A 115,557-nucleotide genomic window follows, 5' to 3' on the forward strand; every position below is an offset into this window, starting at 1 on the left:
TAATTTTCCATTTTGGCAGAACCTACCTGAAGGTTTTGTGCAGTGGTTTCAGTGCCAGTAGCGATAGACAGATTGCCACTTGCACCTTGTCAGAAAGACATACAGCCGCTCCAAATGATGTCACTTTCTAATAAGAGCCCCATTCTCTGCTGCCAGTTGGGCATAACTGTTGGTGTGCGGTGAAATGACAAACGTTACGTAATAGAGCTTTGGGACTTGAAGGGAGGTTGGCGAAGTTTTAAAAATATACAAGGGCACCATGAAGTGCAACATGAACTGCGTTTTATTAGCACACAATATACACATTATCCATCAGTTGACGATATACTTCAGCTGCTGCAGGATGTGTGATCAACAAAGTACAAGATGCTAAACCAGGTTTACACAATGAATTTCCGAAGGACAATTATCGGCAAATCAGACACAATCGCTTTCCACTGTTGGAGATATTTTGTATTGTTATAAGTGGTCGAAAAAATACTTCAGCACTGAGGAGTATCAGGTACAGAGACATAAGTTTCACCAAACATAAAAATAATAATAATAATAAAAAAAGATCAATAAATAAATCAATTATATACCATATAAATGTAATAGCTATGTGGAGGCTATGCTTTTTATTTAGCTTTTTGTTCTTTTTAAATTCATTTAACTGTAGCTGGTATTATAACCCTTTACACATTTAAACTCTGAAGGTGTCAATACTGAAAATACAGTAATTTTTTTTTGTTTTATATTTATCATCAATGTTACCGTTATTAGATAAACTCACCAACTATGTACACATGAGTTTGTGGCCATGCTAGTTGAACAACTAAGATTCTTACCCACAATATACAGTCAAAGCACAAAGCGGTCTGGACGTAAACATCTTGTGCTGAGAATAATAATTCCGCAACTATGCATGGTTTGCAACATTGCTATGGAAAACAAAGTACCTATTGGACAAGAAAGGCAATACATGACACACTCTGATGGTGTAAATTGTACATAAATACAGATAAGTCTCTCTCTTATTTTTCAGGGTATCATTATCATTCAATCACGTTTCTAATCCCTTCGGCTCCTTTCGCCACTCTGTGCTCGTTCTACTCCTCCAGGTCTCCAGGCCCAAGCTTTCTGTGCTTCCAGCTCAGTCTCTCTCTTCTTCCTCCTCAGATAGGACGAGATATGAGCTATATGAACAGCTGCTATAGTGTTCCATGATATCACAGTGGGGTCATGGGTCGGGGGGACGTGTCACCGGTGAGGGAAGCAGCAGGAGGCACAGAGACACAGTGTGACCACATGAGTGTGAATAATCCTGTTTGGATGCGTGAGTGTGTTTTCATCAGGGTAGGTGTGTGTGGAGCATGGGTTAGCAGCTTTGTGGTCTTTGTTCCATCGAAAGTCTCTCTCTCTTTTTTTTTTATTATTATTTTTTTTTTACTGGCTAGCTCGAAGAGAGGCGAGGTGGTCACTGTGTTGGTTCTGAGCCCGGAAGCGCAGCCTCTGCTTGTTGGACTTCTTCTGGTCTTTGGTCCGGTGGCCCTTCCCCGAACCGCCTATAGCAAAACAGACAGAAAAAGCTAATTAATCTTTGAAACTGTTTGTCTTGACTGATTGATAGCAGAAAACAAGTAAGAAACACTCTAAATAATGGGCACTGCAATCATTATGACGTCACACTCATTTCTAAAAGCCTTTTTAAATATTAACCAAAAAAACAAAACAATTTCAGTTGCAGAATATTCATGATTAGGAACATAATTAAGCCAAGTTAATCAAATTACCATCCTCTGTATCATTAAGCAAGCACCATCTTTTAAACTAAATTATACTTACACCTACACTAAAAAAAGTCTTTGAAAAAAGTTTTTGAAAAAAACTTTAATAGTTTTTGAAAAAAGTCTCTTTATGGTCACCAAGCCTGCATTTATTTGATAAAAAAATACAGTAATATTGTGAAATAGTATTACAATTTAAAATAACTGTTTTCTATTTGAATATACGTTAAAATGTAATTTATACTTCTGATGGCAAAGCTGCATTTTTGGTGTCAAATTATCCTCTCTGATACGATTTGGTGCTAAAGAAACAAATATTTTTTTTTTTTAATGAACATTATAAATGTCTTTACAGTCACTTTTGATCCATTTGATGCATCCTTGCAAAATAAAAGTATTAGTTTGTGTCTTCAAAAAAAAAAAAATCTTACTGACTTTTGAGGCTGAGGTGTTTTTTTAATTATTTTCACTACAGCTGAAAATGAAAACAAGTACATTAATGTGTTACTTCACTCAATAAGAAAATATATTCTTCCCTTTAACCATTTCTTTTCAAGTCAAGTCAAGTTGAGCTTTATTGTCATTATTGTCATTCTTGCAGTTTCTTAAAGGGTTAAAGCAGCAAGCGAGACCTTCAGCTGCCTGTGAATTATATTTTTTATGATTTAAAGACAGCAGCTCTCCGAGCAGAACCCCAAACCAAATGAACCTTTCCTCACCCCTTCTCCCCTCCTCACACTCCAGCTCAAAAAACATTGGAGCAAAGTGCATAACACTCGTTTACTTCTCAGCCAGGCTTCTCAGACCAGAATTAATGCAAGCCAGGTGTCGTAGGCAAAGCATTCTGGGAAAGGCTGTGTGGCATATCGCACACAACGAAGGGTGGCTTGCTAAATTCAACAGTGGCAAATAAGATAACGAGGTGCGTATGATTGAGTGTGTGTGCGAGTGTGTGAACGTTCGAAGGAGAAAGTGTGACTGAGAGGCACAGAAAATTTGTCAGCAGGGGAAAAACGAGTCAGACTTGGATGTCGGGTGGTATCTGGAATCCCGATCTGGCACACATTCTCCGCTAGCTGTGCTACGGTTCATGAACAGGCTGCAGAAAATAATCTTTCTATAGTTGTATTTCAAGGCCTGGCTCACAGTCTTATTATTACACTTGTTCAGGCCATTTAGCACCACAAAATGAGGCAAGGCAGCATAATGTGTGGTGACTTTATCTCAAGTGGGCCTCTCTCTCAAACGCGGTCCCAGTGCTTGGCTCGCTCGCAGCTGCCCGATTGCCATTCCCAGCCCCACGATGTGAATTCTGAGAAAATGATTTTCTTAAGTGGAAACAACCCTGAGAAAATGCTCTCTTTTGGTGGCACGAGAGAAAAAAAAAAAAAAATGTAACAATTTCGCTTAATCTTCCACCAGCAATTTCCTGCAATTAATACAATCGTTCTATTTTGGGACTGATTTCTTGCGGTCTTGCAATTTGGCAAAATGCAAAAATGTTGTCTTTACACAACGGCTCGTTATGCCTTCAGAAACGCCTCGAAAAGCCCTCGGGGTCCATTTTACTCAGTTTTCACTGAACCGAATCTCCATGTGCCTCGCATTAAAACAACAGCAACAGCGAAGCCGTTGAACCTCTTCGATAAATGTTGCTTCCAATTGCTTCAAGTGAGCTATAACGGATTTACACAATATGCAAGTCCATAATGACCACAGGCAATTTCTTTACGCTTTCCGTTTTAAGAGGCCATTTTGATTCAAAACTGTGTGCTTTATAAACATAGTCTGCAATATGATCAATTTAGAGGCTCACTTTGATGGCAGTAAAGAGCAGGGGTCTACATTAAAAGACCTGTGTTGCAGGCCAGAGCACATGTGTGCTTTCTTCCCAACCATTAGAACAATATCCTGTCTCATTAAGTTCTGTTTATAGTAGTGGAGAGCAGTGTGATTAACAAGGAGAGAACTAAACTTCAGGCAATAGCTGATCAAATCGTTCCAAAGACATCAGTCAAAAAGACATTAAAGGACAGGTTTTTCTAAAAGGTTATTGTAGGAAATATTTGTCAAAGGCATGGCAAGTTACCAGATGGTACCTGGGTACCCGTTTTTGATGGCTTTTTCTGTCTGGAAGTGTCTTCGGGAACATCTTGGAAGTCATTATCAATTTTGACGTCATTGTTATTCAACTAGCATTAATTTGAAGAGTTATCATTAATCTCATTATAGTTCATAAGGGTAATTTACAGTAGAGAGAGTATAGTTCATGACATACTACAGTAAAATACAGTTCAAAGAATCATGGATGATAACATTTCAAATTGGACTGTTGAACCCAGAAATGTCCCTGATTTTATTATATTTTATTTTATCTGTCTCACCAAACAGGGTCGAGTAAAAGTTCCTACAAGCAACAGCTTTCATCTACACGTCCCATCGGATGCTCAAATCATCACTCATTTGTGAATTCTGAGAAAATGCTGATGGAAATTTTATTACTTTTCATAACTGACAGCTAGAGGGCAACCAAAACTAACTGAAAGCCTTATGTCTGTGCAGGTCAAAAAACGCCTGAAATGGAAAATCATATCAAGATGTCTGCAACTATTTAATGTGTCTCAACCTGAATTGATGTCAGGCATACGATTGTTTGAATTAGGGCCTTGTTTGCAGTTTTGATCTAATATTTACAATTAATTGCCAAATCCAACTAGCAAGGTTCAAAGTGTGAGGTCAAGACAGTGCAGCCTTTCGTTACAATCCTACAGTTTGAATTACAGCCGAGAAACGTGAGAGGAAACAATGATGTGTTTTTAGCATTTCTGATTGGGAAAGCTGAAAGCAACCATATGCCAGAATGGTTTTTATCTATAAACATTGGTTTATTTTTCTTTCTTTCTGTTTTTTAGTGGAATTAAAAAAAGAAATCTTTCCGACACTGATTGCTTTCCTTTTGTAGATAAAACAAGCATCTGCCAAAAGACACTCAGTTGTACATGACTCTCAGCATCAAACAAATAAACAAGTTAGTGCTAATCAGAAACAGTGTGCTTGTGTCCGCTCTAATTTTCCGATATCTGCACGGAAAATTGATTACCACTCCTTGGCAACAAAAGAGAGAGCGTTCCCCTGAGTGAATGAGTGTCAAGAAAGAAAAACAAAGAAGAGAACACAGGTGTAAGTTGAAACACATTCTGTACTGTAACTCCGCATGATTTCCTCATAACTTACTTTCTTCTCCTGGCTTCTGCCACACGCATGGATATGATCTGCTGAAACACCTGGCAATGTGAAACGAAGCCCACGGTAAACCGCTTGGGTGGACGTTCTACTCCCGACCACAAATTCCTTCAGCACATGATTTGACACATTATTCTCTCCTTTCAGTCTTCTACCTCGCTCTAACCGCACTGCGTGCCATCAATATAACACATCAGTGTTATCATATAAATGTACAATATCATATAAATGTTAGTTTTCTCTAATCACATGCTTATGAAGCTAGCAACATAGGTTTGATTCCCAGGAAATGCATGAATTTATCAAATACAGTATATACCCTGAATGCAATGTAAGCCACTTTGGATAAAAAAAAATAAATAAATCAATTATATATTATTCTATACCAAATGCATATAAATCAATCAGTCAATAATCATATTTAAATAGGTAAATATTCATACTAAAATGGATAAATTAATATGGCTTAACATATTTTATATTACTTTACACCAACTTAAATAAACAATAATGATAAAACAAATAAATAAATATTGTATATCTATGTACAAATGAATATCGATATTTAAATAGATACATAGTTATTATACTATATTGAAACAGTAAAAAACATTCCTCTTATGCTTTACTTTATTGTAAAAGGCTTCTACAATTAAAAAAGTGCGTTCCAACCAAAACAGTGACAAAATGCATAAAAAGTTCACCTATTCTATCTAGTACTGGCACTGACCCGCTGTCAGAGAGGCCATGACCAAATGAAAAGACGTCCGTACAGCCTTAAAATCCAACCCAAAGTGATTTCATCTGCATGACTCAAGTAGTTCAGGAATCGAAAGGCCTAATCTTATCAGCACAGCATGTGGTTTAAGGAAATCGATGCCTGACCTCAGGAAAGCATTACAAGTGAGCGGTAAATGGGCCTCTCTGCGAAGGCTCTTCTTCTGTTCAGAACCGTCTCATCTTTCAAGGGATCAACAATTAATAATTGCCTGCTCTGCTGCTCCTTAATCTCATCCCCTCCTCCCACTGCCCGCTCAAAAATGGCAAGAGTTAAAGAGAGAATGAGGAGGAAAGACGCAAAATGGAAAGCAGGGTATGAGCTCTCTTGTGGATGTAGGAGATTTATATAAATTTGCAGTTTTGGTGGTCCATCATTTTCATAAAGACACCAAACGCAAAGTCATTATTTGTGAGTGAAGGAGAGGACCGCTGGCGCCAGCAAGATTTGATTTCAGTGGCAGAAATTGGATTAGCAGCCATTAAGGGCCTCCTAACACATACATTTATAATGCTGTGAAGAGATGCGTAACTGCAGCCAGCTTCCCTTGATTTACAGCGTGGACAATGTGTCTGGAAGGAGATCCAGTGAACCTGGCAGAGCACAGAGGGGGAATTCACTAAACCGTTGAGTCACTTTTACACACAGCATTTCAGTGCTAAACCCTGTTTATTCATCACCGCTGCAATCCAGTTTTACTGGTCTAATAGCAGCTAGTTTCTATATAAATTAAGGTAATTATAGATTATGCCTTTTTTTCAAAGGTAATTTTTATAGTGATTAAAGCAGCAGTAATTCATCAGCTATTGGGAGATGAGAAATTTCAAAAAAGCAAATAAAAAAAGATATCAAATAAATTACAGAAAAACTGATATTTTTTATGGAGTGTCTATTTACACTAAGTGCACATAGCCCGCCTTTTGGCAAAGGCTATTTACACTATCTCCACCCACCAACATGTGATTGGGATAGTCAACACTGAAAAAAGACGCTTGATTCACTTCAGTTTCTGTGGCGTAGATGGTAAGGCGTGTGCATTTTGATGCGATCGACCCGAGTTCGAACCCGCCTTTTGCCAAACGATTTTTCTCCTTTTTCAAATATCATATCGCATCAGAAAGTCATTTAATTTCAATAAAAATGAAGGATATAATCAAAAAGTCTAAAATAAAGTATCAGGTAGGGTTAGGGTAGGTGTAGGGAGGGCTTTATTGTCCCAATAAGGTGGCATCCATTTAATAATTTGAATTAAAACTACACTCAATACATTATTATTGCACTGTTTTATAATGTACTACAATACTGAGGTGCAGATAATTGCCACTATTTGCAATAAGTAGTATATAAATAGCAGAAAATCTTGCTATTTTAACAGTGTAAATAGAATCTATAGCTATTTGCACTTAGTGTAAACAGCATATTAAAAATGCTGCTATTTTCACTTAGTATGAATAGAATCCATTGCTATTTGCACTTAGTGTAAATAGTATCTATCGCGAAGAAAATATGCTATTTGCACTATATTGTAGTATCTAAAATAAAATTGCCAATTTGTTATTTGCTTTAATTTGTCATTTATTATTTTCCAACAGGCATGTACTTATGTCACATATACATTCATAAATTAGTAAATTCATTAAAAAAAAAATCAACAAATAATAAATGCATATAAATATAACAAATAATAATTTGAATAATCGTTAAATATAAAATAATATGGTGATAACACCAACATCTAAATCATTACATTAACATGAAGAAGTAAAATACAAGTTCAGTATTTTAATTATAATATATGTCATACTTAAAAATACTGCCATCTAGTAGGATCAATTCAGTAAGTGACTCACATTGTGTAGCTAAACACTTATGTGTAGTTGAACTACTTTAAATTATGATTAGCATGTAGCTTAGGTTACAGTATTAAAGCAGTTTCTCCAACACTGCCCTGAGAAGACGATCCTTTATAGGTAGAAGTCCATCTTGTTAACCAGCTGACAAGAAGCTTCTCTGCACAGTGTCACTTAGCCTAACAAGGTTACTCTGGATCATACCTCTCTCCCCCTCTCTCTCTCTCTCTCTCTCTCTCTCTCTCCCTCTGAAGCGCTGCTTACTATCAGGAGGAATGATTTAAAACACATGCATTCTGAACTCAAAACTAAAGTTGAGATTAGGTGAGTCATTACTGTCTTAACTCTGAGCAACGGTAGAATTGTAGAGATTCAGGAGCAGGTGAGTGTACCGCACCAGTTCTTTGAAGATATCCGTAAAAAATCATGACCTTTATCACAAAAACACTGGGCCAGAGCTGAACTAAAAAAGATTGAACACATTATTTTTAATGCATTCAGAGTTTTCAAGCTCAGATTGGGTTATTATTTAAGACTGATGAAATTTGAAATGTATTTTTTATTTAGTGTAAATGATTGACTCAACTGACCCTTCGCAAAAATCCCATCCCTATCAGATTCGGCATCATGATTGGTCAGATCGCTGTCAATCAAACTCCTAGTGAAGGGTCAGTTGGGGCCCGCATGAGCACTGCATCCCCACATCTTGTAGCCTATATGTTAACTACAAGGCATCTAATCGTGCCTGCATTTAATCAGTAAATGAGGATGAATTTCAGAAATGTAAATGCTATTAAAATTGTAATTTATTAAGAATAGTATTTTATCAAATAAAATAAAATATAAATATTCAATGAAAAAATTTAACACAAAATATAAATTGTAATACTACAATTACTAAAACTAAATAAAAATACTAAAGCAAAATATAAATAATAATACAAATGATAGAAAAATCACATACAACTAAAATTACAATGATTAAAATGATAAACTGAGTTAAAAAATAATTTATTTGTTTTATGATTTTAGTAAAACTATCAAAGCATTCCAAAAATAGGATACATTTTTGGGGGAGAATAATTGCAAAAGACAGAGAATATATATTGAATATACGTTGAAGTGTATTTCTTTAAACCCATTGCCCAATGTGTATGTGTGTGTGTTATGTATAAATACATTTATAAAATTAAATTTAAACAAATAAATAAATAAATTATCTTTTTAAACAAGACAAAACTATTTTCCAATGGGTTAGTACTAATAGTACTTTTAAACAACTGTTAAATACTAAAGCAAAAAAATAAATTTCAAAAATACATATTAAGAAAATAATACATGGAGCTATCAATCTATTCATAAATCAGTCAATCACCTGCAGACGTGAGTGATGCCAGCTGCCGTCTATGCCACACACAGAAGCTGATATGCCTGCCACCGCAAACCCATAGAGAAGGCTGCAAAACAGCTTCTGTGGTCACCTATCTCCCTGCCTGACTCACCCCCAACATCTGGGCTTAAGTACATAGAGCTGTAGTCTCGTGTCCCTCAGAAAATGAGGCATAATTAGCTTTAGTTTCATTTAATTACTGCCTAAATGTTATGTTACATTTCTGACGAGCGACATAAAAAGCTTCCACAGCTTTATCAAAGAGAACCTCTGCGCTATTTTAGTGAGCATCCAACGCTATTACCAACCAGCACTGAGAAAATGGCAATAGGACGATAAAAAACATCAAGGGAATACCACATATTCATAATTTGTGTCATATGTTACAATTTCACAAACGCATAGTTTCTGATAAGGCAAATGATGGCTATAGCCGAGGTAGAAGTATTCAGTTTTTCTGGAGTCGCTTAAGTGTATTTAAACCTCAGCGCGGCGCTTTGATCTGTCAGATTTACGTAAACATCTGTTTCGTGCTGATAGAACGGAGGAATGATATACTAGCAGTGGTTCTTATCAATTCAGCTATCGTCAGAGGGAAATAACTGATGTGTTGCATTACACGCCCAGGCATTTTACGATGAACATCTCGGAATGTTCAGTGTATTAAGAACATCTTTTGTTTATAGTACCAAAAAGGCGGTTGCTAGAATTAGCTTATAATTAAGGCTTCTGTCTTCACTGCCTTACAAGCTAGCAGGAAAATATCTCGTCCCTGGAATCAATCACTTTTCGCTTGCTCCGGCAGTGCGAAATATTTAACTGTACAATTACTGTATGTTTAAAAGCACATTTTCATGTTTGCCCTGAAAATGGAGAGGAAGAAGAAAAATTTTAACAGCTCTGCCAAGGATATGACCTCGTCACACTACAATTACACAAACTATTTGATGGAACATTTGTTTTCCATTTTACTCCTGAAGCTGCATTTCCTGCGAGTGCTGTGGGTGATGGGAAGTACGACCTGTAAGTGTGTGCGTCACGGCAAATGAGAACATCGTAGCCCCCCTATATAGGGGCCAAGCCTCAGATTTTGTCATGTACTGTACATATGGATGCAGAGGTAATACTATTTTACACCACGATGTGCGGTTGTGTTGGCAGGAGAGCGAACGTTCATTGTGAATTTATGGGAAACATTTGGGGCCACCACCACTGGGGCTTTTCAAACTGAGATTCATGTTAAATTCATACAATCTAATCTGTTCCGTATATAAATACACACCGAAGTGCAGCCATACTATAAAGCAAACCTGTAGGCTACATCTTGAGCTGAGAACGTACCTGTCATAGCCCCGTCTGGGCCATATGTGTTTCTGAGCTATACGCCCGGCAGTTTCAGATCTGTTTGCTCCTTTGGGATCTTCTGGAGGATGTAAGCGGAAATTGTGCGGCATGATGTGTTCTTAATATCTCATTTCAGAAACAAGGCCTTCGGTTTCCATCTTCAATGGGGAACGGAGAGGAAATCTGCCTCATGTCTCGAGGAACCAAGCGGGTTTCTACATAAAGAAGAAGTGCCCATGAGGCAGATGGGCTGTGCCAAATCAGACAGGCTTATGCACAAAAACTGAAGATAGAAGTGTGTGAGCGTGTGTGTGTTTTGGAGAGGAGGGATCCTCTGTGACATACTTGAAGTCAAGGGCATCACACCTGCTCGCCTTTCCTCAATTCATAAAATTCCCTTCAAAGACTATCATCTGTCTAAACGGGGTGCTTGTATCCTTTCGAGACGACTTGACTTTAAAAAAAGAGCAATACAAAACTTCTGTACTTGCATCTGTGGGCCTGTGGGGCTGTGAGGTTTGTTTTGAGGATCTAGGTGCAAAGGTTCCTGTCAAACCAAAACCACTCACCTGAGTGAAACTGACAGCTTTTATCATCTAGCGATGGAGCCCCCCTCAACTCAAACGCCCCAGTGCCAGTAATTCCCCTTAGTTCTGCTAAAGTACTTCTGCTAAGTTCTTTCAAGGCCCAACAAGGTCAGGGGTTTCACACCACAGCAATGGTAAGAAAAACAGGAACATGTCAGGGAAAAGATCCAAAAGTAACTAGAAGGTAGCAGGGATTTGTCCTACATCCAGGTATTAAGTATAAGCACTGGGATATGGAGTTTTGGGAACTGGATAAACGTGGAGAGGCAAACAAACCAGCTAAAAAACGCGGAGAAAAACACTGAGGATTTCTTTCATTGCCGTAAAGCAACTACACTGAAATTACAGTACTGAATAAAATCTGCATAAATTCAGCATAAAGAAAAGAGTTTCTACCAAGAGCAACTGCACCATTTAGACCAGAAATTTGGGGTAGATTTTGTAATTTACAGCCAGGTTTGGGCAAAATTCTATATTGAAATTTTGGCACCCTTTCAATTTCTAAGTGTGAATTTCAATCAATCAATCAATCAATCAATCAATCAATCAATCAATCTATCTATCTATCTATCTATCTATCTATCTATCTATCTATCTATCTATCTATCTATCTATCTATCTATCTATCTATCTATCTATCTATCTATCTATCTATCTATCTATCTATCTATCTAATTAATAAAATATTTTCAATAATTGATTTTTTTTTTTTTTTCGGACTTTTAATTACCTGTAGCTACTTCATTACATTTTAAATCCAAATTCCCCATCCTGTTTGTTACTTTAATTCAAATTCTGGAATTGAACTGGAATCTCAATATCTCAATTCAGCTCTGAATAGTGCACATTCCCGTTTACAACCCTTCTGTTTATTTTGGTGCTTTTACATGTAAATCGACACAGTCTCTTTTGGTTATCTCCTACTGTGCGTATGCAAGCTTCGATGTCCAAACACCTAAAACACAGGAATCTTGCAGCAAACGACACTTTGTTTTGTCTGGGTGTCTGTTTCGTTGGTCCAAGACTCTGGATGTGAGCAGGTCAGAAGCCACAGCTTCCCTCAGTATCGTGAGGCTCTGATTACAAGCTGTGATGTCTCAATAAAAATGCCCGAGAGAGAGAGAGGACAGAAGATTTTAGCGGTTGAGTTGGTGCAACTGTGCACCAGATGTTGAAAGTCATACCCCGCTCCCAGCTAGGCCCGAAGAGGGGGTGGTCTAGGCCTTGCTAGTGTCCCACTGATATTGCGGGCACATGAAACGGAACCTCAGCATACACACTATCAAAAGTGGAGCTTATACATTAGTGCTTATGTGTGGGAATGTATGAATGCATGTTTATTGAAGGTTGTGTGGAGGAAGTGTCTTGCCTGTCATGTGTGATGTGTGTACGCCTGTTGTGTGTGTCTGTGTATATGAAAGCATGTGAGGGGCCTTGCGGAAGGACATGCAGTGGGCTACGCAGATGCCTGGAGGACAGAAGAGCCACATTCAAATGGCAAACACTAAATGATTGCAGCCAAATTAGAGTGATGATAAACGGATGAAGCTATCATGAGACAGAATAACTGCTGAAAGTCATGGTCGCTAGAATGTATATTGAGAAATAAACATGGACATGGACTGCCTTAGGTTGTCTGTAGCTCAGCTGAAAGAAAGAAAGCAAGAAACAGACAGATAGACAGAGAGACAGACAGACAGAGAGAGAGACAGACAGACAGACAGAGAGACAGACAGAGAGAGAGACAGACAGACAGAGAGAGAGACAGACAGACAGAGAGAGAGACAGACAGACAGACAGACAGACAGACAGACAGACAGATAGATAGATAGATAGATAGATAGATAGATAGATAGATAGATAGATACCAATCCCTCTTCTACAGCACTCCACTTCTAAATTTCATGCCTGTGGTATGACGACGGATTCTCCATATAAAATTAGGTGGAATCATGGGGTGTTTCAAATATTGCTCTCTGAAGACAGTTGCTGACAGAATGACAGGGGCCGTATTTATTTTGGTCAGGGAGCAGGGCACTTTTTGGGGAGTTAATCAGAGACTCCCCTCTCCCCCCGACAAGGAATGTAACTGTGAAGAAATAAAAAAAGTGAAAAAGACGGCCAGGGACCAGTAATGACTTTCGCTCCCTGTGGAAGATTTACCACTGGCAGAACTCCTCAGAGACCACAAGAATTTAGGCAGAGGGTGCGACACAGACTTTAAAGCAGGTGAGAAGTTGCTTGAATTGATCCGCTGCCTGACTGACAGCTATTACTTTTACATGGTTTTTAGATGTCTTCAATGGCCTGGTCTCTCTAGTTGTCATTCTAAAAGCTGCAATTTTCTGCTATCAGGGGGGCAATCAAATAACTTTCAAGTTAGAGGGTACCAAGTTAGAGTGAGATTGAGACTACTTAAGATGCTCAAGCAACACGTGCTTATCATGTTAGCAAAGTTAGCTAGGCAGGGGTGCGTTTCCCAAAAGCAATTATGGTCGCAAGTTATGTCGTTACCAATAGAGTTCAATGGGACTTACCACCATAGTTAGCTAACAATGCTTTTGGGAAACGCACCCCATATTGCTTTGATTATTTCTTATCCTCCAAAGTCTTAAAACCTCGTAGATGTCGAAATTATAAAAATATAATAATTATTCTTCAAGAGTCAAGACACGGTTTTCTTTTTTTTTTTTGGCTTCCATGCAAAAGTTATACGTTATCACTTAATCAAAATGAAATCATTGCTCAAGCCACTTTGGGTCAGGTAAAATAGACAGAGGACTGATTTTAAATGATAAAAGTGCCAAAAATTATTTCTTGAAATCAGGCACCATTAGAAAGGCTAACCAAAAAAATCAATATCTCAACAACTTGTTATGAATAATTCAATACGAATCATTAAAGATCAATAACTATTGACAAACAGCATTTACTGTTGACCTCACACCAGATGTCCATTCTCAGACACTTCATCTTCATCTGGACATTTACTCTTGGCAGACACTTCAATCCAAAGTGACCTACAAATGACAAACGGTCTGAAAGAAGTGAGCAATTAATTATACAGAGCCAATAACATTAGCATTGCAGCAATGCAAAATTTAAAAAAAAGACCAAAAGAGTACAAATGAACATAGAGGGAGGATATATGGGAGCTGCTGTGTGAATGTAGAAAAGCATGTTGGCGGCGAAACAGCGGCCTCCTGCTCCCGTGTCAGTCCTGCGGAGTCAGCTAATTAAAGAAAGATTAGTCCATTGGCACACCAGTCACAACAGACCTGGGTGCAAGGCACGGATAATCACCCAACACGCCAGCCAATTAGTGAGCTCCACTTGCCCTGGGAAAGCAGCGCACACTGCGCTCCTGCTATATCCAATGATAGCCCGCAATATTACCCAGGCATAATTCACCATTTATCATTCCTGAATTTCAACACCGAGTCAGGATCTCATCGGGAGTCGTCATCTGCAGATCACTTTCTCCTCCAAGAGGCCCAAGTTTTAGTGGGAAGCGCGAGGCAGCCTGACAGTTATTAAATAAATAAGTGCAAACACACACTCTCGCACTCAGCAGCGGTGGCGAGAGGCGTCCGCTATTTGTTTTGGAGGGGCACTCGGCACAGGACGAGTGTAAGAGACTCACATAAGTAGTGAATTAGTTGTCTGTGGAAGCTCGCATCTGTAGCAGGAATGTTTGACACTCAAAAGACGTTCAAGTATGGATTTAGAATTTTGGAGTTTTCCAAACTAAACACAGGCCTTGAATCAGATCACGGCGCGTAATTAAAATGTTCAGAGGACAAGGTTATCCTGCCAAGCCCCCAAATTCAGTCCGCTAACTAACCACAAACACACCAGTGCTGCGCAAAGCCGTGCACACATTAAAACGATACTCCGCCAGTGTTTTCTCTGTGGCACAGAGGGCCATGCCTTGCTGCGGGTCTCGTCCTGCTTCCCTCAATAACAGATTAAAGGCAATTACTCCTCTGTGGGCATCACTTTACCATAGTCTCCATCTGGCTCCCAGACTGACAAGCACAGGATTGGGGGGGGGGGGGGGGGGGGGGGGGTCTTTCACAGTGCCTACTGGTGGCTGGATATTCGTCCATCCTCATCTGAAGAAGGGAAGGCAAACAGCGCCTCCGCAGTCACTGATCTCTCTACAACTTCTGAGTATTAGATTCATGATACAGGAGGGCTAGCCATACTGTGTACACGTATTCAGAGGGGGTGAAATATTGTTCATTTAAGGCCCTGTGGTGCAAGTGCAAATACCAAGACAACATATACAATAAACAAAAATGATAGTTCACCTATGTGTTCCAAACCTATATGACTTTTTGAAACACAAAAGATGAGCCGTTTTTGTCCATACATTGAAAGCCAATGGGATCCAAAATCGAGGTTTAATTAATTGAGGATTCATATTTCAGTCCTGCTCAAGAAAGATGCTATGCCGGTCCTGCTAAAAATAAGTTTGATTTCTTTCCGTTCCCACTCACAACTTTTCGTTTTGTCCTGCTCCCACCAATCCTGCTGATTGAGATTTAAACTGATTTTTCAGTTTCGTTTCAGTATGAAACCACTTTCCATAGGCTATTTTTTACAATACCCACACACAACAACACATCTGACCTTATCTTGTTGCATTTGTCACAGCAGGAAAAAGGAAGGTGGCTTTTTTCAGAATATCCAACCCTGCACTTGTAAACCGCTTATTTTTTTGCTATGCAGTTGATGAGTAATTTTCTACCTTAAAATATAAAATGGTCCCACTTTATATTAGGTGGCCTTAACTACTATATTCTTACATAAACAAATAAGTACAAATGTACTTATTGTGTTCGTATTGTGTTGCAAAACACTTTTGCTGCTATTGAGGTGGGATACGGATAAGGTTAGGGACAGGTTTGGTGGTATGGGTAGGATTAAGGGTGGGTTAAGGTGTAAGGAACGGGTCAACAGTATAATTACATTTACTTTACATTTACATTTAGTAGACGCTTTTATCCAAAGTGAATTACAAATGAGGACAATGGAAGCAATCAAAATCAATATGATATGCAAGTGATATAACAAGTCTCAGTTATCTTTACGCAGTACATGTAGCAAGGTTTTTTAAATTAAATAATAAATAAAACAGATAGAATAGAAAAAGAATAGAGCAAGCTAGTGTTAGAGGCCTTTTTTGTGTTTGTTAATTGTATAATAAATTAAAACAAAACAAATAGATAGAATACAAAGAGATTAGAAAAGCTAGTGTTTTAAAATAAAACAAGCAGTAAATTAATAGTACAATGTAATTATAAAAGTAATTACAGAAATTAATTATAGATGTAATTATATGCAAATTTTTAAAATATAAGTACAATGTAAAAACGTGTGTACACAATAAGTGCAAAATTATTAATTCAAATAAAAGTACATAGTATTTAAGGCCATCTAATATAAAATGAGACGCATAAAATAAATTTGAGTAACTTTATATTTTGTGGGAGTCCCAAAGGTCACTTCTTTTCCCACTTCCAGCTCACATATCAGTAACCCCCCAGTCCCCCCCCCCCCCCACTCAGCAATTCAGTTGCCTCGGGACTCCTGCGGGAATGCAGACCTCCAGTCCAAAACAATATTGGACCCCAATGACCCCACTGTGAGAACAAAAACAGACATTTTTCAAGATACCTGGAAAAGAAAGTCATAAAGGTTTGGACCACACAGGTTTACAGTACATCTATTTTTAAGTTCAAATTGCAAAACTGTTTGCCACCTGTTTGCTACCTCAATTAAAAAATAATAATAATAATAATTAAAGGGATTTTCAAATCAATTCACCTCTTGCAAGAAGCCAAAATGGCAGGATGTTACATTTAAAAATGACAAAGGATCATCAGTTACCTAAGAAGGACATGGAACTGTCACAGATATCAGGGCATATAGGAAAAACTATATGTTTCTCCTGTTTCAGAAATGGGAAATCAATTACACCATGCCTCTTTGGCCCTGAGCTAGAATCTAGAAACCACAGAAAATCGTTACGAGAAGTCAAGCATGCATATCACTGTGCTAAGCAGTCTCAGTTGTTCCTGAAGTAAAAAAATTTCCCGATAGAACTACTCGTAAGTGGCACAGACTTGGTTATGAATGCACCAATATGCCATTCAATACACCATTTCTAGCTGTCTGAGAATCTGAAAGCTGCTTTGCCACGAACAGCAAAGTTATCCAATAAGTCTCAATGTCGTGTTTGTGTCTGAACCTCAGTCACACTAAATCCAATGTTAGGGAATTACTACTAGGATTAAGGAGACGATTGGAGGCAATAACAGTCTGAGTTGTTTACACAACATTTAATACAATTGACACTAAGTAACCTGCTGCTAGTTGGTTGCAGAAAGGCAGAGGGATTTGTGGAAAACCTTTGTGCAAGGAACGAAGAAAAATCTATCCTCAGAACAGTGATACTACTGACAGATGCTCCCTGCTGGAATATCACTCTACAGAGCACTTCAATGGCAGAATAGCATTGTTCTCTCTCTAGCCTGTCTGGTCAGTCTGTTGATTTGATGACAGGAGCTGGGTTAGGTGTGAGCTGGAGCTCAGCAGGCATTTCATTTTCACAAACAGCCGGGCGACTATTAATAAATTGTGTTTACGGCCCACTCTATACACCACCCTGAGGAGTCCCATCACGCTGCCAGAAAGAGGCAGTCTAGCCTACTGGGAGAGAGCGTCGGCCCGGCAACCAACTCTCAGATCCTAAGTAGAGAAGTGAACAATGGTGATATTCAACAATAGTTAGCTACAATACTGATTTAAAGGCAGCGTATGTGATTTGGTTCAAAAACATTCCGATAGCAATCACTAAGTTAAGTGGTCTAAATGTATTTATATGTAGGCTATTTATATTGTCTGTGGAAGGCGTAGGACCATAAAATGTTTGTCCAATCTAATCCTTCGATCCGAGGACTATGATAGGCTATCCTACCTGCCTGTCTATGTATTTGCAAAGCTCTGCGCAACCTGTTGCAAACCAAGCAAGAATGGAAGGCGTTATTATTGTAATATTATGTGCTTTGTACTGTAATGTTTTCTCACCAGTGAACGAGATATGAGGTAATCTGTCAGTTCTGCATTCAAACCTTCACCAATGCCGTCTCTCATCTTGTCACTGGTTAGCCTCTGTTATTTGCAGCGAGGGTGGGATCTTATGCTTTCAAAGCTAGCTTGCTATTGCTAGCCTCTACGAAATCTCCTACCTTTAAGTTACACTATCCTCAAGACAACAAAACATTTCTTGAGTCGAACATGACTGAAAGATATTCACTCGAAACTCATTTTAGCTGATTCATTCAAACTAATGAAGTGAGTCATTTTTTGTAAAAAAGTGATTCATTAAAAGTACCGGTTTATAAGAGTCATTTATTTGTGAAACAAGCACAGTGTATCACTGTATATGTAATGTTTTATCCTGCATATACTTTTTAATCATTATGTTTATTAATAATATTAATAAATTCATTAACATTATTTAATGTATTATGTATCATGAACTAACAATGATTTTGTTTCACAGCATTTATTATTATAGCTAATATTACTTTTAGTATTATTATTTATCATATATTATTTATTTACTGTGTCTATTTATTTATTTATTTAAAGAATCTGCTTTTATATGATGTTCATTTTAAAGTAACTTTTCTTTTTAAAGATTTATTTTTGGCATTTTTGCCTTTATTATGATAGGACAGATCAGAGCTGACAGGAAGCGAAGTGGGAGAGGGATACTGTAGGGAGCTGGGATTGGTAAAGGTCCTTGAGTCGGGATTCGAACTTGGGACGCCCGTAGCGCAACGGCACTGCATGTCAGTGCGCTGCCCACAAAGCTTTCGGTGCCAAGTTAAAGTAACTTTTACTAACCTGAAATGTTAAAAATGTGTTAGTAGGCTATATGGTAAATTAACATTAATTTTAAAAAATGTTGTAAAATATTGTTTTTATTTTAATGTAAGCTATTGCATTATTTAATGTTAGCATGGTTTTCAACTGAGAGTCATTAAGTAAAGAATCACAATGAATCACAATTCTCCCAGCCCTAGTAATACTTGAGGTTCTCAAGTAATACTAACCCTCAATCTAAAGTAACTGCACATATCTACAGAAAAAAAGGGCGTACTACTTATTGTTGCACTGGTGCATTGAATAATTTAAACTACTGGTGTCCAGATGTTTTCATCTTTTCTTAAGTCGCATCTGCATCAAGTTCAAGCTAGGGCTAAAGGTCTGTAAATGATGTCCAGTGACATTAAAGCTCATAGAAATGGAAGCTGGATGATCAGATAAACAATGCCAGAAATGCATTCACATGTAGAATTGCTCTGATGTTATTTACCTTCTCGTATTTCCTGCCTATGTCTAATCCATAGCAATCTGCAAGGTCTGCTGTTACGTAATCTTATACCTATTTCCACAGGTGGGTGTCTAGTATCTGATGTTATGTGCATTATGGTAACGGGGTCGTATTCTAGCACACTCTCCCACAGTTACCTTTTGCCTCATTTTTCTTCTTATGTAGAGAAATTTGCATACATTTGAAATTTGCAGGGCATACATAAACTTACACATGCGTACATGTTTATAGTCTGGCTGTAATCCTATTTATGTCTCACGAAGTAATTTCTTATACTGCAGAGAAAAGCAGTCGTATTAGGTAGCATTCAGGGACTTATTCACAAAGTCTTTGGAATCCAGTGTAATGTAAGAGGTCAGTCAGGGGCTATGTTATCCTGGCCTTTCGTTTAAGACTCTCGACCACTCGTCTCAGGTCACTCGTGCACAATAATTTCTCTACACTGGGATGTAAGACAATGACTGTAACAATGTTATTTCTATAGAATATCTATCGAAATTAGCATTATGTCTCTAGTAAATTCACTAGTAGTCCCTGAACACCAGTTCTAGTGCACTGCCATAAATACAACATACAATACGATCAGTGTTGTAAGATTTATAGTCAGATTGTTTAGTGAATCAAAAACACACAGTGAGAACACAGCCTGATTCACTATCAAATGACACTTATGAATGTTTCTTTTTAGTGAAACAAAAATATACCTCACAACCCATGTAGTCCAATTCACTAACAAATGACTCTTACAAGACGGTTCTTTTTAGAGAATCAAAAACATAGAGTGTTAACAGAGTGAGTGACATACAGCCAAGTATGGTGACCCATACTCGGAATTCGTGCTCTGCATTTAACCCATCCAACGTGCACACACACAGCAGTGAACACACACACACACACCGTGAATCACAAGTTACCATTATATTCAGTGATAGCTGTATCGAAAGTATTATGTCAATATCATTACTGACTGATCGTCCACGTGACAACTTGCCATTAAACATTTCTTGGTAAGTTCAAATGCTACGTACTTTAAGTATTTCCTCAAAGAGGTAAATTCTGTTAGTGACTCATACTAACCATATTACCAAGTAGGACTTCCATAAACTTACTTGCAAAGTGATTTCTAAAGGTAACAAAGGAACAGCTTCACTCCGTGTTCAGTAAAGACTTTAAAAATGGCTCACTGACCTCAGATGAGATAATTGAGACCACTAACCATGAATCACAATGCCAGTTTTTAATTAAAGATGACTATAAAATACTCTTGGAAAAGGTCAAGAGGAGCTAAATTAGGGAGGGAAAAATTCCTGTGGAGAGAGCCAACCTAGGGTACAGAAGGAAGACGTGCCAGAAAATCACTATTTCCAACCTTCCTTCCCCACCTTACAACCACTGGATGGGGAAAAGGGCCATGTGACATGTCTGAAACATATTCAGTCCATCAGCAACCCTCTAAAGCAACTGTCAGAGAGTCTATGTACAAATGTAGGCCATTTTCTAAGTCTTACAAATGATTTGAGTGAAGATGAATGGATTCCGTTTTAACGATGAACTTTTCAAAACTGGTAATAGCTCATAGAGCAAAATTCAGTGGCTGTGACCTGATACTGAAGTTGACTTTATGGAAATTTAGATATAGTAGAAGACTGAGGTACCTAAATAAACAGTGGAAATTGAGTAAGTTCAACTTTGTATTGCCTCAGGTCTCTGGCTTGACAATTAACCTTTCCATAATCAGTCAAAAAACATTCTCATTGTGAATGTGTTGTCCTTTACTGACCTCCGAAATTGAAATTACATGTGTACTCGGTGTGACAGTATCATAAGTCAGTGACCACAAAAGATTTAAGTTTGTTCAGGTGAGCAGAAAGAAAAAAGCTGCGAGGAAATGTCTCGATTAATTATCATCGTGATTTTTCCCTGATAAGCCCTCCTGAATACGGTAATTATTTCCACGAGTAAACTTGGCCCATCTCTTCTCAAACTAAACACTTTATAAAATATGTTTCCTTGGCTCTATTTACTCAAAAAATATTTTCCCTCCGATTTTACTTCTCGTTTTAGTGGTAAAATACATGCACCACCTACCGCAAATAACTCTCTTATAGAGAAAGGAAACAGAGTGCCATTGAGGAAACCTGCACTTCATACTTTAAGGAATTCCACTGGGAGGAGAGGAGAATAAGTGAGAGAACACATACGCGCTCAAGAAAAGAGAGAGAAAAAAAACTAAGGCGAGCTGACTAAAGTGAGCATGGAAAAATACTAATAAATCATGAATGAAAATGCCAGTCGACACTGAAAACCCAAATCGAAGGGTTGAGGTTGGGGCAGCCGACTTTTCAGTCCAAAAAAACAGAGCTCAAGATTAAACAGGTGAGATGCAGACGAAAAGGCCGCAGAACTATTTCCTTCTTTGAGCGAAGAAAGTTTGGAAATCTCATGAAATTGACGATTTGCAGATGGAATGGATGATTTGTCTCTTAAAAAAGGGCTTGTATTGAAGGAATGAGCACATATGCGGTTTCAATTACACACACACTCACCTTTTCTGCAATGTCGCATAGCCATTTTGCATCTCCTGGACTCGGCGATGGTCGGACATGGTATTGTGTCCTTTGGTGGCTTCTTCACAATATGGCGTGTTCGGGTTTCCAGACCCCACTTGAAACCACAGGTTTTGTTTCTTCTGGTGCAGGTCCCCCACTCACTCCACTGGCCCACCTCACAACCCTCTATTGGGTGAAACAGAACTAGACTTTAGAGAACTATGATGATGATGATGATGAAAACCACTGATAAAGGCTATGAAAGTTTGGAAATGATAAGATACAATACAGTAATATTAGACCTAATGAACAATTAATCAGATAAGTGGTTACAAAATGGATATTTTAAATGTCTTTTGTGGACTGAAGAACTGAATATTAGAGACAGACAAAAAAATCTAGAATCTGTCTTAAATCTAGCTTAAACTGGTAGCTGTATTTGGGAACTTAGTAACTGGTTCTAGCTGGTCAGAAAATTTTATTAACTCTTTTAAGCTAGTCATTCGCTGATTGATCAGCCACTATGTCCCAAAAGCTAGCTTTACCTTCTTAAATTGGCTTGACCAGTTGGTCGCTGGTATTGAAGATGGCCTATCAAATGATAATGACCATCTTAGATTGATTACAAACCAGTTATCATGTTCCAGAAGAGCTAACCGCTTCATCTTTATTCTCCAGTAGGCTTGTTACTTACCTCCACACTCCATGCTGTCCTCCAGAGGAGCAAAGCCCTCTGGACACTTTTCGAAGCAACGGCCCTTGTGCAAGTAAAAACCAGGCTTGCACTTTGTGCAGAAGTCTTTGCTGAAGCAGGCCTCACAGTTATCTATCCTACATCCTGTGAAGAAACAAGAGAGACAGACGTCAGTCGGGACAGCAGACCAAACCTCCTCATCTGGAGCAGACTGAAAGGTGGGGGAGGGGAGCAGCGTGAGAGAGGGATTATGGTTTCGGGAAAAAGCATTTTGATGCCTTGTGAAGCTTTTCTCTTTAAGGAAGTCAGATATTACAGTGCAACTTCCTCTGACATGCATGTTGAGCCAGGGAGTGTGGGGTGTGAGAGTTTTTAGGGCTGCATAGAACTCCAAAGATGTGATGACATCCGGAATGAGGAATCACCTCATCATGACCCCTTCACAGTAGAAAGGAAAGCAGAACATCTCCAAGCATTCAAGAATAGGAAATTTCTGTTCTCATTTGCTCTCTTGACTGAGCAAGCGGTAGCATACTTTATTAGCATAAAAGCATTACTAGCATAAAATATTTGCAAATTTTTATCAAGAATGTAACATGACATCAGTATTTGTGTACAATCTCAGCAAAAGACCTATGATGAAATCATTATTAACATACAATTTTAGCAATTAATGAACAAGAATAAAGCATGAAATAACAAATTAACAATAATTAACAATTATTAACAATAATTTGGCATAAAATCATTATTACCATAACACTTAATAAATTAGAAAAAGACCTTAACATAACTTTATTACCATAAAATCTTAGCAATTTGGCATTACAATTAACATAAAACATAAGCAAAGTTTTAACAAGAATTTAGCACAAAAAAAAAGTATTAGCATAAACTTTTTGCTAATTTTCAGCAAGAAATTAGTCTCAGTTCATCTGGTTGAACGCCTGATGCATATTGCACACAAAATTGAAAACATTTCAGAGCTTTCAAAGTTGTCATCGGATTGGTTAAATTATACAGGATTTGTGTGTAACGTTCTTTAACATTTCACCTGGAAACAAAGATGCCGTTATGCCAATCCCCCTCATTTAAGAAGAAAGCTGTCGTGTTTACAAGTGTGACGATGAGCGCTTATCAGGATGAACTAAACACACAATTTTTAAAAGTATGTGAAATATTACAGTTCGCGGCATATTATCTTATATTTCAAACAGTTTTACACTCCGGTCTGTTATTGTGGGGACATTTCCATGCCCCTAAACACGACGCAGCACAAAATGAAACATGATTGGTTGCTTTAGCTGTCAGTCATATGGCCTCTTTGGCGGGCCTTGGCCATTCAAAGTGGCCAAGGTTCCCAAACTTTCTACTGTCAGTCTGAAGGTCTGGCTATGCGAGACTAGCAATAATTTAGCATAAACCATTATTGGCATAAAATCTGAGCAAGAACATAAAATCATTAAACAAATTATTAACAAAAATATAGCATAATATCATTACTAGCAAAAAAAAAAACAAGAACTTAGAAAAAATAACAAGAACTTAGAAAAAAAAATCATTATTAGCATAAAACCTGAGCAAATGACTAAATAATTTATCATACAGTCATTATTAGCATAAGAATTTGACAAATTATAAGCTTAGACTCAGCATAAAATCACATTTAGCATAAAATATTTGTAATGTTTTAGCAGGAACTCTTGAAATGATCTTGAAGTCATTAATCATTTGGATAAAATTTGAGCTAATTTTTCAGCAAGGCCTCTGCATAAATTCTTAAAAGGTCATAGTCTAGGCCTAAGTGAACAGATTTAGTCTGGAACATGATGAAGTTCTGCTGTGTTAACATCAGAGTTGGTTGGAAGGGAAAGAGGGGTCAAGATACTGTGAAGGAAGCAATACCGCCGCACCGATCCTCCCACGCCCCGCCTTGCCACAGCATATCAAGGGCAGCGTGCCAGCATTTCATCAAGTTGTGACTCTGCAAATAGAAATTACATGAGCCACACCAACAGGGCGATGCGCTGGCCTGCATAATTAAAAGGAGCCACTGAGAGCTGTCTAATTTATGGCACTTCTTAAAAGCTTCTTCAGAGGCCCGATTGCCTGATAGGCACTGGATCTCAGACTACAGCTATCTACAACCATGTGAAGCAGGTTGCAGGTTCCGCTCAGGTACATCAAGGCACCCTTTTTTGTGGATCTTTAGCAGGAAGTTGGTAACTTTCACCGGTCTACAGGTAAGCATGCATTTAAAAGAGAAAATCTGGCACATTACATATAGATAAGGCTTGTGCTTTAATCTCTGACGCTCTCTGGGTTTCATGAAGGTTCTCAACCATCACACCCCCCTAATTAGACCATCTCCAGCAAACCTGTCTCCTCAACTACATTCCTTCCCAACAAACGAGTCCTTCCCCTTCTTCCTTTGAACCACGAAGCCTCCACCCACTTTTCCTGATCTCTCACACTTTCTTTAACCAGTCCAAACAATCTCATGCAGAGAAAATAACACGCACACATATTGCAGTCCAACAACCATAATCACCATCATTATAACTCCCAGGCCAATGACTGTGATACAGGATTTTTTTGACCTTTCGCAAATTTCAAAACCAATATTTCTAGTCCTATACGTCCTGCATGTCAAGCAACACTCCTTAAGCCTAATTACATGCATAATAGGTCCAACCTTTATATTTTATTGCTTAATTATTAGCAGAGAGATGACAGGAAATCACAGGAGAAATTATGCAGGAATTTTTCAGTCGGCTGAGTTCTAATTCTGCTCTGCCATGCCAAACTTTTCAATGGACCCACAACATTTTTAATATGTATTTGTATTAGTTTTCATTGTTATTATTATTATCTATTTTTCCTTTTATTGTTTTTATTTTTATAATTTTTAAATATTTTTCCTCACAAACATTTCACAATGTCTTTCTTTACAAAGAAAATGTATATGATTTTCTTTAAAAAGGTATGTTTTATCTTTACAAAAAACAGAAGGCCTTGTTACTGTTAAACCCTAGACTCGAACTTGTGGTTCCCATATGAGCACCACTGCTCATGTTCACATGCATTCTAACTGCTAAGCCATGGTTGCAACAAATGTAATACACACTTAGACTGAACCGATGAGACACACAGATTAAAGAGACGAGCCGCGTTGTCTCGTAGTTTTGCTGCAGGGCAAGAATGTAAAACATGCCATTCAAATAAAAAACAAAAAGTGCATCTTCATCATGTCACTGTCTTTAACACCCTTGTCTTTACATCAGCCAAGACACCGGGGAAGAATTGCATCTTTTGTTTGATAAACACGTGCTCCGGCCGGTCAAGTTACGCTGTGCTGTAGAGATCTTGGCGCGGAGTCTGAGGTGTAGAAGGCGGCCACACAGATGGATCCACTCGCTTTTGTTCCCAAAGTAATCAGAGCTCTGGGAGTCTCTATGTCCCTACATGTCCAATCTATGACAGGGAGCAACAGCTAATAAATGAGCTTTGTAACAGAAAAGCCGCCTCTGTCCTCTGCCGATACATTTCAGTCATAGGGAGGTTGTCATCACCTTTTAGATCGCTTACTTCAACAGGGAATTGAAGAGGAAAAAGCGAAAGAGCAACTATTGGCACACGACTCAGACAGTGACTGGACTGACTCGTCATGAAATGTCATTTGTCATCCATGATCATGTGCAGATGCTGCGATATCAAAAATCGCTGCGTTGGAATATCAGAAATTAGTAATGCTATACTTGTCTAAACGTGGGTTTGGGTTCAAAAACCTCATTCGTATCAGTGAGAAGGTCTAGATCAGGGGTCTCAAACCATATAATATATAATTAGAAATGATTTTAAATAACTTTAAAGTTCTTCCATTGAGGTGAGATGCAATGAAGGTGGTCTTCTATTCCAATAGGATTAACCTTGGTGCCACTTTTGAAGGCCTATATGATAACAGGAGAGTAATATAGCATAATTCGATCACTTGTTCTCGCAAAGACATGGGAATGAGAACTGACGGTGGGAATCTAATGAAACCCACTGCAAGAGGGGCAAAAATAAGCCTAAACAGAACATTAGAGAGAGCTGAAATTGCCTACTCTGCTGCAAACTGTTGCTTGAGATTTATGTTTGTCCTTTTTTTCCACTTGGCTTTCAGTGTGGTTTTCAAGTCAAGTGCATGTTGAGTTGAATCATCAAGCTTTAGGGGTGATCTAATCCTTAAAGACTTGTGGCAGGAATGCCTCTCTGCTGTGGTCTGGATGAAACAAAAAAAACAATAAAGCAAATTATACTGTGGACATTCGAGCCAGTGTCATATTCAAGCGGCTGTGAACCACGTTGGCCAGGGCTGTTTAAAGTTTACTTCATTTTTAAGCAATTAAACATGTAACAGTAACTTCTTTTTCTACTATAAATCGACTTTTAAGCCTATATGGCAGCTCCTTGTAAACAAGGGGTAAATTTGGTAACTGGTCCTGAGGTCACAGTAACCAATGCATAGTATTTGGCAGTCATCTGCGGTGCAAAAGGGATACCCATGCTTGGGGAGTGCTAAATCCGGCCACATTTTTCCATTTCTCGTACTGAAAGAGCCTGTCCCGTCTGACCTGCTTTGTTTATGGTGAGCACATCATGCGGTTGACTTTCTCACACCCAAAAATGTCATTTTGCTGTGCCAGTGGGTACAACAACAACCTCTGGGTTTTTCTTGGGGACCTTGGAGCATCTATTTGCTGCTTCATGCAAGAGAGGAAGCTACATACAAATTTATTTAGATACTTAACTGTAAGTTTACCAATTTTCACCAGCTTTGTGACTTCTTTGGAAGTCTCTGAATCATAAAATATTTGTTCAATCATTGCATTCAGTCTGGTGTGTAGCTGGCGAAAGATAAATTCAGATTCTATTACAGAAATGCAAGCCAAAATTCAAAGACTTGCCAAAATACACAGAGACAGACAATGGGGTAAAACAAGGGTAAACAATGGTAGTATTTTTACAAGATGGAGGAATTTGATGGAATGTTTTGGTTTCAGTCGATCCAAATGACTTTGCAAAGATTCTTCTCGACAGGTAAGCTAAACTTCAAGTTAAAATTATTCGGAATATGTTCGACCTTTGATTGAACGTAGTGTTCACTTTTATAGATCTGCTATAGCTGTGTTTGTGATGTTTTAGTTGGGGGAAGGCATGATGCGCAAAATGGGTCCACTAGTAGCTCAAAAATGGCTTATTCCACCTTTAAATCACACATAAAAATGTATAAATGTCATTGCATCATACTAAGTGGCTAAATAAATAAATAACAGTAATTTACATAAAAACATATTGTGGTTGTCAAACATTAGTGGTAAAAAGTTAAATTGGTTGGAAAGTCATTCTAAAAGCGGATGAGAAAAAGTCTAACACCAATTGTTTACAGATGTCACTTGGTTTGATGTTTTGTTTTAAAATGCAATGATATTCATTCATTTAAAGTGTGGCCTTACAGTCGATTTTTTTGTAGACCACTATAATAATAACAAAAATGACAAATATTAAAGTCTATAAATGTTCAGTATATTAAATTCAACTTTACAAGAGCCATCTAAATTCTCGATGACCAAACTGACCTATAAAACTCTCTGGGTTAAGGATAGGTGCACCACTTACACTGTCTGGCAAATCGAATTCTCTGGTGTGAGAGTAAGGCCAACGGCAACTGTTCTTTTGCAGGTCCCAAATGACATCACTTTAACTGCAGCCCATTCTTTCCCAGACGGCACAGGACTCATTACCTCATTGGAACGACATATTGTGGAATTGTGTTGATTCTTTAACTACATTTGGGTACCAATTTAGGCAGCTAAAGTCCTTTCGTGTGGCTGAGGTCCACCTCGGTCCCATTGGATTATCAAAACTACCCGTAAAAACTCAGAAGCTTAGGAAGGTTTCGAACAGACTTATGAAATGCCCATTTAAAACAGTGACAAAGTGGGAATACTTACAACAACAGAACAATAGGAACAGATTTTACAACACCTGGGATGATAAAACATAATATATAATTGGATGAAACAATTATCCTTGACATGGGGGCTCTCATGTGGCACATATACTAGTCCTGGATGAACTGTGATACTTGAACTACACGTCTAGGATATTGGCAATCAGAAAGCTCTAAAAAGGGTTTCCATATGAGTAAAGAGAGAACAGGGAACTTCACATGCGGACAAACAGGAGGGGCCAATATCTTTTATTCAGTGGAAGGCTGCTTACTAACATAGGCTATCAATCACATGAAAAATATTTCATAAAGTCAAAGTCAGCATTAAAACTCACAGCCCTGCCTCCATTGAGGAGAAGTCTCATTAAGCTGGTAAGTACCTTGATGGCTGCTGTAAAGGTTATGGTTGAAACTAGTCTCTGCTTGCAAGTTTTATCCTAATTCGCAGTCTGGAACCTGCTTATGTATCCGTGAGAAAGAGGGCATGGGGGTTTCCTTGTGGTGACATTGAAAGTCTTAAAATGTAAAAGGAGAAAAGGAGGGTTCAAGATGATGAGGAAGAGGGCTTTCATTTGACAACCTGTGGAAAAACTGATGGTACCATTGCACCATTTCTCTCTACATTCAGAGTCTCTTTTCTAGCATTTATTCCTCTTTCATCCTTCCCACACTCTCTTTTTATCGGGTTAGCTTCAGTGGTAGGCTGCAGCAGTGTTTGGGAGCAACTAACCAACAGCAGAGAGGCTACTAATTTATGTCATTTTATCGTGCACACAGTCAAGCAGGTAATGATTAAACACGCTCTCTGAGTTTCTCTCAATAACACAATGAAGACCGATTTATTTTAGCAAGTCGCTTCATTTGGATGGTTCATTCTAAAAAACTGGAACTCCCTATATGCAGAGTACGCAGTTTGCGTAGGGCAGCAACTCCCAGGCGGGCCCCATCCCAGTTGCTCAAAAAACAGCAACAACAAAAAAAACCTGATGCACCATTCCCGCATTTGTGCCTGTGCCCGCTCGCACCTCATGTTTGCGGCTGAACGCATATGATAATAATTGATGGAAAACTATGCCTGTGAAAAGACATCAGCAATCCAGCACCAAGAGAAAAAAAAAATAATTTTTGTAATAATTTCACCAACGCATCTAATATTCTCTCAGCGTTTCCATGTTCCCTTAGGAAAATTAGCCATGGTTTTAACACAAATTTAAAAAAAAAAAAAAAAAAAATCATGGTTCTTGTAGTCATGGTAACCGCAAATTAACCATGGTTTTGATACTTCAAAAAAATAATATACAAAGAAGTATTAAGATAATATTTTTTGTGGTCATAAAAACAAACCTAAGCCAACAACAGCCTTTAAAATGACTTAAAATGCATTATATAAAAATAGTGAGGCAACCCTGCTGAAAAAACCCCCAAAAACAATAGAACCATCACAGAAAATTCTAATACCATTACAAAAATTACAAACCATCAACTTTTAACCATTAAAAAATATTCCATTAGGATTTATTGGTTTTAACAAGCCACCAATAGAAGGTGACCAATTACCAGTAGAGACCCACAGGGTCCATTATGTTTCCATTAAAACCAATACAAGTCCCATTATAAGCAGTAAAACCATTACAAATTTTGTGATGGTGTTTTTTATTTTTTTCATGCCATTACAAATGCCCGTATAAAGGGCGCCAAAGGCCTGGTATTATACTTACAGGACGATCATATCCTTGTTTAATAGGCTATTGACCAAACATTTAATTCAAATATCCACGTAATCTTTCATTTTTGGACATCACAACTCTTACAAAAATTAACCGTGGTTTTTGTAGTAAAACTGCTTAATTTTCTTTTGCATGATTTCTGAATGCTTGAGACCATAAAATCAATCAGACAAATGTATTAATAAAATAATAGCCATAGGTAACTGTCTAGAGCTACAATTGTAATTTGTAAATAATACAATTTAATTACAATTTATTTATTCATTTACTTTTATATTTTATTAAAGTTCTATTTTGACCCTTATAGTAGGTGTTTCTTTGTTGTTGTTGTTTTTTCACTTTAATATTTGAGGGAGGGGGGCACAACAATACGATCCTGCTTATGGCACCCATTTGGCCAGCAGCGGCCCTGGCTGTTTTCCATGTTCATTTTTGCAATGAAATAAATAACTGTAGCAATAAAAGCTAAATCCAGCTTTTTAAAATATAATTGTATTTTGTTTGTTTGTTAATTTGTTTTATTTAATTGCATTTACTGCAAATGTAGGTGTATTAATAAACTAGGTATGATCTTGTTAAACTACTTGATATCCTAATGTGTTTTTGTGCTAGAGAAATTCTGATCTTAAAGGGATAGTTCACACAAAAATTAAATATCTGTCTTCATTTCCTCACCCTCATGTTGTTCTAAACCTGTATGAGTTATTATTTCTATACTATTATAGTATTTATTAGTAATATGAATTTGCTTTTATTTTTTGTATTTGTAATTTTAAGTTTTAGTCATTGTTATACGCTTTCGTCATTTTTATGACTTTATTTGTTCTATTTATTTTTTCAGTTTTAGTCTTTCACAGTAGTACACTTCACTTTAGTTAAATTTACACTTTTCATTTCTAGTTTATTTTTTGTGTGTGTAATATTTATATCTTATTTAATCTTAATGATGAATGACCCCATTGACTTTCATTGGGTCCACTTTATTTTAAGTGGCCTTAACTACTATGTGCTTACATTTACATTAATCATTTGATAGAATGCATTTATGTGTGTATATATGTTTTTACATTGTACTTATATTTTAAAAATACCTGCATCTAATTACATCTGTAATTAATTTCTGTAATTACATTTATAATTGCACTGTTGACAGATCCCTTTCACTTTAACCCACCCTTAATCCTACCCATTCCACCAAACCTGTCCCTAACCTTACCTGTATCCCACCTCAATACAATATGAACACAATAAGTACATTGCACTTAAATTTTTGATGCAAGTATATAGTAGTTAAGGCCACTTAATATAAAGTGGGACCAAAGAAGTCACTGACATAAGCGTGAGTAAATGATAACAGAATTTTCATTTTTGGGTGAACTATCCCAACTATACAGTCAATTATACAGTCTTATAATTATATATTTAAATATTTAAAATATATATATAATTTAATTTACAAGTTGCTTTGCTTGGCAACAAAGTAAGCTTGGTCTCCATGTTGGTTCAGAACATCATCTAACAGAAGACAAAAACAACTCCAGCCGTCCTTCTACTCATTCGAGATGCTTGGGTCACGCACATGCTGCTCGTCAGAGGTAGGTTAGAGCATTCAATCTGGTGAGAGGATTTCAAAAGCGTGCGACCCCACCCCACGGCTCCAGTGGAAGAGTCTGATGTAGTGCAAACCTGTCTCCTCTTTGCCTTTGTTTTCACTCAGGCCCGATGATTCTGCAAAGCATTCTTAAACGAGATATGATCACACACAAACACATAGGGTCTAATGATAAGCAGCTGCTGCTTAAGTGATTTCAGAGCCTGTTTTTTAAAAACATGGTCAACTCCAATGTAATCCACCGTTCCAGGCTCTTGGAAGAGCGTAGTTGTGCTGCAAACCTGGACAAGAGAGAAAACGGAGCGACTTTGAATGGCTGTCATGTGTTCGAAATTGTTCCCAGTGACCCGCCGATTAGTTCTTGCACTAACCCTGATAGAACATCCCATTATGACTGACAGACATGAAGAGCTTAGCGAAGACGACAGAAAAAACATAACTTAAAGAGGAGGGTCAAATGCGAAGCTGGATTACAAAGTCATGACTGAAACAGCGATCACATCAAAGTAGGCTCTGCGCGGAGATTTGATGCTACGTGACAATGTGAGGTTTTGTTCTGGGAGAAGTTCTCCATGAAAGGAATCCAGATTAACTGGCCACATATCAGTATCATTTAAAATCATGATTCACCCAGGAAAGCGAATGGTTGGAGGACACAGTCTCAGAAAACAACATGTCTTTTTCCTTTCTCCACAGCTGAAGAACTTACAAAATGTAGGTTGATGAATTTGATTAGCGGTCGAGAACGGGAAAACTCTGTCATGCTAAGTAGCCTCAACTGGTACACCCAGTTTATGGTAAATGAGGCGTTTAAACATTTCCCCTCCTCCTGTTTTGATCAAATTGGCAGATAAATTTGTATCAAGTTTGTTGAGTGAGAAACTTCTTTTTTTTTACTTTTTCATTTTTATACAAGAGTGTCTGTACAGCATCTGGGTTTATTAGTATTGTAGGTCCTGACACACTCCTCTGAGGTTTTAGGTCTGTCAGGAGTTTGGCTTAAAAATCCAAAGAGGTAGAGTTTTGTTTTCACATGAAACACAAATCCAACACCTCAGGCTTTTCACTTAACCTCAAAGGTCCAGAGTGTCTCAGGCCTGGCGCAAATGTTAAAATAAGGTTATAAAATACAGGGCATGGAAGGAAAGCGATACACAATTCCAATAGGACTATTATATTGCTCTTTGCAGACAAGAATTTTGTTTTTCTGTTTTGCTATTGTTTCTAAGGACGGGAGACATCCAACAGCTAACTAGTCAGTTAATGAAATCATATAAATGTCCTCCTGTGTTTATTTAGAGAAATCACATACACTACGGACTACACATTAACAATGCTACAACATAGATGATACAACTAGAACTGCTGGATGTTGTTGTTTGGCACATTGTTAAATGGCACCATGTTGTCTTTGTGTGTCTGATCACCAGGATCAGGTGAAACAGAAACAGGCTTTTCGGCTGCCTGAATGACTAGTTGATTCTGGAAATACGTAGTTTTGCACATCCCTAATTGTTGCATTCACAATGCAATGCAAGTTTGCGAAGAGTGCTGTTTTAAGGGACCTACATGATCTAAGTATTTCAGAAAGCCTTTAAACCACTAATGACACATGGAAAATGCTGGGGTGAAAGGTCAATAAGCAAAGTCATAACTTTCCAAATGAACAGATTTGTCAGTTCACTCAAACCGAATTTATAAGCTACAAGCGTTTTGAACATCAAATACATGGCAGTATTCCTTCACTTAAAGTATTCACAGTATGTGACCACATAAATAGATTTTTTTACAAAGCTAAGCTCTCACTCAAATCCATGCTAAACCAGCATGTCTGTGCATTAGCATTTACAAAATAGGCAGTGTGTGTGTATGTGAGAGGGAAAGTGAAGGATCTTACTGGAGCACATGTTGATCTCTGTCCCGCGCATGCCATAGTAGCCTGACGGACAGGCATGGAGACACTCGCCATACTGCCTCATCCTCTCCCTCCTCAGGAACAGGAAGAGCTTGGGTTGGCAGTTCATACACCCGTTGTCCTTGGAACACACCGAGCAGCCTTTACAGATGGGATAAGCTCCATAGCTAGCTGCAATAAAGCAAGACACAAAACAGATACTTTTACCAGCTAATATCACCAAGTAACATCTTGACTTGACAACACTCTTTATTTCTTTACCACGTCACTTGCTATTTCAGTAAAATATTGGTGATAATTGATCACAAAGTAAAAATAAAATACTGCATTCAGCTATTTATGTGTATATACTGTAAAAAAATGAAGTGCTAAGATGCAAGTTTACTGACTTCATCGTATTTGTTGTATGCATTTTATATGCATTTTAATAACTTTGTCAAATTGTCGGTATTTGCCCTTTCATGCAATCCGTTTTCCATTCTAATATGTAATAATTAAACACTGACACTTGTATGCAAATGTGTATCGAATAGTAAACCAATACAAATGTAAAACAAATTCTGAAGCTTTCCTAAGAGTTTGGTGGAAGATGCTGAAATACATGAAGACTGCATCCCGTGTGGATTTAATATTAAATGCAAGTTTGTTTGCTTAAATACAGGACTATTGGAAACTCTAATCTTGACATAGTAAGGATACACAGAATAAGTAGCAATGCAAAAGCACACATTTTTACCCAAAACAACTTACTGTACAGTGTACACTTACACTTACTGAGGTTAAGTGCCTCACTCAAGGGAACATGGTGATAGCTCATGACTTGTGTCTTGCAACCGAACCAGTAACGTTAAGTTGTAAACCACTACACCACAGAGCAAGCTAACTGCTGAACGGTTAAACGTGTGCCCGCTATAGAACTGTCACAGACGTTTTCATTGACACATAAAACTTTCACTGACTAAAGAAACTGTCATTACTGTGACACTAGTGAGGCCTGACGTTTTTGCAGAGGAAACCATTTTCAATGTGAGCAGCACAGTGATTTGATTCAATGCTCAACTCCTGTATGTAGAGTTCAGACAGCCGCTGAAAGCCCAAAACCGCATTGACCCTGAGCAGGATCATGTTGCTAGTAGAAGACAAAAGAGCCAGTAACGACCATACCGTTTCACAATAAAGGTCTCTTAATGTAAGTTCCTTAGTGTCCTCTTTACAGGAAAATGTCCTTGGGCGCACACAATAGCTGCAAACCAGAGACATTGCTATTGATTGAAGCCAAGTTTTAAATATCACAAACCGAGATAGAGTAACAGTCCGAACTGGACGACCCACCACAATGCTTTATAAAATATCATGCACGTCGCTGACCTTTTTCCCCATTCCCTTTTTTCCCATCATTTTTTTCTTCAATCTGAATAAATAATTGAGAATGCAATTTCAGCATGGCTTATAAATTTTTTTTTTATGTAATAAGTGCCATTTATAAACATTTTCCCTAAAATTATACAAGAGAAATCTTCGAGAGAAGGCATACAAGAGAAGTAAAGGTTTGCTATTTAACACAATTCTTAACATTCTCAGCTTCATCATTGTGTCTCAGTCCGCTTCTTAATTGAGCCATTTCTAGTCAATGTCTCATTGTCCTAAAAAGTTTGCTCCTTGGAAATTCCCAGAATGCACCTTAAATTCAGTAAGCACTGGGAGGTCCCCGTTCACTTAATGCAAATGTTGTCGTGTTCATGTCAATGTTGAGATGAACAAGGTCCTTCCTAGTGCTCAAAACTGTTTTAATGATATACTTGGGGGTGAAATAAGACACAACCTTGTGCTTTAATGCTAATGCACCATTTAAAAATTTACATTTGAAATAGGCCTGAAAATATTACTTAATAACAATTGACTGTTTGAGACCAGAGCCCTAAATATGCAATGACGGACATACAGTAACCAGATTCTGTTTTATACAATATACAATTACTATTTTATCTGTTGTAGTGGAGGTAGTTCTTTAAAAAATCAGTGATGTCAAATTATAAAAATACATTCATAATCATCAGGCAATATTTATGTTATTTATATGCCACACAGGCAGTACTATGCTATACACACAGTCAAATTTACATTGTAACAATGCAATGTTACCAATCATCTGGTCTGCAAAAAAAAGCCCAAGAACTGATTAGGATGTCTCCATCAAGAGGAAATACGAACAGTATTTAAAAAAAATTAAAAATTGTATGTAGAGTATCATGCTGTTTTCATGGTAACAAAAAATAGACAACTTTATCGTGTAGCTCGTTTCATGCCACGTGACCTCAGTGTTTTTGTGATGAGGAAATGATCTGGACACATTTTTTCCCAAACCACACGTAAAGACATATGGTATACAGTTTGAACATGTTTATAGAAACCTGACATTCACCGTAAATTGGTAAAATCTCCCAGACTCAGCCCACACACTTCAGACCTGATTGCGATCGTAGTGCAGAGAACGGGCGGAAACTGGGACTGGCGTGAGGTTGGAACTTCAAAAAGCCGAGAACTATCAGAGCGTTTCCCTTATTGAATTTCCCTAATTGAGGGTGGTATGGCAATATCACAAACCGTTTCGCCTGTTGCTTAATCATAGGGGTGTTATTTCTTTCATCCCACTGTCAGAGCTGTTTCAGCAAAGCCTTGCGGCAGTTAAATGATTTCTTTAACTGCTGTTGTCAACATGAGCTTCAACAACACAATCGACCTTGAATGATCGAATCAGCGCATTCCCTCGTTGCCTTGCGTTTGGTTATCAACTATATTGCATGACATTCAGACCTGTATTGATGGGATTGTGCTCTCACTGGTCTAGCAATTATCAATGGAAAGAGTAAGAGACGCAAGACATTTTTTGCCTCATTCGAGATTTTTGGATCAGCAGCATGTCTGAGTACCGCTTTCCCAGCTCTGACCACAGGCATGTCAAAAAGGAGGTTGGGATCTGGTGCGTCTAGGGCAAGGGTGTCCAAGAGCCACCCTTGAGGACCCAGTGCTTCCACATTTTAGGGAAATCTTTTCACCGCCAGCTGATTTATACCTGAAGCTATGACTGGAGTCTTCCATTCCGCATCGTATTTTCATCAATTCATAGAGGGGATCAAATTCAAGCTCTAAGCCAGAAAATATGATGGCTTTCCAATATCACTGTCAAATCGGGTTTTAAAGGGATAGTTCACCCAAAAATGACAATTCTGTCATTAATTACTCACCCTTATGTTGTTACAAACCCGTAAGACCTCCATTCATCTTCGGAACACAAATTAAGATATTTTTTATGAAATCTGAGAGCTCTCAGACTCTCCTATAGACAGCAAGGGTCCTTACACAATAAAGGTCCACAAACGTAGCAAGGAGATCGGTAAAATAATCCATGTGACATCAGGGGTTCAATCGTAATTTTACGAAGCTCCGAGAATACTTTTGGTGCTCAAAAGAAAAAAAAGAAAACAATAACTTTAGTCAAATTCGTCTCCTCCACCCTACTGCCATTTTGGAGAATATCCGCTGGACGGAAACTGCGTACGCTCTTCTGTGGTAGCCGCATACCGGATGCACTGTTTTCGTTTAAATCAAAGCGTAAATATAGAAGACGTATCCGCGCTGACACAGAAGAGCGTACGCAGTTTCCGTCCAGCGGATATTCTCCAAAATGGCGCTACGCTGATGTAGAGGAGACGAACTGTTGAATAAAGTCGTTATTTTTGTTTTCTTTGCATACAAAAAGTATTCTCGTAGCTTCGTAAAATTACGTTGAACCCCTGATGTCACATGGATTATTTTACCCACCTCCTTGCTACGCTTCTGGACCTTGATCACGTAAGGACCCTTGCTGTCTATGGAGGGTCTGAGAGCTCTCAGATTCCATCAAAAATATCTTAATTTGTGTTCCGAAGATGAACGGAGGTCTCACAGGTTTGAAACGACATGAGGGTGAGTAATTAATGTCAGAATTTTTATTATTGGGTGAACTAACCCTTTAATGTCTCAAGAGGGGAAACAAGAAATAATGCCACAGTGGGACCCTATTCATATTCTGCATTCAACTCTATTTATACTTAAACTTGAGCTAAATAGATATTAAAGTAATGTTAAAATTATTATGTGGCATTTATGTGTCTTATTTGTGCAGAAGTTTGCCCTCGTTGTTTAAATGTAAAAAGTCATCCAAGAAAAACTGAACGATCTGAGTGGCTTTCATACATGTAAACAAAATCTCCAGCTATGTTTTTAAGTCACTCTAGAATGCTAATTATCTAAGTGTGTCGGTCTGGCAGAATTTTGAGTTCTATGTAAATTACAGTGGATAAGCCTAATTTGGCTGCTAAAAGTGCTTTTTGTTCCAAGAATCATACCAGCATGAGCTTTAAACTTTACCATAAGTCTGTCGTGTTAACCTGCTGAAGTGTAACTTACGCTGACAAGCATGAATAATGGAACTAAAGAAGAATTATTTCTCGTTGACTTTTTTTTTTAAAATAAAAGAGGAACACATTTGTTGCTTTAGTATCGCACAAATCCACCCCTAAATTGATAACAACATAATACATCAGGCTTACACTCATAGTCTCGATTTCTCATCCAAATTTCAATTTGTGTATCATTATTAATAATCCAATAAAAGGAAAGGATAATATCCCATCAGCAAACTAATACAAACAGACATTAAAGGAATACTTCACTCAAAAATGAAATTTCTGTATGCCTTTCTTTCACAACATTGGACCTCACTGACTTTTAATGTACGCACACAAAAAATAAATGCAGAGACATTTTTCAAAATATCTCCATTTGTGTTCCACAGAGGAACAAAAGTCATACAAGTTTCAAACAATGAGGTTAAATCACAAAATGTTTAGGTGATCTATTCATTTAAGTAGGCTGTTAATATGCGTATTAGATGTGCACATCAATGGCAGGCAATTTACTGAACTTAATATACAAAATTGATCATTAAAAGGTGTAAATGATCAAATAGTCATTATAAGCCAAGGCAGATTAAAGCATATTTTCAATATACTTAAAATAAGAATCAAAATCACAACTTGGGAAGAAAACGACAACAGTTAACTTACTTTGCTAAAAGTGAAACTGATGCATGCAATTATAAATAATGCTAAAATACAAACTCTGCAGCAAGAACTCTTCTCATTAAAATAGAGCATTTGTCAGCCTCTGTTGCAAGTGCATGTAGGTACAGTAATATGAGATGGCCTGTGTAACACACTGTATATTATAATGGATTATTACATTTCATAAATCAATGTAATTCTGTAGCTTTACACCTATATTCAGTAATAAAATAGGTTGCAAATGCATTTTGCCTGATGACCTGTTCACTCTTTGAACTGCCCTTTCCCATAAGCGAAAGAGTTTACGCGGGAAAAATGTTTAACGAAACCAAAATATGCAAGTGCCTTCTTTCACCATGCATTAAACGATCCATCTACAACCTAAACAAATGTTTTTACAAAGGCCTTGTCCTCTTTGAACATCTGTGCTAAAGATACCACAACAAGTCTGATCAGAAGACAACACAATTTCTGCAAATTGTCTAGATTGTGCCATTGTTTTGTGTAAAAGAGCCAACAAACAGCTTGGTCATACCGTCTCCACCATTTCTGTCAGCCAAGCATGAGGTTATATGAGGGAACTCAAAAGCAGCAGTACAAATGGATTAGAGGTGAATGTCTTGATTTGTTGGGGGAGCAAAAAGAAGTGTCGTTCCTCTTTTGAAGATGTTATTTTGTTCTTAGCAGCGTTTTCATTTCTTTCCCTCGTTCTCTCAATCGTTCGCCACACTTTTCTGGGCACTTCTTTTCCCTCTCATCTCTCAGGAACATCAAATGACAGGTAAGGCATCCATCTGCTGACAAATATTCATCTGCGGACAATAGTGCAATGAAATGTAACTTAAAAGGAGTGAAATATCTGTCCAACAATAATCTGTGCTAGTTTCACTGTGCCCAGTTTCTGTGGGGAGACTGTGGTTCATTCAGGTAAACGCAAAATTCTTGGTCCTTCATTCATGCGAATCACAAGCTCATAACACAACATATGACGGCATTGTTGGAGTGTGTTGCCTTCATTCAGCTTTGGCTGGCTTTGTTTTGAATCCCGATCAACAGTAATTACAGTGTGAGTGAGATCCAACAGAAAAAAACTGTCTGAGGTATGTTTAAAGACTCTCAAACAACCGTGACGTTCATCGCCTTGGGCCGGCAGAACTGGGAGGAAATGGCAAACCCCCACCTCAAACAAACACTGCCAACAACTTCCAGCGATCTCTCTTTCTCACACTAACAAATACCTATGACATCATCCATGTCCCTACAATCTTGATGATATCATGCGTCATATGATATGTCAAGATTCAAAAGCTGTAAAAAGTTAAAATGCAAAAAAAATCTCTGAAAGGGGAAGAGGAAACCATGAAGAATCATAGTATCTACAACGTTGAGGCTAATTTGATGTTCGTCCAACTCGTGAGAATTGTTTGAAAGACAAACAGGAGATTATACTCTGTACCTCTTCACTCATAGCATAACACTACTACGTAGTTAAGTGAAAGTGGGATCATTTACAGTCTGATTCTTCTTAATATTAGACAGTTTTACAGATGATTTGTATAACATTGTTACAATGTACTCAAATATTCGGAAGTCTTATCTTGGTGTTTTATAGTTGAAGGCACCAACTGAAATTGCAAAATTAATGATTTTTTGAGATATTGAGAAGTTGACATGTCAGACCACTCGAATAAACAAGAGGAATGAATCTCTTATAGCTATAACACATGGGATAGCAATTTATTTGATTTTTTTAACCAGTGTTATTTTAGTATTATTTATATATTATTAAAATATTTATTAATATCTTAAATTAGCTTTATTTTATATTTTCAGTTTGCCATTTTATACGTTTTTGTCATTTTTGTTAGTTTTTTTTTTTTATATATATATATATATATATATATATATATATATATATATATATATATATATATATATATATATATATATCTATTTAGCTTTCTTTTATTTTTATTTCAGCTGTTGTCATTTTAGTACTTGAACTCAACTTCAACTGTTTCAGGTAGTTCCCAAGACTACATTTCTACATTTCTAATTTTTTATTGTTTTTCAGTTTACATTTCTTCTAATATCTATATTATCATTTATTTCAGCTTTATTATTTCAATTAACAAATTATATTTAACATTTTTAGTTAACAATAACAACACTGCTTTAACCAACCAATCAAAATCCACCATACTGATCTATCAGAGCACAAAGTAATAAAATATGATCCAATATATAAGACCAACACAAAAGGAGACGTTATGCTGAATGGCAGCCTCAGTCACAATTCATTGTTCAACTGTAATCTCCACTTGTGGAAGGAAGAAAGCCATATGGCTTTGGAACAACATAAGGGTAAGTATTTTTGGGTGAACCATCCATTTAGAATCAGAAACGCTTGCCTCTTATAATGGAAAAGAAACTGGGAGTATGCAATAAAACTTTCAGATCATCCACTAAAAGTGTGCCAGTCCCCACATTGTTCCACATGGCTGAAGACAGTACATGGAAAACTGCATCAATCCGCCCGCATTTGTTGCATCTGACTTTATTTGTCATGGTCATGGGTATGGAAATCACACTTTGCTGAAGATTAATACACCAGAGCCAGAACGGTGGTATATGGCAAGAGTACGTTTTGCTCTACAGGCACATTTCTCCTCCAATTTAGCAGAAAATATGCTGGACTTCACCTCCGACTACTTTGCAGCTGGAAATAGTCAGGATTTAGGCATCCATGTTTTTTCCCCCCAACTCCAGTTTACTTTAACAGATTGTACTGTATGCATGTTTACAATTTAGGGCAATCCCATTACTTATAATGATTCTGCACCATGTGTCTGAGCAAACACATTTGTTTCACTGCACTGGCTTATTAGCTTAGTGAGAGTGTTCCTGTGATACAGGCCCAGGAGACATGGCAAGCACCGATAGGTTTGTTGATTGGATCACTGCGATTTAATCGGTGGACTTGATATCCAAACATACCTTGTAAGCTCGGGCAGCTGGTACTGGTGTTAGTGTTTACTTGCAGTTGGTGCAGGACAAAATGGGATTCAGAGGACCTGAGGGCAAACCTGCTGACGTTTATGCTAATACCCTGGCATGGCTTTTTAGTCCGCAGAGAGATTGTACAGCACACAAACATGGACTGATTAGCGTTGACTTGTCTCACTCATTCAAGTAGTAATACATATGTTTTTTTAAGGGAGCCAATAATTTAAACTCCGTCTCTAAAACTGAGCTGTAGTGTTTCCTCATTGATAAAACATTTATAAATTTATTTACTTGATAAAAAGTCTTTAAAGTTTGGTGTTCATAACCAAAAGGTCGCTGGTTCTATCCCTGCAAGGGATGATACATGAGAATAGAGTTATAGAAACAGAATTAAAAAAGGAATACATTAATTAATTAATAAATAATAGATAACATTTTGAAAAGTAGGTTACAAAGACAAACTTGATTGCTCATAAGAATTTGTTTATATTCTACAAAGCTTTGTTTATCTTTGCAATCTTACTCAAAAAGTAATATAGTTAAACAATAATGAAATAAAATAAGGCATATTTTCTTGTTGGATATCCTGTTTAACTCTGAATTATATAACATCAATGGGTTGTGAAAAGTGATTCACATTAAATTCAAGTAAGCTGCAATTAAGTATGAAAGAGTTGCCATATTGTAAATTCCATTTGAAAATGCCCATTAAAAACAAATACAATGCTCATATGCTGTTGCATAAAATGAATTAATTTATATTAAACTATTTAATTTGTGTTTTAAAAGACCTTCACATGATAGCAATGTAAAGAAAGTGGTAGAAGCAAAGACAGGAGGGTGGTGGTGGAGAGGGTGGGAAGTGGAACGGCTAAAATTAACACACCTGTTGGTAATTTATCACACATAAACCTCACACCTAATTTTCACACCTGTGGCACAATGGGTTCTGAATCCCGCAATTCAGTCACACATGCTGTTCTATACACATGCTAAGGAGCTATAGCAGTGAGTTCCCTGCATGGAGAAAGAGCAACGTCACGGCCAAAGATCAGAGAAACAGCGTGCCTAGGATTTTTTCACACCATTGAGCATTAGTGGACCTAACAAGACCCTCCTTTTCCAACTGCCAGTGATCCAATCTCATTCCACCTCATAATAATGCCAACACAATCCTACAATCCAATACAAAGTTATGCAAGAGTGATGTTTCACCCAAAAATAAATATTCTGTCATAATTTACTGACTCTCATGTCATTCAAAAATCTGTATCACTTACTTTCTTCTGTAAAACATAAAATATGTTGAGGAACACTGGGGTCCAGACACCATTGGGTAAACTTTCATGGGGGGGAAAACTAAATCCACAGACATTTAAAAAAATATTTCCCTTGGCATTTGACAAAAAAAGTCAGGGAAGTCATACAGGTTTAGAAGAACAAGGAGGTAAGATCAAAAGCATTGGCCATGATGCATTTTACCTCCACTGACACAGGAAGTAAAACTAGATTCATTTTCACATTAAAAAAAAAATTCTACCCTGAGGAAGTAGTTCTAAACTAAGGGTCCAGAGGCCACTAGGGGGCCTTAGAAAACTTTCAAGGGGGCCTCAAGATGACTTAAAATGATTTAAAATATAACAGAACAAACACTGAAAAGCTAAAAAAAACTACAGCTCAAGATATTTCTTAATTTACCCAAACCTTTATGAGGAACTTTAATTTTAATTTCCAAACGTGGAAAAGTAATGTAAAGTAATAAAACTTTTAATACACCATAGAATATATGTTCTTCTAAAAATGCCAAGCTCTAAAATTCCTTCAAATGTTGTTGGCCTTGAAGTCAAAAAGGTTGAGAACTAATGCACATGGGTGGTATTGGTAGTTTTTGGTGTGTTGCTATTTGGTTGCTACCCACCAGTCCAAATGATATTCTGGTAGATACGAGTCGGTTCTAGGTTTTCTTTCCTTTCATTTTATCATCTGTCAGCAAACATGTTGAATCGCTTGGAAAAGTAATCGCACACCTCTTCAAGCTACGCAGTTTGAGGAATCATTCACATTTAACAGATGAATTACCTGATAAGTTTAATACTAACAGTTAAAGGGTTGCTCGAATCTCTGTTCGAGCATTAGTAACTGTAAACACCTCTAAACTAAGTTTAAAACTATGAATGTACATAAAACTTACCCACACATACATACACAGACACACTATCCAGCAGACCTCCCTGTAAAACTGTATTGTTTGCCTTCACGCCTGACTCTGTGCTATGCTGGGAACATGAAAGGTATTACCTCATTAACCCTTTAACGAGACCTCTTCTCCACCTCCCTGGCTAAACCCTTCCCTACCAGGCCAGATCAGAAGTGATCCATAGGGTCAAAAGTGGAGAGCACCACGGGGGTGGCAGGCAGAAAAATGCAGAGGAACCTCATATGGTCCCAACCACTGAGAGGGGACTTCAAAGCCTGATGCCCAAAATTGAGTCTTCTACTCCATAAATAGCTGCAGCAGACCCTCCAAAAACTTCTATTGAGCTAATTAAGCAAAAATTCAACAGGATACCACGCAACACCCATGCCATCGACTTCAAAAAAGGCGTGCATACGATCAGCATAAGCCTGAAAATAACAAAAACAGGTTCTACAGTTGCGGTTTCCTGCACACATGGGTGGCACAATGTATAAAATCTGCGTGCATTGTTACAAATTTGTCAAATCCCTGTGAAAACCTGGCAAGCGAAGACATGCCAGAACACTTCCAGATACAAATGAACACCAGGGCAGGGTTTTATGTAATAGCCGCTCATCTCATCTGCTCCCCAGGGCAGAGCTTACGCTAAAGAGCTCTGTGATAATCACTCAACTTCAACCTCTTCTTGCTCTTACCAAAACAGACCTGTCTGGCAGCCAGATACATCTCAGATACGGCTCCGTACTCCCATAAACACGTTGGCCACATCATGCAACTTTCTTCTTTTGCCTTTGAGACATGAAAGCGGTGTTGATCTCAACAAAGGAGTTTTATGCTAAAAAGGTTTATTGACAAAATGATAATGCATCATTGTAATCACTGTAAAGATAAATTAACTATATACACAACATTAACATAATATTACAACTTACACTACTGTTTGAAGCCAGTGATTTTTCTTTTTTTCTTTTGGAAGAAACAAGTACTTTTATTCAAAAAAGAAGACACTAAATTGATCAAAAGTCTGTTACTGTCACTTATAAAAAAGACTTTTATTAATGTTACAAAATGTCCTATTTCAAATGCATTCTGTTCATGTGAACCTCTTCAAAGAAAGACAATATGGGAAATAATGGATCGCGGTTTCCACAGAAATATTAAGCAGCATAATGGTTATAATAATAAGCATATTAAAATGATTTCTGAATAATCATGTGATGCTGAAGACTGCTTTGGCATCACAGGAATACATTACATTTCAATATATTTAAATAGAAAACAGTTGTTTTAAATTGTAATAATATTTCAAAATATTACTGTTTCTGCTGCATTTTTGATCAAGTAACTTCAGCCCTTGTGAGCAAATAAGAGACTTCTAGCAAAAATATAGAAATAACCAAACGACCCCAAACTTTTTAATGGTAATATACATTTTCACAGAAAATTAAGCAAATATATAAATTAACTTGAACTATACTTGCTAGTTAGAATGTGTAACTCGTTTACGTACTTTGTTCGTAAAGAAATATCCTAAACGGTCTCTAAAAGAACATAATTGTTTATGCTGATAAACAACAGGTCTTTGATTTTTCAGAATGTTAAAGAAATTGTTTACATGAAATTGTTGACAAAATGCGCCTACAGTATATACTAAGATTACAATTGACTTGAATGAATTTGCTGACTAAATCTAAAAAACATTGTGAAGAAAAAAAATATATATATGTGCAGATTCTTGTGCATGTTAATTACAATGACAAACTAGTAGTGTCTATTACTGGAGTGATGCCACCAAAGCCATTATTAGCACATGAACATGAAAACTACGTGACCCCTGCCTGCGGAGACCTCCAACGTACCGTCCTCTCCGTGACAGCTATTTACACAAGAGAAGACGGTGTGCTTCTGAGGTCTGGCTCTGGTTCAGATAAAACAATACACAGCTGAAGTCAGCCAAGATGTAATACAAGTGGATAACTAAGAGGATGAAAAACGGAGGAATTTATGAAACGTACAAGGATATTTTGTCTTTTTGGTCTCCTCCCTAACCTTTTCTTTCCCATTCTCCCCCAGCTCTGGCCTGACCCCCTCTAAATATCTACTACTCAGTCAGTAGTTAAAGACAAATGGAAAATAAAGGAACAAAAAAAGAGATATACTAAAGTCGCACAATGCATAAACTCACCACAATTGAAATCCTCTGCTCTGAAACTGAAGAGTCTGAGGAATGTGTTTCAAGGCCACATGCACATTAAACTCATAACTCAAGTTTGTGAATTTCCCCAAATTATGTGCAACAGATTACAAAGCACAAAACAGGGCTTTTCTCCCTCAGTTGTTTCCTATTAGGTGGCACGATGCCAGACAACATAACATGCATGCACACGAACCAGCTTCACCAAAGACAATGCAAAAAACAGACTACAATAACTGCTGCAGCACTAGACTGAAACTTCCTGTTATCACACAGCTCGTTGGAAAACTCGATTCTGATTTGTCATTCGGCAATACATTTTTTTCATAATGACCATGTACTGTATATCATAATACAATGATTTTAACTCAAATCAATATTGAACTCCTTACATTAACTACAAGTATTTAACATCAATATCTAAAATTAAATAAAAACAGAATGATATAAGACAGCTACATTATCCTTCAGATATCATTCTAATAGGCTGATTTGCTGCTCAAGAAGCATTTCTTAGCATTATCAATGTTGAAAACAGTTGTGCTGCTTAACGTCTTTGTGGAACTGTGATACGTTTTTCAGGATTAAGCTTAATTTAACTTCTTTATTTAAAAAAAAAAAAAAAAAAAAAAAAAAAAAAAAAAAAACTTACTGACCCCAAACTTTTGAACGGTATAGTGTAAGCTTAGTAAATATTTTCCTGACATACGTCACTGTGTACCTTTATATAGATATAATAAGTAAAAGGTTATTTTTTCTCTTGAGGGAACAAATGCCTCAGTCGGTGAGAGAGAACTTATAAACCATGTAAGTGACGGCATGATAGTAATGAAGTTAATTGAGCATTTTATACTCCTAGCCATAACAAATTCATAAGATTGACAGAATTGCCCATTCATTTCCTATTTCCAATTGCAAAAAGCACACATCTTATTATATAATAGAGAACAGAATGTTTTGAAGACCTTTTTGTTTAGTTCTGTTGCATTAAGCGAGGTTGCACATGACTCACAACTCTGAACAAATACACTGATTACAGATACATGTTGGCTACTGCTCACAAACCACTGACACTCACTTTCTCATCAACGGCTAGTGACCCTTGAGGACCTCTTCACATCTGAGATGCATGTTGAATCCTCACAGAAAGAGAGGGAGGGCGGGAGAGAGACAAAGAAAGACAATGAGCTTAGCGCCAGGGCACTATAATGACTACCATGCCTGGCCTTGATTAAAACCACACCAGGGCTTCTGGGTTCCACAGGCAGGCAGGCAGGCAGCAGGCAGGGTGTCTACCTCTCTTCCAAGTTCTTAGAAAGTCCAGACCCACAATGAAGACGGGCACAATGACAGGGCAAAGGGGACGAGACCCAAGCTCAATCCACGGACAAATTACAAGCGAGTGGTGTAGCTTTATTGCCCCTGACCGGCTCACTTCCGCACCATACTGAAAGCAAGGCGTGTGGATGGCTGGTTTGATGTGGTGTGGATGCATAATTAGAGGTCCTATCAAGCGCAGGGGAACAGAGGAGGCCTGTCCATCTGTTGGGTGTTAGTGGGACGGGGAGGGGGAAACGGCAGCCCATTGCTCCCCCTTGTTGTTGTTCCAGCGATTTGTGTAGGCGTGGATGTAAATATCCATCAGAGCCGGAGACAGACCTCACACGCCTGCATATGTATGTGTGTTTCTGTCTGAGGAAGCCTCTGGAGCTCATGTTACAACAAGGACTCGGCGATCGATTCGGACTAGGTACAATAGGAGGCCTGCACACACACGGACCGACATTCTCGCAAAGGACAAACATAAATGCGATACAGAAGAGAACCTGGCAAAGCCTGGGAACACAGAGAGCCTACTCAAGGCAGTTCGATTTCTCCAACCCTTCCAAAGCACTTTGAACTACCAATTAAATTCTTCAAAATGTCCAGCATACTCAACTGACACTCCATTACCCTGTCTGTGCTCTCCCGTTCTTTCTAATACAGCTGGATCAGGACGGGAGGGGTGGGTGATTCATATGGAAGTGCATGGTGCAAAAGACCAGCATGATTTCTCTACGTTCACACTGTTTCAAAATGTAGTGCTTCCTACTTATCTACATAGCTACATTCTAGAACAGCATTCTAACTAAAACATAACCTCCAAATAATCAGTGATTTGGAACGCTCTACAGAAGGCAGGAATTTGTTAAAAAACCTCTACATTTCACTCAATTTCAATGCAACACAATGGATTAATGTGCATACTGTATATTTATTGATTTTCTTGTTACAATCCATTCTACAGTTGGCTTCCACATGAAGAACAAAAGCAATGCAGTCTTGTTTTTTTTCAGAAAATTTTCAGAAAAGACATGTTGAAAATGTACTTTTGATGTCTTAAAATGCTGGCTAAAGAGGAAGCTCACTAGGTTTTGGAACAGAGCGAATATCTGTCAAAGAACAGGCAAAACTATGTCCGTGACATGCACAATGTTTGTCTCACTTCATCAAATGTCCAGATGATACCAAGTAAAACCAGTACTTAATGTAAAAAGCAATGCTTTTGAATAACACGCATGGTACAGATGTGCAAATGTATATTACGGGTTCTTGCTTTCAAAACCAAAAAGACATGGTGAAACAGAACAGAATGCAAGGGGCTACTTTTAACTGGACATGCAATCTTAAAATGATGACAAATTGAGACAATGGAAAGGCCAAATATCCATTAACAATTAAAAATATTTCAGATGAAATAAAAAAATGCATTCAGTGTGAACAGCCTCTATGAATTCGTATTGTTGTTCAACAAACACCTTTCAGTACCACTTAGTTGTGTCATTGTATGACTCAAGTTACTATTTTAAACCATTTGTTTAATGTTAAAACAACTTGTGTTCATGTTCACATCTTGGAAACAAGTCAGTATTCAACAGTTTTACTGCTCAGTAACCTCAAGAGAATCAAACTCAACAGGCTTACCATTTTTAGCAGCCTTATAAGAAATGCATTCAAGAACAATTACTTCAGGGGGCTGGCTGTTGAGGAAATAACAGAGGTGAACATAAAAAATATCTCCCTGGAATTTAAAAGGCACACTGGACCTTTTGTCTGTGGCACCACAGTTTTCAATCACCATCGGGAAATACGGAGCGTATTATAATAAGATTTATATAATAAGTCGATTTTATTTCACATTTCCGAAAATGAACTTTTACAGTGTGGTAAATTGTAGCCTGAGAGGAAACCATCTGTTTGGCATTTAGCTTTGCCAACATATGGGATCTTCTGATGACAACGACTGAGGCCAGTGGTGAGGATCCCCGTGTGTACGTTACAAAAAAAAAAATCTATGAACGTACAATGGGTATTTCTCTGTTGCGACATGACGAATGAAGGCGTGGAAAGTGTTACAAAACCGTTCTCAGCTGCACACATTCAACGCTCATCAGTTCTCTTCTTGGAACATGAGGCAGTACCCTGGTGACAAGGAAAACATTTGGACACAAGACACCCGGTCTTGTGCAAAACATTGGACCTGTTGAAATTAATTATATTAGTTAATTGAGTTAATAGTAAAGAGAATGTGGACAGTCTTTTATTACTTTTCTATGCAATCAGACTTACAAATTCCAATGAAAAAAGAGTGGCCCCACTTGTATCTATATAAACAAGCACCACATTGTGCAGATACACTCTTAAATATAAAGATTCCAAAACGGGTTTTCACAGTGATGCCATAGAAGAACCATTTTGGTTCCCCAAAGAACCTTTCAGTGAATAGATCTTAAAAGAACCAATTTTCTTAATTAATTGCCGTCCATCCTTCCCTCAGTATTAACTCTTCGTCTAATGACGTTCTCTCTCACACACACTCAGTTCCCAGAGATTCACCAAAGCGATCGTGCCACAGATAGACGGCCGGCTGCAGTGCGACAGGAGAGGGACACAACCAACTCCGTCTAACCTGCTGAAATAAAGTCACTCTTGGCAGGAGAAAGAACGACTGGGTGAGAGAGCTGGATGTACTTGACAAAACTAAATGAACATCAATTCCATAGAACATCACTTAAATTATGGATTAGAATGAAATGGCATGTCACAATTTCCAAAAGAAGAGTGACAGAATGTTTTTTTTTTCTTCAATAAAGAGACTCTGGAATGAACCATCCTGTCACGCACTTCATCAGAACATTAAGTGACTTGAACATAGTAAGAGCCAACATTAACACTTACACCCATAAACCTTAGGTAAACTTGTACAAAGCATAGCTCTAAACAGTTATTTTTGTCATTACTCTTTATGTCTTCCCGAACCTATTTTAATGACCTGATCACTGGAAAACAAAGAGGTCTTTTACATCCTACACTCTGCTCTTGCAGTTTAAAACTCAGGCCAGTTTTTTGGCATGCAGCAAAGACATAGTTTACCAAAATGACAATTCTGTCATCCATTGAAGCCATTTCAATAACATAAAAATAAAAAAGGTAATTGCGACATTTTATTCCATATATTTTAAGCATCTCACAATTCTGAAGAAAAGGTCAGAACTGTGAGATGCTAACTTAGAATCTGAGATTTCTGACTTTTCTCCTTGCAATTCTGAATTTCTATCTCACAATTATAACTTTTTTTCTCCCAATTCTGTTTATATCTTTCAATTCTGAGTTTAAATAAGAAAAAATGTGAGAAAAAAGTAAAAACTGTAAAATACAAACTCAAAATCAGAATAGCAAACTATAAAGTCTACTACTTTTTTTTATGCCAGGGTGGAAACAATCTTTCATACTTATCATTTACTCACACTTACATTGTTCCAAACCTGTATGCATTCCCAAATCTGTATGCAACCAACATTGACTTTCATTGCATGAAAAATAAATGAATAAATAAAAAAAACTGAGATATTGTTTAAAATATTTTTCTGAAAGAATAGAAAGAAACATGTTTGGAATTACTCAGTTGTGAACCATATAAACTGATCATCTTGCATTTCAAACTTCTTTATTAAATATTTATATGCAAAACAACGTATGAGGCATAATGGGACAGATCGCTGTGTGCAGCCAACAGATTAAGATAGAACTGTTCGATAGTGTTAAAATACAGGTGCTTTCCCCCTAATCTCTTGAGAGTGAAGCCGCGGAGCTCAGTGATGGAGCTAAGCCTTTCCTCTCCTCCACTTTTCCATGGATTACTGGGGATGTGTCTCTGGAAACAGACTTCTATTAGTTCCATTACCATGAGCTTAATCAGACCGTTCATCAGAGCTAGCCGCTTCTCAGCCTCCCGTAATGCAGAGTTTCACTTGAAGTGCAAGTAAACGGCTTGCGCACTGAGAAAGGACCAAATTCTATGTTCCTATATACATACTAAAAAGTTGTTTTTGACGTTTCAGAGCAGTAGCTCTAAGGCTAAAGCATTAACACACCTTCTGGCTTTCAAACCAGCAAGTCGTGTGTGAATCTGTTCTCTGGTGTGCGCAGGTTATACCTGAGCCCACAGTTTTTATGTAGTCAGCAGGTGGCATCATTAGCCAGAGAATAAAAATGAAAATTACCCCCCCTGCGCCAAGCAATGATATCATAGCAAACTCACTGGCATCCGTAAAGCACTGAATGTGGGGTACAGAGGTGCAAATTTAATATGTTTCTTGCTTTTGGTGTTATATTCATCTGAGGAAGCCTGAATGCAAACAGCTGAAATGTAAGCAATAATGAATAAAAACAAAAGAAAAACTCCCGTGTTCCTGCTCCGCTTTAATGGAGTATCTGAAGAGAATAAATACAGTTGTGAGGCGGTTAAGACAAAGTCTTGTAAAACAGTTCAAGAGGATTGACCGTGTCGCTAGGGTGATGTGGGATTGTAGATTGCACACGAGCATGCCAGAAAAGACTGCACATAAAGCTGTCTCAAGTACACTGAGGACAAGAAAACCATTTCAGCATTTTAGACTCAATTGAACAGCGATACAGCCCTCAGTAAGTATGATAAATATAGAAATGAATCAAATCTAAAGCTTGGCGGCATTTCAAAACGTCACTCTCTGCAACCCCATACACGCACACACACACATTTCTGTCCGCAGGTTCAAACTCAAAGTTCGAGTTCACTGCACCTTCCAAGCCATGTTTTACAAATGCGTCACCGTTTACACATACACTACACAGGATCCCGCTCACCTCCAGATGCACTTTTGCCACCATTTTCCCCATTAAACTCCCCCAATCCCCCTGAAAATGCTTAACTAGTCTGCCTCTGCCAACGAGTTTGATCCTATTAAGAAAATTATATTACATAATATCTGAAATCGTAAATCTTGTAGAAAAACAGTGGGGCTGAAAACTCGTGTATGCCAGTTCCCTACAGTGTCTGGCTGATTATTTGCAGATGGGAGCAGAGGTTTCCCCTGGCATGCCATGCATGTGATTAAATCTATGAATGCCTCCCAATTTACATCTCTGTGGATTTAAGAGCGCATATCAGCCGTGGTGTCAGCAAGTGTCTTTATTTGGGCTCAAGTTCAGTTGGGAGGCAGTTGTTCTGTCACATGCAGTGAATGACTGATGCTCGAGGGTTTGATGCTTTGGGGAGGGATGGAGAAGTTTGAAATGTTTGACTTTCAACCCCCCTGTGTCCATATGCATTGGCTGAGCAAGGCAACCCTCATATTTACTGATGGGTTAAATCCCTGCGGCTCTTAAGAGTGGATTGTTATACTTGCACCAGTTGTTCAAAGCTTAATCAATGTCTGTCTGAGAGATCAATTAAAAGCAGCTTTGGGCAAAAGGAGGGTCAATGCCTTTGAAAAGGCAAAAGGAAAGCTCTATTCATCAAAAGGCCACCAAACAGCGCCTCACCGTGAGGATCATCTAATCAACAGTTAGTAGCCTACTTGAGAATTAATTTTCCAGATTCTTTAAGATTTTTCATAAAGTACACTGCTTTTCTCCAAAACTCACCAACCTATCCGAATCATAACGAGATTTGACATTAGAAAATCAAGGCTTTAGTAAAGTGTGCGAATTATTCAATGACTTTTAGGGTTTTCAAGTGTCAACTTTTTACAAGAATGATAGACAGAAACTTACGTTTAGTAGACGTAGCATACTCAACTGAAAGCAATAGTGCAGAGTACTGTTGCTATGGTTACAACTGTAGACTTCTGTATTTAGAGTATTTTGTCAAACTTTTGAATTTACTGAAATGTTGAAATAATTAGCCTAGCCTATATTACCCCTACTATGTGAAACTATGTGACTGGAAAGTGACACTTTTTTTTATAAAACGGCTGTCCACATTTTTGTCATGTAGGCTACTTTTAATATAAATGCGTTTTTAAAGCCTTTTATACCGATCTCAGTTGGGGAATAGTTCAAGAAGCCGTTATTTATAACAAATTAAAAGCGTAACGTAGTTAAACAAGATGCAAAGAAAGAGTCGAGAAATCTTTACGGATGATGGTACCTCAACGCGCATTCTCTGACGGGAACTGATGCGGACACTATTCTAATGCTAAATTCTCTTTTTGAAGGTACAAAACCTGCTATTTTCAATTTAGGTAAACTTCCTACACATCTTCAGGTGTAGGGTAAAAGCGCACTTTTTATGCATGCCAAAATAAATGTGTGTATTCTTAAAATCACGTGGGATCTAATTTCTAACATTTTGGAATGTTAACATTGTGGAAGTCTAACACTTCGAGAAGTTACGGTGCTCCGAGGAACATCACTGAACCCTTGAGCAAGACAGCTAACCTCATCCTACAAAAAACACTACAGTAAAGACGGTTTTCGTCAGAGTATTAGAATTACAAGTAGCAATTCTTACTGTTGTAACACAGTGGAAGCTTAAAAAATGATTCTGAAAGCGTACGGTTACCATGGTAATGTTTAGCAACGTAACACCAGGTGGGACAGTCCCTGTCACACGAGGACAGTAAGTCTCTCTGTATAGAAGCGTCAGCTAAATGACTAATTAGACAGTTAATAAAGCATCTATCAAAGCCACATGCACGGTTCCCTCACCTCTTTTGTTTCTTCTCCAGCGGTGAGACTGCTGCGTCTGACAGTGGCTGTAGTCCACACAGTTCAACACGATCAGCGCAAATGAGAACAGACGAAACTGCATCTGGGCGGCTGTATGATTGTCCCGACTCACGGTAGAAAGCGTCAAAGGTACTCGCCGCGAGCCTGCAAGGTCCGTATATGAGGTTTCAATATGTATATTTTTCCACAGAGGAGCGGGGAGTTGAGGAGTCCGGACTCAGTTGTGTCACACATTAGAGTAGAGAAAACACCATCCTTCACCACCGGTTAATGTCATTTTAGAGAGCGAAACGCGCTTTTTATACTCTAAAAAAAGTGTCTCGTTATTGTCTGTGGAGAGAGAGAAAGCTTTTAACTTGAGGTTATTTGAGTAACAAATACACCTTGATGGATCAACGTGGTTTGCGAGCGAACTATTTCATTCAAAAGAACTTGAATTAGCGAATCTCCAAAAGCGCACGGGACGCGGTGGATGCCCTCAAAATGCGAGGAGCGAAAGAAATATACCTGCGCGGGTCCGGTCCAAAAAAAGAGAAACTTTGCCTATACATCAACTTCCTTCCGACTGCCAAAGTGGACTTGGAACATCCAGCATCCCTCTCGCAGGAAAAGTTTAGTCCCTTCGTCCCCTAGACAGAGTGAGAAAACACATGGATGCAATAGTCTGCAAAAGCTCTAGAATAAACCCTTGAGGTGCATGAGGATGTGTGTGTAACTGTGGCATATGCTGCAGTGCTCGGCTGGTGATGGAGTATCACTCGACTGGTGCTGATGCTATATAGGCGCTGCTGTCACGTGGAGACTCCAAGATCTTGTGGGGCTTTTCGGAGCACTTTCAGAAGCCCCTCGGTCAGAGAGAGGGCTGTTTGCCCCCCCTCCTGGTTTAAGTTTTAGAAGATGACAAATAGAATTTCTCCCGCTGTCTCTATACACTACATATGAGCCCCAGGGTCCTAGTGCATTGGCTTAAATATTAAAAACAACATACAATACTGCATAAAGTATCTGAACTGCAATCTCCACTTCACTGGTTTCATACTGTTGGGAAAAATGTACTAAAATTTAAACCAAGCTTTGTGACTCAATAAACCAGCTGGACACCAGCTTTCCCGGGCAGGATACCAGTTTAAATCTCCTAAGATCAGCAAACCTACTAGAGTGGTTTAATTTGTCTAATAAACAGGGATAAAATCAGATAAATGAATTCAGAAAACTCAATAATTAATACATACAACATGAGAGGCAAAAATAAGGGTTCCCTTATTATATCTGGGGCTATAATAACATAAACGTTTCAGTTTATTGATATTTGGAATTTAAATTCTATTAAAAAAAAAATCTAAAAGACTGCTATGTATTTTTATATATCAGCATTAATACAACTTAATATCGCTTTTCAGGTCCCACATAACAGCTTTCTTTTAAGACGTTAATATTATTTTAAGTTTTAAAACAATTTAAATTGCTAAAAGAATGATTGCTGAGGCAATTTCTTTTAGAAGCTTCTATGCCAAAATAGACAAATTGCTTGAAATTCAAATGTTTTACCCAGCTTGACCACTAGGTGTGGCACTTAATCTTTTATTTATATATCAATTTTTTGACTATCTTAAATGTCTTGTTCCACCCCTGTTATTTTTGGCTCAAATTCTTTCAGATGAGGTCAAAGTGTGCACCTGATTCAGGTACAGATACACTAATTTATAACAAACAGGTGTTACGCAACACAGCACTTCATATACACCACAGAAAAGTGCATATGTCCTTAAAAACACGTTTGATACTCCTGACTGTCCAGACTGTCCGTTTTTCTCCTGAGGGAGGGAGAAAAAAAAAAAAAACATGTCATTTCTAAGTGATGACACTCTCTCCTCCAGAGCTCTTTGATGTTCAGATCAAAGTGAACTTCTCCCAAAGTCGATGTTAATTATATGACGGCTATTTGTCTCTATCAGTGAAACACAATAGTGTTTCATTTCTCATTAAAATAAATCTTATTGAAGATATGTTTATTCACCTGCCTTCATTACACTTGAGTTTTATTATGTTGCTTGATGGTCTAAGCTTAGTTATAGCCATTTACTGCAAGAGATATTTAAGTGCATACTATAACCTAAATATAAAACTGAAGCACCTGAAGTGATTCCCTGACAACTCGAAGCTTATGCATTGGAAAAGACTCTGCAATGATCTCTCATATTACAGAAAAGCTGCTCTAAATATAGGCCTGCTCTTGTAAAAAAAAAATACATTTGCAATTTGGAAAACAGGACTCAAGGAATAATCCAGAGAAAAATTTATTATGGAACATACGTAGTATATTTTAATTATGTGGCCTGTTTTTGAACAAATGCCTTAACCTTTTCATGTAAGGGAAAAGGAAAGAACAATGCGAAAAAGGGAAAGATTATGTAGCCTTTTTAACCAAAACCTACATTGACCTTTTCGTTTGGGTGTTTGTTTATTTACTTTAAGTGAAGTGACAGACGTTGTGGTGGACAACCTTCTCAGCCACACGTCTGCTGTTGGTCTGGATGTCTTACTAAAACAACATCTGAGACAGCACTCCTAAGGTGAATGTGATAATTAAGGGCTAGGAGGATTTTATTTTTGTAATGTGTCATGGCACAGGACCGGTAAACCAATCACTTTAGCCCACCCCCCTCCTTCCTCCCCACCCGGCCACTCGCTCGCTGGGAAAGTAAAGGTGACGTCAGTTGTTTTAGATGTCTGGCTGGAAGCCCGAGAGCTGTGGCAGCTATAAGCCCCCTCTTCACTCGTCCAGAGAGACAGGGCCCATAAACATGTCAGCTGATAGAGAGGCCAAAGCAGACATTAAGACACGCTTCGAATCCTAGCCTGCAGCGTCTGCGAGCGAGTGATGGAAATAGAAAACGTATAGAGCGGCAGACTGTAGGTGTCACGTGCAGAAGATGGGATGAGATGGGAAAGGTGGGGAGGCATTATGTTGATTGTCTAGCGCATCTGACGTGCCAGTCTGCGAACAAAGAGTACGAGCGACGGCGAAAATGACAACGAGTCGGGGAGATCACCTTTCCGTGCCCTCTTTGCCGCAGCAGAGTGGGCCGCTACATAACAGCGCCGTAAACGCAGCAGACTAAACACTCATTCATCATTACGGCGCATACATGTGCAGCGGCACAAAACCCCCCGTCCCACTCAGTGACTCAGAGCACATTAAAACTTCATCTATTACACAAAAGATCACAACCACTTAACCCTCAACCACCGTTCGTAATGTCCAAGAATAAAATGCAAGCATGAGGTGAAGATGGTTTTGTAAGGGCTTTTTTTTTATTTAATACCAGACGCATTGAACCCAAGTGTAAAAATAAGGCCTCTGTCTCGCTCCTTTGAGGGACACGAGAGGGAGAACAGGATGTTCGGCCGCAGTATGGGAATGCTGGAAGGTTAGATGGAAGTGTACGGTCCGCAAAGATCCACTCAATAAAAGCCAGAATCCTGAGCCGCCCAGTTTGGAGTCTGAATAGAGAGGAAGAGAGAGCCAAAAGATGTTATTACCCAACACAAACGCAGGTGAGTTCATTATAGATGAATGAACATGCTATAGAGTGCTGCAGTGATGGATGTATATTTGTAGGCCAACCCGGAAGTTACCATCACTATTGAAGCCCATTTCCACCACGCAATGAAAAAAAAAAAAAAAAAAGGTAAATGCAATTTTTCTTCTCTTACAATTCCGACTTTCTCACATTTATGTTTTTTTTTAGTGCTGTCAAATAATCGCATCCAAAATAAAAGTTTTTGTTTACATAATGTGTGTGTGTGTGTGTGTGTGTGTGTGTGTGTGTGTGTGTGTGTGCGGCGTATATTTATTATGTATACACAGTACATACACATTATGTAAACAAAAACTTATTTTGAATGCGATTAATCACGATTAATCATTTGACGGCACTAAAAAAAAGTTTTTTAGTCCATTTATTTTCTGCTTCTGCATATTGAAGAGCCAATTGGATAAATAATGCAGCTATAATTGTGTGGGTGTGTTGGTATAGATGTCAGAGTGTGGTTTGTATGTGTCATAAAAAAAAAAAAGTGCGCTTGTAATATTTGAGAAATAAAACTCTACTGTAAATCACAAATCCAACCACTGTGTGCACCAGTGGAGCTTTGCTGGCATCTAATGGGGAAAATTTGGTACTGCACCCAAACAATCTTACTGAAAGCTCATTTTTTGAGATATCAACCTCAAATTTGGAACACAACTTGTTTAGATTTATGGCTTTGATTTTCTAGCAGGTTTAGAGTTCAACATGTTTCATATATAAAATATTCATAAAATAAATCTTCATAAATCATTTTCATAAACTTAAACCTGTATAACTTCTGTTTGGTTTCACTTTTTAAACTTTTTTTACTTCAACAATAATCTGCCATGGGTCTTCTTTAAAATGAGACTAAACATAAGTCTGTGCTCCCAAGCCTCCAATTTTTATGACCTTTTTTTTTTTTGACATGGACATTTTTGTCCACTATGGACCCAAGTGTAACTTTTTTTTTTATTGGCGCACAAGTATAAAAAAAAAAAAAAAAACATTTTCCCTGAAAGTTTGAGTTAGACAAGTTTACAAGAGCGTGATTATAAACGCAACAAAGCTATAAAAGCAGACTAGTTAGTTTGTTTTGTGTGTTCAGCATGATTACATTTATTGTCCCTGACAACCTCTGTAGTCCCATTTAGCTACTTTTTTGTTTATTTATTTATTAAATAAAAGACTTTGGAATAATGCTTGTTGCCTGGTTTTGGCCCACAATCTCTTGAAACTATCTACTACAAAACTGCAGTCATGTTGCAAGTACAAGAATTTCGGATTCACGTTCGCACCTTTCCTTTGGGTTTTCCCTGAGAAAATGTTAAATTAAATTGTGTCTGGCCAACATATCAAAATAAAGGACTGTGTGTTATGGCCTTTGCCATTGTGGTGTTTGTGTGAGTGAGTCAGTTAAATGGCGTGTTTTGAGGGACCGAGACATTTAAAGGCCGTTATTTTGAAACACTCTATTTCAAACGAAGCGAGGGCACGTTTGTCGTGGGCCAATCAGTGTGCATGGCCAAGATCAAACAAAGACCGACTGGACCCCAAGCAAAACATCTGTGGTGACTCCTAAACGCAGGGAACTCCACGGAGTGTGTACGATTGTGTGCAAGCGTTATTTACTCTGCAGCGCTGAGTCATGGGACTCAGACCCTCTTCTTTATGGCTGTGCTGTGCTACCTTGTCATTAAGCCTTTGAAGAAAAACAGCATGATGAAAGCGCTCACTCTGTTAAACTTGCTCTTACTGGTTTACGCCGTGTAAAGACAGTTCTGGGCTGACTGCCGCTCGACATTCTTCTGAATAGATCATTTGTGCGTGTAAACTACAGGGCTCAAGACAAACAGAGATGAGATCAGATAAAAGAAGGAGAGATGTTCTGCTGCTTTGACCTCATTCCTGTTTGCGTGGCTCTGCTTCTTCTCGATGTTCATGGCCAGCATTTGGCTGCGGAACGAAAGGCTCTTGGTTTTCTCGATCACCTGCTGATACGGTGATATGGCGTTGTTGCCCATCACCACGTGACCCTGCCAAAGAAAAGAGGAGAAGAAAAGAGTCAGAGCTAAACTTAAAGAACACCAATCCTTTTCTGTTGCCACAGACACATTTCACAACCTCCTCATGAACACACAGGAGCTCATTCTAGGTCATTCCAGTAGAAATGTCATGTGATTTCTGAGATCAGAAGTCCTGTTACTTGGTTTGGGTGTTATGACCAAGTTCTTGGGTCAGTTGCAAAAAAAAAAACTGGTGCTTTTTTTCTGCATAGACATTAAATTAATCAAAATTGACACATTTACATACATTTACATTTAGTCATTTGGCAGACGCTTTTATCCAAAGCGACTTACAATTGGGGAATACAAAAAGCGATTAATCTTGAAGAGGCAATCAGACAGAGGAAGTGCTCGTAACACCAAACACCAAGTTGTACTATTATACTCTTGTATAATAGTACAAAAGACACTTAAAAAATTGTCCTTTTGAACATTCCATTCAAAGAATTCTGAAAAAATAATATATATAATTAGGGCCGGGACTCGATTAAAAAAATTAATCTAATTAATTAGAGGCTTTGTAATTAATTAATCGAAATTAATCGCATTTTAATCGCATATAAATATTTGACCTGAGAACAGTGAGAAGTAAGTTTTTTTATATGGATTTTTACATTTCCCATCCACAGGGCCAACAAAACCGTCTCATCAGCTTCTTTGTCCATGTTCACTGTGGTTTGTTTTTGTCTGTTTCTCAATATGCGTTCTTCAGAGATCTTGCGTCCTTGTGTTCTCGTTCTACGTCATCATTAACCGTCGAAGTTCAGTATAGAGGATGCATGAAAGTGCACGGATATGTTCTTGAAACTGAGGATGCATTGAGTACAGACTTGAGAGAATCGAGCCGTTAGAAATCCCAGAAAACGCTGTGGGTGGCCGGTGTACGGAAGCCTGTAAGCTTTAAAGTCGCTCTCACAAATACGGCTCTTCAAGTTGAAAGTAAACATTTATCGTTTTGTTTTGGTTAATTTTAATAAAGTTATAAGACCCGGAGAAAGTCTGCATTTTTATTGGCATATTAAAATGAATCTTAACAGTAAAACATATAACGCTGTAAAATAAAACAATACAATTATATGAAAGTAATATCTATAATAGTATGAAATGTTTTAATAAGTTATGACATTTTGTAATATTTATTGTTCATTGGCCGTTTCTTATGCTGAGACTATGCGGTCAGTTAAGCAGGAACGCAGTACATCTCAATTCTCATAAGTGTGCGTTCTGTGTTCTCGCGTCCTTCCGAGTTCGTTCTTCCAAGGAAGCTTGGCAAGACCGGTCTCCACGAGAACGCAAGTCCGTTCTTTGCGTTCTTGAACGCTAGTTGGTGCTCCAGTATAATCGGTCCGCCGAAACTCATCCAGTGAGAAACGTTCCGCGGTGCAAAAATAAGTGCGATTAAAATGCGTTAAAAAAATTTAACGCATTATTTTTGTGTAATTAATTAATCTAAATTAACGCGTTAAAGTCCCGGCCCTATATATAATAAAATAAGAGATTCAAGATATTCAATATTTTTTATTCGTCACATACACAATTATACAGGGTATAACCAGCAGTGAAATGTAGGTCAGGTCCGCTCCAAGGACAGTGCAATTGTATAGAATACAAATATTAAGAAAAATAAAAGTAGAAAAAAATAAAAGAATAAAATAAAAAGATAAAAAAATAAATATAAATATAAATGTGCAGGTCAGCATGTTGTTGACATAAATAGTAATATAACAGGAATGTGCAAAAGAATGTGCAAAAAAGTTGTACAGGGTATTTAAATAGCAGCAATATGAGGTAGAAAAAATTATGAATAGCTTATAGATATATTGATATTTACATGGAGTCAAGTGATGTTATGACACAGAGTTAGAGTTTAGGAGCCTGATGGCCTGGGGGAAGAAGCTCCTCTAAAGTCTCTCAGTTTTTGCCATCAGGCTACGGAAGCGCTTACCAGATGGAAGCAAAATGAATAGATGGTTACCAGGGTGATTTGAGTCCTTGATGATTTTGACACCTCTATTTTTGCAGCGTTTGAGGTAGATGTCCTGCAGAGAGGGGAGAGCAGACCCTGAGATGCGCTCAGCTAAGCGCACAACTCTCTGTAGTGCTTTGCAGTCCTGATTTGAGCTGTTTGCATACCACACTGAGATGCACTGAGTCAATACACTTTCTATGGTCCCTGAATAGAAAGTTTTCAGGATTGCTGGTGAGACCCTGAATTTCCTCAGCTGTCGCAGATAGTACAGTCTTTGCCTGGCTTTCTTAACCTGTGTTTGGATGTGTGTAGTCAGGTTCTCGGAGATGTTTACACCGAGGTACTTGAAGCTACTCACCCTCTCCACAGGGGTCCCACTGATCATAAGAGGAGTGTAGGGCTGCTGCTGTCTCTTCCTAAAGTCCACGATCAGCTCTTTAGTTTTGCTCACATTCAGAGAGAGACAGTTGTCCTGGCACCATGATGTGAGTATCTCTACCTCATCCAAGTATGCGGTCTCATCGTTGTTGGAGATGAGGCCCAGAACCACAGTATCATCAGCGAATTTGATAATAGATGTGAGGAAGTCTTGAATCCAGTGGCTCTTTACAAGTCTCTCAAAAACCTTCATGACTATAGATGTGAGGGCAACTGGGCGATAGTCATTCAGGCAAAGAGGGTTTATTGTTCTTAGGCACAGGGATTATGACGGATTTTTTAAATGAGGTGGGAACCACGGAGGTAGCAAGAGACTCATTAAAGATGGAAGTGAACAAACCAGCGAGCTGACCGGCGCAGGACCTCAGAACACGGCCGGTTATCCCATCAGGTCTGGCTGCTCTCCTGACGTTCACTTTCTTTAGCGCCCTCCGAAACTCATCCTCTGACACGGTGATTACAGGATCATCGCTGCTCTGCCTGTTGCTTCCTGACGCGCTGGTCGGCAGAGACACGCCGCCGCCGTTGCAATCAGAAGAGCCTCATTGTAAGCGGCAGTGCGTGTGTTAACCGCAGCACGGATTGTACTGTCCACCCACGGTTTTTGATTGGAGAATGTTCTTATCGTTATTGTTTCTATAGCTTGCTCGGTTAGCGTGTTTACAAAGCTTAATGCTACATCCATGATCTTGCTGACGTCAGAAGAACTCGTCCGGAACATGTCCCAGTCGACGTCAAGAGCCGACTGTAGCATAGCCTCTGAGTGGGAGGACCAGCGCGTCACTACTCTCTTTGTTTATATTCCGGTGTGAGGAAAATGGCGGCATGGTCCGATTTGGCAAAAGCCGGTAGTGAGCGGGCTTTGTAGGCATTCTTGAACTGAGTGTAGCAGTGATCCAGTGTGTTTGGTCCTCTAGTTGGACAGGATACATGTTGATGAAAGTTTGGCATGACCTGCCTGAGGTTGGCTTTGTTAAATAATAATATTATTATTAAATAATAATATAATTACATGTATAACTTTCCCAAAAAAAAAAAAAAAAAATGAAGCAGCGAAACATTAACACATTTTTCATCACAGGAATATATAAAATTTTAAATGTTATTTAAAATAGAAAAGTTATTTCACAATATTACATTTTTTATTGTTTTTGGTCAAATACATGCAATCTTGGTGAGACTTTAAAAAAGGACCGTAATGACGGTCCTCTTACCCTCGAGGAAGGATATGGTGAGCAAGCGAGCACTGAGCAGAATAACTGATGTAATTGATTGCCCCTCATTTATGTTTTAAAGCAGAACACAATCCCTGCACAAAAGAGGCTGAATTTGATTTTCAGACTAATTAAAGGACACTAACCATCTATATCGTTCGCTATCCGAGGAGGGAGGCAGAGAAACAAGAGTGAAATAAAATATGAGAGACTCTCACCAGTTTGGAGTCGATTTTGGCGTCCAGCCTGGCATTACGAATGAGGTTGACAATCCATCTTTCTGCCTCCTCGGGAGTCATATTCAGCTTATCGGCCAGCATACTGCAAGGCAACACAGTCCATTAGGACAAAACTTGGGTAAAGGGAGAACATTATATACACTGATGGCATTACGTGAAAATTGTGAGGTGTATAACAAGCTTGTGGAGTGTGTGTGTGCATGCACGTTTAAAGTGCTGATCGAAAGTGCTGGATGATAATGGGTTTACTGTCATACCTCAGCATTTAGACATCTGCTCAAGAGTGACAAATGCCTTGCATTATGTAATCAAGTCCGTGATTCTAATCGCACTAAGAAACCCATAAAAACTGAGTACAATTACATCATTGCGCTTTTGAAAGTATGAGGTCAAGGTAGTGACGAAACTTTGCAGACAAGAACAAAAGGACATTGCATGGACTTGCATGACTTCTACTGACCATCCACCTGACATTTTAAAGAAACTGTCCATAAATGAAGCCAGGTGTCTCCTTCACAGATGTGTCACTGAGGGAGGAAGGTGGCAGCAGGGGCTCTAGTGTTCTTTGATCCACAATCCTACTACCGCAGCTGGCTTTCTTTTGGGCTAAGCTCATTTCGTGCAAGTCAGAAAGTGCAGGCTTGTCCCGTTCTGTTCAACACGCCAGGTTTCCAAACAATGAATATGCTTTCACAGTGGTTACAAGGTTAACTCAATCACCCACCGTGGCAACAGCATGGGTCTGGAGACAGGCAGAGATGACAGCTTATATCATTTCACTCCCACTAAAAACCCTCAGAAAATGATGCGTGACTGGCTAGATTGCTCATAAAGCTCATTATTTAAGAGCTAACTGCCAACGAATGTGCCGGTTGTCACATCACGAGTTCCAAGCTGGTGATGGTTAACACATGTCCACTATCAAGCAGTGACACTTGCTATGGGAAAAAGGAATGCCTGTCGACTCCAGGGGTTAAAGCAAGGACATGAAATCCAAGCTCTTCGGCAGCCCCAAAGCACTCCGCGAAGCATGCAGCACGCTGATGAACAATTACAGCCCGAAAAGGAACAGGAAACCAATTAAGACACTGGGAAGTTTAGATAGCTGTACATCCATTACAGGCTCGCAGACCTAGAAGTCTAGATCATGTATGAAATGAAGCAGACTTGTGAGCTTTCACAGAAAAATCAATGGAAATGTCAAAGAGTTCATTATCAGTCCAAATTACTGGTTTTAGGAGAGAATCACGTGATAATTAAACAGCTTAAACAAACTTGGTGCCGGTTTACTCTAGTGACACAAGCGGCAACGAATATTATTTAATTAAGTGGTGACACATGTCAGTCAAGCCAGAGTCAAAGATCGACTCAAAACAAATAAGATCGAGTTTCCTCTTAAGGGAGCTGACCCTCTGCACAAGCTAAACCAGAGACCAAGGTCAACCACAGCCTCGGCGCAATGAAATGGCCCACACACATGCTAATCTAATTTTATCCAGCTTTAAATGAGAAAGGGGGAAAAGGTAGTATGTACATGTGCTTGCCACTAATATGAATTAAAGTCTGAACTGAAACCAAAAATATACAAACGCTGAAAGAAGTAATTATGGAAAAGAAAGAGGTTGGGTGAACGAGCCACTCAAGCATAAGTGCCAGACAGGGTGGTTTAAGCCAAGCTGCTTGACTCCTCTCGCTGCAGTCTCATTTTACAGACTTAAACCTGGTCCTCTGGGGTTGGGGGGTGGAGGGTAAGGATCGTTTTCACTTCGACCCCTTGCATGTAACGGCTCCTCGCAGTTGATTAATCCAATTCCAGTAATTATAAGATGGTAATAAAATTACATAAAAATATTGAAATATTTTTTACAAAAATAAACCTTAATCAATTTGATTAACATTAAAAAGAGTTAAAAAAAAAAAAAAAAAATTCAGGCCCATGAGAAAAGGAAAGTCCACACTATTTAAAGCAGCAGACGACATAGCCTAATTGCTTGTTATAAACAGAATGTTAACATCTATTGGTGTACGGACGGACGCTAATACAGTTAACATTATAGTTATCATTCTTAGTGTGAATGGGCCTTAAGGGAAGGAAAACAAACGAACAAACAAACATGCAGATGAAAAACAATAATGCCTCCTATATCAGTGGCCCTGCAAATCAACTGCAAAATTAATTACCGTGGACTGTAAGAGACCACAATGATTTACAGATGACACGATTGGAAACACCATTCAACTAAAAACTAAAATTCTCATTAAGCACTCACAGACTCAAATTGGGACCAGTGAATGCAAAATTGGGAATTTAAGTCTTTGAGGACAAGACACAAAAATGCAAAGGCCATCAGAAGTGCAAGTCATAAAACCAGATTTCAAATAGAGCCTTTTCACAGACATTTTTATATATAAAGCCATTTGTAGTTGTGGTCTTTTTTGGTGTATGTTGAGGGCAAAAACAGAAATAAAAATCCTGCCAACTCATTCAAGGCCAACAACTGTAAACATAACAAAAGTACTACAAAACTGGCATACATTTCATTCGAGTCCACAGTTAGCGGCAGAGGACTGCGTACTGTACCAGTGACATGCACTAATAAACCAAAATGGATGTTTTCCAATCCCCTAAACAGACAATACGCAGCCTTTCAGGCGACTGCTCTGAGCTACTAACTCGAACAGATAAACAGCAATCACAATTCAGGTTCCTAGTTCAGCATTACCTTTGTCGCCTTTGACAAGAAAATGGATTCAATTGCAATGAGACTGCCAAAAAAGAGCCAGGACTCCAAATCAATTCCAGACTATCTGCAACTGGAGATTTGGACAGAGCCTGATCACATTCCATGTTTCAACCTTGACTCCAGCCCTTCTCGGTTTTATACAGCTCAGAAAATGCGAGCGAGCAATTAGGCTGTACAATGAAGCATGGAAATAGTGTGAGAACCTGGGGATGGGTGGTTTTTGATCGCCGGGTGTGTGGTTAGAAGAGAAATAACAGATTCCGAATGGCTACGACTATGCATGTGTAGTGCTGGAGAAACTGCAAAAAAAAAAAGCCTCCACAGGGCTTTCATCAAACATGTTATATGATACTGTGTCGGGTAAGCGTGTGCATTCGCGAACATGGTCCCCTTCGGGAGTAACAGGATGTCATAAATCCCAAAAGGTAGATGCAACCTGTTAGCAGATCTCCAGTTTGCCGTCAAGTGCTTTCTGCTTGGCGCGCAGAGGCGACGGCGGGAAAAAGAATGCAGGACAGATGCTCAAAGACTACTAGTTATGAAAGCTCATTAAACAGGCAGGAGGGCAACGCGGCCTCTCTGCTCTGCACTCCGTCACTGGAAGGCTAATAGGAACCAGGCAGAGGGAAACCGGTGACACCCGCCCCAAACCTCCCTTTCCATACAGACCACTTCTTTTCCACCAATGGAAAATCTTGGGGACTGAAACCATTGCGTGTCTTCTCTGGAAGCCTACGATGCCTTATAAATACCGTAAAAGGGGCAATAAAAAAGCGCAACCGGAGTAAAGTGGTAATAAAACACCTGCCGCATTCTGCCGGACGCAGACTGGAAAGTCTATGAGGAGTTCAGAAGATGCATCGTGTCAGTGGTAACTGAACAATGTGGATCAATGGTCAACGTGAATCACTGTTAATGTACCTTAACTAGTCTCTATAATTTGTTTAATTGCAGCAATATTACGCTTCGGTTGCGCTATATGTGAATTAGCACGCCATTATGTTATAGTCCTAACAAGGATGTGACAACACAACAGACAACAACAGAGTAAGTGGTGCTTGGAAGACAAAAATCTGCTGTATTATCCACAGACGGGGCGCAGCCATTGAGATCTGAGATCCGCCAGAGGGCCAATATGTAGACCCTTTAGACATTCTTCAAAACAGATGGGTGGATGTGCCTGGGATGTCTGGTTCTGAATGCGTGTCTCCATGTGTGAGATTGAGGTGCTTGGCAGCCGGTCTCTGGACATGCTTCCTCCAGCACACTGGGTAATAAAAACTTATCAGAGAGTGGAGTGGGAATGGAAGAGAGGAAACAGGAAGCGTTCCCACATTGTGGACACATTTTCAGACCTGCTACCTTTTTTTTTCTTTTGATCATTCCTGACAACAATTTATCATCAATTTGTTGACTTTAAATGGTATTTCAATGTTTTGTTACATGATCCAGCAAAGTCATTTTGTACTGTATCCAAATCTGTGTGCTTACCTTATACTGATGCACTGGTGAATTCGGCAGAAGGTCTCGAAGATGAACAAGCGGGCATTTTCAATGAAGTCCTCAAGGCAGGCCACAAGGAAAAAATCATTCACCAGCACCTTTAAAAGATATAAACACTGACATTAGACACGGTGTATGAAAATGCATTCAATCCTATGTAGATTATGCTAAAACATAGAAGCTAAAACAATTTTCACACCCCCTAAAATATTAGGCTTTTTACTTCATAAAATACATTTCAAAAGTTGTGGTGCCTGTAAGACTTTGTAATATTTTTAAACGAGTCACTTATTCTCAGCAAGACTGCATTTATTTTATTACAAATAAAGTAAAAAAATAATATTGTGAAATATTATTACCAATTTAAAATAATTGTTTTCTATTTTTAAATATTTTCAAACGTATTTAATTCCTGTGATCATAAAGTTGTATTTTCTACAGCCGTTACTCTGTGATAAACTTTTTTCAGGATTCTGTGATGAACAAAGTTTAAAAAAACAGCATTTATTTGTATTTTTTTGTAACAATGTAAATGTCTTTACTGTTGCTTTTGATCAGTTTAATGCATCCTTGCTAAATAAAAGAACATTTAAAAAGGTAGTGCATGTTTTATATTGTGACAAATTTAAATAAATATAAATCTTATTTGTAAAATATAAAAGAAAGCGTCTGACTATATTCTGATGTAAAAACTAAAAAAAAAAAAAAAAAAAAAAAAATCAAACCTGAATATTTTTTTTAATGTAAAAGTTCTTGTGTTTGCTTCTTCGTAAACATATGCAAATGCACTCATTGTCACATGTTTTACGAGCAGCAATCGTTCACAACCTTTGCTGGAATATAGAAAACTGTGGCTAAACGGGACAATGAGCAGAACAGGAAGTTTATATAAACTCAGAACTTAAATAAAAACAGTTCCACTTCATCCTGAGGTCTCTGTAATAGCACCTGGTTGGGGAATAACGGTTTGGGGAAAAAAGCCAAAAGCAAGGCCAATTAAAATAGAATTACGGCAAATTATGGAAATGAATGCAGGAGAGGCCTATAGCTAACACATATACAACGGTGTTTAATGCTATCCTCACAGGAGAAAACCAGAATCTGGAAGCACAAAAAAAAAAAACTTGGGTCATTCTCAGCACTCTAAACTAACCGCAGATCTTGGAATTCCACAGCCCCCACATGAAACAGGGCAGGAACAGAGCCAGCCACCAAATTCACCGCAATGGCTGTGACTTATCACCGTTTGTCTTGCCCGTTGCCGCAGGGTCCACCGGGCTGCGCGGTGGAACCAATTTACAGTGCCACTGCTTTCAAGAGTCTCAACTACCGTCTACTATCAATCTCAGACGCTCAGCAGCTGAGTTCTGATCACCGCATACTAACCTCCACATCCTGCAGAGACCTGGTGTGCTTTACCTTGCAGTCAAAACGCAAACAGTCAGTGCATTCCACACGGCTGAAGACATGTGCGAGCCCCCGCTGTCCCTGCACGGTTCACATGCAGTCCCCCGTCCCGCAACTTTGTGTGTGCATCTGCGCTCACTCACAGCCCCCACTTTGTTTGCTTATGTTTGAGAGCTACTATCTCCGTGGTTCTGCTTGAGGAAATCCCAACTACATGGCCATGGCCCTATCAGCAAACACACATTTCATCATTGACAATGTCTTATCTTAAGCTGATAACTGTTTGCTTAAATGCTATAATTACTGTCAAGGTTTTTCTGTAAGAGGGGAAGAGAACAAGTCTAAGACATTTTCGAAGTAGCACAAAAAAACCCAACAATTTCAGGTAACTGGAATCTTACAGTGCAGCTTTTCGATTATTTTTTCTTTCAGTCTTCAAAAAGATTGAAAACAGGACTATATAAGGTTGTGTCTATGTTTTATGCATAGCATAGACATTATGAGCCCAAACCATTGTGCAAATGGCCCCTCTCCGCTGAGATGGATCAAGTGAAGAAGGAAAAATTACAAAAGCTGACTGGATAAGCATGATAAGGTAATCGCGATGCAAAGTAACCAATGTGATGATCCACAGCTTGAAGAAAATCCCAGAACACTTATGCGGTCAGTCTCTACAGATCCAGGACCGTGTCCAGTTGGACTGAATCACAGGCCTGCAGAACCTCTGGAGCCATGGGTGCTGATGATATGCTAAAGAATTGCTTGTAAACAACGGTACTGTATTTGGGTAATTTTAGGTTGTTTTAGACATCTAGTTTGGGGTCAGTATGAATTTTTTTAATACTTTTATTCAGTATTAAATCGATTAAAAGTGACAGTAAAGACATTTATAACGTTGCAAAATATTTCCATTTCAAATAAACTCTTATTAAACTAAACGGTTATTTTGAAATTTCTATTTAATGGATATATATGCATCACAGTTTCCACAAAAATATTAACCATTAACGGTTTATTAACTGTTCAACTATTAACTTATGTTTCTGGAGCACCAAATAGTTTCTGATGGCTCATGTGACAATAAAGAAAAAATCAGGTCATAGCATCATGAGAAATATGTTATGTTAAATGAGAGAGAAAAACTTTCCTCTTACAGGATTTAAATCTCGTAAGTGATATTTTTATTTAAAATGGTGACAAATGATCAATAGACAAATATACCTGAATAAAAATAAAGTGTATAAATAATATTTAGTTTGAACTCCTGAGAGAACATTTTTGGAGGTCATGAACCTCTTTTCAATAATATTATTTTTATTAATAAAAAAATGCTCTGTTGGGTCAATATACTCTTAAATTTTTCCCCTTTGTTTGTTTTTGTACAAGTAAATGTGGTCGAGCGCAGACAGTCTGATGACTCGCGAGGCTTCGGCAGCCTAACAGGAAAAGCCTTGGGCTGTTGTAGACGAGCAACTCTGATTTTCTAAGTCACCACTCAATCAGACAGTGAATTTGCAAGCATTTAGAGCTGACATACATCTGAGCCTAGCCAGTTATGGTCACATGCCACACAGTTTAAATTTTTTTGTAGCTTGTGATCTCGTAAATGCCTTAGGCTTTCATAATCAGGGTCAGGACTAATTAGTGACCATTTACGCAGTGTCTGGGCTGAGCTCTCGTTGTAGAATACGCCTGGGTCTGGAGGTCCAGTAGCCGGAGGGCTCTCACGAGATCTCACAGATGCAGGTGTGCTAATTACTGCTAGCCTTACAAAGCCTGGCCTCCAAGCATGCAAAGTGTAATGGAGATCTCCCAAATGACTCGATCAGTTGGACCTGCAGAGACCCCCACCAGAAAACATGACTCCTGGTGATTTGGGCCTCGTTTTCCTCTTTGCTTCTTGACGATAAACATCTAGAATGAAAAACAGCTGGCCTGATCAAATAGGCACTCTCACAGGAGTAAATGTTTATAAATCATGTCAGCGTTTTAGGAAGGTTCCCATTTCAACGTGAAGTTGGGTTATTTCATTCTCCTATAAAAAGTCTGCGATTTAACATATGAGGTGCTTGTTGCTAAAAACTGAATTGTTTTATTTTAGGCAATGGCAGAAGATGGGCAGTGCAACTGGTCTTTGAATTCATAATCATTTAGAGAACAGGAATGAGCTTCGACATAAGTGCACACTAGGCTAAAGGCACTCAAGCTAATTACGCTTGGGATGAATCTTTGTAATGTAATGTGTTTACTGCAACCAAGAATGCGCCTGAAGGCCATTTCTGGCTTTTCTCACACTGAGACTTTCTTATTCAAAGTAAAATAATTTTTGCCGTTTAAGATTTGGCACGTTTGTGGGGCAGCTTACCAAATGCATTTAGGTCGAAATGTAATGTTTTCCAGGGTCAGAATGGCGAACAGATCTCGGTGCTGTGCCAACGATGTCTGTAATCGCATGGTAGCAAAAGTCTTTGCACTATTCCTACACTATGGTAATGATAAAACCAATGTTTAATATATACAGCATATTTAGAATTTAGTATTTTGCACTAGCAGCTCTAAAATCTTCTAAAAGCACCACGTGAAAAAAAAAAAAAAAAAAAAAGTGTCATACAGTAATTTATTAAAATTTACAATTACTATACTACAATTACTAGGGTCCAAATCTGTATGGCTTTTTTTCTTTATTTGGAACTTATTAGGAAATATTGTGAAGATGATGAGCGTAGACTGGCGCTTTCAAGATTCGAAGATCATGCAAAAGCACCATAAAAGTGGTCTTTATTACTCTTATACCATATTCCAAGACTTCAGAAGCCATATGATAGCTTTGTGTGAGTAACAGATGGAAAATTTTAATCATTATACTAAATTAAAATATGCAATATAGAACAAAATCTTCACATCCACCCTTCTTATCATACAAATATATGAGAAAAAAAGCAATGTCTGATTCATGAACAAATCGTTCTTTTGAGTTGGATGTTTTCAGTGGATTATTCCGAAAGACTCATTTGTGATTCTGATCTGATTGCGTTCAAAGCGATGAATCCTGACACAAAAAAAAAAAAAAAAAAAAAAGTCATTCAAAAGTATATGGAAATATATGGATATGGCTCACAAATCGCATGGACCACTTTTATGATATTTTAATAGTGCCTTGGATGTTTTGAAACTTGAAAACTTTAGTTTCATTTCAATAAATACTGCATGGAACGGAGTGACTATCAGTCTTCGGAATGTCAAAAAAAAAAAAAAAAAGAATATTCACAATTAAAAATTTTTGAGGTGAGCTATTCCTTTGAAACTGAGCTTGTTACTCTATTTTATTGGGTTTTTGTTTTTCGGTGCTGTGTTGGCACTATAAGTCAGTAGTTCAACTGTTAAAACAGAAAGAATGACACAGCAGGGCAAGGGTGAAAACTGATGAAGTGGCCATTATGGAAGGCCGTTTATAAACGGGAATAAAAATACAGATCATTGGCTTGTCTGTACCACAGAAAGCTCTTTCTAGTGCGTGCGTCCGCCTCTGCTCACCAAAAGCACTTCTTGTTAACCATCCCACTGATCTGACAATTACCGCCTATCATAAAAACATGACAAATGGTGAGTCAGAGGCTCTTTCAGGGGCCCACTTCCACAGCTGGCCATGACACCGCGGTACGAAGAGACCGCTGTGCTTTAAGACCCCTTTCAGGGCCCGAAACAGAAGGGTAGGCTGTTTGTGGCTGCAGAAAAGTGACACACAGCATCGCTAATGACTATCCCCACTTCTAGGAAAGTTCAGAGGACGCCTCTGACCAATCAGTTAGTTGTGATGACATCACATCTCCTCATTAGGGAAACTGAGACATCATCTGCGTAAATTACAAAGCTAAAGGCTTTTTGTGGCCAGACAAGCAGTGAAGGATGAGGTCAACGTCTTAGGAGAAGGATAGTCTCTTCAAGCGCTTTCGCTAATGGAACCTGTTATGAAACGTTATGAATCTTACGTTATGAATCTTACGCTTTTGGAAAAACAGGAACATGACAGAAGATGCAATCAATCTGCAAAGTCCCTATAAAGAGTAGGTTGTGCCATGCTTTTAAGGACACGCTGAGAAACAAGCTAATAAAAAGGTAACAGGAAAAGACAGCTGGAACTTACCGCCTCACACTCTCTCAGCTTCCTCTGAGCACTATCAAAGTCAAAATTCACATATAGACACTCCACAAACTCCGTGATGGGATCTTTGTAGGTGTACGACTCCTAAAAAGAAGACAACAAAAGAAAAAAACAATACCATTTAAGGGAAAGCTCACACAATTGTTTTTACATATACAGTTGGTTCTTCAATTGGGGTGTGTTTCTCATTGTAAACTTACTTGATGACATGCAAATAAAATTTCACATTACATGCAGAACTGATATCAGCAGTTCAAGCACAAAATTACTGCTGCTTTCATCTTGTGGTTACAAACATGGCTGTCGCCAAACTGTTGCATCTACTTTCTTAATTGGCACAAGCTGGCAGTTAATTTCCTTGGGAATTATTTTTAATAGTAAAACTTCCTTAAGACGACTTGGAAAACAGTGCTTAAGTCATATGGACAACTTTTATGGCTTTGAATTTTCATCCACATATTTTCATGTAGATTTTGCGATTTCACATAAAAATGCTGGATGGAAACACCAAGGTGTAAATGAAAAATACACAAATACAGAAAGAAAGAATCCCTAAATGTTCATTAAAAAAAAAAAAAAAAAAAAAAAGTAATATGAGTTTCTAAATGTATGTCTGAATAATTTTGGTCTGGAAAAAAAAGAAGAAAAAAAAACTATTACATTTAATAAAAGTCTTATTGGCTTCCCTGGTGGATACCACTTTATTTACCAATTTATTTCTACTTTGCACCAATTTAATTAAAACGTCAAAAAATGTCAAATAAATTTAATTTGCTGCTTTGACTGAAACATAGCTAGTCTTCTCCCATATTTTCTATATACTGACAAGAACAGCCTTTGCATTCTACAAAATATCTTCTTTTGTGTTACATAGTAGAAAGAAACTCTTGGTTTCAAACAATATAAAGGTGTGCAGATGATCAGATAACTATAATTTTTGGTTCAACCTGGCTGTATATAATAATGAGCAAAAACCTCTGCCTAATGTGCTATGTCTGTAAATGGCCAAAGGCTGAGAGATTTAGTACGGTCCCTTTAGCAGAGGACCTGATGGGTTGAGTCTGATTTGGATATGTGATAGTCTCTGGGTCTTCCCTGGATCTAAATACCACAGATGCTTAAGTAACCATGAGAGAGGAAACTTGTGCAGGGAGTATGGTGAGCACCTCAGGACACGTTTAAGTGATTACGCAAAGGCTGCAGGGACATGCTTATTTGGATTTCAGTGTCATTGATCTCTGAAGAAGCTACTGTTCAGACATTGAAACACTACAATCAGACTGTCCAGCACCATTGATCAAATCTAATGGTTTCAAGACTCACAAGGCCTGAGGAAGCACATAGATAAACAGAGCTTTTATTTTCTGTCCAATATACACTGCTTTTTCATTCATTCATTTCCAAAGACGCAATGAGGTATAAGATTCCCTGAAATGTGTTGGATGTATGAAATTCAAATAAAATATCCTTTTTTTAACACGAGAGAGAAAGTGTTGTTTGTCTGGTGTGGGTAACCTCCCATTGAAAACATCTTTCAGTAGATGCAAGGACAGTGTGGATGACTGCAGGAAGACCAACAGAAAACTAAACAGTTATGAAATAGAACACCACCTGACCAACAATATTGCTCCTACTGAAATCAAAGGATAAAGCCTTAAAACATTAAGAAATTCTAATGTAGAAAGAATAGAAAAATAAACAACTTTTTAAACTGTTTATCAGCTTGGCATACATGTATAAGAACTCTCCATTTACTGTGTTTGTAAAATTAAAAAAATACTACTAAAATGTAAAATACTAATTAAAAAACAACTACTAATAAATAGAAATAAAACAAAGAATATTTCATGTAATAAAAATATTATAATAAAAAAAGTGAATTCATATGAATTAATTTTAACTAGTATAAACAGTTCAATGTTTCAGAAATAAAAAGTAATATATCTACATACACATGTATGAGAACTCTCCTTTTACTGTGTTTGTAAAATTAACTGAAAACATTTTTTAAAAAGACTAACATATGGAAACAAAAAAATAAAATGTAATAATATATAATAAATAATAATATAAGAAAAAGGTGAATTAATCATTAACTCAAACATATGAATTGTTTTAATTAACTAGTATAAATATTTTAATGTTTATAAAAGAAAAAAATACATTCAAAATTATAATATATATTAGATAGATGTATGTGTATATATATATATATATATATATATATATATATATATATATATATATATATGTGAACATATACACACTTATATACGTATACATATGTATGTATATATATATATATATATGTGTGTGTGTGTGTATATATATATATATATATATATATATATATATATATATGTATATGTATGTATGTATGTATATATATATATATATATATATATATGTGTGTGTGTGTGTGTGTATATATATGTATATGTATGTATGTATGTATGTATGTATGTGTATATATATATATATATATATATACATATACACACACACACATATATATAGAAGGACAAAGGAGGGCATAGATGGAGAACCAAAATCCTGCATGATACCTGCTGGATGACTTTCACCAGATCCTTTAGCACCTGCCTACGCTTGCGGACGTCCTTGTTAGTGATGACGGCTGTGGTCAGGTAGCGCAGTATGTGTGGGCACATGGTCTGAATAGCATTGAGGTACCTGTAAACAGAAAAACAAAAAAAAAAATGGTCACACTCACACGCCTGAAGGACAGCTATGATCTCTACATGAAAACATGAAGTCACATGATGTAATTTGTAGAGGTCAGACACAATGTTTTCACAGTAATTTCCAGCAAGTTCTCATATAGTGAACATGCAGATTCTCAATAAACAGAAGAACAAGAGTCAGAGTGTGTTGAAAGCTCCTCTGTTCATTGGTCCCACTGTGGAGGGAAGGGAAAGGAAAAGCCCCTTTCTAGGCACGGATCACCAGCTATAGGCCTGCAGAGCAGTGAAACACTATCCACCAGGGACTTGTTTTTCAGCCACAGGTCAACTAGCTTGGCTTCTCCAAGAATGAAAGCTACATAGCACTACTATTACAACCCAAGACAAAGTTCCCTCTCTACTGACGACAGGCGTGCAAGAGCTTTCTTATATGGACAAAAAAAAAAACATACAACAGATGCCTTGTCATAGGGCTGAGAGCTCCTGTTAAAGTGCACTTAACATTTCGAGTCAATTTGGAGGGCGGCCTCCGCGCCTGTGGTATCTGTACGAACATCTTTGACCCCCCTCTTCATCCCCATACGAGGACCAAATTAAATTTCAAGGAGGAAGTGGCGCTGCTCTGCCCTAGCCAGGCCCTTAAGCTCCCTTACGGAACAGCACAGAGAAGCACATGCCATTTGGAGAAAAAGGAGGAGGGCTGCCGGATGGTTTAATTAGCCGAAACAATTAAAGGGACAAGGGGGCCTGTGGCACTTGTGATGTCGGAGCTAAAAACGGCAGCGGGCTTCGGCGGCGTGTGATCCCAGTTGGCACAGCCTTCGGTCTCTCCTCCCTTTGTAGTTGTCTGACTTCATGGCAAACCACAACACTTCATGCTGTGTTCCTGATTAACTTACACCTACTCGCTCTCCCAGGGATGCTCCGAACGCCAGACCGCTCACATGAGTCATAATGCCATATCTGGTCTTTGAACAGGAAAAAAAATGCATTATCTAACTGAGCCCGACAGCTACGACCAAAGCCACGTTACGGCTTAATCGGTTGCTAAATAACTTCACAAGGAAGAGAGCAAACAGGAAGTAGTAGTTTAATTTGAGTGCCTCACATTCCCCTTGCGGAGCTGAGGATTTGGGATAAGGCAGCAACTAAAAAATTACTTTCGATAATGGATTAAGGTGTTGATTGTGCAGTTGACCCAAGTTCGAGTCCGGCCTGCGTCATGTCTCGCTCCCATTTCACCTCTCTCCCTCTCAGCGTACTTTTCTGTTGGAGCAGTTTAAATAAGGAACGTCACAAAGTAAGTGTCAACTTTAACAAGTAAGAAGTAGAATGTTCTCCTTCGTCTAAAAAAATCCATTATTACAACTCTGGCTAAATTATTTTCACGTAATGAACAATAACCAAAAAACTTCTTTTTTTTCCTGTTTCAAGTAAAAATTAAATAAATGAAATATAAAGTAAACAAACATTTTAAAAGAAACTGTTTTAAATGCTTTTAAAACATTTTAGTGAATGTATTTATCACATAATTGGTTAATATAATTAATTAAACTGTAATTAAATTAAACATATATTTTAAAAGTAAACTTATAAGTTTAAAAGATCGATACACAACCATTCAAAAGTTGGACAGTAAGATTTTTGTATATGTTCTAATTTTGTAAATGTCTTGAAAATGTTTTTGAAAGTCAATTTTTGAATTAAAAAAGCCTTTGTAAACACACAGTAAAAACATCAATATTGTGAAATATTACAATTTAAAATAACATTATTCTATTGTAATATATCTTCAAATGTAATTTATTCCTGTGATGACAGCTGAATTTCAGCATCATTACTCCAGTCTTCAGTGTCACATGATCCATCAGAAATCATTCTAATATGCAGATTTGATGCTCAAGTTGAAAAAAATCATGCTGCTTAATATTTTTTATGGAAACAATTAATTAATTCAGAACTCTTTAATTAACAGAAAGTTCAAAAGAACAGCATTCTAATTGAAATAGAAAAGCAACAATGTAAACTTTTAATTGTCACTTTAATCAATGTTTTTATTTCACACAATAAATTAATTTCTCAATATCTTGTGTCACTGATGGAGGCTCTTCAATAAAATTATAATCGATTAGTTGTTGCAGCCCTAATTTGGTGGCTCTGAGAAAGCAGGGAGAGAAAAAGGTAGGAAGGAACGGTGGTGCAGTTCCAGTTTCATGATGCATCTGGAGGGAGGAGGGGAATTTTAGGCAAATCAAGTGAAACTCTGAATCCACTCTGCGCTGGCCGGGATAGTGTTTCGGCGGCATTAGCTTTCCTGTTTGCACCTACATCATAGGTCATCTTGTGACAATATTCTCTCTCGAACTGCCCTTGGACTTGGTTGGAGAGTATTATATGATAGCCTATCTTTGGTATCGTTTTTCCTGCACTGAAAAAAAGTTCAGTTTCTGTTTTTGTTTTGGCCGTCTGCTCGACAGCACGACTACATCGTGAACGATCTTCAGGCCGAGAGCACTGGATCATACCCCGTCCTGAACGATGGCCAAACAACTATGAAACGAACCAGAACGCCACAGGCTGATGTCAGCCTAATTGTCAACAAAACTTCAAGAATAACAAAAAGGAGAAGAACAGAAAACAAAAGGTCTTTTCACAGGGTCAAAAACAGACCATGATGCCGTTTTCCAACTAAAACAAGACGATCAATGCATCCAGCCTCCAAGAACGGAATACTGTTGTGGTGCAGAAAACGCAGTGTATCTAATGCAGTAAATTACACTCGGATTCATTGCTCTTCGTGGCCACAGCTCTGCAAATAAAAGCAGAAGGGGTGAGAGAACAACACAAAAACGAAGTGAAATGAAGGCTGCCAACATCGAAAGACCTCTGATCTGACAAGCCCAACCGCAAATTACAACTACCTTTTTGGAGCTGTTTTAATGAAGCATAACAAATGTTTTTGTATAATGAGCACCTACATCCAAAGGGCTGCTGTTAAGCCAGCCGACTGTCTCAAAGGCAGGTCAAACATTCACACTAGGTTCACGGCCACAGGTCATTGGCCCTTAAAACAGCACAGTGGTCATGAACAGAAAGAAAAAGCCAAACCAAAATATGGTTTTCCAGCTAGCGACAGCACAATAATAACACCTCAATCTTGTCTTTTCACCCACTATGGTCAGGTACTGATGAGTAATTAGTGGTCTGGACACCCTTAATCATCTGTGCTGGTGGAAAACAACAACTTAGAGGCAGATTCCATTTTGTATTTGAATAGTGTATAGGCTTTAGGCTCCACAATAGAACATTAGGGGAAAAGTGTGGCCTTAAAAATAGATGGAATGTAGAATTATTTAGAAGATCAAATTACCTACCTAATGCACCTGATGTAAACTCACTTAAAAAACCTAGCAGACCCTTGAAGCTTCTTTGCACTCAAGTACACACTACAGGACTGAACCTTGTTGCCCTTTAATGTGTTAAGTTCTTGACATGTCAGCAACAAAAAGCCCCAAATTACAGCCAACTTAAAACAAGTATCTAGGGAGTAGCTGAGAATCTTGCCCAATTGTGAGAAATTATAATAATAATAATAATAATAATAATAATAATAACAACAACAACAACTTAAGTTGTTTTATTTTCTTTTTCTCGTATTTTCTTTAAATTTATAGAAGTTATTATATTTTTTCCTTATATATATATATATAATGTTATTATCATTATATTCATATCAACATTTCACTTTTTTCTTTCTCTTAGTTTCGTATTTACATTTGAATATTAATTTCTAACTTTAAATTACATATACTTATTAATATTATATGATATCACTATTATTTTATATTTAAAACTATTTTTACACATACACATTGAAATATTAATAAAAAGAAAAAAAACATTAAAAATATTTAATAAAACCAATGGTTTTTCGCAGGTGCTACAAAGTGAATTTAGGGTTATAATGCAGAGTGTGATTAATGGATATTCATTTTTAATACTAATTATTTTGATTAATTATTGATGAACTAATCACTAATTATTATTTGCAAAGGTAATCTAAATATAAAAATTGGTGAAATTAGCATAAAAAGGTTATTCAATGTTCTGTGCAAATACATGCAAAACCCCCACAAGTCCTTCTGCCATGTTGTTTGATAACATTTTCAATATTCTATGCCCATCAAATTGAAATTTGGATTTGTAACTACAAACTATATTCACGCTATTGGCGTTTCATAAGGAAACCACTTCTTCCTCATGGAACAGTTAGACCTGATTATGAATGAAGGTCAGAGGTGATTCATTAACTTATTTTTTCCCCGTTTGGAAAAATTTTTCTGTGTTCACAAACAAACTGAAAATGACTGAATAAAGATCGACAGACTTGTAACTTGACCTGACACCATCGCTTAAAGAAGCTTAAAACATTGAACCCGCGAGTTAAGCAGCCCATTTGCCATTGTCAGCATTCGTCCGAGCTGCCAGGCTCGTTTTCGCACTGACCGCTGGGGTCGTGGGTCTGTGAGCGGCTGGCTGGTGAGCCCAGCATCAGCAATTTTGTTTGCGGACTGCGGTGGGCTTTCCAACCTGGACCCGTGCTCTCTTCCTACCTCATCCGTTTTTATTAGAGTCAAACCAAAGCAAAACCAAATCCCAGATGGAAAACGAGCAGCTGCAGAAGGTGCTTACTGTGGCTGGTAGAGGAAAAGCTCTATGATGTTGTCTCTCCCTTTGGGGTGGTTGAAGAACACAAAGAGAGACCAGTGGATCAGCCAAGTCCTTTGCTGGAGAGACTGGAGAGGAGAACTTACAGTCTGAAGAGAAAAAACAAAAAAGGGAGTGTTAAAAATAATATTAAAAGAATAGTTCAACCCCAAATTAAAATTCTGTCAGTAAGCCTCATGTTGCTCCAAACCTATATGAGTTTCTTATGGAAAACAAGGAGATTTTGAACTGAATGTGCTTTATGAAATTACAAATAATTGGCCTGCAGACCATACAACTGTCCACATGGCTCATGTGCTGTTTTGAATTTGTATGATAGCTTTAGGCAAAACAAATTTAATTAAATTAAAGTCTCTTATGCTCACCAAGGCTGCATTTATTTGATCAAAAATGTAGTAAAAATAGTAATATTGTGAACTATTGTTGCAAATTAAAATAACTTTTTTTCTATTTGAATATAGTCAAATGCAATTTATTCCTTTAATGGCAAAGCAGCCATTACTCCAGTTGTGCTGCTTCAAATTTTTGTGTAAACTGTTTATACGTTTTTTCCTCAGGATTCTTTAATGAATAGACAGTCCAAAAGAACAGCATTTAATTAGCAACAGAAATCTTTGGTAACATTATAAATGTCACTACCGTAACTTTTAATAGTGTCTTTGTAGAATAAAAGTATTCATTTCCACAAACAAAAAAATCATATTGATTATAATAACCAGTAAATAATAATAAAATATTGTATTTCAGGCAAACTTTCCCTTTAAAACGTGACTTCTCTTGATCATCACTTGAGCATAACAAGATGAATTTCTGACTAAAAAAACCAACACTTGGCTTCCGCTGCCTTCCAGATTCGGTACAAATCAAAGTTCAGAATAGAAATTTACAATGTCCAAAGACTTTAATTTTTTATTTACTCATACTTCTCTCCAGGCCAAACCCTTCTTTCCCAGCTCAGTTCCTCCAATTAAAAATCAAGCTGCATCGACATAACACAGCAATTAAGGTTTTGCTTGACTTGTGAGTTGCGGTGAGAAGGAACCGAGGAGATGGAGGAGAGGAGGGGAGGAACGGCAACAGCGGCGGTGCTGTGCTCAAACGCAAGGCGGTCAATATTATGGCCTATGTAAGGGAATCTGAGTGTGGTATTGAATTCTGAGTGGCGGGGCATTACATTGTTATCGATAGTCTCCCTCAGGCGGGTGAGGTCCTCCATGGCAGCTTCCCAGTTCTGCATCAGGATCTCAGAGGCCAGCTTGCCCCACAAAGAGTTCAGCGCATTTCTGTCTGTGGCGGGGACCTGCACAAACACAGACAAACAGAGAAAAACACATTGACCCACTGTAAACCAAGGTAGACAATGAATCAACTCGCTCACTATAATAATACACTGATTACCTTCTGAATACTGTATTTCTGACATCTACCATTTCCAAGAGCTAAAAGTTGAGCTTTCTTGGCAACGCTGCTCGCCGGAGTAACTTCTATATTTATTTACAGTGGATAAACGAATTAAATTATGTCATCTTCGGGAATTGGTCTCGCAAGGGAAAAAGAAACGGATCCTGAAAGACCGTTTTGCTTAAGAAACTTAATTTGCTGTATTTTTGAGATAGTTATTGCTGTGTCTTTCTGCATTTCACTTTAGTAGGCATCTAAATCCCCCCCAATAAATAAATCAATCGATTAATTTTCTATTTTGTAATGCCAAGAATAATCTAAAACTACCAACATCTTTAATCTTATGATTTATGATTAATGTCAAATTTCTAGACAATGAATCTGAATGTTTTAACACACACACATACAAATCTTAATAAAAAAAAAAAAAAATGTTTTTAAGGTTGTTAGGTCAAAGAGGTCCTCAGACAAGAGCTAAAGGTTAAAGGCCAACGTGTCTGTGATATTGCTGGGAAATAATTACGCAAGTTAAACAAGTGCTCTTTAACTAGCCTGGGGTCAAGTGCTATCTTGAGTGTAAGAAGGGTCACGTCAAGAGATGAAAGTGGCTTCAAATCACTGAAACACGAACAGGAACATGTCTTTTCGAAATACAGAAGCAGACATGAATTAAAGTCTAATAATATATGGAGTCATTCTGATATCTAGAACGGAGCATCAACATGCAAAAATGGGGAAGAAAAGCACTCCAAAGTTCACGTGAACTTGCAGTGACCTTAGTGCATTGCCTTCGGTGAGGGTCTTTAATGATGTGTGCTGCTACCGCTGCTGCTTCTGTTACTGGCCCTAACACATGTCTGCAAGCTTTGATCAGCCCCGAGATGTGGACAGGACCCGAGTGGCGGGACGCTAATCAAAATGTCTGCTCGTGGAGGAGTGAGAGAATGAGGTCCAGACATTAGGTAAAGAAACTCAACCAATCAAATCAAAGATCAAACTGAAAAACAAAAACTGTGTGAGGATGGATAGTTCTGTGTTTACGAAGTAAATGAGAACCATTTGACAAGGACAAATAATTAAAAGCATTTAATTTTTCACGAGGCTAAAAGAGCTACAGAGTTTCTACGGCCCCACGTCACTTCTACCTTGACTAAAACCCTTTGACAGCAGAAGCCAATAACATAAGTCTTGTTAAGCAGAAACAGACCCTTGAAAATAATGTTTAGATAACTTGATTAACTAGTAATTGTGATAATCTCGCAAAAGAAAAACATCCTGCGGAATCGAGTTTTGAAACCCTTGAAAGATACTCGCTCAGCTTCTTGTATGGAAATATGAACAAGATTTGGTTCATCTCTGCAGAGACAATCAGCTTCAAAGGAACGTAAGCTGTTTTAAATTATGACTAAAAAGACAAAAACAAACAAAGTGAGGAGATAATGTGTTACAGATTATTGAGCTGCTGAAGTATCTAAGCGTGTTCATGAATAAAAGGGGGATGAGCTATAGCCAGGGGTTTATGGGAAGTGAAGTGATTATGACCTACGACAGACGTAGAGACACACAGACAACAAGGAAGTCAGCCATGTATTCACTGAAATCTGACTGAACGAATATACCGCTCCTCGTGTACATTAATCATTAAATATGGACCAGGAGAAACGTTGGATATTATGTGACAAATCTCTCAAGTTCCACGAGGAAAACCATAAATAGGACGCGATCTGCAAAGCATCATGAAATCCGAACAATACAAGAGTATACAATTACAAAAAGTACAATTTATATAAAATATAATAAATTCATAAATAATCTTAAAAATAGGGATTTCAATAAATTATTAGTATATAATAATTATAGCATATAATAATAATAATATAATTAGTTAAAAATATTATACAATAATAGCACAAAAAAAAAATACCAACATAAATAAAAATATGGCTCACTAAATTTATGGCAGGTTAAAAATATGCTTTTGTGATATTTGCATAGTGACACACAGTAGTATGGAAAAGTTTTCAATATATATATAAATAAATAAATTCATACAGTACAGACGCAACCACAGCTCCACTTGCAACACTGGAGCACTTTGATCAAAATTCCCAAGTTGGATGCGTCTAAACAACAGTCAAAGCCCAAAAAATCTCAGAGATCAGCTCGGAGGGACAACCGGGAAATAAAAAACATCCTTCTCTGCCAATATAAAGGTCAACATTTCATTTCTAAAAGTGTTTGTTTTTTTCCTTTTTTTTCCTGGAAGTCCCTGCCTGCTACATTTGGCGAAGCTCCATGTCATTATGGCAGCTTTCTGTACACTGACTGGCTTTCAGCAGCGGCCATGCAAGAATAGTTTCAATACCTGGGTTTTTCCACAAGTTACCTTGAGTTTCCACTGCCTCCCGAAATAGGCACATTTTCACTGACTGACCAGCAACAATAAATTTACTGTGCTGGGGATCCGACGGGACACTCAATCTTTATTCTCAACATCCAATCCCTGCATTAACAGATGATATGAATAAGTTGCTCTTTTCGCACCGGGCCCTCATTGTAACAAGACCTCGGGTCTGGATTTTGCAAGCCTGGCTTCCTTCGTTAAATGGCTGGGTTTCCCACGCTAGAGGAGTTCTAGAGCCTGACATCTCCCATGCTAGGAGCCGTCTGAGGAGATGGGAGGTCCGGCTTGAGCGAAGTGGACAAAAAGTAAAAAGAAAAGAAGAAAGGGGCAGGTATTTGGTGAGAAAGCTCAACTAAATCCATTTCCATCATGGTGATTCCAAACGCCTTTCCAATGTTGATGAAAATTGAAGGTATTGAGTTACAATATCTGGAAATTTAAATAAGACAACAGTTTGCTTCAAAACATAGACAGGGAGAGAATTTCTGGAAGCTATTTTGGTTTATTTAGATTAAGCAGTGATGGCGTAAACAAGGTTGGTTGCTGTGAACGCTCTAATCTACTCAAAACGCTTGATGTGTTCGCAACGTCAATGATGTGGTTTTCCTATGATGAGTGGTCTACATTGTGTTTTATAATTTCCTGAAAAAAGGCTTCAGCAAGGATGCATTAAATTGATCAAATTTGACAGTAAATACATTTATAATGTTACAAAAGCTTTTTATTTAAAATAAATACTGTTCTTTAGCACTTTCTATTCATCAAATAATCCTGAAAAAATTATCACCACTTCCACTAAATTATTAAGTAGCTGTTTTCAACACTGTTTCTTACACCAAATCAGCATATTCGAATGATTTCTGAAGGATCATGTGGCACTGAAGACTGGAGGAATGGCTGATGAAAATTCAGCTTTGCATCACAGAAATATATAACATTAAAAAAATATATTCAAATAGAAAACACCTATTTTAAATTGTAATAACTTCTCAGTATTACCGTTTTTACTGTATTTATGATCAAATAAATGCAGACTTGTAAGCAGAGACTTCTTTCAAAAAGAAAATCTTCTCCAATCCTAACTTTTGAACTGTAGTGTGAAAATTTCCACAGTGTCTTTGAGAAAGTCAAGTGCCACACAATGAAAGTCAATGGGGTCTAGTCTTGTTTTAAGCCCCATTGACTTCCATTGTATAGACACTCTTCAAAATGTCTTCTGTTCCCCGCAGAAAAAACTAAGTCATACGGGTTTGAAACCACATGAGGGTAAGTAAATGAAGACAGAATACTCAAGTATCCCTTTAAGCATCTATACTAATGAATATGCAAAAAAGGGTGACAAAAACTGAAGGGTGTAATTCAAGGCTTGTCGGCCGTTCCTTCCCTCGGCTCCCATGAAAACCACAGGGACACAACAAACAAACAAACAGCGTGACTGACGCTGCAAATCATTTGCAAATGGGAAACATGTTGCAAATCTAAACAACACAGACTTCCTCACACCTCTGAAATGCTATAACCAAGATGATTCCAAATTAAATAAAGGGTTTCTTTTCGGTCACTTTTTGCCACAGCGACTCCCTGTCGCTTAGCAAACGTCTAGCCTTTTTTTAAACAACAATGTAGGCCGAGTGAATCATACGTGAGAGCAGGTCTGCAGAAACAGGAGTGCATTCAATGTGAGAAGGCAGGCTATGTGGTTATGTGAGAAACACTCGGTGGCAAGGGAGTCCGATAACTTAGCCAGGCATGGAGCCTCTCGCAACACTCTTGGCCCAGGGCAGCGTTGACAATGGGCACCTCTCTTTAAGACACTGGACTACCTCCACACACTCCAGCCAGAGAGAAAGGAGCGGGTCAATTTGTTCGTTCCCAGCCATCATTTGCCCCCCGCCCCACTAGCTAGACAGCACTGCGCTGGGCCCTGAGTGTCCGGCCGCTTTTCCCCATAAGTTCATCTTTCACTCATTTCTACAGGCAGTGGGAAAGAAGCCACAAACACCAGAGCCCCAGCAATGAGCCCTTTGTTTATAGAGGAAATAAGAAGTACGCACGTGTAACATGGATACTGCCAGTACTCTCAGTGAACTGCAATTATCTTCCCCCACAAACCTACTTTGGTATTATCTGATTCCAAAAGTATTCCACTGGTGAAAATTATTTAATCCAAGTCCTCGGTGCATCACCGCCTGGATCTTTATCCAGATAACAACACTGAAAAAAGGTAAAGGGGTCGTCATCCTGATAGAGGGAACTTAGAGGAAGATGAGGGCATTTGTGAGCGCTCTAAGCTAGTTTCACGCCGCGGGACAAATGCTCTATGCTCAAATCAGATTTTTTTTTTTTTTGTAAGGTTGTTCACTTAGCCTTTTAAATGTTGTCCATATCAGACAAGGGGGTAATCAGGTGAAAACTAAGCAGCATGTGGGAAAAAAACCTATCCTGGGATGTTTAACACTGAAAAATTAAGCCCAAAATTCAAATTTAAATGTTTCGTCCATGTTAAATGTCAACAATTCATCAGTCAACAATTAATTAATAAAAATTAGGAAAAATTAATAAGAAGAGAGTTTAAAGTGCTCACAGGCTATTATTTAAAAAAATGATAATAAATAAATAATAAAAGCATTTTTCTCTAAAATTTTCCTAATGTACGTGCAGAATTATATAACAAATGCATACAAAATTTAAATAATAATAATACTATGGATACATTATAATACATTCATGTATAGCCTATTTATTAATATAAATAAATGATAAATTATTTCTGTTGTAGTTGTTAATAATAATAAAAAATGCAGGTATATTTGTAATGTATGTATTATAAATATTTCTATACAACTTTTCTGTCATCTGATCATTTTAACATAGCTAACCTCTGTGCCACTAGCCATTTATGCAGGTTAAAGTGCATTTATAACAAATGTCATGTGAGATTAATTTAAAAAATGCAACCTGAATATTACCTGAAATCAGACACACACACACACACACAAAAGAAACTTAAATGCTTCATCCATGTTAAATGTCAACAATTCAGTCAACAATTAATGAAAAAACAGAAAAAAAAAAACATTTAAAATGCTAATTTGCTCCTTTGAAAAGCATTTTCCCCTAAAATCTTCTTAATATACATACAGAAATATATAATTAATAAATGCATACAAAATTAATAAACAATACATATGTATGGACATATTATAATATATCCATGTACATTATTATAAATAAATAATAAATTAATTTGTTGTTAATAATAATAATAATAATAATAGTAAAAGCATGCAGGTACATTTGGCTGTATATAACTTTTCTCTCATCTGATAATTTTAACATAACATCTGTGTCACTGGCCATTTTTGCTGGTTAATTGAGGCACAATTATAACAAATGAGATAAAAAAAAAATGCAACTTGAATTCCTGAAATCACAAAATAAATTAATTATTAGTGATGCACCTGATTTATTCCCAGATCAGAACTGAAATGATTTAATTTATAAGATATTTTTGATTTTCAAAATATAATTCAAAGACTAGAAAAAGGGGAAAACAATGATTTGGGCTGCTTTCAACTGCATTGTGAATGTGGCCTTAATATCTGTTATCCAATAAGACTGTGGCTCAATAAAATACTCAAGAATGGTTTGACTGTTGGAAGAACACAAATTCTAGCCATCTTCTGTTGAAAAGCCTGCTTTTGGTGCACTGGGATTATATGGAGCAAGCTGTGTAACCTTTAACCCTTGCAAAAACTGGGGAATCCTGTCAAACCAACAGTGATTAGGCCACAAAATCCCCACCAATCATCTATGGGGAGCAGCACTGCCCATAAACCCATAAGCTTATGAAGTCCGCCACTAGACACAGCCCTGAAACAACTCTTAACCAAGTCCTTGAAGAGGTTCTTTTTAACTTGCAAGGAATTTAACAAGCCATGGGATGGCACTTTTGAGAAGTAATTACAGATCAGGAGCTTTTAGTACTTCGGATTGCCTCAAGTGCAAAAAAAGCTGCCTGTTTTGCTATAACAGATGGATAACATGGATAAATGACACAATATTTCATAATAAAAGGATTTGGATTCTAATTTGAGAAAATATACCTGTGAGCGAGTCATGTCCACTTTTCATCTGTGTTATTTTGAAAAACACAATGTTAAGTGCATGCGTAATGCTCGCAACTCGTGGGGTTTGGCAGACTCTCGTACTAAAAAAGCAGAACCATATTAAGCAGAGACAGTAATTCAAACTCTCAATAGGGCGACCGTTTGGCTTAATTAACACTCACAGGGGAACTCTCCATCAAAATAAAACTGTTTGTCCATTAGACAAGAACTTATTAAACAAGAATGCATTTGATGCCTTCAATTTGCGACGGAGAAAATGAAAGGGTGTCGTGATGAAAAGAAGCTCTTGAAAATTGCCCCACTGGGAACATCCCAGAGGAGAATGCTAGAAAACACAACTCTGTCATCTGTTAAAGACAAGGGCGTGGTAAGACACATACCAGGACTCTGAAGAAATAGAGGTACTCCGCTGCACCTGAGTAGTTCCCACACTCGTACTGGAACTTGGCGTATCGGTAAAGGGTGTCCAAATACTCCTGGCGGAACTGCAAAGAAAGACACAAGTTAAAACGCAAAAACATATGTAGAAATTAACAGTATACACTATGTGTGATTAAATACACAATACACATTTATGTGCTATTGAGGCAAGATAATGACATTTCTAACATATGAAATACAAACTAGATGCTTGCTTCTTACTTGCTTACACAAGTTAGCTACTAGTCAATTCAAATAAAACTAACATTTTTGAAAATAAAAAATAAGAGTTTAAAATATAAATCAATCTTATAAATGAATCCTATAAATTGTATTACAACTATATTATTACTTAATATATATAGCATAAATAATATTACATAAGATGTATTTAAAATATAAAATTCTATATTTATCAGTTATATTTTATATTTTTACAGGTAAAAAAAACATTTCAGATACATAAAATGTATGCACATACAGCATATAACAACTTTTATTTTAAGTATATTGTAATATAATACATACATATTTTACGCATATACACACACACATACATACATACACATATATATATATATATACACACATACATATGCATACACAATCACTGGCCTCAATGAATTCTTTGTGATATATATACAGGTCCTTCTCAAAAAAATAGCATATTGTGATAAAGTTAATTATTTTCTGTAATGTACTGATAAACATTAGACTTTCATATATTTTAGATTCATTACAACACAACTGAAGTAGTTCAAGCCTTTTATTGTTTTAATATTGATGATTTTGGCATACAGCTCATGAAAATCCAAAATTCCTATCTCAAAAAATTTGCATATCATGAAAAGGCTCTCTAAACGAGCTATTAACCTAATCATCTGAATCTAAACGAGCTATTAACCTAATCATCTGAATCAACTAATTAACTCTAAACACCTGCAAAAGATTCCTGAGGCTTTTAAAAACTCCCAGCCTGGTTCATTACTCAAAACTGCAATCATGGGTAAGACTGCCGACCTGACTGCTGTCCAGAAGGCCATCATTGACACCCTCAAGCAAGAGGGTAAGACACAGAAAGAAATTTCTGAACGAATAGGCTGTTCCCAGAGTGCTGTATCAAGGCACCTCAGTGGGTAGTCTGTGGGAAGGAAAAAGTGTGGCAGAAAACGCAGCACAACGAGAAGAGGTGACCGGACCCTGAGGAAGATTGTGGAGAAGGACCGATTCCAGACCTTGGGGGACCTGCGGAAGCAGTGGACTGAGTCTGGAGTAGAAACATCCAGAGCCACCGTGTACAGGCGTGTGCAGGAAATGGGCTACAGGTGCCGCATTCCCCAGGTCAAGCCACTTTTGAACAGAGAAGCAGCACTGGACTGTTGCTCAGTGGTCCAAAGTACTTTTTTCGGATGAAAGCAAATTTTGCATGTCATTCGGAAATCAAGGTGCCAGAGTCTGGAGGAAGACTGGGGAGAGGGAAATGCCAAAATGCCTGAAGTCCAGTGTCAAGTACCCACAGTGATGCTGGTGTTGGTCCACTGTGTTTTATCAAGGGCAGGGTCAATGCAGCTAGCTATCAGGAGATTTTGGAGCACTTCATGCTTCCATCTGCTGAAAAGCTTTATGGAGATGAAGATTTCATTTTTCAGCACGACCTGGCACCTGCTCACAGTGCCAAAACCACTGGTAAATGGTTTACTGACCATGGTATTACTGTGCTCAATTGGCCTGCCAACTCTCCTGACCTGAACCCCATAGAGAATCTGTGGGATATTGTGAAGAGAAAGTTGAGAGACGCAAGACCCAACACTCTGGATGAGCTTAAAGCCGCTATCGAAGCATCCTGGGCCTCCATAACACCTCAGCAGTGCCACAGGCTGATTGCCTCCATGCCACGCCGCATTGAAGCAGTCATTTCTGCAAAAGGATTCCCGACCAAGTATTGAGTGCATAACTGAACATAATTATTTGAAGGTTGACTTTTTTTGTATTAAAAACACTTTTCTTTTATTGGTCGGATGAAATATGCTAATTTTTTGAGATAGGAATTTTGGGTTTTCATGAGCTGTATGCCAAAATCATCAATATTAAAACAATAAAAGGCTTGAACTACTTCAGTTGTGTTGTAATGAATCTAAAATATATGAAAGTCTAATGTTTATCAGTACATTACAGAAAATAATGAACTTTATCACAATATGCTAATTCTTTGAGAAGGACCTGTATCTCCGTTTTGTTGTTTGATTAACATTCATGACACAGAAAGGCTCAGGAACATTAAACTGCTGTGAACCAATACTATCTTTCTCAATTGTTTACCTTCACCTAAGCCACCGTGTTTACAAGGATACTTGCAGAGACATGCATTTTGACAGTTTCGCGCGCATGTGTCATATGTTTCAGGCACAAATAGACACGGAGATGAACGGGATACAGTGCTAACGTGCATCTGCGTGGCTCTCACCATGTCTATAAGTGGCGCAACGCGGCAAAATGCAATAGAACCCATTATAATCAGCGATGCTGTCTACAATGGATGCGGCGCGACACGGCAAATCCCCAAAAGTAAATCCCTAGTTATTTTTCATGAAGTACTGACACAAAGTTTGTCACGTCCAGTGTAGACCGTGCGGGGCAGCGCAACGCGACATCTGTATAAATATAACAATCGTTATACAAAACAACGCATATCCTGCGTTGGGAAGTTATTGGGAAGTCGTGGCCTAATGGTTAGAGAGTCGGACTCGTAATCCGGCAGGGATTGCAGTGGGGGGGGGTGAATGTCCAGCACTCTCTCCACCCTCAATACCACGACTGAGGTGCCCTTGAGCAAGGCACCGAACCCCCAACTGCTCACCGGGCGCCGCAGCATAAATGGCTGCCCACTGCTCCGGGTGTATGTTCACGGTGTGTGTGTTCACTGCTGTGTGTGTGTGCATGTTGGATGGGTTAAATGCAGAGCACGAATTCCGAGTATGGGTCACCATACTTGGCAGTATGTATGTCACTTCACTGCGATGTGACTATCGCGGATGCGCACATTGCGATATCGATGCTGAAACGATGTATCGTGCAGCCCTACTTTGAATAAATCTTTAAATAATTCACTGAAAATACTTAAAAATTATCTGTACACTATCATTGAACCTCGTCAGGAAAACTATAACAACACATGACCTCATGTGACCTCAAGATTATCGTCTCACCATTTTAAACTGCAATTCTCAAGTTCAGCTAACAGCATTGACCAGAGAGTACCAGCAGTTTGACGGACAGTACGGTAGATCACGCTTGGGAAACTTGCTGGCAGAGCGTCTCAGAACAGAGAGCTCATTGTGTGTGTGTCTGTGTGGTCACAGTAAACTAGAGCCCTAGTGCAGATATCGTTAAGGCTACAGGGGCCTTCCTGGGGGTGGCGACAAAAGGGCTGTTAAGATGAGGATTGTGTCGTAAAGATGGCGCAGCCCGTGCAGCGAAGGTGCACTGAGGACAGGCCTCAGGTCAGTTTCAGGATGCTGGGGTGGGAGTGCCGTCAAGTCAAATATAGAATCCCCAGCATTCTTGAGGCCATACCCACGGGTCCCGAGCTGTTCCGTTTATTCTGAACAATTCGCCACAGAATGAAAATGTCCACAGAAATTTCTGCAAGCCATAAAATCCCCGAAAATGACTTAAGGTTTTGGGAAGTCATTTAATGTGTTGCTGCTCAGGGCTGCCCCTCCCGTTGGCCCCCCAAAACAACACTGGGTTCATAGAAGAGTCATGAGAACTCCTCAGAGGGGTGGAAGAGTCAGCAGAAGTACTTACGCCATGCTTGTCAGCCAGATAGTCGAACAGCATACGCCCGTCCCTGGAAGACAAACATTTTGGGGTTAGCAAGGGTTTCTTAAGGTTGCAAGAGTGGAAGAAAAACTAAATGTAAACGTATTTTCTAAAGGTAAACGTTCTCATAATGACTCATCTAAGTGAAAATCATAAATAAATGTTATTTAATATTTAAATTACACACACACATATGGGTCAAAGACAAAAAGTGGTTTTCAAGCATCAAAAACAATATTAATAAACAGCTTTAATTTTTTTTTTCTCTGTACATTAAAATGTGTCCTATTTTAATTTAATTTTTTGAATCAGACATATTTAAAACAACAATCATTAGATGACATTAAAAGACTATTTAAGGATCACAGTGCAGCCCCCAAAATACTAATTAACTGCAAATTTAAATCTTTAACAATCTTTGCCACTATCCTTCAAACAACTAGGTTTTAACCATTTATCAGCAAGAAGTTATTAAACATTTAAAATATAATACAATGTAGTATGATCCCTTATTCTTTTATTTTTATAATTTTTAAATAAGCACAGGTCAGAATAAATACGCTATTGTTTACATACATACATATCTGTTACACTGAATGAAGGAACACTGCACCCATATTTTGATATTTGAAACAAACATTATTTGAAACATTAAAGACGACACTTTTCTTGCATGTAATATGCTTTCTATGTACATTAAACAACTTGTAAATTTAATTTGATGTGGACAGTACTAAAATGTGACGCGTATGTATGTATATATGGGACTGTGTCCTATGGTGTGACATAGCAAAAATGTAGGAAAAAAACTTCATTCTTAGAGTTACTAATAGCATGAGAGAGGTTTTTTTTTTTTACATTTTTGCTGTCACACCATAGGACACATTGATACGTCAGCTAATGATATAAAGAGGCATGCGAACGTTTGGGAACCCCTTGCAGAATCTGTGAAAATGAGAATAATTTTAACAAAATAAGAGAGATCATACAAAATGCATGTTATTTTTATTTAGTACTTTCCTCAGTAAGACATTAACATAAAAGTTGTTTACATGAGAGCCTGGGGTGAAAACTTTTTGAATTTGAAGATCAAGGTAAATTGTACTTAATTTGTCTTCCAGGACACATGCAAGTATCTTCTGTACTAAATGGAAAAATATATATTTCAACAGAAGAAAAATTGACACATTCATCCTATTCAAAAGTTTTCACCCCCTGGCTCTTAATGCATCGTGTTTCCTTCAGGAGTATCAGTGAATGTTTGAACCTTTTTTAACAGTTGTGTTTGAGTCCCTCAATCATCCTCAGTGTGAAAAGATGGATCTCAAAATCATACACTTACTGCTGGAAAGGGTTCAAATGTGCAAAAGATGCTGGAAAACTGAAGAATCTGCAGGGCATGGAGGATTTTTTCTGAAGAACAGTGCTCAGTTTAACTGTTCAGAACAAACAAGGGACTCATGAACAACCATCACAAAAAATGTGATTAAATAAAAATAAAAAAAACAGTCGTAGATCATCCAGGTAATCACACACAGTATTAAGAACCAAGGGTTCCCAAACATTTGAATGGGGTTATTTTAATAATTTCAGCTATTTTTGTCTTGTGGACTACATGCAAACATCTTTTATGTAAAATATCTTACTCAGGAGAGTACTAAATAAAAATTTAAAAAAAAATACGTTTTGTATGATCTCTCTTATTTTGTTAAAATTATTCACATGTTCACAGATTTTGCAAGGAGTTCCCAAACTTTCGCATGCCACTGTACATACACACACATTCAAAAAATATAAAAGAAAGAAGGTTGGAGCTGTGGCTTAGTGGTAATGTGCTCTAATACATTGAGCTATAGTGATCACATGGGCGACTAATTCAAAACTGCCACAAAACATTCCCTTATCCTGTTGTCCCTCTCTCTTCTCATTACTCCCCGACACATCTCAACTCGCCCCTATGCCAGAAGTGAAAGAAAACAGATACGCCTAATGGTCTTCTTCAGTAAAAAAAAAAAAAAGTATGATTTTCTTTTTTTTTATCATCCGCCAGGCAAAAATAGCAAGCCTGATTACTTGAAATAGTACTAATTTCTCAACCAGCCTCATGAGTTGAGGTATAATTCATATCCGGAGCACAAACTTTGAAGGATGAGTAACACACCAACATTTAATACTGGGGTTTAGAAAAACCAATAAGCCTAAATATGAGCCTTAGTAAATATTCCCAAGGAAACACCACTAATTAAAGAAATAGAGAATAAGGTCTCTAAGGTCCCCCCTCACCAGGGGCCTGTTCCATAAAACAAGTTTACCAAATAAGCCAGGCTTATTTCAGTAATTCTGATTTATTTTCACTTGATTTGGTTTCTGAAAGCAAAATTACCATAGCTCAAGCTCAGTCACTGTGGCAACTTATGCTGGCAAACTAACCTGGTCAAGAGCAGGCTAACTGTCTGGCTAAGCTGAGCTCCTCTAACACTGACCAATAGGAACGCATCAATATCACCACTGACTCTCTCACATACAATCAGTTGAATTTATTATCGGCCCAAAAATAAAAGTATACAGAAAATACACCTTAAATAATCAAATAAAAAAAAAAATAGGCTACAACCAACTGTATTTAATGTATTGTGCCCAAAATGTAGGCTAATGACATTTTAACATTGTGGCTACTAGTGCATTCAGTTGATCAGAAGTTTCTAACCATGCAGCCTTTCTCTCTGAATTTATGACAGCTGTACCTAACAACAAACTAATGTCCAACAACAAATATTTTTAGCAAAATGTATATTTTATTCAGAATTCTTGCACTATTATTCTATCCTGCTCCGTCTGTGTAGCGCGCATGCGCGCCGCAGCGCTCGTTCTCTCGCGTAAGCCTCGCCCACTCCTGACAGCTAAATGGATATATTTGCATGACTTTCTGACATTTACAGAGGAAAAATATACCTGTGACGTGTCAGTTATGCACTGAGGAAAACACAATGTTTCAAATGCGTTAAACAGCACAAATATTCAGTGTTTGCCATGGTGGATCGAATTGATCCATGATCGACATTAAGGGCTGCTTCAGAATAAGCGTGTTCATCACATTATCCTGACTCATTGAACCTGGATCGAATTAGTCAGATTGCGTTAACTTGAATTGTCCTTTATGAAACCGCTTTAGTCCCGATTGATTTGTTAGGTTATTTCAAGTCAGGTTTTGGACTTTAATCCCCGCTTTTCTTAGCGTCTTTTATGGAACAGGCCCCAGGTGAGATGGAAAGAATCTACTGCTATTGGTGAGTATTATTAAGATTTGGCAAAATGCTCAGCACGGGGGGCTGGTAAGCATGCTTACCACACGACCACCTCCGCCAAATGTGGCCGGCCTCTGAAGAATTCGGCAAACGAAGCTGTGCTCCAGACAGAAAGAGGAGGTTGCATCTTTGTTTTATTTGTGGGGAGGTTCAAAGGCTGTTTATAAAGGCGTTCTCCTGCAGAACTGCTTCTGTTTCACTATCCACTATCATCTGACAGATGCTGGGACTCTTGCTGGGACACTCCTTAAGCAGTGTCCTAATAATCTTTATGACTCATGTGAAACAAAAGGTTATTTATAGCTGAATGTCCAAGCTGTTCTTTTCAATACAATGAAAGTGAATGGTGCAACTCTCAAGCTAAATTTTTATTTAAACAACTTCAATTTCAGTCTTCAGTTCCTTACACAAAGCTATCACAGAGCTTTAGAAGATTAGAATATACAGCAAAAATCATGAGGACCACATTTTTTTTTAAGTCCCCATTTATTGCACTGTATTGAAGAGAGCAGTGTGAACGTTCTTAAAAATGTCTCCTTTTGTGATTTACAAAAGAAATAGTGTAAAACATCACATTTTTGGTAAACTATGTTTTTAAACATTAAATATCTACTGATTAGAACACTGATTGTTTTAAATTGCTTGTCTTGTTGCTAAAAACTGTTGCACAAAACCTGGTTAGGACCCAGTATACTGTCCTTACTGAGCATTTCTGCATTCAACCAACATCCTCAGCCCTCACCTAATATCTCCAAAAACTAACAGTCAATCCATGTTTATCTGTCTGCTGAAGAGGACATTACATCTTTACTCTGTCAGCTCTCACCACCTCCCATCTGGATTGAAACGAGGAACAGGCCGAGCAGGTTTTGCTATGGAGGTCAATGTATTGGTGCTGAGGGAACTGCGAGATAACTCGGCCCTCAGCCATTCAGCGCAGCTCATCCATCCATCATGCTCAGTCTGTTAGAGAAAAAAAAAAAAATCTATCGCCACTCCATATGTCCTAACACTCCTGGACAATGGTCCTGACAGATTTCCAAACATGATATCACCTGCTTATAGCATCCGCCCCGTGAGCGACATTGTCAGAGAGCTGATCCAGTAAACATCCGACGACGCGGTTTAAAAAGAAACACGTCACACACGAGCAGCTATTAACAAATAAAAGAACAAATAAAGACGAGTCCTGATCTGCACTTCCTCGTGGTCGTCTCGGCCTGTGAAACTCCAGACACCGAAAAATGCCATCCGAAACCCGAAATATTCAGATCGAACAAGTAAACTTCAAAGCCGCTCGTTAATGAAGAGCAGACATCCATTTGAGTGGGTTAATTAAGACTGCGCCTGGTTCTAACGCCACAAACTTAATCCTGAACTGTGATAAAAGAACATGTTTTGGAGAAACGAAATGCAAACTGGTCTTTAAAAATGTCTAGGGAAGGCAATACCACCTACTGAGATTTCTCACTGTGAGACACCACAAACACACAGCGGTAGCCTGATAAAATATATAGAAGCTCGGTGCGGTATTAGCGCTAGTCAAAGCGAGCAATTAAACAATAACTAAGTACAGATCGTGGCCTCAGCTCCTGCCTCCACTTTGGTCTGTTGGTGGGGGGCAAAAGATTCACACACTAAACAGAGACACAAAACAGAGATACAAAACAGCTCCAAGTAATTAGCGACAATTGCTATGGCGAGCAAATTTTAAACGAATTTCAACAAACCCCCCAACCTCAAGTATTAAACTTTAGAGAATACATTGTACATGGTTTATGCTAAGGATATGAATGATGCCTCAATTTGTGCAGCTTTTTGAGGAGAGATATAAACAATTACTTCAGATTTTGAGTATAGAATCGCAGTAAGAATAACACAGAACACACTAACAACTGCAATATAACACTCTGGCATCATAGTGTCTTTTGCAAAAGGAAATACCACTAATTTTCTTTAGGATATGTAAAAAATCTAGTTTACAAAAATCTAGTTTCTATACTAAATCTCCAAAACCCACAAAGCTTAATTTAATACACTCACAAACACCTAAAAATGTGCACCATGTCAAAGGTACAGACAAAAATGATCCAAATTAACAACACTAATCTTTAGAGCAACAAATGGTCAAATAAACAGTAAATGTAAAATAATTTAATCTCAACAAAATAATATTGATAAAAACACTAACTGACCTTTTTTTTTTACTTAATTACTTAAATGCTACTCAAACAACTAAAAGATACATGCCAATGTATTTTGATTTGCCATTCTAGTTGTAAATTTATATATTTAATATATACAGTTTTTCTGGTTTTGTGAATTAATGTAAAGCTAATCATCTCTCAAATCATACACATGTACAATTTGAATGAATGAATGAATGAATGAATGGAGTTGACCTGCATACCATGCAGCCATTATTATCGACATTAGAGCATCATGGGCACACATGTCTTGTTAAAATGATATTTACTTAAAATCTCAGGGGTACTTCGAGTAAATATCTTAGGCCAAAAAGGCCCAGCTGACAAAAAAGCTTGGAAATCCCTGGCATAGAGCATCGGCAGAGATTCAAATATTTGAACTCTTTGACATTTCAAGCCTATAGCAGTCTCAAGATCAGACCTAAATCACATCAAATACAGTGGATAAACCGGCCACTAAGTCAAAGCTATGCTGTCTCTTCTGTCTAGGTTTGATGGCGACTGATTGAGAGCAGAACAATGTATTTTCAATCCAACATAATCAACAAGAATCCACTGTTACTAATCCAGCAAATACGTCCAACTGCTAATGGAGATGACTATTTGAGAATATCTCCACTGTAATATCTCTACAGTGATCAGTGTAACAACCTTCTTCTAATTAAATAAAAACATCTCTAATCCCTAATACACCACATATTAAAACCTAAAACATCTAGATTGGCCGGCAGCTAGAAATGGGGAACATCCATCAAAGAAAAGCAAGCACTGGATAAGGACTGTGTTTAACCAAAATATTTTAATTACGGCAAAGTCAGCATCTGAAAAAAAAAAAATCGAAAAGTAGCCTCCCTGAAACTCACCGCAGGATGCTCTAGCATTCTGCTCTTCTGAAATTTGCAGAATGAAACCATATACTCATCCACATGGCAATTTCAATCAAATACAAACCGATTGTGATTACAAATGCCAGCTGATGTTCTGCCATCCACTTAATTAAATGGCACTTAAGCCCGACCTTCCAGAAAAAGAGCCACAAATGTTCTGTTTGGAGTATCGTCTAGCATCGAGCAGGGTTCCATCCCACATCCCTGAGGACTGTCTTGTCTAAACTGTGCAATTGAACACTGTTCAACTTACATTAGATGAACAAGAAAGTAAGTAAAGTACCATCTTAGCTGTTGCTTGGAATAGAAAATGACTAAACTACTGTCACAACATTTAAAAGATTCTCCATGGTCTTCCAGTAAAAACCGCAGACAAGTAAAGGTCTACACAATCTACTATAAAGTACAGAAAGGTCGCTTTTAATTTCAAGCCAACCACAATACACCCTAAAGCGTGTACTAAATACCTCATTGGCAGATCATCCAAAGTAACAGACTTTGGGGCATCTGTTCGGTCAAACACATCTGGATACAGAAATGAGCCGCAAAAGAGCATTGCTTTACTCTGAATTTTTTATATTGGGTTTATTGATTCCGTTTGCTTTATTGGCACACTAACATTTTGCCTGTACCACAATGGCATATGCACCAAAAATTAAATAAATAAACAATTCAACAGAACTGAAATTCAAAAACTAATGAATATTTAAACAAAAATGTATTTAATAATAACTTTTAGTCTGAGTGTCAAGTAAGGCTTTTTGCTTTAATCACTTGAAGTTTCATACGAGGAGACAAGGAATAACTTAATCGCAATCTAAACGGATGTGTTAAAGGAACTTACAAACAGCTTATGTACACCAATATTTAGATACACAGTTACAGCAATAAAACATTTTAATAAATAAAATGACAAGACAAAGTATGTGATAACTGAAGAGTTATGCTATTAGCATGCATTTACCTTGTTGACTGCATCTGCCTCATGGTCTCTGGGTCCTCAAACACCTTCACAATTGGCTCGGTCTCAGATTGAAGTTGTTTCAGTTGAGCCACAACTTCAGTTCTCTTTTCTCTGAGAGCTGCAAAAGATTGAAATTGATATAAATCTCATGAAGTCAACTCCCGTGCATCACATTAGGCATCTTTCATCGCAGAAGATCGTTAATCCACTCACAGTTGGGTATTTCTTTGTCAGGAAATAAATTCCTGTATACATCCATGGCGAAGTCCACCATGTTGGTGTCACTGAGGAGATCCAGCTTTCCATGGAAGAGCTCGTGCTCATTGTAGATCTAGAAAACAGTGATGGAAACTGTACATCAGTACATTCAGAACGAAAGATACTTTTATAACGTCTATTTCTGCCAATGCATAAAATTGTATTCTTGTTGCAACAAACTGTAACGGCTATAATGTAAATTCATGAACACACTATTGCTGACAAATACACACATATAACAAATACTGGGTTTCAACAATTCTTACTGGTTCTTTGAAGACTGTCACAAGTTATTTATAGATTTCAACAAAACCTCATCTGTCTTTGCCAGATCAGTTAACATTATATATCTTGGTGAGGACTAAAACAATGAAGACAACACCACAAAGCCAACCGTTCTACATCCATGTAAGCAAAAGATGTAAGAGATAAATGTAAACAGCTCTATGACAAGCCGAGACAAAGTAACAGATCTGTCAGCTGTCTCTAGCTAGTTTCAATACTGTCTAGTTAGGCAGCTTACTGGGTTTTGAGCAAAAAAACTAATAGGAGGCTTAGTTATAGTAGGAAAAGACTGTCTGTTATTCATTTTAAAAGTCTGCTGGCTCTGTTATTATTTGATTACCGACTGAAATCATGAGTTATATCTTTCGTTTACACACTACCGGTGTCGATTTGTGCTATTTATGTATTTATTGTTGGTTTCCGGTAGCTGTATCCCACCGCGAATATGACACATAATTACTGTATTTGCATTACTGTAAGGATAGGTTTAGGGTTGTGGTAGGTGTAGACATTAATAAATCATAATTAACAGGTAGCATTTTTCGTTGTCGAATTGTACTACCTACTGTTTTAATGGGAGGTAGGAAAATCTGAGTAAGTTAGCACAAATCGACAGAACACCGGCAACGCTATTGTGGCTACAGTAACGCGCGCACGTGGTAGTAGCTTTGTCGCCTTCTACATACAAACAGTGCTACAGCACGCTTTCAAATACCAATATAAGATACACTTGTACCTCTTTTACTGAGAGGAATTCCAGCAGTGGGAAAACGAGATGCCTATCCAAAAAGTGGGCGATTTTGGTGGTCAGATCGTATTCCGCCATGTTGACAACGGAAGAGGACGCGTTTCAAAACAGGAAAAACTTTATTTAATAAAGTGCGTTCACACAGTCCAACGCACCATGGGCTGCATCTGCAGGTAAATGAATGGTGGAAGTGTCACACAGTATCAAAGGAAACGCACTGCTTCAAACATCTATAAAGATGTTTACTCTAATAGAAGGTAATAGAATAAAGTTCGCAGAACAGAATACTATAGCCTAGTTTAAATTATAAAAAATACTGTGATCAACACTTCTAGAAATGAAATAAAGTCAAAATAAGTAATAAAACAATAAAATAAATTTAGGAAAAAAATGAAAACAATTAGGTTTAATAATATAAAACTTACTCGAAAAACAGAACAGAATAAATGTAAATAAAATGTAATTGTATTAATACAAATTAACTACTCTTTGCTAATATAATATGATAGAATAAAGATAACAACGTTATCTAAATACAATTTAATAAAACAGAACAGAATAAATGTAAAGAATACAATTTTATTTTATTAATAACATTTATTTCCCTAATTTATTTTCTCTGTGATAATAGAATATAATAAAGATAACAAATAAAACAGAATACAATAGTTTACATAATAAAATGTACTCAATCTGCACTTCCAAGAATAAAGTTAAATAAAACAAATAAATATAAAGTTGAACACATTTGAATATAATTTGGTTTAATAATTACTCTATTGTAAAACAGAACAGAACAAAATAAATTAATGCATGAAATTGACTTGACTACTCTGCACTAGAATATATGAACATCTGAATGCATTAAAAAATAAAATAGTTTAATACTCGTACACCCAAAAAATAAAATAGGAATTTTTCTAAACTGTACTCTGTATGAATAGAATAGAATAGAATAGAATAGAATAGAATAGAATAGAATAGAATAGAATAGTGTGCAATACTGATATTTATTTGTAAAGTCAAATAGGAGCTATGCTTATAAACCCTTCAAGACTCTATAATTTGACAGCAGAATTAATACAATACATGTCTTTATTTATAAAGAGGTCATGTTTTGCCAAGTAAACTTGCTGAATTTTGAAAGTCCTGCTGAAATAATGGGCCTCTTCCAGAACCCACTGAAATTCCTCCAGCAGAAGTATCAGCGAGAGTTCACCAGGCCCAGAGAAAGTGACCTCTCTCTGGAACACAAAGCTAGCTTCATTTCAAGATCAAAACAAAAGGCACGTCCAACAGGAAAAAATTCACTCAGTGACATTACTGTCAAAATAATCATGCAATATGGTACTACCTCAACTGAGAAATTGAAGACAGGAGCAGAAGAGCATCCAGCGGGTTTTACTCCTCACTTCAGCAGCTGTCTCATAAAGATGCCCATGTGTTGGCCATACACTGCAAAGAAGAGCCAATATTAGCTCTTAAATGGTCCATCTATAATAGGTTCCACCACACCATGTTTACTTGACAACCACACGGCACTGTCCTGGATCCCAAAACAATTTCCCTCTTGTAACATTGAACCTTTCGTTTCTCCTGACTGTGGAATGAGTCACAAATATAAAGCTGTCACTTTAGCCAACTCTGTTTAACCGTTCACCCCAGGCGTAGTCTGGAAGGAAAACAACAGCAGTAATAGTTAAATATGTCTTTGTTTGAGCCTATATTTGTTTGAGAACTTTATAGTTAAACATTTTTGCTGAATTTGAATACTTTTGTTTGGACAAAGCTTTTCGCTGATTTTGAATAGCATTTGGTGACATGACATCGTGTTGGTTTTGAGGTTAAAAGGTTGAAATGGCTTCTAAGGTCTCCCTTTGAAACATGGAAAAATCACATCGAAATGTCACGCTTGCTTTAGCTACGAGCCAATTTTCACGGTCTTTATGTGTGCACAAACCAATCATCTGATTTTTCAGTTAGTTTTTTTTTTTAGTTTTAGTTAGTTTTTTTGTAGTTTTTGCAGTCACACCCATACATTCCCAGAGTTCATGAGAAACTCCTTTTGTCTAAATAATTCAACATCAATAATGTGTTTCATGCATGCACACATATGCGCTGTTACAACCTTGGATTTTTTTCCAAGAGAAAAGCATTTTTATTGCTCTTATTTTACTTATTTGTTTAAAAATTTTCAATGAGAAAATTTGTTTTCCCTGTTTCAACAATTTGGCACATCAAGCCGAAGCTGGCACTTGGATTTGGGAAGGCATCCATGAAAATTCTTGTAAAATTATTATCCATGGCTTAACATAAGGAAATTACCAGCTATTAGTAAGTGGTTTGGTTTAACTGTGCAAATAGGCACCATGTCAGGGATTGTAAATGCTTCGGCACTTAAGGTAGAATTATTTTTCCTCACTGTCCCTGTTTAAAAAGTACATGTGTTCCAATGTCTCTTTCAGGAATCAAGGTGTAATTATTTATATGAAAGTGACATAAACTAAGATGCTAGCTCATAAAGTCTTTCTAACTTAGAGACATTTTTGGTGTTTTAAATTCTTCTTATATTTCTAAAAATGATGAGTGCAGCAAAGTATTTTATTAGATATTTCAGGGCGAACACAACCAATATGCTGAAATCAGCAAACAAAATCAACTGTTTTTTTTTTTTTTGCTTGTAAACTTGATAAGGCAATGGCTTCCAGAAAGAGTCCAATGCTGGCAAAGACTGCTGGAAAAGGAAGGAGCAATAGGTTAAACACCGCAGTAGAATACTAATTGACTACTTTTGAAAAATTAATTCCGAGGCCAAATTGCTCTGGTTTCTCCTGTTTCAACCAGCCAATCATTTTAATGAAGGAGGCCCTGGAGCACAGCATTGGAAAATCCACGTTTACCCGCTCCACCAAACAAGACTGAGGCTAGAAGAGTCAGAGTCAGCGAGCGTGATGAAAATTCACTTTTTAGTTCTCTTGCACGTCCGTTTAAACTTGAATCAAGCTAAATTCATAATACAAAACCTTATATTATAGTATGAGTGCATATTGCTTTGAAGCAACCTATTTGTGACACATGAGGAAATGGAGAAATAATATTTCCTGAAGGCTGACACGTTAGCTAATACTCCAGAACATATGAAACCATTGCTTATTAATATTTGTGGTTACAGACCTTGACAAAAAACCACCAGTGACTAATACAAGCCACCAAAACACCTTTGAAGAACATGCTGCAGATTTCAAGTAAAGGTGATGCTGGTGACCCATAATGCAAACGCAAGCGGACAAGAAAAAAGTTTTCTTGGCGTTGATACCTCCTTAACAGGTAATTTCAACACAAATAGAGGTATTTATAAAAGAACTGTGTTTTATAGTGATTCATACCAAATTGTGGCTTTGTTAATGCACGGGAAACTGTGAGCGCTAAGGTGATTAAATCGTTGATGTTCCTTTGAGGGAAACGTACCCTTTGCTCCGGAAAAATAGAGACCTTTCTGCATTTGCAATTGGATGAAGTTAGTAAACTCAAATCCCTCTGAATCTTTAAAGTCAGTTTCTTAAAAAGAGGCCTAAATCTACCCAAAAGTTTTATAACCTTATTTGACTGACGAAGTGTTGAATGAGCTCATGGTTGAAGGTCTGCATTTCCCTGCAAACTGCTGCAAATCAATTTGATGTAAAAAATGGACTCAATTAATATATTTGCAGAAGTATCTCCCTTGATGGTTTTGGAAATACAGTGTTTATGTAGATGGAAATGAATGGTTTAAATGTCTGTGGTAGACAGTAAAATGTTTGCAGGAAAAGTTCTGATTGCCCCAGATGTTATTGCTTCTTTTTTACAACTCTTCTGTCTGGAAACTACACTATGCAGATGCTCCACAACACGTCAGAGTGAATACTGCACGCCTACGCTCCATCTCCACCCATCCCAACTGAGAAAAGTGGTGGGTATGACCACAAAAAAATAACTTGCACAATTAAGTGCACACGCACAAATGTACATCTTTCACTATCACTAAACCTCAAGCCTCAAAATAAAAACAGCACCTTACATGAGACTTGTAAGTAACAACCACTTCTGCATTTTGTTTTAAATCAATCACACTTTACCATTGCACATATAGGCTTACAGTTTTATATGACCATGTTTTACATGAAAGAAAGAAAGAAAAAGATACATTGAACATTGCATTGTACTTTTTTATAATAGATAGATAGATAGATAGATAGATAGATAGATAGATAGATAGATAGATAGATAGATAGATAGATAGATAGATAGATAGATAGATAGATAGATAGATAGATAGATAGATAGATAGATAGATAGATAGATAGGACGTTCATGAAAGAAATGGCTGATATGTACATAGAGGAAGTGATATAAATAGCATACACAACAGCCTGGCATTGTACCCACTTCATGTGTAACATGGGACCCTGTAGGCACCTCATTAACTGCAGGGAACTATTGTTAAGTGCAGTGTCGAGGAGACCCCCTCTTGTTACTTATCTGACTCCATAAGAGGTGGAAGATTGGAGGGTGGTCTCCAGAGCAGCCACGTCTAGCCGGCTACTCTGCACCTTTGTGTGGGCTGCTGCTGCCAGGCGCTCTACAGTCTACCCAACCTGGGAGAGACTAAGGTAGTCTTAATGAGGAGCCATGGCCCACACTGTGAATAAGAAGAAAAAATATGCCAGGAACACAGTGCAGTTTGATTGGATGCTTGTAAAAAAAAAATCCACTGTAAACATGCCATTTTAGTTTCTCTTAATTGTCTGGTGATGACTAAGGAATATCTCATTGCACTACATTTAAAGGGATAGTTCACCCAGTGTCGTTTCAAACCCGTAAGACCTTTGTTCATATTCGGAACACAAATTAACATATTTATGATGAAATCCGAGAGCTTTCTAACCCTCCATGGATAGCAAGGGTCCTACATTCACAGTCTAGAAAGGTACCAAGAACATCTACAAAATAGTACATGTGACATCAGTGACGATGCATGCGTGTGCTTTGATCTGTACGTAAACAATGCATGCACGTGGTGCTGCTGACGTAGAACACGCATGTGCTGCACCTTTTTCAGAGGAGTAGTCCTTTTTCAGCACTCGTGTCCTTTTTCAGCACTCGCATACATCTTTTTACTCTCCAAAATGGTGCTAGGGTGACGCAGAGGAGAAGAGTTGTTGAAGTAAAGTTCTTATCTTAGTTTTTTGTGCACAAAACGTATTCTCGTAGCTTTTTAAAATTACGATTGAACCTCTGATGTCACATGAGCTATTTTGTTGATGTTCTTGGTACCTTTCTGGAACTTGAACTTGGTAGGACCCTTGCTGTCTATGGAGGGTCAGATAGCTCTCGGATTTCATCAAAAATTTCTTAATTTGGTTTTACGGGTTTAGGTTTGAACACAAGATCCAGGGGGCGTGGTTGGATCTAAATCCAACTCCTCCCACCTTACATATACGTAAACCTACCAGTCTCCATCCCCTGATCCCTAAACCCACCCCTAAACCTACCATCTTCACCCCCTAGATGTGGATCCAACCCCGCCCCCTGGGTCTTTCTTCTGCAGTGAGGGGCTACTGACCTGAAGTATAAAAAAGAAACAGTTCTTAGTTCACTTCAAATCAGACATAACCGGAAATGATTGACTTCATGAACCTTTTTGGTTGACTCAAAAGAACAGGTTCATCATATGAGTCATTTGTTCACGATTCACGGCTTGTACTGCGTTTGTTGTTTTATTACGCCGCCTCATGTCACATAAAAGTAGGCCTACACAATGTTTGCGACTAGATTGCAAGTTTTTATTGGATTTGTGAATATTTAAGTCGGGAGTCAAGCTGCGGCCCGAGATGTCAGTGGGAAAGTAAAGTCATTTTGTATTGATTAAAAACATGTGCGTTGAATGCTGAATTAGCATGTTAGGCAATATTGACAGCCTTATTTTCAACTTTTATTTAAAAAACATGTCTCAGTGCAGTTCATGATGTTCAAAGAAAAAAAAATGATCTAATGAAATAGGATGATATACATAGCAACACATAGCCATACTTTCCATGAAAAATCATTCCCCACTGATAGCTGCCTTATTAAGCAGAAGACAGTGCCAGACAAGTCATCCAGCTGCTTTTCATTGTAATATCAAACGAATCCAAATCAATTGCCTATAAAGATGAATGCCTCTGTGCATGATACCTCAAAGTCAAACCTTCGCTCAGAGCCTCAGTACCAGTGATATGAATTCAAATGATTTTCCTCCCTTGCTTTTTAGATATGCATCACCTCGCTTGTTGGACGTGTTTAGTGATAAATTACCATCCCTTATACCGTGCCCGATGCTGACTTCAGCACTGTCGTATTTGATGCCATTGGACTTGGGTTATCTGAGGAGCCAAGGGGGTGAGCAAACAATGCAAACTCACACAGAACTTCCCATTGCACCGAGCGCAGTGAGACAACATCTGCACCACACATGTAAGCCAGAACACAATTTCTTGCTCTGAGAATTCAAGTCAAGACTACACTTTAAAAATTTTAATGATTTAATGGAAAAGTGGATTGTCCAGTAATGTTTTTCTGGACGTGCAAGTGCATTTGAGTGTTTGTGTGAAACTGCGATTGAAAGAAACCTCCACTAATAAATACATAAAAAAAAATAAAAATAAAAAAATATATATATATATATATATATTTAATATTGAATATTTATTTATATTTAAAAAGTTTGTATTATCTTTTCTGTTAACTAATTTTAAATAGCATTTCTTCCATTATTGTTTTATTCCATGAATAAATATGTCCAATACTGGGGGGTATTTGTCTGGTTTGTCTGGTAGATTTGTTTGTTCATGTTGTCTTAACTATAAATGATCTTAACATCATTTTAAAAGTTACTGGGAATGCTAATTTCATCCCATTTAGCAATGTAATGTTATATATTTCAGGGTGAATTTTTCAACAGTTTGCTAAAAACAATGGCTATTGGTTAACATTACAGTGGCATGCGAAAGTTTGGGAACCCTTGGTTCTTAATACTGTGTGTGGTTACCTGGATGATCTACGACTGTTTTTTTGTTTTGTGATGGTTGTTCATGAGTCCCTTGTTTGTTCTGAACAGTTCAACTGAGCACTGTTCTTCAGAAAAATCCTCCAGGTCCTGCAGATTCTTCAGTTTTCCAGCATCTTTTGCATATTTTAACCCTTTCCAGCAGTAACTGTATGATTTTGAGATCCACCTTTTCACGCTGAGGATGATTGAGGGACTCAAACACAACAATTAAAAAAAGGTTCAAACATTCACTGATGTTCCTGAAGGAAACACGATGCATTAAGAGCCAGGGGGTGAAAACTTTTGAACAGGATGAAGATGTCCAAATTTTTCTTATTTTGTTGAAATATCATATTTTTCCATTTAGTACTGCCCTTCTGACGCGACAGAAGATACTTGCATGTTTCCTGGAAAACAAATGAAGTACAATTTACCTTGATCTTCAAAAAGTTTTCACCCCCCGGCTCATCGATCCTGAAAAAAGTAACAGTTTTCCACAACAATGTTAATCAGTACAGAGGTTATTATCAACATTGATAATAATAAGAAATGTTTATTGAGCACCAAATCATTTTTGAATGATTTCTTTTATTTATATAGTACCGTTTAAAAACAGTGTTTACAAAATGCTTTACAGAAGAGAAAAGGATCATGTGACACTCAAGACTGGAGTTATAACTGCTGAAAATACAGCTTTGCCATCACAGGAATAAATGGCATTTTAAAATAAATTCAAATATAAAGCAGTTATTTAAACTGTAATAATATTTCACAATGTTACTGAAATAAATGGAGCCTTGGTGAGCATAAGAGATTTCTTTCAAAAACATTTTTAAAAAGTCTTACCGCCTCCAAACCAAAAACCCTAACCGCAAACCCAAAATACTCTTCATTTATTTATATATAAAACTTTCAATGAGCAAAACTTTAAAGCTAGTATATTGATTAATCTATATTAAAAACGTTTAGCAAATCTTTGCTATGTGCTGTGTGACAAACCTGTGATAAAAAGACATGCAAGGTTTAACCCTAACACTGAGACAAGGAAGATAAATTTGGTTACAAACTTAGAAGTCCTTCCTGGGTAAATAGCAAGGATGAGATTTAAAAATGAAAATGAAATGGTTCAAAGTTTGCATTTTTTTAATGCACCAAAACCTCAAATGATTGCTGACCCCCTGAGGACATCAGTTGCAACAATAGCAGAGAAGGGCCAGACCACCGCTACTTTGGATACTGCAACTTTGGGAAGACCTGTTTCTGTGGAGAATCAAGCAGTGGTCTTGTGAAATCATTGTGCTTCGGCTGCTCTTCACCGCCAGAGTAAAGTTGAGGAAATTACAGACGTGCTATAAAAACAAGCTGTATTTCCAGCGGTTTCTCGTAATTGTGCTTACTGTTTACAGAACTGGTGACAACAGTCATTCCTTTGTACTGGCGTTGCTACAGTAGGTGTCCTGTATCGTTTCTGATGTGGCTGTGATTTGCTAAGCCTAGCAGACACATGGGAAGACTCTAAAACATCTTTATAGATGTTACAAACCGAGGCCAAGGAGTGACAGTGGCATGGGTGAGTTGTGGGTCATGCTCTATTGCCCCTCACATATTGACGACAACTGAGGCGTGACCCATTCGGTCGCAGGAAGTGTTGTGCTAAACGAAATGAGTTCCAATTGAGGACGGCGAATAATGTGCAGTGTCGTGAGCTTGAAAAGTATTTCACAACAGGAAAAAGGTTTCCAGGCTGTCAGCTTAAATGAGGTGCTCCTTGGTTGTGGTTTTACAGCTTTAAAGCACATGTTGGAGTGTAGAGAGACAATGCAATAGCTTTTCAACGGGCCTTTGTTTTTTACAATCACTTCTCCAGTAAATGTTTCGCTAAGTTTTGGGGAGATCAAGATTACAAGCACATTCATGTTAACATTCGTCTAGTTTGTCACAAGCAATCTTTAATATTTAAAACTTTTTTTTTTTAATTTAAATACATTTTAAGTATTAATTTCAAAAAATAATTGCAAATTAGTGTGTAGGTGAGGCTTTTGTTTAAATCAAATATATTTTCTTCTTTTTACTTATTTTGAATTTCTAACAACATTTCTAACAACTTCTTGGCTTTTCAAAAGTCAAATAAACAGTTATTATAATTATCATTATCAGCCCAAACTATATATAAATTTAATTTATATAAATAATATAACCACACATTGATTGACTGATTGATTGATTGATTGCCACAATAATCGTTGTACTTAAAATCAGATGATTGTTACCCATGTCATGTACCAAGTCTTGAGGACTGTGTGTGCTGTTTTGTAAAATTTAATGTGATGTTATTTACAACCTGAATTCCGGAAATGTTGGGACGTTTTTTTTTTTTTTTTTAATAAAATGAAAACTAAAAGAATTTCAAATCACACGAGCCAATATTTTATTCAAAATAGAACATAGATAACATAAGAAATGTTTAAACTGAGAATTTTTTTAAATTGTATGCACAAAATGAGCTCATTTCAAATTTGATGCCTGCTAAAGGTCTCAAAATGGGATGGGGGCATGTTTACACTTTACATGTTTACATGGTGTACCATCTCCTCTCCTTTTCAAAACAGTTTGAAGATGTCTGGGCATCGAGGTTATGAGTTTCTGGAGTTTCGGTGTTGGAATTTGGTCCCATACTTGCCTGATATAGGTTTCCAGCTGCTGAAGAGTTTGTGGTCAACTTTGACATATTTTTCATTTAATGATGCGCCAAATCTTCTCTGTGAAAGATCTGGACTCCAAGATCTCCACAGGAATCCAACAAAGGTCTTCGGCCTTGTCCTTTACGCACAGAGATTTCTCCAGTTTTTAAAGTATTCCAGAATCTTTTTACGCACTCTTTCACAGATTGAGAGCCTCTGCCCATCTTTACTTCTGAGAGACTCTGGCCGTTACTCAATATGCGTTCTTCAACGATCTTGCGTCCTTGTGTTCTCGTTCTACGTCATCATCAACCGTCGAAGTTCAGTTCCAATACTCAAGCACACAAGTACAGAGGACACATGCAAGTGCTCGGATGTGTTCTTGATATCATGGATGCATGAGACTTGAGAGAATCGAGCCGTTAGAAATCCCAGAAGACACTGCGGGTGGCCAGTATACGGAAGCCTGTAAGCTTTAAACTCGCTCTCGAAAATACTTGACGGTTCTTGAAAGTAAACATTTATCGGTTTGTTTTGCTTAATTTTAATAAAGTTATAAGACCCGGAGAAAGTCTGCAGTATTTTTATTGGCATATTAAAATGAATATTTACATAGTCATAGTTAAACATATAACACTGTAAAAACAGAACAATTTTAATAAAGTTATAAGACCCGGAGAAAGTCTGCAGTATTTTTATTGGCATATTAAAATGAATCTTTACATAGTCATAGTTAAACATACTGTATAACACTGTAAAAACAGAACAATACAATTATATGAAAATAATAGGATATCTATAATAGTATGAAATGTTTTAATAAGTTATGACATTTGATGTAATGTTATGTTATATTTATTGTTCATTGGCCGCTGCTTATTCGAGATTCGAGATTCTTTATTATTGTTACTATACTAAAAGTACAGCGAAATTAGAGCAATCCGTACAGTGCAATCACGCATAAATTAGTGCAAGCTAAACATCTATATATAAAAAAAATAAATAAAAGATAGTAGAAAACGAACAGTCAGATATTGCACAGGAATACTGCACGGGTGAGCAGAAAGTGCTGCATGATATTGCACACAATAAAAGAGAGGTATGTGCAACAGAATATACGCACAACACAAACTGAACAATATACGATGTAAACTTATACTAATAGACTAAATAAACACACCGAGAGGTATACAGAGGGTGTTGTTAACCTATGTCGTTTGAGATATAAGATGCCCCATCAGATTGGTGCATTTCTCATTTATTATGTGTGTGTGTTGTGTGTGTGTGTGTGTGTATGCTGACGGTGTTCAGTTCCCGTATAGCGCTGGGATAAAAGCTGTTCTTCAGTCTGTTGGTCCTTGATTTAATGAACCTAAAACGTTTACCAGAGGGCAGCAATTCAAACAAACGATGTGCAGGATGGAAGGGATCCTTTACAATGTTTGCTGCCCTTCCAAGGCAGCGTACAGTGTAAAGTTCCTTTAAGGAAGGCAGAGGACAGCCAATAATTTTTTGTGCTGAATTGTTCACCCACTGGAGAGCTTTCTTGTCTGCTGCTGAGCTGCTGGCGTACCACATAGAGTTGCAGTAAGTTATCACACTTTCAATGGCACAGCGATAGAAGGACACTAACAACTGCTCTTGCAGATGATTCTTCCTCAGTGTCCTCAAGAAATAGAGTCGCTGCCATGTTTTTGGACCACTGCTGAAGTTTTTGTATTCAAGGAAAGATCCTCAGCGATGTTTATGCCCAAGAATCTGAAAGCCGGAACCTCTCCACGCGGACCCCACTGATGTGCAATGGTGTAAGGTTTGTGTTGTGCTTTCGGAAGTCAATGATGAGCTCTTTGGTTTTTGAAGCATTCAGAGCCAGGTTATTTGCTGTGCACCATTCTGTCAGTCTCTGAATTTCATCTCTGTAAGCTGTTTCATCTCCTCCTGAGATGAGTCCAACTATGGTTGTGTCATCTGCGAATTTGATGATAGCGTTGGTAGGATGGATTGAAGTACAGTCATGAGTATAAAGGACGTAGAGAAGTGGACTCAACACACAGCCTTGCGGGGCACCTGTGCTCAGAGTTAAGGTGGAGGAGAAATGAGAGCCTAACCTAACCGTCTGAGACCGGTTAGTCAGGAAGTCCTTAATCCAGTGACAGATAGATGGAGAGAGACCTAAATCCAGCAGCTTAGCTACCAGCCTGTCAGGAAGGACTATGTTGAACACTGAACTATAGTCAATAAAAAGCATCCTCACAGCTGCCTGGGTGTTCCAGATGGAGCAATGCTGTCTGCAGGGCAGTAGCAATGGCATCCTCTGTGGACCTATTGGTTCTGTATGCGGTGGTGGTGATGGCGCAGTGGATAAGACACATGCCTTTGGTGTGAGAGACCCGGGTTCGAATCCACTGTGAGACACCAATGTGTCCCTGAGCAAGACACGCGTGCGACCTCTGACATATATAGAAATTGTAAGTCGCTTTGGATAAAAGCGTCAGCTAAATGAATAAATGTAAATGTAAATGTCGAAAGCGTCTGGGAGACTGCCTTTGATGTGCTGCTGAAGTAACCTCTCAAAGCACTTCATTATAACTGGGGTAAGTGCAACCGGACGGTAGTCGTTAAGACTACTGATGGCTGTTTTCTTTGGTAATGGAATAATTATTGCTGACTTCAGGCAAGATGGGATGGTGGCTGTTGACAGGGACAGGTTGAAGATCTTTGTGAAGACTGCAGAGAGCTGATTTGTGCATTCTTTGAGCACCATTCCCATCACTCCATCTGGGCCTGCCACCTTCTTTGGATTGACAGCCCTGAGCACACTTCTCACCCTGTGTTCCTGTATTGTGAATGGGGGTGCGTATCCATTGGGGGCGGGTGTGAGTGATGTGACCACAAAGCGGGCAAAGAAGCAGTTAAGTTTTTCTGCCAACGAGACATTAGCCTCAGAGATTTTGTGATTAATGGTTTTGAAGTTTGTAAGGTGTTGAATCCCCCGCCAAAGTCGTTGTGGGTGAAGTGGTCCTTAATCTTTCTTTTATACTCTGCTTTTCACCCTTGATGGCTTTCTTAAGGTTGGCTCTGGCTGCACTCCCACATGGAAATAACCTATATGAGGATATATGCGCATATATGAAACATATATGCACATATATGATAACATATATGCTGCATATATGCGTATATATGCCACATATAGGCAAAATTGAGGTGCATATATGTGCATATAAAGGCCATATAGGTCTCCTGTATTGCTTCTTTATATCCACATATAAGCCCTATATGTACATGTAAATGTAAATTTCGACATTTTGGGCTTTTATTTATGTTGTCTAGCAGCTATGGATTTTAATAATTTTACTAATATATAGGTAAACATATAGGTGCATATATGCACACATATATATATACATGCATATATGTACCTATATAGGTACATGTATGCACGTATATGTGTACATATATTTATGCATATATGTGTACATATATGTGCATATATGTACATATATGTACATATATTATAGGAAAACGGCCAATTTTATATATGTCACATATATTAAAAACATATATCAAAACCTATATTAAAACATATATGTTTATATAGGTTATTTCCGTGTGGGCTGTAGAGGGCTTTATCTCTAGACCTGAAGGCAGCATTACGTTCTTTTAAAAGGGTCCTGACCTCCCTGGTCATCCATGGCTTCTGGTTAGAATAAATCTGGATGCGTTTGTCAACAGTGACATTGTCGACACAGTTCGACAGAGTACTGAGTACAGAGTACTGTTGATGTGTACTCCTCTAAATCCTGATTATCAAAGACATCCCATTTGGTTCTTTTGAAGCA

The 115,557-nt window shown here is 37.8% G+C and overlaps 2 protein-coding genes across 2 annotated transcripts; both read right to left on the reverse strand.

The window, feature by feature from the left end:
* Positions 1-262: 262 nt before the first annotated feature.
* Positions 263-55,292, reverse strand: LOC306887336 (R-spondin-2-like). The gene is made up of 5 exons (XM_079444992.1): positions 54,373-55,292; positions 33,843-34,031; positions 22,612-22,755; positions 21,915-22,103; positions 263-1,544 (listed from the first exon to the last, which is right to left on the reverse strand). The coding sequence occupies exons 1-5, from the start codon at positions 54,473-54,475 to the stop codon at positions 1,426-1,428; spliced, it is 744 nt and encodes a 247-aa protein (XP_079301118.1). The 5' UTR covers positions 54,476-55,292; the 3' UTR covers positions 263-1,425.
* Positions 55,293-55,995: 703 nt separating this feature from the next.
* Positions 55,996-102,096, reverse strand: LOC306887127 (eukaryotic translation initiation factor 3 subunit E-A). The gene is made up of 13 exons (XM_079444664.1): positions 101,957-102,096; positions 100,891-101,008; positions 100,678-100,795; positions 93,300-93,342; positions 89,453-89,557; positions 82,312-82,437; positions 81,102-81,226; positions 76,272-76,398; positions 73,690-73,791; positions 68,127-68,236; positions 63,871-63,973; positions 59,867-60,001; positions 55,996-57,897 (listed from the first exon to the last, which is right to left on the reverse strand). Exons 1-13 carry the CDS (start codon positions 102,044-102,046, stop codon positions 57,859-57,861), a joined length of 1,341 nt encoding a protein of 446 aa, XP_079300790.1. The 5' UTR covers positions 102,047-102,096; the 3' UTR covers positions 55,996-57,858.
* Positions 102,097-115,557: the final 13,461 nt, after the last annotated feature.

Source organism: Barbus barbus, assembly GCF_936440315.1.
Source record: "Barbus barbus genome assembly, chromosome: 21".
In the NCBI taxonomy this organism is placed as follows: Eukaryota; Metazoa; Chordata; class Actinopteri; order Cypriniformes; family Cyprinidae; genus Barbus; species Barbus barbus.

Bases quoted from the DNA above. Each gene is read 5' to 3' on its own strand.
- LOC306887336 (XM_079444992.1), bottom strand. From the start codon at position 54,475: ATGCAGTTTCGTCTGTTCTCATTTGCGCTGATCGTGTTGAACTGTGTG. The intron at 22,756-33,842 runs GTAAGATCCTTC...GTTTCTTCACAG, and splicing joins AGAGATCAACATGTGCTCCA to GATGTAGGATAGATAACTGT. The intron at 22,104-22,611 runs GTAAGTAACAAG...TTCACCCAATAG, and splicing joins GGACAGCATGGAGTGTGGAG to AGGGTTGTGAGGTGGGCCAG.
- LOC306887127 (XM_079444664.1), bottom strand. From the start codon at position 102,046: ATGGCGGAATACGATCTGACCACCAAAATCGCCCACTTTTTGGATAGG. The intron at 82,438-89,452 runs GTATGTGTCTTA...GTGTTTGTGCAG, and splicing joins TCTATTTCTTCAGAGTCCTG to GTCCCCGCCACAGACAGAAA. The intron at 73,792-76,271 runs GTATCATGCAGG...TCTTCTTTTTAG, and splicing joins TGGTGAAAGTCATCCAGCAG to GAGTCGTACACCTACAAAGA.